This window comes from Pteropus medius, unplaced genomic scaffold, assembly GCF_902729225.1.
Source record: "Pteropus medius unplaced genomic scaffold, Ma_sr-lr_union100, whole genome shotgun sequence".
Classification (NCBI taxonomy): Eukaryota; Metazoa; Chordata; class Mammalia; order Chiroptera; family Pteropodidae; genus Pteropus; species Pteropus medius.
This window is the reverse complement of record NW_024351730.1, coordinates 19,200,474-19,344,652: the sequence shown is the minus strand read 5'-3', so window position 1 is coordinate 19,344,652 and position 144,179 is coordinate 19,200,474. Positions and strand designations below refer to the sequence as shown.

General features: G+C 34.0%; 2 protein-coding genes and 1 pseudogene across 2 annotated transcripts; all 3 read left to right on the top strand.

Moving 5' to 3' along the window:
* Positions 1 to 30,025: 30,025 nt before the first annotated feature.
* Positions 30,026 to 64,939, top strand: TMPRSS11D (transmembrane serine protease 11D; the record flags this gene model as incomplete). Its single annotated transcript, XM_039845334.1, has 9 exons — positions 30,026 to 30,152; positions 31,134 to 31,252; positions 43,698 to 43,765; positions 50,775 to 50,932; positions 53,896 to 53,934; positions 56,625 to 56,802; positions 61,106 to 61,365; positions 62,540 to 62,682; positions 64,734 to 64,939. Coding segments are annotated over 9 exons (1,254 nt in total), but the record flags the coding sequence as incomplete, so codon positions are not given.
* Positions 62,862 to 62,980, top strand: LOC120588654 (uncharacterized; annotated as a pseudogene).
* Positions 64,940 to 80,370: 15,431 nt separating the features above from the next.
* LOC120587954 (transmembrane protease serine 11C-like) lies at positions 80,371 to 143,546 on the top strand. The gene is made up of 10 exons (XM_039844956.1): positions 80,371 to 80,426; positions 88,190 to 88,305; positions 101,667 to 101,785; positions 110,804 to 110,871; positions 116,418 to 116,581; positions 128,431 to 128,469; positions 132,074 to 132,245; positions 133,403 to 133,662; positions 137,355 to 137,497; positions 143,385 to 143,546. The coding sequence occupies exons 1-10, from the start codon at positions 80,371 to 80,373 to the stop codon at positions 143,544 to 143,546; spliced, it is 1,299 nt and encodes a 432-aa protein (XP_039700890.1).
* The last annotated feature ends 633 nt before the right edge of the window (positions 143,547 to 144,179 follow it).

Genomic DNA, 144,179 nt, shown 5'->3' with positions numbered 1-144,179 from the left:
GAATGTTACTCAATGATAAAAAGAATTGAGCTATCAAGCCATGAAAAGACATAGAGCAACTTAAATGCATATTATTAAGTGAAAGAAGTCAATCTAAAAAAGGCTACATACCATATGATTCCAACTACATGACATTCTGGAAAAGGCAAAACTATGAAAACAGTAAAAATATCAGTGGGAATTTGGTGGGAGAAAAGGATGAATAGGTAGAGCACGGAAGATTTTTAGATAGTAAAACTACTCTGTATAATACTATAATGGTTGTCAAAACCATAGAATGTTAACACCAAGAGTGAATCCTAATGTAAACTTTGGTCTTCGGGTGACAATGATGTGTCAATGTCAATGTAAGTCCATCAATTGTAAAAATGTACTGCTCTGGTAGGGGATGTTGATAGTTGGGGAGGCTGTGTGTGATGGAAGGTAGTGGATATATGAGAGCTCTCTGAAGTTTCTACTCAATTTTGCTGTGAATCTAAAATTGTTCTAAACATAAAGTCCATTTGAAAAAAAAAAAACTACCAGAGCTTCAGTGATATGGTAAAATAATGAATAATATTGAGCTCCGGATGAAGGAGTGCAAGTAATATAAGGAGTGCAAGTGGATGAAGAGTCCTTCTGTGGCTGAATTATGTTGTTAGCAGAAAACATAAAATCAGAGTTTCCTAATTATCAACTGAAACTCTTTTAATCAATAAATATAGGCAAAGAACAAGAACTAAAAGTATTTTTTACAAGCAAGAGCTGAATATTATATAGTTTAACATTCTGTGGAAACTGATGGTTATGGTGTGGGTAAAGGGCCAGTGAGAGACTAACAGCTTCAAGAGGGTACCAGAGCCCTGCAGGGCAGTGTTATATCAGTGTTAGTGGGGAAAGTCAAAAGCAAAGCACAGACTTCAGGAGTCAGAAAAAGAAAAAAATGAACAAACAGCAGTTCCTCAGATTACTCTCATCCCTCCTTAGCCTTGAAATAGCTGTTCTAGGTTTAGGCATACCAGATCACTGGTGTGATGTAGTATGCAGAGTCACCAAAAATCCCTGTATACCTTCTGAATCCTTTGCATGGGCTGTAATGATCAACTAGGATAGTATCATAGTAAGAAAAAAAGCACTAGATTGAGCACCCCCCTGACTGAGTTATGCAGTCACTGCCCTCACTGAGTAGACTCTGGACCTTCTAGGGCCCCCTCGGGAGACTCTGGCATTCAGCTAAGAACTATTGTCCACAGGAATTCTCCTGCTACATTTGGAGGAACCATCTGCCTTAGCAGATGGAACCTGGGGGCTAGATGATTTCAAAATTGTCAAGTTCATTAGATTTCTCTAGGAAAAAGTCTCCTTTACCTACTCCTAGTAACCTGGCTTCCAGGATAAAAGAGTTGTCTGGTGGTGTTGACTCTCTACTCCAGTGAAAAGGACACATCAGAAGAAATGATGGCAGTAATTGTGATAGCACAGGCCATGGATATTTAAGTACTTCGTTCTTTGATACTGGTTTCCCTTAGAGGAATATTTCTAAATCTTAAAAGTATGTTTGATATTGAAAAAATAAGATATTTTACCTTTGCTTTCCTAGAGAATATGAGTAGAGGTCCCTGAGAAAAGATACAGTTTCAACAAAGGAAGATAGGGTTAGTTTAGGCAAGCAAATTGAAGTAATCCTTGTCATTAAATATAGGAAGTACAATTATCTCTGGGACTTCAGACAAAACTTCCTTCCCTCCTTCTTTGTCCTAGATGGAGAGAGCATTCAGGGTTCCTATCAGTGCTCTCCTGAAACTGTACTAAAAGTGTTAATGTAATCTGGCTCCATCATATACCACACCGTGGTGGTCCAGCACAAGGCTTTACCTGTGCCTCCAACACTCAAAACTCCTCCAGTTTTTCCAAAAATCTGGATAGATAACTAGGAAGTAGAATGGAGCATCAAGTAGCCCTTTCTAGGTCAGGACTCATGCTCACAGCTGACCACAGCTTTGTTTTTTCTCTCCCACCGTATAAGGCAAGGAACTCTATTCCTCATATATAGCATAAACATTACTCCCGGCTTTTCATGAAAACCACTCTAAAAATAGCCTAGCCCTCACATCACCTTTCACTGGGCCATTTTAAGAACCTAACAACATACACCATCTCCTATGTGATCCAAATTCCCTATTTTCTTCTCATTTAGATGCCTCTGGGAAAAAAAAAATCAGATTAACAGATTATAGTGTGGAACAAATAACACACAAAAAAAAACACAGACTGGATTCCAAGGTGAGCTGGATAGCTTCTCCCTGTTCCGTGACTACAGATAATTCCTAATCCCTGACAATTATCATAGTATTAAATGTTCCTGTTCAAACACCTTAGAAAACAAATAAGGATGAATCAGTGGAAATGTACTGATTACTAAAAAAAAAAGAAAGAAAGAAAGAAAAAAGCAAGCACTAAAAAACCATGCAAGTACACACACTCTTCCTTGTTATCTGTGTCAGAAGGATGTTATCATAACTAACCTTATGATACATTTTCATGGTTCCAAATGACCTCAAACCCTGTTCAAATACCTTACTACAGTTACATATTTCACAATTTGGTAAAAGAATAAAACATTAATACAAAACCATTGATACTCACTTAAACAAATTGGACTATTGATTATAGGTTCAAATAATCTTTTAAAATATTTATGAGACTATGCTACCAAGTCACACATTTGTTAGATGATGAGTAGCATAACATAGAGGTAAACAATATGAAGTTAAACAGAATTTATTTGAATCTCAGATCCACAACCTACCAGCTGAGTGACTATGGGTCTGTTATTTAAATTCCACAATGGTTAGTTATAGCTGTCATCTTGACTGGACAACAGTGCTCAGATAAGTGGTCAAACATTATTCTGGATGTTTCTGTAAAGGTGTTTTGGATGTTATTAACATTTCTCCAGCTTTATTAACATATAATTGACAAATAAAATTGTATATATTTAAAGTATTCAGTATGATGATTTGATAATACATTGTGAAATGGTTATCACATTGTTAATTAACACATCCATCACCTCACATAGTCATCTTCACAACACTTTATTATTAACTATAGCCGCTCTCCCATACATTAGGTTGCCAGGAGTGGAAAGTGGGGGAAATGAGGCGATGTTGATTAAAGGGTACAAACTTTCATTTATAAGATAAATTCTAGGATCTAATGAACAGCATGGTGACTATAGTTAATAATTTTTGTATGTGTGCTTGAAGGTTGCTGCCAGAGTAGAGATTTAGTGTTCTCATAACATCAACAACAATAAAATTGTAAGTATGTGAGGTGAAAGATGTGTTAACTAACCTTATTGTGATAAACATTTTGCAATATATATGTGTACCAAATAATCACATTATACATGTTAAACTTACACAATGTTACATGTCACTTATGTCTCAATAAAGTGACATGATCTATCTGGGGAAAAATAGATAGATTGTTTTGAATTTAGCAGTAAACACCTAGAAAAAGAAATGAGAAAATTAACCTGTTCAAAAGAACAACAACAAACCCAACAAAACAAAATCAAGAAATTTACTATGATGATCCTCACAGCTAACGCAGGAAAAACCCAAGTTCAATGAAAGGTCTATATGACTAAAGATCTAGTAGGACATGTTATGGATAGGCATGGTTTTATTATTGCTCAAGAATGCTTTTAAAATGAAAAGATACAAAAGATATGAGAGTAGAAAAAAACCCATGTCACACTTAAATTACACTTAGTTATAACCCGAAAAGAATATAGTTTATAGGAGGGGGAAAAAAAATGATTTCCCTGGATCTTTTCTCTACACATCAAAAAAGTAAAAATACACGGTAGGTAATATTGCAAGACATTCTCATTCCACTTCCAAATGAGCAGGACAATTTAAGTTACTTTTAATGACTTACAACAATCACAATGAAATCAGTTACTAAAATAGTATCTCCAGAAAAAAAAAAAAATTCCTACTCTTGACTATAAGGAATCTACTCAATTAGTGTTCACAATAACCCAAAAAAAGTGCTGTTGGCTAAGGTCCTCTGGGTAGGCAAGACAAACCCATATCTGGAATAGATGTCTATTCCTGAGGGAAAAAAAAATGACTGGTCCTTCCATGATGAGAGAGGTTCTTTGACGTTGACTTACCATCATTGGCAACTTGGTCTTCTTGAAGAATAGTGCCATCCTGTGGGTTCAGTGTTTGTCTCTGTTGATGTTAGGTTGGACATCTCTGTTAGATTGGTACTGGGAAGTGAAAGTTCATGCTGTAGGGCCCATACAGGGCCTTCATCTCTCCCACTATGACCATGTCATTCAAGTGCCTATTATGCCAACATTTAGTGATTCTGGTGTAGAATGACCAACTATGAGAGTCTGCCTAGCATTCAAGAGGTTTCCAGAACACTGGGCTTGCTATTTTAAAGCCTAGAAAGCCCGGGGCAAAGTAGAATAAGTTGATCCCCTGCTGGTTCCCTCTCACTAGCACATTCCTGATGGTTTTGGTGAAAGGTGCATTACCTGGACTCTCCCATGGTATAAAATTGTTGGGTCATCTGGCTCCACATAATATATTTATTCCAGTGGGCCTACTTCTCTGAGCTTTTCAATCCCTTGGTCTCTACTGTCTCCCACAAAAAGTCTGGTATTTCAGCCTTGCTTAGCATGGATCATCATATTTTCCAGATTTCTAGGAGCTACTCAAGTAGTGAGTTTAAACCATTTCTTGGGCATCTTGTCAGGTGTTATGTCTTGTATACAGAGACTACCCCCAAGTCAGTAAATCCTTCCTTATCCAGTCTTATGTCCCAGCCCCCTTGATGAAGCACTCTCAGAATCTACTCCCACATAAAGTACTCCTATAGTCCCTCCTGGTTAATCTGTGCCCCTCTTTTTATATATAGATTCTTTCCTCTCTCTTCAGATCTGACATGTTCCCAGATGACTGTGTTGTGAAATAACCCTGATAATAGGCCTGACAGCCAGGAGAGGAGATGCATGCAGCTCCTGAAGAGGACAGCTATTGCCTTGTGGGGAAGAGGACTCTGCAGTGATCCTGCAGAATGCTAGCTCTCAGAAGAGAGAGAGGACCCACTTCTGCAGATTCAGAGGCTCAAAAGAAGTCTTCAGAGTCAAAATCTTCAGAGATATCAGGGATATCTACATCTCATGTGTCAGGTCTCAGGTTTCCCAATGAGGACTCTGATTTTGGAATAACAGATCTGTCTCTGTTGAGCATTCAGCCATTATGGGAGTTCAGCAACTCTTCAATCCTGTGCTCAGTATTCAGCTTTCCTGCTCACCCACTGCATGAGATAAAGGCTTCTTAACAATCTACCAAAGAGAATCTCTAGATCTTATACTCAGCTATCAATTATGTTAACAGCCCTCAACTTTTTATCTACCTCCTGGGTATACATGCAACCCAGCAGCAATCATGAAATTCTACTGCCCTTGTTTGTCATCCCTCTCCCCTATACCTATCAAATACATGAATTATTGCATTGGCCTGTGCATTCACCTCTACTAGCATGCCTCCCCAACTCACTACTGATAAAAGTTTTAACAATCAGACCTGTGCTAGAGGTGTGCCACCTACCACCAAGTCCTCAGTACCAGCTGGTGGGTGAGTGATCCAGCCCCCATAATCTCCTATGCACTTTTGTTTTCCTAGAGCTCTCTCAGTACTACCTATTACAAGTTGGGTTTTCTTGGTACCAGACACTTAGACAAAGTAAAAGTACGAATGTTTATTGAGAAATAACACCTATTAAAGGGGAAAAAAAGGAAGCAGGATTGAGTAGGAGGAGCTATTAGACAAGAATACTTATCTGATAAATCTCTGCCAGACCAACTGGGAACTGTGGAGTAAACTCTACATGTTAGAAAAATCTACATTGGGTGGAAATAGTTAGACCCTTGTACTTTACCTTGCTCAGTCATTGGCCAGGGTGAGATCATATCCTTGTCTTTGAAAACTGAGGCAGACATTGACAAAGCTAACAGCTGGAGGCCTTCCAGTTGTATCATGCAAGTCTTTTTATTCTGATGCTTTGATAGGTGGGGTTTTACTGACCAGAGGGACTGTCCCTCCTAGGGATAGCTAATCCCTGGAAACTCCCTTGTGAACACACCTTTCATATGCAAATCCAGATCTCCTACCACAATCACCTCCTTTATTGAGCTTTTACTCTCCAGGCCACTTTTACTCTGCCCAATCAGCCCAGGACCAGGTATCAGACAAGGAGGGGCAGCCCCTACACCCTGGAGCCTGCTGAAATTATTCAGACTAACTAATTCTGAACCTGCCTACCTTTCCTCGGCTGTTCTTTCTGAGGGAAATCACAATAAAGAATATTGCCCATAGTTCTTGCTTTCTGCCTCTGACTCCTGACTGACCCTGATGGGGGACATAGACCTGTATGATGTGGCATGTTCTTTCCTCTTGGGGACACTGAATAACAAACTATCTTTTCAATGGTAATCATCTCCTGATCTGTTGGTCTCAATATATCTAAATAAAAGTAAAATCTATATTTTAAAACAGAAGCACTCACTCTGCAGCTGAGCAATTTGTCTTGTAGGACAATCTGAAGGGTATCTCCATGTCTCCTACAAGTGGTTTTTTAAAGCAGCTCAAACATAGCTGCAGTACTGCAAAAAGCATTGTTTCATTCAATAATTTAGAAATTAAATGAGTGCTTGACCACATGCGAGTTTGGGATGACAGACTCTGAGAACATAGTAGTCCTTTCCCTTATGGGCTCTATGGTCTACTGTGGAATATTTTCAAAAAGTGTGCTGAATGCTGTAATTAGTATGAGATAAGGAAACTGATGGGTGATCACATTTCAGTAGAATCAATCTACCCTGACAGTTAAGCCCTCATGAAGGAAGAAGTGTATAAGTAGACCTAAAAGATTATTTAAATTTGGGAACTAAAAAGAAATTTATTAAAAGAAGTAGGAAAAGATGATGCAAGCTAAGGCAACAGACCTGAAAGAGAAAGAAAGGGCAGTATATTCAGATTGTTAGGTAGCTAGTCAGACATGAGCGACAGAGGAACAAAGGAATAGAGGCCCAGCCTAGAGACAGCCTAAAGAACACCCCATTGGTCGTTAAAGAATCCCTCTTGCATCCCGGGAGACAGAAAACAGGAGGGCCATAACTTATAGCTGGTTTAATCTAGCCACAATCTAGCTTGCGCAGAAAGTAATACCCCTAAGCTGTCCACAACCTCAGCCTCATTGGTGCATCATTATAATGCCATGTTTATGCACGGAAGTTCATTAATCTAATTATAACAAACTGAATTCTAGGTAAACGCATGAGCGCTAGGCAGAGTTATAGAACAGCCAAGTGTCAATCGAAATGACCTCATGTACCAATCATCTAGAAACACCTTTGTAACCAGCCATCTCAGCCCAAATATAATAGACTTTCACTCCTGCATTGTTACAGCTCTCTTCACTGAGAATTCGCTCCTGCCTTGAGGGATACACCGTTCTTTTATCTTTTCACCTCCCAAATTCCACAGGGCTACAGCCTTCCTTAGCATGGCCAGTCTCCTTCTATAATAATAATTTATAATTCGTTTTCTAAATCTGGCTGACCTGCGAGTCTTTGCTGCATCAGCAGGTGAAAAACAAGAAAAAATGCTAATTGCACTTTTGTAATGTGACACCTCCCTTAAGCCACTGGGGCGACACTGGAGTTCGAATGGGCTCCAAATGGTAACAGATTTTGATGTCCATGACTCCATATCTTGATGAGGGCCCAGCCTTCAGTTTATCTCTCTCTGCTGGAAGCTCTGTGATCTCTCTTATCTTTTCCTGAGGTTGACGGCCATGGGCGTTTTCCTTCCCAGCGCTCCCCAGCTAAAACAGCATGGTACCCTCTACAGTTTGCCGCTGGTCACTAGGTGCTAGGACCCAGCATAAAGACATGCCATACTATCTCCATTTCCTTACTGGAAAGGGAGCTTCTCATGCCAGAAGTTCATGCCCCTATTAGGACCCAAAGGTGTCCTCTCCAGCCAGAGAAGCTGCCAAGCCCTCTCCTGTGAGGGGGCCACAAAATTACCTTTCCCATGCTGGAAAGGGCCCCCTTCCCATGCTGGAAAGGGCCTCTTTTCCCTGGGGAAGAGCTGCTAAATTACCCTTCCTGAGGCCAAAGAGATTACTACCTCATACCAGGAAGCTATACCTTGTCATCTTCCCCACCTGAGATGATTTTTTTTTCTCTTCCTCTCCATCTCTTTTATCATCAGACATGCAGCTGCTGCCATTTGATCTTTAGGCACCCACCCGCTACCCGCCCAGCATCATTTTCCCCTAAGAAAAACTACCACTTTAGATTCAGGCTTTCTCAGAAGCCACTCCTTTTACCTTCTGAGTTTTCTAACTGTATTGCGTACACACTTATTTTTGTATTTGTCACCTAAGTTTACCAATTTAAAAATGCTAATTGCATACTTTTAGTTATTACTTGCCATTAAAGGCCACATAAGGTTTTTCTAACTTTCAGTAACTTTAAAGTTCTTGCAGATAGAAATGTAATGCAGCCATTGCTGTTTCAGGCTGAGGCACCTAGAGAAAAAAGGCATTTTTAAAACACAAGCTGCACCCTATCCCTGCCTTTCCACAGCCTCTATAAAACTATTAAGGGCAAATGAATTACTTTTTACATTCTAACTGGCATTAGACATTAAGAAACTTAAATATCCAAAGTAAACTAATACAAAATTAGAGTTGTTTTTTTTCTCTCTGCTGAATAAGACAATGTTTCCGAAAACTTCAGACTGCTACTGATGCTATGCAAAAAGTTTCTGAGTAGCGAACAGGAATTCTGAGTTTTATCGAAATAATCTTCTGTTTTAAACCAACAGGTGAGTACTTTTGTCTTGAATTAAAACTTTCTATGAGTCTCCACAGGTTCTTCCAAACAATTAACCAGAAGCTATGACCCATTCCTGTAACCTGAAAATAGATAAGTCTATAAATTCCATGAATATTCAAGGTCCCTCTCAGTGTCTTTCTCTTGTTCCTTCTCAGAGCCTTTATTCTGTCTCTCTCGATGTCCCCTTGTCTCTATTGTCTTTGTCCCTCTGAGCCTCTCATTTATTCTCTCGTACCTTCGAATTCTTTCTTATACTTCACCAAGAACCCTCTTCTCTTGAGTTCCCCCTACTCGGGGAATTTACTCTGCCCTACACCACTATTACCTTACAGCAACTCTGCTTCCTCCCTAATTAGTCTCACCATCTACCAATTCAGTCGCCTCTTCTATGCCAGAGGTCCATGCTATAGACCTTATCAGACCAGGCATTAGAGGCCTGGCTCATGAGAAGGGAAGAACAGAAACTAGGATTGCCCAAATACTAGTGGCCCTTCAAGGCCATTTTCAGTCCACGTTCATGGTGGCCCCGCTCCCAATGGAGAAGAACTCATCAAAGTGCATCATTTGCTATCAACCTGGCCACTGGACCAAAGAGTGGCCCAATAAAGATAAGCCTCCAAAATCTGCTTGGTACAAGTGTCAGCAGCTGGGTCAGTGGGCTGCCCTCTAGCCAAAGAGTCAAAGGACCCGTGGATCAGAGCCAGCCACAGGCTTCCAAATGGACTGAAGAGGCCCCCTCCAGTCAGCCTCATTACAAGAATTCTCCACTGGACTGAAGTCAAGGGTATACCTGGATGTAGTAGTAAAGGTCCTCGATATTTCCAGTTGGATCCATCACTCATGAGTCAACTCTTATCTTGAGACACTAGAGGTCCCTGCAGAGGACTCTGCTTCCACCTGTGAACCAATAGAAGACCCAAGGTTCCTCTTAAAGAAGGAAAAACCAGAATGAGTTTTATAATTTTTAGCTTTTCCTTCATCTTTTTTTTTTTTATTCTTACTACGGCTTTTCCTATTCTACCTAATCCTTATTAATTAGCCAAACAGACTGTCTCACTCCTTAGATTTTCTCAGGCCTACTGGCTCTGCCTATCTGCTAGGAGCTAGGGTTGGGTTATCCCACCCCTGACTATTTATGGGCCACTCTTCCAATATATTTGCCTCCTCCTCTTCAACTCTGGCTGGAGGAGTTAAAGCTAACCTAAATCTTCAAAGATATTTTAACTTATACGACAATGACCTAAAACTTCTTATTGTTATTCCAGACTTCTCTCCCTCTACAGCCATATTTTCTTTCCACAGTAACAGAGATTGTCTCTTTCCCTCTTTGTATTCTCAGTAATTCTTCGAGCCCTTTTCTTGGTGAGCTTTCCCTCTCACAATATACACGGACAGTCCTAATCCATGCCCAAAGACTCAGCGATCTGTCACCAGGGAGTTCCTCCCGAAACTGCCAGGCCCAGGGAGTAACCTATAATATGCTTTTCTCAAAGGCAACTCCACCACTTCTAAACCATCTTGTTCAATTTGTTTATTCCGGGGTCTAGGTAATTCTTCTGCAGATGGTCCTTCAAGGAAACTATCACCCACTCCAGTCAAGAGATCCTATAACATACTGCAGTCCCCTAGATGGGCAGCAACAGCCTTTGCCCCCAGTCGACAGAGAGCAAGTATAAGGGACCCAATCCTCCATCTTGGTCCCTTCTCAGCCCGAAATAGCTAGAGTGGTCATTGCCCCAAAACCGCAATGATGTGGGTCCTTAATACCTGGGGGATATGTTAGGTAGTCAGATATGAACAACAGGAGAACAAAGGAATGGAGGCCCAGCCCAGAGACTGCCTAAAGAACACCCCACTGGTAGTTAAAGAATCCCTCCTATATCCCAGGAGACAAAGAATAGGAGGGTCATAAACCTATAGCTGGTTTAATCCGGTCACAGAAACTTGCACAGAAGGTACTATCCTAACCTGCCTAAACCTTAGCCTCATTATACCATCATTACAATACCATGTTTATGCCTGGAAGTTTACGAATCTAATTATAACAGACTGAATTCTGGATAAGCACATGTGCATGAGGCAAAGAGTTAATAACAGCCAAGTGTCAATCAAAATTACCTCGTGTGCCAATCATCTAGGAACACCTTTGTAACCACCCATTATGGCTCAAATGTAATACAGACTTTCCCACTTTGTGCTCTCTTCACTGAGAATCCACTTCTCCATTGGATTGTACTCTATCTCTTTCTCCTCCCAAATTCCACAGGGCTGCAGCCTTCCTTAGTGTGGCCTATCTCTTTCTAAAATAGACTTTTAATAAATCTTACTTTTTCTAAATCTCACTGACCTGTGATTCTTTGCTGCATCAGTGAGGAAGAACCAAGGAAAAATGCTAATTGTACTTCTGTGTCGCTACCTCTGCCCCCGTGTCGCTGGGGCAACACTGAAGTTCGAATAATCCCCAAATGGTAACAAGATAACTAAAGGAAATTCTATGAATGGAATGTGAGAAGCAGGGCGGGGAAGGAGAGTGAAGAAGGAGGGAAGGTCCAGATGCTTCAAGGCTTTGCCACCCACATTAAGTTTTCCTTAAATTCAAGAAAAACTAATGAAGATTTTTTGAAAGGATACTGACAAAACTCAATTTTTAATAATCATTATTGTAATTTTGAAGAACGTACCAAAGTGGAAAAAGATTAGAGGCAGGGAAACTAATCAGAAGAAACTTGCGGTAATCCAACTAAGAGATTATAGTGGCCTGAAGTCATATGGTGGTAGTGAGGATAAAGACAAGGAAACAAATGGTTTAATAAATATTTTTGCATATAACATATTTCAAAAAGAAACGGAGTCAAGGATGACACCCAGATTTCTAAGAAACTGGGTTGAATGAGAAGTGACTTGTGGAGATACAGAACACTGGATAAGCAAGTTTAGGAAGAGGAAGAAAGATGTGAATATAAAGCACAAATGAAAAGATTAGTCTCCTAAAAAGGGAAGAAAAACTTTTCCACTATAACGGAAAGATATGGGCAGATATGTAAGATTTATAGATATGACAAGAGAGAATAAAGTCAGCATCCATCTAAGGATCTTCTGTTGTTTTCTCCAACAGTAGAACTGCAAGTTATCTGTTGAAAACAAGGGCAAGGAATAAGGGAGAATAGAAAGGTAAAGAAGATTTGAAATGATTTTTGTAAACACTTAACTAGACACTGACCAGGGAAACCTATCTGCATTGATGAGAATTATTGAAGAGTCAGCTAAGACCAAGAGTCATAAATTTATAATGGAATTGAAGTTAAAATATAAGACTTACAGCAGTTAAATATATTCATATCATTCTTATCAACCAGGCAAAACATCACTTAAAAGTCTTTTGTGAATATATTGGATAATTTTGAGTTTATCAACCAAAACTTTCAGTTGGTGAGATGACTTATAGGGTTGTATATTAATATGTGTTATATTTATTTGCCTAATTGCTTCTCTGAATGTTAAGGAAAAGTGCAGGAATCGAATGCGTGCGTGCATGCATGCAGGGAGGTAGGAATTACCTTCCAAAGAAGAAAATGGCTCAATATAGTCCAGGGAGACTCATGTGAAGAAATTAGGAGAGAGGCAAAGAATACATACTTATTCCTTTAACAAGATAAAAAGGTATCTATGACCAAGATGCTTCTTACTATGAGAAACTGGTTTTTAAAAAATTACATGTAGAAAGCACAAGAAAATAACTGGATTCAACATAAAAGCCATCTCAGGTTGCAATGAACTTTGTATTTCTTAAACCGTGTTTGAACGAATACTTTAAAAATACAATTGGTTTGGAGAAGCCAAATCACATGTGTGAATCTAAGGAGGGGGTTATTTTAGAAACATTTAGGGCCATTTTCAAACTGTACATGCTCTCCACTTCTCTGCTATTGTGTCCCCTGCATGTAAAGGCATACAAACTGCCTTGAAAATTAGTGCATTTGATTTGATTAAATTTAATTTTCACAACTCTATGAAAATGGTATTTTAACTCCACTCTACATGTAAGAAAACTGAGGCTCTGAGAGATAAATAACTTTTCTAAAACTTGATGGGTAGTTAATAGAAGAGGCATGATTTGATTTTAGGTGTATTCTAGCTCCAAAGAACATACTATTTCCACTACAACATTCCTTCTGAATGGACAAAAGCCTTTGAAACATAATGGGATATACTTATTCTCATACCTCTAACTACCTACACATAATAATCCACAAAGTTAAACTTGGCCACACTTACATAATTCAATTATTACTCAATTTTAAAATGAACAAATATAAAAATGAAAAACATATATTAAATAACATTTTATATCAATTCATCTTTATTTTTCAATCTTTATAATAACTCTGTGAGAGAGGTCATGACATAGCCCTGAACTTGATGACTATAACTACTGCCCTGAACTTGATGACTAAACACACTCTAAAGTCAAAGAAAACACTACTGCCCACGCCCTCTTAGATCATCTGCTTTTTGGTTGTTTTTTCCGGCTCACAATGTTATGACGGATTCACATTTCTTTCAAAGCTAGGTCTATCAACAGACATTTGCATATTTAGAGATATTCTTTTACTGCTCTCTCTCCCGCTCAGCCTAGACAGGCAAAAGAACCAGTCTCAGTAGCTCATACACTGGGTGGTTTAACCTCCATCAAAATGAATTTTCTTTTTTATTTCTCTGAAGCTTATTCCTGTCAGTCCTCCCAGGTCAGTCACCTTCATTTTGTGAATGTACAACTGGAGAAATAAAATCAAGCCAATGACAGAGAGGAAAAGGGTTCTGATAATTTTTGTGTGTCCTTCAATGTTCCTTATTCTTGTAATTGCTGCCCCTTAAGAATGGAAGAAGTCAAGGCCTATCTTGCCACTCTCTGAGGATCTAAAGATTGAGTCAACATCTTTTGGTGTTGATGAGGATGTGGAGAAAAGGGAACTCTTGTTTACTATTGATGGGATTGCAAATTGGTGGAGCCACTATGAAAAATAATATGGAAATAAGAAAGAAATTAAAAATAGAACTATCATATGACCCATCAATTCCACTTCTGGGTATTTATCCAAAGAAAACACTAATTCAAAAAGATATATGCACCTCTAGGTTCACTGCAGCATTATTTACAATAGCCGAGATATGGAAGCAACCTAAGTGTCTATTGATAGATGAATGAATAAAGAAGAGGTAACACACACACACACACACACACACACACACACACGCCAGCACACACTGGAGTATTACTCAGCCATAAAAAAGCATGACATCTTGCCATTTGTGACAACATGGATGGACTTAGAGGGTATTATGCTAAGTGAAATAAGTCAGACAGAAAGACAAATACCACATGTTTTTACTTATATGTGGAATCTAAAGAACAAAATAAACAAACAAAACAAAAACAGACTCATAGATACAGAGGACAAACTGATGATTGCCAGATGAGAGATGGGTTGGGGTGCTGGGTGAAAAAGGTAAAGAGATTAAGAAATACAAATTGTTAGCCATAAAATAGCCATGGGGATGTAAAGTACAGCATAGAGAATATAGTCTATAATATTGTAACAACTGTGTATAGTGCCAGATGGGTACTAGACTAATTGGGGGGATCACTTCATAAATTACATAAATGTCTAACCGCTATGCTGTACACTTGAAACTAATATAATATTAAATGTCAACTGTAATTGGAAAAAAAAGAAAAAATAGTTACGAAGATGTAAAGTAGAGCATAGGGAATATAGTCAATAATATTGTAATAACTATGTGGGATGTCAGATGGGTACTAGACTTATCAGGGTGATCACTTTTTAAGATATATAAATGTCTAATCACTATGTTGTATACCTGAAACTAATATAGTATTAAATATCAACTGTAATTTTAAAATAATTTTTTAAAAAAGTCAACATCTTTTGAACTAGTTTTTGTTAAGAGCAAGTCCTTTGTCTCATAAACCATAATTTCATGCCCCACCTCTCTTTCAATGTTGAACTCATCACAGGCAAGCAGGAAGTTACTTTCAGACTGAATTTTGTTTTCTCCATGCCATTCTCCTGACTTATTCCCAAGTTCTGCTGTGAATAGTAATGGGACACTAGGATCTGCATTAATACTTTCAGTTACTGAACATTCAAATAATACATGTTGACTAAGTGCCTACTCATTAAAAAGGCCTTTGCTGAGTACTCCAGGAAATAAAAAGATGGAGGAGAAAAAGCATGCATAGTTGGAGGAAAGTGCTGTCAATAAAAACCAGAAAACAATACTTCATATCTTTGAAAAAGTTATTAAAAGTAAATTTTTAAAGCCATTAAAATATTTTAATATTTGGCCTAACAAATTATTTTTCCTTTTTATTTATTCCAAGAAAAAATTGAGCATTGGGCTAAAAAAGAAAAACTATGTTTGTGAAGGTGATCATTGAAAAAACCATCAACAATTTTTTAAAAATCTAAATACTTTATATTAGGAGATGGTTTTCATATATTATGATGAACCTATTCAGAGTAATATGATTCACTCTTTAAAATGCATCCATTAAAAGTTAACAATAAATCTAGATGTCATATTTGCAAGTTTTCTGTAAGTTTGACATATCAAAATAAAAAGTTATAATATACTTTTTTTACAGCTACTAGATACATATATAGGTACTAGAAATAATATATGCAGTTATTAGAAATAAAAAATTAATAACAAGGATATGGTTATAAAATAACATTAAATATAAAAAGCATAATACAAAGTTATACATTACAACTATATGAAAAAGACCTGTACATGTGAAAAGTACTTAAAGATAAACATGTGAAATAAAAATAGTTTGTTTAGTTAACTTTGTTCAAAAGTTTTAAAAATAATGTTCTATTCTCTTTACTAAAAATATGAATGTCAGAATATCAGGCATGCAATATAGAATCTGATGAAACTATCTATATAAGGGAAAGGTAGAGAGGAGCCCATTCATTGCTGTCCATATTGTCTGGTTCGTATATTATATAGAAAAAATGTATAAGTGAACACTTCTCAAATCACAGTCTGGAGTGAATTTATTAATTATTAGCTACCAGTGATTTATAAGATAAAGTTATAGACATTTAGAGTTGAAAACATTTTCTAAGGCCACCTAATTCAGCTTCTCGTTTTCTCAGTAGATAAATAAGACTCAGAAAAATAAGTGTTTTTTCCCCTAGGTTATCCAATTAGTTGGTGAAAAAGCTGAGACTAAAATTCAAGTTTTAATACCAATCAAATTCTGTTACACATTCCAATTCCTTAGCATTCATTATTTTTTACAAAGTAAATACAGCATAACCTTCCAAATTTATTTTCTACTTCTTTCCAACACATTAGACAGAAATCTTTTTTCTTCTCACTTCCACGTTATTTTAGCCTCTTTGATTTTTGGTCTCTCCTGCTGCAAACACCGCCAACACTCCGTCCTTACCCTAACCCCAAGCATACCCCTACTACACTCTAGTGTGCACTCATCTACTAGTAGTTTTATATTCATTGAATACTTTTTTCAAAACACATACTTGAAAAAAGACAAAATGAATTTTAGTTCCAACTATTCTGCTTTCTTACACTACAACTTTTTATACTTACTCAATTACTTCTGAGTCTCTCATATGCTATTGAGAAAAACAATATTTTATCACACACACAAAAAAAGGGAGAATTCAAAGGTAATACTACCCTTTAATGTATGGAAAGTATTTTCTGGTATTCCTTGGCTTGCTGTGGCAAAGAATGAGGTGTGTGACAATATAACATAGGCAAGTGTGTCATATCTTCTTTAAATTAAAAATAATGACCCTATAGCCCGTGGAATATTTTGCAAGCTTTCACAAAATACCTGTCACCTGTTACCGTGTTTACTCATAATTAACCAGAATGAAGTGAAATTCCCTGTCTGGTTCTAATTCTGTTCCACAAGTCATACTATTGGTTCAAGTTGATTCCTTCAGACTTGTTTAACAAGTTAGATATTAATTACATGGGATTTCCTCCTTTGTCTTGAGACTCCTTCATAGATCACACATAATATCCGAGAGTCATTCGTTTGAGTGGAAATCTCAGAGCAGCAGGGACAAAAAGGACCTCTTCGTTATTCAGGATTAAAATGTATAGGTAAGTCCTGTTTTTGTCTCTATAAGTTTTAAAAGTTTTATTACATCTTAGAGCATGTGAAAAATATACAGAAGTTTAAGAAATATTCTAGTTACTGTTCTAGCAACTTGATTGAAACTCTTGGATATTTTTAAATAATATGCTAAAGTGCTTGGCTGCTTGACTGAATTTTTTTGCATGATGAAAAAACCTAAAGAGATGACATAGCTTTGACAATGTATCTTTAAATGAGGAAGTGTTTTTGTATTCTCATATTTAATTTTTCAAAAAGTAATATGTGGACTTTAAAAACGAAATTATTAAAAAACTGTATTCTGTTTTAAAATTTTTGTAAGAATTCTATATTTTTACTCCTGTCACAGTATCATTATTAGCTATTAAATATTCAATGATCTTAAAGTTCTCTTTAAGAAAGTAGAGGCATGATTTGTCTACTTTTTGTATACTTATTGTACCATTCTTCTCTTTTTTGGTATCATTATTTTCAAGTAGATTCTTGTTAATACTTAAGAAAAAAGAGTATTTGTCAAGTTTTGTTCTAAGTTAACAAATAATTATTTTCATACACTTTCACATAAAAAACAAGTTGTATCATAGAGTCAGATAGTACAATCTCATGAGAATACATATTGTTCATTTTGTTTTTCCAAATAAAAGGCAGAATTTTCAGTGGGAAGAGGACAGCATATTCAAATGGTCTGGGGAGTTAAAGAAAAATAGACAAATTTTTGTTCTGACAATCTTACTTCTAAGCAAGGACATCTGCCTAAGTTTAATATTGCAAGAAATGAATAAAAACATACAGTTTCCTTCTCTGCTGGAATATTCCCATCAGCATAAAGACATGCCATACTATCTCCATTTTTTTAAAATCTCAAACTCCACTCTTTTCCAATTCTTCCATATGATCTGAGGGAACAGAGTATCCAAATAGGGTAGAGGAAGGAAAATGAAAATGTATAATTATTTTTTAGGTAATTTGAGGTCATTTTTAAAGTAATTTTAGGTAAATCTCCAGGTAATTCTGAGATACCTTTGTTTGAGAATGGACTTTCTTTGACAGTTTGGTTACTTTTATATGTAAATTAAACTCCCACACTGCTTCCAGGTTATCCTCTCCTAAAGTTTGCAAAGATGTTGTGTTCCTTTTTTTACCACTTGTTCTTCCTTTTTCCAAAAAAAGGAAATTCTGCTTCAGGGCCCAAGTACCTGGGCAGCTGTGTTATCCTGATATACTCACCATTCATTTCAAATCCTTGGATATTCCAGATGTTCTCAGGTCCACTAAGGGAGTATCTATGTCCACCAAAAAAAAAAAAAAAAAAAAAAAAGTATAAGATGATGTTTGGAAAATAGGGTGAAGATTTATAAGCTGGAATTCGGAATGTGGTTTAAGGAAAGACTAAAGGTAAATGGGCATATCTTAGCTCAGGAACAGACAATTCTTAGCAGGACTCCTCCCACCATAACAAATCTTATTTCTATTTTCTTCCCTTTTGTCTGTGCTCATGATATGATTGACCACAGGACATACCTAAGCCAATCAATCAGGTACCCAGCTTCCTAACAGCCCAAAACAACATGAGACAAGAGTTGCGGGGAAGGGGAGAGAGAAAAAGCCATACTTATCAAAAATATATTTCAAACTCTGCTTGTTGTTTTAATTCTGGTTTATGAATTGCTATTTTAACTTTTAAAAATCATGCTTATATTGTAAATCATTGGGCAAAGGATATATGTCAGAAATTAGGCAAGTGCATTTAAATAGGATATTTAAAGTACAAGTTTTTGCCCATCAAAACCTTAGGCTACATAGTAAAACAGTTGCCACATTTGGCCAGAATGTTTTACTAATGGTGGTACAAGCTGGGGGAGTAGCTACAGCAATAATATATAGGAGGGTCAGCTGCCATCAGTCACGTAGGATAATATATTTTCTAGCAAATTCTCTCATGTCCACTGCCAATTTATCCTCCAGAAGGCACTCCCAAACTATTTCCTTAGAATTTGTTATTTACCTGATTTTCATGCCACTCCAGGATGGCTATGGTTGACACCCCTAAAATAAATCATAAAGACAAGAATCAATAACTACTATTGCAAGAGAACCTAAAAATATCTAATCCAATTCCTTATAAGGTGTTACTCCAACTTGAAGGATCTCATTCTCTTGAGCAAATAAATTTGCCATGATTTCACAGTTTTTTAGAGTATTCTTCAAGTCTAAATTTAGCGTGTGCTCATGATATGTAAAATAAAAGCATCATCCCAAGTCTAAAACCATTCACTGGGTAACTATCACTGGAAATAAAATTGACTTCAGAAGAGTTTACACTAATGAGTAACTCAATAGGAAGAAAATGGCAGATTTTATCGAATATTTACAATATCTATTTGCCAGAACTATGAACAAGTATATCAACGATTAATAGAAGAATATGTGAGCTCAGGCTTCAAGGCATTGGATTAAAAGAAGCCATTGAATATGTTTTTTCCTAACCTAGACAAATTTTTATTCTGACAACCTTACTTCTTAACTAAGATATCTGCCTGAGTTCAATATTGCAAAGAATGAATTAAAACATACAGTTTGCCCATCTGCTGGAATAGTCTCATTAGCATTAAGATATATCATATTATCTCATGTTAAAAAAAAATTCCTCCCTTGACCCACATTCTCTCTCTAGCTAATGCCTCATTTCCCATTTCCTCCCCTTAACAGCAAAACCCTTATAAAAGCTTATGTAGACCCACTTCCTCCATTTCTATTTTCTTCTCCCAGTCGTTCTTTTACTTTTAAATTTTTTATTGTCAAATACATCACACATAATGAACAATATTGAACAATGTTAAAAATAAACCTCTGGGTACTCAGCATTTATTAAGAAGAATAACATCACCAGTATTTTAGAAGACACTGAAGGTCCCTCCTCAATTCTGTCCTGTCCACTGTCATCTCACCTTGCCCAATGTAACTGTTATCTGGCATAGTATCTAAATTTCTTTGATTTTCTTTATGGTTTTACCACTCATGGATAGATCTCCAAATAACATATCATTTAGTTCTACCTATATTTGAAATTCATATAAATGAGATCAGTATTATGTTTTATACCATGTGTACAGGCATGCCTCAGAGAAATTTCATTTTCGGTTTGATTCCAGACCACTGCAAAAAAGTGAATATCTCAGTAAAGTGTCACATGAATTTTTGGTTTCCCAGTGCATATAAAAGTTATGTTTACACTATACTGTAGTCTGTTAAGTCTACTTTCTGTAGAAAGCAAACATATATCTAATTCTGTATTAGGATCAGTATATTTTAACAAAGGGATAAATTAAAGTTTTGAACATTTCATAATGTCCTTATAGCAGAAGAGGATTGTTTATGTACTTGGACTTTAGGAAACAGAGAAGGAACTAGTATGCCTTCAATAAAATCACTCTTTTGTCTTGGAGCTAGTTGGATTGAATTGCATCCAAAATTCTTATTACACAAAGGGTGGTCCTTAGAACAAAAGATTTGGCATTACCTGGGAGCTTGGTGGAAATGCAGAAAGTGCCCAATCCCAGAGTCATTCAATTCAAATTTGCGTTTTAAGTGGCGATTCATATATACATTTAACTTTAAGAAAAACTAAACAACTACAACTAAACTAAACAGCTACCAAGGTATTCTCCAAAATGTAGAGAGAGGTTCAGCAAGAAACATCTCTGCATATTTAAATATGAATAAACCTGCCTTGTAAACTGGGTGTACAATAGATTTCTCATTCTTCTCCTGCAGAAACACTTAATGCTTTGGGCAAGCATTTTCTTAACCGATTTCTGGGAACGCTGTGCTCCTCAAAATGTTTGGTATTTCAGAAATAAATATTTCTGGGCTCAAATAATTTTAGGAAACACTGCTATTTAGTCAATTCAGGCTGCCTAAGGAAGGAAGAAACAGGAGAATTCAAGAATGTGCAAACAATAAACAACTTTAATATAAATTTTTCTCTAGGACTTCTCAGCCTTTTCTCCCGACCCCAACATTTGACAGGTGACAGTAACATGTGTGACACACCCCCATGGATCTAAACAGGCTTATTTATAAGCAATTCCCAGTGCTCTACTTGTAACTCCACCTAAAAAAATAGGAAAATGCAAATGAGAAGAATGTTATATTAGAACTACCTGCTCTAAATTGTGTAAGAAGTAAATTATTTCAAAATTCTAATGTTTAAATTATTATTTGTAACAAATCATTTGCCATCAACCATAACATCACTGTATTTCAATACCTGACTGAGAATTGCTCTCTAGGAAATGGCATTGAAACTTAAACTGAATGGATTATTGAGTTCTTTTCTAGTTCTGTAAATTCAAACCCACCCTCATTGTCAGTCACCCACTGAAAGCTTGGAATTTTGTTATTGTAGTAAGTTAATAACCATTAAAAGATAAATGTAATTTTAGCAGCTTTATTGATATATAATTACATACCATAAAGTTAACCTGTTTAAGTGTACAATTCAGTGGTTTCTAGTATATTTATAGTTGTGCGACCATTACCAAAATCCAATTTCAGACCATTTTTATCATCCCAATAGATACATGTAATTTTAAAACTTAATTTCAAGTACTCATTTTCCAAAGAGCATTTGACAGTAAAATGTCATATATTTACACTGTCATCAATATTTCTTTATAACTTGCAGAAATCTGAGAAAATAACTTTGGTGCTAATAAAAGTTAAAGACCATCTTTAGTTAAAAATAAAGAAAAAAAGGGAGAGGAAAGGGAAAGTATAAAGAGAAGGCAAAGGAGAAAAAAACCTAGTTTTTGAAAACTAAATCCAGATAGAAAAAAAAAAATGCTATTTGGAGGAAAATAGACAAGGAAGCAAATCAACTAAATAGTTTCTTGCTTTGAGATTACTCTGGGCCCAATGGCTCTGTCAATAACTACACTTATTAAAACTCAGAAGGAAACTAACATTAAACAACAGTGCCCTCTAGAGTACATGCTAGCCTCTCCCTAACCTTAATCAGAAAGAAGATCATTAACTGGTATCAGGTCTTGCTGTTACAGGTGTTAGTATTGAAACACTATGCACAGGTTCTTCAACAATGGTAGTCAACAAAGTGTTGCTCCCACAGCTTTGCAGAACTGGTGATGCCTAGAAAAATATACTTAAAACATCAGCATCATAAAGTTCCAAAAGAAATATTTCCATCTATTTTACTGTTTTCAAACAACTTACGTAAGCACAGCTTTGTAGACAACATCACCATCTACCATAATGTCACTGTGTCCATTTGCACATTGAAGAGGCTCCATAATCTCAATGATAGAAGCAAAAACCCATCCTTTGGGCAGCTGTATAGTTCCAGCAAAAATGGCCTTCTTTTTAAAAGCAATTGTACCCTAAGTGTAGGAGAGCAGTAACCAGAATATGCCTCTAAGTTTTTAACTCTTAGTAGTCATCAGATATCTTCTGTTAATAATTACTCAAGGCTGACTCTATAATATATATCTCTTAACTCCACATCCCCTTAAATGTCTTTTACAATGCAAAAATTAAAGACTGCTCAGAAGTTTAAAATCGATTAACAGAATCTTTTTTTTTTTTAATCTCAGATCATTTATTTTAAAAACATGACTGGTATCAGAACAAAGGAAATCTCAAAAGTAATAATAATTTTTAATTGAAAAAATGCAACACTTTTATTCTTACTGTACAAAAATAAAATGAATAGTATTAATAAAGAATATATTGCAAAACTGGAACCATTTTTCAATTTAGCTGGGTCCAAAAAAATGAAGACTTGATATACTATGAAGCATAATCTATAATATTTTCCTTCTCTAATTCTTGTTTAATACAGCCTTAATTACTAGAACCCAGTGAAAAATTTTAAAATGAGATAATAATTGCTATAAATCAACTTATAATACATTTCAGTGCTATAATAATAAACTGGAGAAAGAATACCCATAGACTTTCCAGTATAAAAATGATTCCTTAAAATTTAGAACCAATTAGACAAAGTATGACTAGAGTGTCATTAGGGAAGGCATTTACTTTTCTCCTAGCAGTAAAGGTAAATTTGTCCTATTGTGGCTACATCCTCTCATGAGGTTGACTCTATGACCTAGACCTGTTAAAAAAAAGACCGAGTTCCAGAGTATAGCTTGAGTCGTAAGAAAGGAAAAACTTAACTAGCCTGTGAAACAATTGAGCCCACACTCAGCTCCACTGGCAGCAGGTTCTCATGACCATCATCAATTCCCAACTTAACTATTATGTACATACATATGTACATATATACATATACACATACATACCTATTAGTCACTTGTCTGTATCCACTTGCGAACTTTGTGAGAAGAATTTGAATGATCGTTTGGCTTCCCCTACAAGAACCAGATTCTTGAATGTCAACACAGCATTTCAGTTCTGCAATATATAGTTGTGCAGTTTATGCAATATGAGAAAATGCATGGTTCAGGGGAAGACTGGAAGCAGATTTAGAACTTATGCTCCCTGCCAAGCTAGCTGTCCCAGAGCGGAGCTGCATGAGACCCAAGGAGCACCCTTTTATGCTTGTCTCTCTCTCAGAGAAGTTGCCTTTTCCTAATTCTTACAAAAACATTATATAGGCTAGCTCAGGTCCCTCACTATTTGCCCAGCCTCTGTGTCCTCAGGTAATATGAAGTGATTTATATTCTCAAGGAATATAAACTTTTAAATGATACCCAAAATAAAAAATAAACTGGAAAGTAAATCATTGAATTGAAAGAAAGTCATGTACTGCATTCTAAAGATATGCACACATAAAATGTTGAATATCTATGATTCAAGCATAGAAATATTTTTGTTTAATTATAGTTGACATACAACATTATTTTAGTTTCAGGTGTACAACATAGTGATTAGTCATCTATATAACTTACGAAGTGATCCCCCTGATAAGTCTAGTATCCATCTGACACCATACATAATTATTACAATATTATAAACTATTATCTATGCTGTACTTTACAAAGGATAGCATTCTTACCTCCCATATAAATCCAGGGTTTTCAGAATGCATGATTTGATAAAACAAATATATTCAAGAAGTCTTAAAACTGTGTCACTGACTCTTCCATCACCCAGTTTTGCAATCCTCAGTAACTCTGTGTCTCTGTTTCCTTTTACGGTGACTCTAGGCTTATCAAGTTGATAAACTAAGTTGATATCAACTAAATTGACATCAAGTGTATCAACAACAAAATAAAAAACCGTGAGAAATAAATAAAAATGTTGTACTAGATCAGTGATTTTCAGGAAACAGAAGATCATTTTCTTTCTTCCCAAATTCAAAAAGAGAAGCTACTTATTTTTATTTGTTTTCCATTATTGAGCTTCCAAATAAGATCTTGTTTGAATAAAGTGTTCTTCTCTTTTAAAAATTTAAATCATTGAATTGGATAATCTCTACTGCCTGGGTAGTGATAACCATCTAGAATTAACGATATTAATTAAAATAGATTTAGTCTCTTTACTTTAGAATAATTTTTCATATTCTGCTTAACTCTAGTATATAGCATAAACACACACATATTCAAACGTTCGTATTTGTATATCCTGTAATATAAGGTCTACAGAAATATTTTTGAACTTTCCATCTCTTAGCATCAATCATAAAGTAGTGTGACAAAAATTAATAGCAACAATTTGGTAATTAACAAAAAATCTCCTCCCATCTGATGTGCACATTTGCAATTTGAGCTGACAGACCTGGATTCACATTCCAGCTCTGTCACTTATTATCTGAATAACTAAGCCTCTATTTCATCATCTGTAAACTAGGGTTGTTTACAAGGATTACATTAAATGATGTAGAAAAAAAACACAGTGCCAAATACATGATAAGCACTCAATAGATTATTCTCTGATCTATACTTTGTCAGTATTAAAAATAAGAATGCACGGCATATAATCCTATATAAAGTCTCTCTAAACTATAGTACAATTATTTTAAAATTCCTCTCTGCAGTCTCATTCATCATTTTTTCCACAATTAAGGCCTGATGTGATCTTGCTAATGGGTATTGTTCTAGGGATGGGGAATATCCTGACAGACAAGACGTATCTCTGTCTTTCATGAGTTACAGCCTAACAGTGGGTGCAGGCAAGAAAATAAATCATTGTTCACAACATGAAGAGATAAGGACTAGAATAGAGAAGTTCATTGGGCTATTGGAAATCAGATGAGGGGTAGCTAGGGCTCAAGAATGTAACTACCTTGTGGGAAAAGAAAAATGCTTGAATTGTCTCAGAAATAAATGAGAATTCACCAGACATCTGGCTGGGGATAAGTGAGTAGGTGAGGATGTGGCAGAAGATGAAGCTGTAGAGGTAACTGTGATGGTCCTTGAATGCCATGTGGAAGATTTAGCTACCATTCTGAGAATCTTGACGAGCCATAGGTAAATTTCAAATGAGGTATGGGAAGGGGAGGGGTTTAGAACCTAAAATTCTAATTCAAAAAAAAATCTCTAGATAGATTTTAAAACATTAATTGGAAAGAAAAATCTTGGATTCAATCTAGATGCCTCTTTTCTCCTTCATCTTATAAGTGAATCGACTAATCCTCTAGGGTCTAAATTTAAAATATATCCAAACTCTAGCCACTTCTCACCAACTCCACTGCTACCACCCCACCTAAACTCCCATTATATCTCACCCTAATGATTGAATGATCTCTAAGTCATTTCCTACTCCAATCCTGGTCCTCTACTCCCTCCACCTATTAAAGTAGATCTGATGTCACTCTTTTGCTCAAAACCCTCAAAGACTTTCTATTTCACTTAGAATAAAGATGACAGCCCTTACACATAAAAACCCTAAGTGATCTGCCCCTACCCCAGCTCCCTATTCCTATCTTTCTAATCTTATCTCCCCCTAATGTACTTCTACCCCTAACTTGCTTATTCTACTTCAGTCCAATTACCTGTTGCTCAAATTTACCAGTAAGCTCCTGACTCAGGGCCTACTACTCCCTCTGCTTGTATCGTTCTTCATGTGGTATCTTCATGACTTGCTCACTCACCTGCTTCTGGTCTTTACTCACATGGTACTTTCTTAGCAGGGTCTTTCCTGGCCATTGTATCTAAATTTTCAGCACCCCATACACACTTCCCTTCCCACCTCCTTGCTTTTTTTCCCCTTAATTTACTTATCTTATTCATTTCTATCTCCTCTCATCATTAGTTCTGCTATGTTTATCTGTTTATTTTCATTGTATTTCCAGCACCTAGAACATTGCAGGTACCCACAACATATCTCTTGAATTACCTGATTAGTTAATGGAAGAGGGGAGATCTATTAAGAAGCATTTAAAGTAATATAAGTAAGGTAATAACTGCAAGAATTAAGAAAAAAATAGAAGATATATTAAAAAAAAAAAAAAGATAAGCACTGTTTAAAAGTGACCTCTTAAACGTGGGAAGTGACCAAGAGGGAATTTGGCTCTCTAACTTAGGGTACTAGGTAGATGGTAGTGACATTCACCAATATTAGAACTAATGGATAGTGAGTGCAGTCTGGGGGAAAAAAGTTTAAAACTGTTATATTTAAGGAAGTTGTAAAGCATCCATAAGACGTCCAGCGAATCATTAGAAATTATGTTACGGAGCTAAAAGACAGAGGTCTAGGCTGAAGATTTAGCTTAGGAAGTATTATCCTATTGGGCACTTGCTGAAACCGCACCATAGGATGAGATCATCAAGGAAGAATGCATAGCAGAAGATGACTGTGGACCAAAACTTTGTTACTATGATACCTGAAACCTTATTTAAATAGACACAAAATTGTCTAAAAGTCTTGTATATACACACTCAGTATCTAAATTTGAAATTACCCTGTCACTGTTTTCCTTGAATTGCCAATGGTTCTATTAACCCACAGGTGTATATTGGTTGTAACTATGTGTCAATGTCAAAGATTAATTCGTATTCCTACATAAATCTGATACAGTATTATAAGGTATACTGGCAAATTAAAATTAAATAAATGATTATTTTATTGCACACTTACTATGCTGTAAGACAAAATTCTAATACTTAATGGATGTTGATTGCTTTGCTTCCAAGTGAGGTCAAGAGAGAAGAGTCTCAAAGCTTTCCCATCTTCTGTAGTGTGAGGAAGGAAGTGCACATTCTTTGATTGAAACCAGCCTTGTTTCTGTTTCCAGCTGTCACTCCTGAGTAGTAAATTAGCAGTTATTTACTCTCCAAGGCTATTTTTTTATCTTTAAAACAAATATCCTAATAATTACTTTACAAGACCGTTGTGAAGACTGGCAATATACATATACAATTCTTGACACTTAGGCTCTAATAATAAAAGTTTAAAATAAATTTTCCAACATTCGTGTAACTTTTTGAAGTCAATGAAAGAGAGAAAGAGAGGAAAGCTGGTTAAACACGTTACAATTAAGTATTTGTTTTGCTTTTAAATGTAAGCACTAAAAAGCTCACTGATCCGGACTCTACTTGAACAGCAAAGTATTATCTTGCACAAATTTCCGTTGCATTATGAGTCAAATTCAGTGTTTGAAAACATTTTTCTAATAGTTTACAAAGTAAATATCGTGCACAATTGAGTTTGTGTTAACATAAACTTTATAACAGCCATATACAGAGGTTCAACACAAGTCGCACTAACAAAAGAGCAGATATTTCTTCAGTTTTTATAGGGTGGAACAATTCATTCTTATGTAATTAACTATGGCTTGTGAGATTAAGGTAATTTGGGGTCCACACCCTTTGTTTACTGAGTCATGTGTCTCATGATGCTTTTCATTCATTGAGTTTAAGATGTTTTCCATCAACTGAAGCAAAGTTGGCTTTAAAGTCATTCCTATGTGAAGTTCGCCCAAGCCCAAGCATATGCTGACTCTAAGCTTTATTTTTTGTTTTCTGGGGCGTGAGCCTCCAACTTAATCTTGTTCTTTGGTTCTTCTCTCTCTCCGCACTCATAAATCTTGACACATCAGTTCACCTCTAGAAATACAGTCAGTCCCTGGTTGAGAAGGAGGATCTACAGTTTGGAATTTATTTAGGTTTCTGAGTTTAGCCTTGCCTCCAACTCTGTCCCCTTGTTGCTCTCTCACTGTTCAGTGGCCACTAGCATTCACTGAACTCACAAATGCCAAACACCATGCATTTGTGATTACATATCACTGGCACAATCTCATAACAGATGGGTAAACTAAAGATCAAAAGTCAGCAAATATCAAAATGCTAATTTTCCCCAATTTGAAAACTACCACTAGTGGTTCCCAAATGTTTTGACTCTGGACCAGTGTCAGTGAACACCAGTTTCACTAGAATAGCAAAATGAATAAATAAGAGCAAAGGAATAAAATGACATCATAAAACTAAAGCTAAATTATTCATCATTTTTTTATTATTCTGAGATTAGTCCTTCCTACTTTTACATATTTAAATGACCTTTTATCAAAGGATAATGTTTGAGCATGCTCAATTTTTAATATGTTTATTCAACAAAATCGAAAGCTGGTAATTCTATGTCTACCTTCAGTAATCTTCTGACATGTTAGTGGTCCCAGAGCCACAGTACATAATGTGCGGGGAGTATATTGCAATATATCAGGAAGTAACCTTCCATAAGTCTGTGAGTTGGGTAGAGCCCAAACACCACCAGGCAAACCTGCTCTGAAACCTAAATGTCTGGGGATCTCTGATCCTCAAAGCACTCCCTTTACACTTACATGATAATGTTGGCAAAACAAATAGAAAAAAATGAAAGTCAGATTATATTCTGGGTAAATGTAACTGCTTCTCAGTTCTGTTAAGGCTTTTAAATCTGAAACATGGCTAGGAGTTAACACATGCAACAAATATTTATAAATATCATAAATATTTATAAACCACCTATCTATGCCAGGCACTCTACAAAGTGTCAGAAACATAAGCATTGAATACCACCTTTCATCTCAAGAGCTCACAGCCTAGTGTGTAACCTATTTAACTAGAAATAAGTAATATATAACACCTGAGATAACCTCATTTATCTTCAAAACAGCCTGGTGAGGCAGGTATTATTATTCCCATTTTTCAGATGAATTAAGTCTCAGATAAATGACAATATGATCTCCAAGCAAACAAGAGATAAAACAAGAATTCACACTCAGCTCTTCTGGCTACCTCTCCAGTGTGAGGGAGGCAGTGAAGAAGATAGTACCTGGGCAATATGCCTGATGTAATACCAGATGCTGTATTAGTACAAATCTATTGGCTCACACTTCAGATAAATTCATGGGGGAAAAAATAATAAATCATACAAATCCACTGCTGATGGTGCCATTCTAATGCATTTCAGAGGCTTGCTATACTCTCCTGGATCTCAGCAATCAGTCTCTGGCCATGCCCCCATTTTTATAATATGGAGAATATTACAGTGAGAAATGCTACTGTTCTGACTCCCTCCACCCCCTTCCTCATACAAAATGATTGCTCTTCTCTACAACCCTGGTGACAATTCTCAGGTGAGGGAGCTTACCACGTACATACGTGTCCAATGCAGGGTCTTGGAAAGAGAGCAAAACAAAGAACAATTAGTTGTTATTCTTGAGAATTTCATCAATTGTCAAAAAAAGGAAAAGCAATTGCAAACCATAGGTCAGATTTCCTTATTCTTCTGTCAAACTACCTAAATGTCAACATATTTGTGCTGAAAAATAATTGAGAGAAAAGCCATTAAGGAGAATGTTGTTCAGGTCAGGTTTATTTCCAGGACTGTATTTAGATCAAGAATCACTCTGTTTCCTGTAAATAGAACCACATGCAAGCTAAAGAGACTTAGGAAGACATAAAATGATTATGAGCACTGAAATGATGGCTTCTCTGAGTAAAATGAGTAGCCTTTGATATTTTTCTCTTGTTCTAAGGCCAGCACGGGTGCCATCGACCTCAAGATTCCTGAATCCATATGTAGTGTGTTTTGTTGTTGTCGCAGTGGTGTTAATCCTGGCAGTGATGACAGCTCTATTGATCCACTTCTTAGTTTTTGGTAAGTGCCAGAAGATTAAAAGTATCACTTTTTAGTCTAAATAAATACATTTTCAGATTAAAAGTCTGTCATTCTTTAATGGCCACTTTTATTTCTTAATATAAAATAATTATATACCTTACTTATTATATGTTTGTTTCTATATTTTCCCTCAATTATTACTTTTTTCTCTTCTCTCTTTTGACTTTTTTTAATATAATAAACACTATTGCCCAGGCATGAATTATTCTAGCCAAAGAAAAAAATGTCTTGATACTTTTCTGATACTATAATTTACCAATTTTGTGGTTTTTTTATTAATACAATAATTTCCCTTTTCATTAATAACCTGACAAAGTTGTAAAAATGCAATATTGCAAAGAAACTTAAGTTTCAACACCTAAAATCTGGATGTACCTAGGTACTTGTTAATTCATGATCTGTCTCCTGAAAAACACAGTTTTAGTAGCTGAACAGTTACTAGTTGTTCAATGTGAATTATTTTCATCAAAAGGGGTCTTCCAGAGGATATATTCTTAGATATCTTATTAGAAAACTTATTTTCTAGCTCAGTCCAAAAAACTAATGACAAGTCACTAAAAATCCTCTAAAAAGAATACTGTTTGAAATAAATTTTAGAACTATTCAGAATTACTTTGGGTTATTCCTTAATGATGTTATAGACATTCATTAATATTTTTTGAATGAATAAATCTGCAATCACAAATCTTCCTAAAATATAGTTAGAATAAAAGTTATAATGTTTCTGACCAATTAAATTTCTCAAATAATGCTACTCTGATTTTGATACATCTTTCATAGTTCCAGCTTTGCCAATCTTTTTTAAAACTGAAAGAATAATTTTATTACAGTTACATTTATATTCTTTAAGAGAAGCAAAAGAAATTAATCATGTAATATATCTTCCCATAATCTTGAATATACTAAATATTAAAGTACTTACTAATGTGAGACTAATTCTACCTTTTCTTTGTTTTACAGATCAAAAATCTTACTTTTACCATAGCAGCTTTCAAATTCTAAATGTTAACTATAGTGATGAATTAAATTCATCAGCTACACAGAAATATAGGACTTTGAGTGGAAAAATTGAATCTATGGTAAGTTAATATTTGTCTTTGCTCTTTATTATCTAACAAATATGATAATAAACCTATTATTTTGTGATACATTTGTGATTGCTAGATGCTCTGCATATTTTCCTCCCCTGAATAGTGAAAGATGTATTTCTTTATGCTTTTTCCAAGTTAACTTGCTGTTATACTGGTTCTTATTCATATTTTTTTAAGTCATGAGTAAAAAATGTTGAAAGGGTCACAACTAAATACACATTTTATATGATTGTAACTTCAAAGATTAGAAGTCTATGTTTTGTGCAAGTTGACCATTACTGCTTTTCTTGAGATTGCCCTCTAAAATACTGTTTATTTTGTCTTAGTTTTTTTTCCCCCCTTATCCAGCTGAACATACAGGTAAGTTGGTGTTAAAGGACATCTTTGTATAACAACAATAGCATGTTTGAACAATATCATACTTTGGTTCAATAATAGACATAGAAACTATACAAAGCAAATTTGGGCTCTTATTTGAACAGGCCCACAGTCTGCTCTCCAGAAAATTTCACAAGTGGACCCTTAGTACTTATTTATCATCACAGACCAGGGCCTGGCTTTCGGCCCTGTAGAGTCAGAGTTGACCAATTTCAAGGTTGCTCACTTACCCTTACTTTTTTAAGAGTTCAAAGAATGTAACTTATTCCAATGGCTCTAAAATTTTAGCATGTAACATAATCACCTGGTGGTCTTGTTAAAACACAGACTTCTGGGCCCTGATGTCAGTTTCTGATTCAGTAGAACTAGGGTGGGACCAAGAATTTGCATTTATAACAAGTTTCCAGGAGATGCTGATGCTAATGGTCCAAGGACCACACTTTGGAAACCACTGAGTAAATCTATAATGAGAACTATCATGGCTGGGGGAATGAATTATCTGCTTGTCTAACACATTTTTCCCCAGAAGCAAACTTTACTGGGAACCAAGTTGAGAAAACTGCTTGGTGAGCATGGAATTAGATAGAGCAAGGGAAGTTAGGTATATTATTTAAATATTTAATGAGATAAGAATAAACAGCTAAATCAAAATGGTTTGGAAAAAGAATCTAGGCCAGGAGGCAGACATAGGATTAACACTGGGAAACGTGAGATTATTATGTCAGAAATGGGAGCCTCCTGTTCTTGCAATAAACATTTATTAAGCATCAAACCTGCCAAATGCTGTGAACATACTAAAATGGATAGTGGATCTTGCCTTCGTGGAGCTTAGTCTAACACCGGAGATTAAACAAGCCTGTAAATACTTAAAATCAAAATATATAGTTAGCACATGACATGAGAGCAAAGCAGACATGAGTTTGTGGTGAGAGGATAAATTATATCCAATCATGGAGATCAGAGATGGCTTCTTATAAAGATGACTCTTCAGGTTGGCTGTAAGGATGAACAGGTGAAACCACAACCAAAACCTAAGCCAAGGGATAGAAGAGAGAAGGTGCATAGCTAACAAGTTTAGACTTTATTTTGTAGGCAAAAAGTCTTAAGCTGGAGGCAACATGATGGAAACAGGATTCAAAAGATTTGTGTTCAGAAATGTAAAAATTAGATTATAAAGAGAAGAGCCTGCACAAGGTAAGACTAGTTGGAAGCTCATTACAGTGGTCCAGAAAAGAGCCAAAGAGTTAAGAGCTTGAATTAGGGAATGTTACAGAAAAAGTGGAAATGCCAATAAAACTTCCATTTTAGGGTCACCAAAGCGATCTCCTCCCAACTTACTGCTCTCTCCTCCTAACCCATTCTGAGAAATTGACAGACATATTTAGTTCTCTCATTTGTATCATGAGATCCCATTGTTTGGACTTCTAACTAACGGACATTCTTAAGTTTCTTAAAGAAACTACACTTCAGGAGGCCAGTCTGAGGACAGTTATTCATAATAAAGTCCTCACATGCACACAAAGACATCTTGTAATGTTTCAGCTGTGCACCCAGCTTAATAAAGGGAACAAACTGAAAGGGTGTGTATTGAGAAGAATCCCAGCTTCATTGTAGGAAATTAGAACCCAACTATTTGACATTACAGCAAGATACCATAGATGTCCTCAGCCCTAAGGAGGTCACTCACTCAGTCCCTGCCAGACAGATCAGGTATGTTAGGTCAGCTCATTCCTAATAGAGCTAGCTATGTAAAATCACAAAAGGCTAATTTGAAGAGAAATGGCATAAGAAAGCATATATTCAGCAATTTGAAAAGTATGAACTAAAAAATGTCTTTTTAAAAGTACTACCAGCACCTTTGGAAGATATGCAATAACTCTTTAAAACACAACCCCCAATGACAAAAAATTATTAAACTTAAAATTATTAAATATAAAAAATGATTAAATGTTTCACAACTCAAGCTTGTTATTCTCAGAAATATTCTTTAAGTAAATCATAATGCATGTATAAACCTTATTATCAAAATGAAAGGAGTTTTAATATATCTCTTATTATAAAAATAATATACAAATGTAGAAAATTTAGAGTATTCAAGATATATAAAGAAAAAATATGCACACAATCTCAACACTCAGATATATCTACTATTAAAATTTTGATGTTCCTGTGTTTCTATGGAAGATGTTCCAGTTTCTGTGCAAACCATATGTATCATACATGCACAAACACATATAATTTTCTCTCCATGGAATCAGACTGTACATACTAGTTTATCTACTTTTTTCTCAAAAATATGTTATACAGAAAATATCAATAAATTTAGAAATACATTTTAAGTAACTACACATTATTATAGTGTGTACAGGTACGATATTTTATTTAACCAGTCCTTTATTGGCAGATCTTAAATTGTTCTGTTTTTCACTATTATAGTCAACATTCTGATGACCACCCTGGTTCATACATCCTTGCACACTTGCATGAACATATTTTGGGGATATATTCTCAGAAGTAGAATTATCAGAGTGTAGAATCTATGCAATTTTAAATTTTTTCTCTAGAGATTTTAAATATTTTCTTTATTTTCAATAAAGATTTTATTTTAGAAGCAGTTTAGACTAACACAAAAGTTGTAAAAATACAGAGTTCTCATATATTGCACCTAGTTTTCTCTATTATTAATTAACATCTTACATACAATAGTGCCTTTGTTACAATTAATGAACCAATGTTGATAACATTGTTATTAACCAAATTCCATATTTTATTCAGATTTCCTTAGTTTTTACTTAATCTTCTTTTCTGTTCCTTGATGCCATCCAGGATACCACATTACATTCAGTTGTCATGTCTCCTTAGGCTTTTGTAGCATGACGATTCCTCAGATTTTTCTTGTTTTTGATAACCTTGACAGTTTTGAGGAATACTGATGAAGTATTTTGCAGAATGTCCCACAACTGTTTTTTTTTTCTGATATTTTCCTCATGTTTAGACTGGGGTTATATGTTTTGGAGAGGAAGAATGCAGAAGAAAAGCATCATTTTCATTACATCATATAAAAGGGGTACATATTATCAACATGACATCAGTGTTGACATTTATTACCTGGTTGTGGAAGTGTTTTTCAGATTTTTCTATGTTATTTCCTCCCTTTTCCATACTATATTCTTTGGAAGAAAAACCCTATATGCCAGCCACACAAATGAGTGGAGGAGTACAGAGTTATTATTTTAATATTTGAAGAATAGTTAAAATTCTTCTATTTTTCCATGTATTTATTTATTCAAACACTTGCGTGTGTTAATATAGTGGTCTATGCATTTTAAACATCTTAATTTCTACATTACACTCCAAAAGTGGCTCAGTTTACATTCTCATTAGCAGTTTGTAAGTATTCATAAATATGCTTATTTCCCCACACATTAATACTAGGCATTGTAAATCTTTTTAATTGCTAATCCAATAAATGAGAAGTGATATTTCATTATCTCAAGTTGCATTTCTTTAATTACTAGTAAGATTTAATCTGCCTACATATATTAATAGGTCTTTTTTATGATTTTTTTAAATTTCTGGGTTATGACCTTGCCCATTTTCTTATTGGAGCATTTGTCTTTTTCATATAAATTTGAAAAAAAAAAAACTTTCTCACTTAAATATTAAAATTTACCTGTTCATGTCACATGTATTTCTCTAATATGTAATTTGACATTCAACTTTGTTTATAATATAGAGTTTTTATGCCAAATATTTTTAATACCTTTGTGTAGTCAAAATTATCAAATGTTTTCTTTCTCACTTTTGTGCCAGGTTAAAAATATCTCTCTCTACTCCAAATACGCTTTAACATATTCACTCACATTTTCATTTTTTACTTTTATTATTTCATTTTTATAATTTTACCTTTGATCCATCTGGAAACTTTTTTATAGTAAAGTGGAAACCCAGCTTTTTCTCCCAAAAAAAATTAGCCAAGTGGTGATACCAGAATCATATGCAAATTAGTGCCATTACTTTGTCAGGCTACCTTTTACATACACTAAAGTTCAATTTCTTTTCTTCTTTTTTCTGTACTGTACTCTCACTGATTAATCTTGCCTTACCAAACTATTTAGAGTACTATGGCTTTATAATATACTTAAAAATTGGCAGAGCAAGATTTCCCTCAAAATTCTTCTGATGTATGATTTTTGTAGTTAGTATACATTTATCCTTCTATAAAAAGACTTTGAACATTTAAAACATTATACAAATAGTCTAATACAGTGCTTAATAGTTTACATAGCACTTTCACATAGATATAGATATAACTTTCAGTTCACCACAGCCATATGAATTAATAAATCATTTTTATAGACAGACAAGCAAATATCGTGAGATTAAGAAACATCAAAGGCCATTCTGCTGGAAAGTGGTAGAACCAGAATCCAAATCAAGGTCTCCTGACCTCAAATCCAAGGATCAAACTTTTTCTCAATGGTAACATGAGTGCCATCATTATCCTTGTTCCACAGACAACACTGTTATATTTAATGAGCAGTGAAATAGTCCCAGAACCTCCTATTATATTAAGCAATTCACTTCTCTTTTCTCGTTCTCGGTTTACTCATCAGTAAAATAAAATCATTGGGCTAGATTTTTATAGTACTTTCTAACTCAAAACACCTATGATTTTGTTATTGCCATGTGAGATATTCATACCACGCATTTAACTGTTTTTCTTATCCTCTCTGGCCCCTCTTTCTGTGTCTTTTACAGGCTCACCTCCCTCTATACTGCCATTAAATGTTGAAATTCCCCGAGGCTTTGACCTATACCCTCCTCACTGCTCACAGTTTTCTATCTCTAGATGATCTCATCTATGGCCATTACTTCAACTAAAACTTATATACTAATAACTTACTCTATCTCGAGCCTGGACTTTTCTTTTGTACTTCAGATCTTTTCATCCAACTGCCAACTTGGTACCTGTACTTGACTGTTTTAAAAAATCTCAAATACATTATGTCTCAAAACCAAACCCATGATCTCCCCACACCATCCTAGCCTTCTTCCAACAATTCTATCTCCATTAATGACAATACCATTTATTCAGTTTTTCGAAACAAAAACCTAGAATTCATCTTTGACATACTGCTCTCTGTCATTCCAAATATTAAATGTATTACCAATCCCTGTAGATTTTAGCCCCAATATTTCCCTCAAATCTATTTATTTCTCTTCACATCTGCTACCACCGTGTTCATCCAAGCCATTACCTCTAGTCCAGAGTACTAAAATAGCACCATAATTTGAATTATTTCTTCCCTAAAATTGATTATCAATACACAGCAAGAAATATTGTCCTCAAATTAAAAATCTGATTATATTATACTCTTGTTTAAAACACTTCAGTGACTTCCTATTATTTATGATAAAGACTAAATGTTTCACACACAAGTAAGACCTGCATGGTCTGGCCTTTCCTATCACCATAGCCTCTTTGCTCTCTAAGCTACATACTTGCACTGGCCTTCTTTCATTCCTTAAATTCTACCTGTTTGTTCCCACTGCAGAACTGTGCGTGTGCCATTTACTGCACCTGTGAGGCTTTTTTCTTCTTCAACAAGCTAATTCTGATTCTTCCTGAAGATATCAGCTCTATAATCATTTCGTCTAAGCTTCTCTAATCTCATTTACTGGATCAAATTTCTCTACTATAATGCTACACTTATCACAGTTACAAGTTTACTTAAATGTGGATGATAATTTGATTTGTGCCTGTCTCTCTCTGTTAGATGTAAGCTCCATGATGGCAAGGACTATTTTCTGCATTTTTTAAATAAATGTATTTATTTAAATTAGTTTCAAGTATACACTACATTGGTTAGACATTTATATTGTTCATAAAACGATCCCCCCCAATTCATCCCTCTCTCCCCTGGCCCTCCACTTAGCCATCATATTAATGCTAACTGCATTCCCTCTGTCTTGCTCCCCATACCCATGCCCTACTATCAACTACTAATTTGTACTTCTTTAATCCTTCACTCCATTCTCCCAGCCGCCAAACCGCCTCCCCTCTGTCCGTCACCAAATCATCCACTATATTTGAGTTCGTTTTTGATTAGTTTGTTCTTTTTGTTCCTTAGATTCCATATATAAGTGAAATCATATGGTATTTATCTTTCTCTATCTGACTTATTTCACTCAGCATAATAACCTCTAGGTCCATCCATGTCATTGCAAATGGTAGAATTTCATTTTTTTTTAAATGGCTGAGTAATATTCCATTGTATATATGAACCATAATTTATTTATCCAATCATTTGTTGATGGGCATTTAGGTTGCTTCCATAACTTGGCTACTGTAAATTTTGCTGCCATGAATATTGGAGTGCATAGATGTTTACAAATTATTGTTTTGGTTTTCTTTGGATAAATACCCAGAAGTGCAATTGCTGGGTCAAAAGGTATATCCATTTTTAATTTTTTGAGAAACCTCCATATTGTTTTCCACAGTGGCTGTACCAATTTGCAATCCCACCAACAATGTATGAGGGTTCCCTTTTCTCCGAATCCTCACCAACATTTGCTGTCTTTTGATTTATTGATGATAGCCATTGTGACGGGTGTGAGGTGATATCTCATTGTGGTTTTGATTTGCATTTCTCTGATGGTTAGCGATCTTGAGCATCTTTTCATATGTCTATTAGCCATCTGTTTTTCCTCTTTGGAGAAGTACTGTTCAGGTCTTCTGCCCACATTTTAATTGGATTTTTCGTTTTTTTGTTGTTGAGCTGTATAAGTTCTTTATAAATTTTGGATATTAACCCCTTATCAGATGTATCATTAGTGAATATCTTCTCCCAGTCTGTTGTCTTTTTGTTTTGTTGATGGTTTCCTTTGCTGTACAAAAACTTTTTAGTTTGATGTACTCCCATTTGTTTATTTGTTTGTTTGTTTGCCTTGTCAGAGAGTTTACTGCCTGTTTTCTTCTAAGTTTTATGGTGTCAGGTCTTACATTTAAGTCTTTAATCTATTTTGAGTCTATTCTTGTATACGGTGTAAAAAGATGAGCCAATTTCTTTTCTTTTTTTTTTTTTTTTGCATGTATCTGCCCAATTTTCCCATCACCATTTATTGAAGAGACTGTCTTTACCCCATTGTATATTCTTACCTCCTTTGTCATATATTAAATGAGCGTATAGGCGTGGATTTATTTCTGGCTCTCTATTCTGTTCCATTGATTAATGTATCTGTTTTTATGCAAGTACCATACTGTAGCCTTGTAGTATAGTTTGATACCAGATGGTGTGATACCTCCAACTTTGTTCTTCTTTCTCAAGATTGCCATGCTATTTGGGTTTTTTTTTTTTATGGCTCTATATAAATTTTAGGATTATTTGTTCTAGCTCTCTGAAAAATACTATTGGTATTTTGATAGGGATTGCGTTGAATCTATAGATTGCTTTGAGTAGTATGGCCATTTTAACAATGTTGATTCTTCCTATCCGTGAACACGGTATATGCTTCCATTTATTTGTATCTTCTTCAATTTCTTTTTTCAATCACTTATAATTTTCTGAAAACAGGTCTTCCACCTTCTTGGTTAATTTGATTCCCAGGTATTTTATAGTTTTTGATGCAATTGCAAATGGAATTGTTTTCTTAATTTCTCTTTCTGAAAGTTCATCATTGGTGTATAAAAATGCCAGTGACTTCTGAATATTTATTTTGTAACCTACTACTTTACTGAATTCATCGATCAGTTCTAACAGTTTTTTGGTGGAATCTTTAGGGTTCTCTATATATAGTATCATGTCATTGGCAAATAATGAGAGTTTTACTTCTTCCTTTCCAATTTGGATGTCTTTTATTTCTCTTTCTTGTTTTATTGCTGTAGCTAAGACTTCCAATACAATGTTGAAGAGGAATGTTGAAAGTGGGCATCCTTATCTTGTTCCTGATCTTAAGGAAAATACTTTTAGCCTTTCCCTATTGAGTATGATGTTAGCTGTAGGTTTGTTATATATGGCCTTTCTTATGTTGAGGTATGTTCCCTCTATTCCTACTTTGCAGAGAGTTTTTATCATAAATGGATTCTGGGGTTTGTCGAATGCTTTGTCTGCATCTATTGATATGATCATATGCTTTTTATCTTTCGATTTGTTAATGTGGTGTATCACATTGATTTGCGGATATTGAACCAATCTTGCATCCTAGGGATACATCTATCTTGATCATGGTGTATGATATTTTTAATGTATTGCTGAATTTGGTTTGCTAATATTTTGTTGAAGATTTTTTCATCAATGTTAATAAGAGATATTGGCCTATAGTTTTCTTTTCTTATATTGTCTTTTCCTGGTTTGGGAATCAAGGTAATGGTGGCCTCATAAAAGAATGCTTCTCTCTGCTTGAATTTTTTTGGAATAGTTTGAGAAGAATAGTTATTAATTCTTTGAATGTTTGGTAAAATTTGCCCATGAAGCCATCTGGTCCAGGACTTTCATTTATGGGGAGGTTTTTGATTACTGATTCTATTTCATTGGTGGTAATCAGTCAGTTCAGATTTTCTGTTTCTTCTTGACTTAGTCTTGAGAGATTGTATATTTCTAGGAATGTGTCTATTTCTTCCAGATTGTCCAATTTGTTAGTGTATAATTGCTCATAGTATTTTCTTATGATCCATTGTATTTCTGTGGAGTCCATGGTTATTTCTCCTCTTTCATTTCTGCTTTTATTTATTTGAGTCCTCTTTTTTTTTTCTTGATGAATCTGGCTAAGGATCTGTCAATTTTGTTTATCCTTTCAAAGACCCAGCTCTTGGTTTCATTAATCTTTTGTGTTGTTTTTCTAAACTCTATTTCATTTATTTCTGCTCTGATCTTTATTATTTCTTTCCTTCTACTCACTTTGGACTTTGTTTGCTGTTCTTTTTTAGTTCTTTTAATTATAAGGTTAGGTTGTTTATTTGAGCTTTCTTCTTGTTTCTTGAGGTAGGCCTGTATTGCTATGAATTTCTCTCTTAGGACTGCTTTCACTGTGTCCCGTAAATTTTGAGTCATTGCGTTTTCATTTTAATTTGAAGGACTCTCTATTTTCTTTCACCATGGTATCCTAGTGCTTTATACAAAGAAAACGGAGCACAAGAAGTGCTCAATAGCTGTTACTGAATGAGTAAAAAATGAATGAGGACATTTAGAAATAATGAAAACACCTGTTTGCAAAATATATATATCAAAACTGTGAGTGCATGCTGATTGAATGGGTCTCTCCAAATAAAAGAAACTTCAATCAGGATTCATACGGGGGATCAACAGAACCATTGAAACTCCTATTTGGTATCAGGAGCGATATTGCAACAATATTGATTCAACATTGAGTCAACAATGTTAATTCTTCAAATGACAATTGCTATGTTTTTCCAAAATATACTTAATGACATTCTCATAAACAAAGTAGGACACAGGAAGAGAAAGAAGGCAGCATCAATTTGAAATTTATCTTATCACAACACTTATACTACCAGGGCTTTTGGGTAAAATTCCTTACAGGCATCTCCATTTAACAAGCATTGATTGTTGCCTAATGCCTAAGAGGTATTTGGCACATATTTGGCATTCAAGTATTTGTTGAATGAATAAATAAATGATTCAGTCTATCTATTGATTCCTATGCCAAGTCATAGGGCACAAAATAAAGATATTGCAGTCAGGTGGAGCTCACAGTGGTCTCCAAAATACGGTTGTTCATTCCAGGGAGGAATTCACAATAATTTATTAGAGTAATGAAAGAAAATACTCAAATGTTACTCTACAGGTATTTTTTCCTTGGGAGGCGGGGTCAGGAAAAGAAGAAACTTAAGTTTTCATTATTTAACAAATTGATTGACACCCTTGTTCAGTTTTATATCGGCTGGTCCCACACATATGTGTAAAGACATCTTGAGTGAGATGATAGTAATAGTAGAACTCACTGGGCTTCAGCATATATTTACCTGCTCTCAGTAGATTTCAATTCTTATGAATGACTATTACTGAAATATGAAGATTCTAGACTATTCTAGAATACAAAGATAGCATTGTCACTCTCAATCAGTCAGGAGGGAAATATAAAATAGGTCTTTTTTCATTGTTTACTTGATATTTGTCCAATGTAATAATAGAATCAATAATACAATTTTAGAAAAAAGTCAGTGTCAAAGTAAACTCATCTGACCCTTTGAACACAGTAATAATTTTGAAGGGAAGGGAATGGCCAAAGGTTGACTATAAAGCTCACTAAAAGTAAATGAATAGTTTCTATAAGTTGCAGTCATCAACTGTACATACATAAATTTTTTAAATATATTTCTGACTGTTCTCCTTTTAAAGATGAGGAAACCAAAAGGAAGAAAGGTTACAAGGTTTATTCAATTTCTCATAGCAAGCTAACTTATCTCTGTGTTATCCGTCTGCTGCTCTTTCCACTATCCTACTGGCATCCTCTTCAAGCATCTGCTTACTGATTTTCTACCAAGCATTTGATAAATTATAATGAAAGAGTCAATATTTCTACCCACTTTGTGAAATATAGATTCTTATTCATAGGCCTCCTCTTTTGTTCTTTTATATGGATATATCAACCAATTAATCAACTTGCTTTCTTTATGTTACTTATTATCTTAGTCTTCACTAAATTGCCTCTTAATATTTCCGCATAACAAAAATGTCATAATTAAAGTGAATTTTTAACATTTTGATCCAGTCTAGCCTGTGCAGGTATAATATCAAATCATGAATTAAAATATAATTATAAGAAACATTTATCCAAATTTTAGCAGTTACTTCAGCCTTGAGTCTATTCCTTTTACTTCTATTAAAGTCAAATAAAATTAAAGTCATTTTATTAAATACCTCATATCATATTAATAAACATGTTAAAATTCATCCTTCTATGTAGTTAACTGGAATACAGTTCACCAAATGACAGTAACAGTTAATTCTAGATCATAAAATTTTGGATGACCTTTTGCTTTCTTAATACATACTAGTATTCCTTGAATTTTTTAAAAAAGAACATGAATTATTTTGATAAAACATGGTCTCATTATTCTTAAAAATGTTCAAGGCCTCTCTAGAAAGAAAAAAATTATCATTTTGTCATACAGCTGGTTAATCTGATATCTGCCAATGACATACAAAAAAAGTAAGATACAATATGTTGTAATAGAAATTGCATAAACTTTACAATTTCAAGAAGATTGGATTTAAAATCTGGCTTAATGTGATATTCAACATATTCCTTAATTTCCCAGCCTCCATCTTTTCATGTCCACCTTTACCTTGGTGCAACCTACACAGTACAAGCAAATTAAATCCACTCTCCATTATAAAATCTCGGCACATCTGACCTTGCATCTTGGAAGAATTGTTCCAGTCACAGAATCACTCCTAGTTCATTGTGAAGCTAAACCTTATACCTCAAGGGGCCCATCCTTGCTGGGACTGAGCAGTGATTCAGAGAGATAACTAAGGTTAGGTCAAGAAATAACCAACTGATGCTAAAAATAACCTCTGATGCATAGATATTAATCAGAAATAGCAAGAAAAAGACTACCCTTTGTTTCTTTACACCCTTCTCTTCAAGATCTCCATTGTTACTCATTTTAATTTGGTTTTGCCCATTTGAAAACAGTTACGGGAACACACAGTGTAAGCTGTGTCAGTGGACTTAGCTCCTAACCCAAACACTTAGGAACAGATGCCAGATCACGTAACATGAGCACTCAATGATTAAAATATCTGGTGTGTTTGGAATGGCTCCTAGTAAACATGCATCCTGTCCACTATCATCTTTGTGTAATAGAGCAAGAAATAGACACTGCATCAAAAGTTTACATAACCTGCCTAAATCAATCCATGTGTTCTGAAATGGAATTGAACTAAACTGAACTGAACTGATAACTCAAGTCCCTATTTTTCACTAAGATAATTCCCATGTTGCAAGATTGGGAGCAAGAACTAAGAAGAGGAAGGACTGTAATGACAGAGGTTTTTTTTTTTTCTTTCTTTCTTTCTTTCTACAGATTACTAAAACATTCAAAGAATCAAATTTAAGAAATCAGTTCATCGGAGTTCATGTTGTCAAACTGAGGTAAGTGGAACGATATAAAAAATACATAAGCTTAGATACAATTTGGCCCATTTGACTTTGGTTTATGGCATGGATAATCAATGAGATATACACACAATTTGTTGCAATATTATGAAAATAGTATTATGGACAGCTTTAAAAACAATGCCAAAACAAAACCAAAGCATGCCACATATCATCTATTTACTTACTAATGTAAATGACAATATTACTTTAAGTCATGGTAGGAAAAGGAGGAAAGGGTGGAGAGAGATTAGGGTGAAGGTACAATGACAGGGCTATCCTATCGTGTAAAGCCAGTGGCTACCATTCACAATGCAGTCTACGTAAACAATGTCCCCTGGAGCTGTGCAATGCTGCGGTCCTGGGAATTTTTATCCAAGATCAGAACACAATAACCAATATCGAAAGTGGCTTTTGGCTTTTGTCTGCCCGAAATGCTATAATCTAAAGGATTCTGTGACAAATCCAACCATGTCTGTCATGAATTCATAATAGAGGAAGTAGCAGCATGCATGCTGGCTATTTGTCATTCCTGCATTAGTTGAATATGTACCTATTCATATATGATAAGACAAGCATTTCCAACTAAAATAGTCACCCTTTACTGACCCTACTACAAATACCTCAAATGCTCACATTGTTCAGTCTGCCAAATATTATGCAAAAGTTCTTTGGAAGAAAGAAGATTTAATTCTTTCTCAAATACTAATACCACAGGAAATTATTATTTTTTTTATTCTCTGTAGAGTTTCCTAGTAAGTACTAAGGAGAATGGAGCTCTGGTCAGATAAGTTTTGCTGAGGAGTTAGAGGAGTAGGAAGAGTCCATGAAAAAAAGTAATTTTCAGAATGTACTTCGATCATTTCCATTCACATTTGCCTTAGTACTTTCTTGTGAAAGGTCTCTGTACTAGCCACTAGCTCTCAAACTATGTATGACTGAATGATCTATATTTTCTTTCAATTTATTCACTTCCAAGTCTCCTGTAATCCCACTTCTGACCCCACCACAAAATGCCAATTGTTCTTGCCAAGTTCAACAATGACAACATAGGGAATATAGTCAATAGTATTGAAATAACTGTATATGGTGCCAGGTGGGTACTAGACTTATCGGGGGGATTACTTTGTAATTATTTAAGTGTCTAACTACTATACTATACACTTGAAACTAATATAATACTGAATGTCAACTGTGATTGAAAAAAAAAAATGGCATCCAAATCAAAACTCCAAAGGAATCACATCAGTTCTCGGTTTTGGACTTCTCAACAGTATTTGGCATTGTTGGACATTCGATCTTCCGTAAAATATTACCATCCTATGGTTTCTATGACCCCTCTTATCTCCTTACTTACTTTTTCCATTTTCTTTGCTAGTTCTTATTCCTTCTCTATACATTTCTCAAATGCTGTTGAATGTCAAGCTGTACTATAAGCCTCTCATCTTCTCAGTTCTTATTCTCTCCTTTCAGTGGCTTCATTGACACGTACATGCTCATTATTCTCAAAGTCATATCTCTGAGACAGAACTCTCTCACATCTAGACATGAATATACACAGCCATCTACTTGATACCATCATATGTATATCTTGCAAACAACTCAACTTTAACATGTATAGACCTGAATCCCCCCGTCACCAAATGTTACTCTATTGTTACCTACCTGTATAAATGGCAGCACCTTCAATCTAGTTTCTCAAGAAAGAAATATGGGAGTCATCTTTAATCTCTGTCTTTCCCTCAATACATTTTATATATGTATCAGAGATATATCTATTTTTGATATATAATGGATATATATGTACATGTATACATATTTATATATGTGTATGTATGTGTGTATATACATATTTTCTTGTAAGTCATATGTACATAACGAAGTTTACCAAACTTTCCTTTTTCTGATTTCTTCCTACCATCTTCATTTCTGGGCTTATCTTTCACTACTCTCTACTTTTTTCTTTACTCACCATTAGACTTTTTTCAGTTCTTCACTCTCCCTAACCTCAAGACCTTCATATAAACTATTCCCTTTGCCTGAAATACACACACACACACACACACACACACACACACACATACCACTTTTTCCCCATATCTTTTCATTTTAAAATGAAGTGTGTTCATGGAAAATCTGAGATACAGTAAGGTCAACAAATCATTGCCCTTGAAAAGCCAGTTTTTATTCACAGTTTCCAAGAGAAAGAGACAGGACTCTGGTAGGGTTGTTATGAAGATCAAATAAATTAGTAGCGTAAAACAGTCCTGTTTGAGCATCTATTTACAGGTTCATCATCATTCGTTAAGGATTCCTCTTCTTTAAAATGCATATTCATATCTTTTTCATTTTTTATTGCTTGTTACTCGTTTTCTTACTGAGTTGTATGAGTTCTGTATTTATAGTACATACTAATTATTTGTCACTTTCTGAGTTGCAAATATATTCTCCCTGTCTATAGCATATCTTTATATGCTTATGGCATCTTTTGCTGTAGAAAATCAATTGTAAAATATCTTAAATCTTTCTCTTCATGTATATAAAGACATTCCCCCATATTTTCTTGTAAGTTTTAAATTTTGCTCTTCATATTTAGGCATTTTATTTGTGTATGGCAAGAAGCAGAAACTTAATATATTTTTTCCATATAAGTCATTTTCTTAGATTTATGATACCACTTCTATGATATATTGTTTAGGTATGTCTGTGAGTCAGTTTCTGGATAATCAATTCTATTAAGTTCAATAATTATGTTATTCAAACTATAAATGTTTCTCCTTGTGTAATATATTTTGAGGATATATTATCAAGTGCCTATATGTTTAGAATTGTTATATCTTTTTCACGAATTCTTTTATTAAGATATTAATCCTTTTTGTCCCTAATTAATTATTTTTATTTTAAAGTCCTTATGTCTGATACAATTATGGCTACACTGACTTTCCTGTGATTATTTTTCAGTAAATCTTTATCCACCCTTTTATTTTCAACATTTATGTATCCTTATAGGTTAGATGTTTCTCCTAAAACAAGAAGACACCTAGATTACATTTTCTAATGCATTCTGACCATCTTTGCCTTTAAATGGAGAGTGTAGTCAATTTACATTTATTGTGATGAATGTTACATTTGGATTTATTGCTTCCATATTATTGTGTTCTTCATCTTTTTTTATGCTTTTTTTTCCTACTGTCTTATCTTCTTTCATATGATTGTTTTCTTCATTTTCTCCTTTCAGTATTTTAGAAGTTCTACATTCTATTTGTCATATTTTAGTGATTATTCTTAAAATTTAATCAAGGAGAGTTGGCTTAATCCATTGCCCTTCTTCCGAATAATAAGGGAACTTGGAATCCTTATTCATGTTGTTATGTTTCAGTTCACCTTATTTGTAATGCCAATTAGTCATTGAAATTATATTGTCAATGTCTTTTTAGATCACCAGTTAATCATTTGTTCCATATTTTTTTCTGTACCTCATACCCTCCTTCTGGGTTGATTTCCTTCTTACAGAATATTTCCTGTATAAGTTCTTGCATGGAGTACATGAGTAATTAACTGCATTTTTGTCATTGTTGTTTTACTTTGATCTGAAAATGTCCTTTTTTAGTTTCATTCTTGAACAATACTTTAGTGTGGATATAAAATTCTAAGTTGATAGTGATTTTCTCTCAGCACTGTGAAAATAAAATTGTATCCTGTCTTCCATTGTTGCCACTGAGAAATTGCCCTTCAGTCAAAATGTTCTTTGGTAGCTAGTTTTTCTCCATTGTCTGAAATCATTCCATTTGTCTTTGGAGTTCAGAGTTTCGTGTAATGTATTTGTAGGGGGGTGGTATTTAGTATGCTACAGACTCATTGCGATCTGAGGCTTTATGTCTTCATAAATTTTGGATAATTCTAATTATCTCTTGTAATATTGCTGTTCCTTTATTTTTCTGTGTTCTTCTTTAGCACTGCATTAGGAAAACATTAAGCTTTCTCCTGCTTCTGAGTCTCTATCTTTTTCATCTCTTTCTCTGTTTTACATTCCATGTGATTTCTTCATCTCTTTTAGTTAACTAATTTGTCTTCAGCTTTGCCTAATATTCTATGTAACCCACCTATAGAGTTTTAATTTCAATTATAAACTATATTAAGATCTTGTTTGCCTGTCTGCAAGTTCTATTTGTTTCTTTAGAGAATTCTGGTCTGATTTGATAATGCCCTTTACTTTTCTCATATTTATGATTTCTCCTTTTATGTCATTAGCCATTCAAATATATTTACCTGTAATTTTATTATATAAAGTTTTTGAGGATGTTCTTCTTGTTCTGCCAATTCTATTACCTAAGCAAAAGGGGTCTGTCTGCCTGCACATGTCTGAGTCAAGGAAAAAATACATGCAGGTTTTGCAGCAAAGAAAGTAAGGTTCATTGGAGTTGCAAGTCCTGGAAACACAGGCAAGCTAATGCTCTTAACAACCTGCCCCGCTTCCCCAGGTATCTTGGAAGTACAAATTATATAGGGAAAAATCAATCCTCATGTTAACTAAGGGATTTGGGGGCGTGGGTGCTACTGATTGGATAATTGAACCGGGCCGGGGTAATTGATCATTATGTTTGTTTCTGGAATCAGCCATGGCTCAATCTCCTCTGGTCCCGTGCCAGGGGATTGTTCTCCCTTGATAAGCCTGGAGCTGAAACACCTCTACGGCTAAGATGTTACCCTTAATATAATTGAAACTTATTGTCCCCATGATTAAAAACCTGAGGCTCAATAAATCTTATGCCCTAAGACTTAACGATTAAAGGAGCAGTCATAACAATGGTAGAAGGTAGAAAAAGCAAGTAAGTCATAATGCAATTACCTGGGCAAAACCAGTTTGAATTAGAAAAAATCATATTAAAGAAATTAAATAAAGTTTATGTGAGGTTGCAATTCTAGCTCATGATGTATTCTTTACCATTGGGATTGTATCCTTATCTTTAATCCACTTTAGAACTAGGATCCTATGCAGCCTGGATTTAACACACATATTGCCAGAGCATTTGTTTCTACCAGACGCTCAAGGAGAATCAGCAGAACATGGACCATTTTTTTTTTTTTTTGGTCAGTTATATTAAAGAGAAAACCACAGGCCCAAAATGGTATCACTCATGCTAAAAGCCCATGATACAAAACCTAGATTTAATACCTGATCCAATTGCAGTTCCAACCTATCCCAGAAATGTAATCTTAATCAACCAATCTGGAATTTTCTGGTCAAGCACCAATAACTTATCTGTCAAGTAGACCCTCTCTATCTTCTTCCAAAAACCTTTTCCATTTCCTTCCCCCCAATGTCCTGGCATAAAAATAATTCTTTCTTTTCTTTTATTAATGGCTCCCTTGCCCCACCCTATAAAAACATTCCAGTTTGTACAACCCCTTCTAGATGATAGATGGGATGCTATTTGAATCATGAAAAGCTTTAAAAAGCCAGTTAGATCTTCAAGTTTATGCAGTTGATTTTTTTTAAAACAATTTCTTAAAGTTCTGGTACCATGATAGTAGTATAAATGCAAATCAAAAACTTTCATGCAGCCAGGCTCATGATTATGAATTCTTTTTTCCTTCCTGACCTAGACCTCTGAGACAAAAAAAAAAAACTTCTTTATTTTTCTTTTATGAGATGATAAGCAGATTTTTTTCTTTCCAACCCATGCTTTCACTGAGGATTTAGTTTGTTGAGAATCTTGGCCTTAGTCTGAAACCTCATGTCCATCTCTCTATTTTGCACTAGCCCAAGCCCTCATCTCCAGAAACTAAATGCTAAAACTCAAGCCTGTTGTATATTTGAGTGTTTACTCCATAATATTCATGTTTTTTATTTTTGGTCTTCCAAGATGTCTCTTACTTTCATGTGACCTCAGCTTTGCATTTCAAATAGAATTTATTATATTTTTCTAGCATTTCTGATTGTTTTATTTAAAAAGTTTTTTTTAATTAAAAATTTTTTTTTAATTGTTTAAGCTTTCATGTTGCTAGAAATGGAAGTTATAATTATTTCTTTATTGTCCGCTTCTCCTTTTAAACTGCAAGATCCATAAGAATGGCAAGTGTGAATCTTGGCCATAGCAAATTTCTGAATCTAAAAATAGTGCCTAGCACAATATTTATTAAGTAAATATTAAGTATCTGAAATGAATATTATAGCAGAACTGGCAACTGAGATGAGAGAAGGAAGCCTAGAGTGAATATGAGAGCATCAAAACCAAATTTGGCTAATGCAACTTTTCAGAAAAGAAGGCATCCAATGTTCAGTAGAGGAAGTAATTTACATGGTAATTTGCATAGAAGGAAGTAGAAATTGATGTTAGATAATTAAGCCATTAGTCAAATTATCAAGGTTTGTGATGAATATCTGTGGTTAACTGAAATGGAGATAAAAGCTTAACATATGACTATAAAAGTTAAAATGTGATTTTGTAGCCAGATGAATGGATGCAGGTACCAGAAATTTAGCTTGAGCCTCTAAGCCACATAACTTTGGAAATTCAGCCCTTCATAACTTTAATGAGATTAGAGGGGGGAGAAGATTTGTGAAGTCTAATAATAGCTAATACTTATAGTACACTTACTGTACGCTATGTATTCTTTCCAAAAGTTTTGCACATATTAATTTATGTAATCTTCATAAAAACCCATTTTAATGTGAGGAGACTTAGATACAGAAAGATTAAGAAATAAATAGTTTACCCAATGTCAAACAGTAAATGGCAGAGCTGTTGTTATTCAGGCTCCGGCATTCTGACTTCAAAGCCAGCTATACTGAATAGTGGGTACAATGTACTATGCATTGAAATAAAATATTTGTGAGATTGCATTGTGATATATCATTAAGAGGCAAACACTGTTATGAGAATCTGTTCTAAATTTAAATACCTCACATGAATTTTTTAATGTTTATTGAGGAAGAATATATAAAGAAAAGAGCAGAAAATTATCATACTTATTCATTTAAAAATATCTTTATGGTTTTCAGGAAAGATGGTAATGGTGTGATAGCAGATATTGTTATGAAATTTAAATTCTCTAGAAATAATAATGGAGCATCGATGAAAAGCAGAATTGAGTCTGTTATACAACAAATGCAGAATAACTCTGGAAACTTGGAAATAAACCTTTCAACTGAGATAACATGCAAGTACCATTTTTACATACCATTTTATTTCACTATATCCCTCAATTTAACCAGTTATAATTCATGTTTTAATTTAATGAGAGACTGACCTTGTTTTTTCCCTTTGTAATTAAACTTCATGAAAACAATATATTATAAATGTATAGCCCTCTAATATAAAAATTCTAAAATTTAAATAACCATTTAGCATTCATATAGTAAATTTTATTTGCTAGATATAATGTATAGCCCTCTAATATAAAAATTCTAAAATTTAAATAACCATTTAGCATTCATATAGTAAATTTTATTTGCTAAAATTGTTTTATTCATTTTCCTTTTCAATACTCCTTATGAGGGATGTTGTTGTCAGATGTTCAATTTGTAGGTATGTTACAGAAATGATAAATAGCTGTACAAGGTCAGAGAACAATTTAATTAATAATCCACCTCACCTAAAACAGGGCATGCATTTGGAAGTTATCTGGTAAATACTTGTAGAATAAGGAAGGAAATTAGAAAATTTAGCAATATCTTTATCTTCTCTCTGAAAATCATGTATACCTCAGCCTCTTTTATTTTTTTATTTTTTGCCTTTTTTCCCAATCTTATATAAAAAGTTAACACATCTATTAGAAAAAGTTTAGCAAAATTTATGCCAAGATAGTAACAATTATGGGGATTATGAACTTCAGATTCAAATACTATCCAACTACATATTTCTACCCAGATGGCCCAAATATATTCAAAAGTGAGCTCACCTTTACACCCTACTCCTAGTCTACTTACCACTGCAACCTGCTCTTCTTCCTTCCTCCCAATATAGGATAAAGGCGCCAATACCCACTCAGTCTGCCAGGTTAGAAATCAAAGTTGAAAATCCTTCATTTGGCCTACAATGCATAGCTTAAAGGTTATTTCCTCACGGAAGCCTTTTGGGATCCTTCAGACTAAGTACGCTCTGTGTGCTCTGCTTTCACACTATTTAGCATGTTTCCTTTATGGTAATGTTATCACATTTAAGTACCTAAGCCTGTCTTGAATCCATGTCCATTTTCTTACATCCCTACTGCTATCACTCTGGTCCAAACTAACATCATTCTTAAACATCTGCACGAGTTTCCATATTACTCCCCTTATATACTTTCTTTACCCTTTCCAATCTATTGTCCATATATTGATCAAAAAAATATTTTACAATACAATCTCACTTAAAAGCCTCTCACAGATTCCCACAAACATACTCCACCCTTGCCCACACACACCCCTGTAAGTAGGATACCATATTTCCTGGTTTGCCCAGGACAGTTTTAGTTCATGCCAATTGTCCAAGAATCATTATTAATATTGCTCCCTAAGTATCTTGGTTTGAACAATAAATGATATGGCCATCTCATCTAAAGCACTGCATGATCTGGTTCATACTTATCTCTCCAGCCACTTACACCACTCTCTTCCTCATTCACTGTAATCTAGCCACACTTACATTTTCTGCAGCTGCCAAGCTCCTCTCTCTTCTACCTCAGGGACTTTGCATACATTGTTCCAATTTGTTATAACACTTTCTAGATCACCCTTGTGCATCCTTCAGTTCTCAAAATTATTGCTTTCTAATGTAAGCCTTTTCTAACTTCCATTACTCGGTTATTTACCTTTGTCACAGATTCCTTCATTAACCTTCTTAACATTTATCACAATGGAAACTACGAAATTATTTGCGTGACTTTTGTACTGATTGTCTTCATCCTACTCTGTAAGCTTCCTAAAGGCAAAACACAGTCTGCCTTGTTGATCTAGCATCTAATAGATACTCCATTAATATTCGTTACATGACTAATAGAAAAGAATTACTTAATATGTCCCTAGAATTTAAGGACATTCTTTCAACTTTGTCATGTACTACTAGCTTAGTAAACCGTGATTTTCTTATGATAAGCTCAAGATTAAAGGATTTTGATGGCTCCCACTCTGGACTGGTATTCAATCAGATTGTTTACCAACACTTAGGAAAAAAATTTGAAATCTTTTGGTAAACAATCGCTGCACCAGGTCCACAAAGTTGTTTCCTCAGCCCCTCCAAATCCTCTCATTCCTATCCTAGACTCCCAGCTCCTCCCCCCTGCAACTAAAGAGTTAATGCTTAGCACAGAAAGGATCTCCAAGACACTGCTGCAGCACCATGGCTGGTTGTATCCTTTCTGACTGGCTGGCATTCATATATTATAGTTTGTTTAGTCCTCAAATCGTATACTTTTATTCTTTCCACTCAGAAAAGCTAGATAATTGCCAAGGTTGTTAGGGGAATCAGGATTTGAAGTTGTCTCTTATTCAGAGAGGGAAAAAGCAGTGGTCAGTTCTTTTCATTTTCTGCCTCCAAAAGGTGTTTTGGCTCCTGTGACACTTACAAAGCAGATATAATACCCAAGCCCTGTTAAACTTCTGGCAGCAAATAAGCTTGCATAAATTGATTTTAGAGAGCATAAAAACCTGTCTGAGAAGTTTAGGTTTATCTAATAGGAAATAAAAAGCTAATTTCTCATTGAAAATTTTCAAACAGGGAAGGATATGATGTGACATACATTTTTAGAAAAATCAGTCTGAGAAAGAAGAGGTAGATACATTGAAAACAAAGTAGAAGCAGGAAATGCAGTTTGAAGGTTTTGTAAGAGTGTAGATAACAAATGATGAAAGCACAAACTAAAGTAGTAGTCATGGGAATGAGGAGGATGGGGCTAATTTGAAGGAGAGATAAAGGTTAGAAGGTACAAAATCTGGAAACCAATGAGATGTGGAAATGATAAGAAAGGAAAAGTTAAAAGATCATTTCAGATTTCTAGCTACTGGTGGAAGTTGTGTCATTACTGAATGAGGAGCATAGGAATCTGTATTTTAATAGCCCTATGATTCTGACTGTGATTGTCTGAGGACTATAAGAAATTACAGTATTGATCTTACTCTCACTCTTTTTTTTTTTTAATACCAGCAATTACTGACCAGGATACAGTAATTATGTTCACTCAAGGTAAGTTTTAAAATTATTTTATAAATACGGTTTACCAAAATATAAAGAGTACATGTTCAAATCATTTGTGTTCTTTGTCAAGGCAGTGTCTATTGAGGTGGTATCTTTATTTACAGTTCATTTATGTGGGTTGTTGTTGAAACGTTGCTGATTCCATTGGTCTGTGGAGTGATGTTCAGATTTTTCCCTCCTTTTTGAAGAAAGAAGAAGTAGTGGTATTTCACCCATTGAGTTTGATCTCATGAAAAATTTAGGCAGCTTTAGGAAGCTTTTCTTGCCTTGGTTCTATGGTAGCATTTCTGTAGATGTGGAAATTATGTTTGGTGACACCATTTATATGGCTTCTCCTAACCACTAGAATAGCTTGCTTTGTTGTGGATTTAGGTTAATCATAAAGTACAATTAAAAATTATAAAAATTATTGTCAGTTTTTTGTCTATAACCTAAAGGAAAAGTCATTACTTTCCAATGTCGTTCTGTATACTCTTAGGCTAGGACAGCATAAATGGTAGAAACATCAGTCTGCTGATAAAATATAGTTAGAAATTAGTTCAATGTACCTAGACAGCTGGTCTATCTCAGTTACTTAAGTGACATTTACAAGATAATGCTACCTCTATGGGTGTTTTTAAACTTCATTATATATTTAGTCCATGCTTCCTTTTAATAAAAATTTACTTAAGCAAATTACTAGAGAATTTGGTTGGAGGATGCAGCAAAGGAACCTATGTTCCCTGTGTATTCGTGACAGAAGTCTGGTCCTCCTCCATCTGAGAAGACTGTTTAAAAAAAATGCCTTTTGATGGTTGTCCTATTGAAGAAGTGTCACTACTTTATAGCTAGTCCAGCAATAGAAATTATTGGTGATGATGTACCTCTAATTTCTTAGTAATAGACTAAACAAGAGGAAATAAATCATGGGAATAGGAGTTTAGAGGAATTAAGTGATCAGCCCACCCCAGCCCATTTCAGCTTCGCCTATTGGAGTGCTCACGGGCTCTCTTAAGATATTTAAATAAACCTCATGTAGATACTTAGAAAATGCCTCCTGTCACCCTTGAGAATATTGTATGGTAATTCCTTTTCAAGTTTCTTTTAAAGTAATTCCTTGCAAGTTGCTAAGAGTAGATCTTAAGTATTCCCACCACACACATGCACATATACATTCTCTCGCACATGCACACACACACACACACACACACACACACAATAAACTATGTGAGGTGATGAATGTGTTAATTATCTTGATCTTGGTTATCATTTAACAATGTGTATGTATATCAAATCATCACATTGTAAACTTTACATATATACAATTATATTTATCAATTATTCCTAAATAAAGTTGGGGAGGGGGGATGCAGCTTCTGACTTATTCTCTGGTGTGGGTCTAAGAGTCAATATTTTTTTAGCTTTGAGGTATAATCAACAAATAAAATTGTAGGATATTTAAAGTGTACAATGGCATGCTCTGATACACACACACGTATACACACACACATATATACACATATATAGTAAAAATATTCACCCATCTTGTTAATTAACACATCCACCACCTCACTTTTTTTTTTTTAGGCGAGGCAACCCTTGGTTGACCTCACTTAGTACCAGGACCTTGTTGGCTTACAATCTCTTATTGACTTATTATTATTTTTTTTTTTTTTGCATACCACAACACCTGGTCTCCCATCCAAGTACTACCCAGGCCCGAGTCTGCTTAGCTTCCGAGATCAGATAGGATTGAACTTGTTCAGGGCAGCATGGCCATAGACTACCACCTCACATTTTTACTTCCTCTTTTTTTAGAAAGAACATTTAAGGTCTACTCTCTTAGCAAATTTAAATTATATAATACAGTGTTGTCAACTATAGCCACCATGTTAGACATTAGATCTTCAGACATTATTCACCTTATAGCTCAAAGTTTGTACCCTTTTACCAAATTATCCATATTTCACCCACCCCCCAAGCCTTGGCAACTACTATCTACTCTGTTTCTATGAGTTTGACTTTTTTTTAATAAAGATTTGATATATAAGTAATAACATGCAGTAGTTGTCTTTGTCTGGCTCATTTCACTTAGCACAATATCCTCCAGGTTCATCTATGTTATTGCAAATGACAGAACTGTCTTCTTTTTTAAGGCTAATATTCCATTATTCCATTATGTGTGTATGTGGGTATGTGTGTGTGTATATACACACTACATTTTTTTGATCCATTCATTCACTGAGATACATAGTTTCCACACAGCATCAACATTTCTAATAAGCTCCCTGGGGATACTCATACTGTAGGTCCAAACACTACACTTTGAAATATAAGGCTACAGAGAAGACGGAAATTTCCTAGTGAACTGGTGGCCTGAGCTGGGATAACCAGCACTGACCTATCTTAACCTCCACTCATGAGGAATTCCAGAGAACTATGAAGCTGTTCCAGAATTTAAAGTCACATGTCAATTAAGCTCAGAAAAGTTCTCTAAAATGCAGTTTATAGGCAATAATAGTCACATAAGTACTCTAAAAAATATAGCATATTGCTTATGCTTTTAGAAAGGCTACCTATCCTGGGGAAGAATATATAAAAGATAGAAAAGTCATAAAAGATGGAAAGACTTTTACAACATCTCCTGAAAGTAAATGAATCATGATCTTCCCAACATATTAATGTTCTTTTCTCATTAGAATGTGGAGTCCGTCCAGACCTAATGACATTGTCTGAAGAGAGAGTCATGGGAGGCATCAAAGCTGAGAAAGGAGACTGGCCATGGCAAGTCAGTCTACAGTTGAATAACATTCATCATTGTGGAGGCATCCTGATCAGTAACAGGTGGATCCTGTCAGCAGCTCACTGCTTCAGAAGGTGAGGCCACAGCTACTTACCCATCTGGAACAATTAGAGGAGACAAATACATGAGAACTCTGCCCATATCCTCAAGACTAAACATGACTAGATTAAGTCAGAAATAATTCAATGCAAAAAAAAAAAAAATGAGTATTTTATTCTATTTATGATAGCAAAATTTTTTTTCTCCTTCAGCTTGATAATTCATTCGTATGTCTCTGTTTTAGGTAATAGTATATGATTATGGCAAAGAACAAAGATTTAGATGTTAGTATGTTTAATTTAAATCCTAGCTATGAAAGTCAGGAAATTTATTGAACCTCTGTAAGCCTCTTTTTATTATTTTTTTTTCAAATTAAGAACAAATAGGGACATGCTGTTATCTATGTCTTACTGTTTCTGGTAGGATTAACATAGATAAACATATGTTAAATGTTAGCAAAATGAACTGTTGCAGGAAATTTGCACATTATATCATGTAAGCAAACAACAGACTACAGCTGATCTCAGACTGCCCTATGCCATTAATTTATTCTTTTGAAAAATTATTAAGTACCTATTATGAGCACAATGTTATATGTTATAGAAGCTAATTAAACAAACATGGAACAATAATGATCAATTAATTATAGGGAGTAGCATAAATAAAATGAATTTCAGCAACTTACAGAGAATTCTTCACTCTGTGAATAAAGGCTATTGCTAACACTAGAGTAATAAACTGCCATTGGATAGTAGGATACATAAACTTTTCCTATTGACATAATGAAACAGTCCTACTGCTTATAACAGAAGGACTTTAGACTTCCTGGACCCAAACATTGCTGGGAACTAAACTCAAAAAGTTCACTCAGAAAAGTGATGGTGAGCTGAACTCAGGTGTGTCTCTGATCATACCTATTCTCTTTTCAGACTCTTTCAATAACCACTGTCTAAAATCCAACCTTCTTTCCACACACCGAATTAGATCAATTCAGACTTAATTCTCAAAGCATGAACCTTGAGCTCCACCCAGATTATATTAGTCTCTTCCCCTGGACTCTGTCTACATTTTCCCACTTATGAACATTTGCTCAATATGCTTCTTTTCTTTAAAATGTTAATATCCCTTCTAAATCTCCATTTTTCCTATTGAAATTCTGTAACATCTTCACTATTTCTAAGAAGCCTTTTACAGATTTGAGGATACTGCCTCATAATACAGTGCCTGTCACAAAAGTGTTAAATTAAGAGGGAGTAAAGTTTAATAAGACTAGTGTACAGTTTCTGAACAAAAGTTTTAGGAAGCCCCAAATTATTCTGAATTTTTCTTATGGCTATCTTATAATAATATTTTTTTACACAGTGAATAAATTTGAAATTGCTGATATCAAGAGTTATCAAATTTTTTATTTAGACTGGCACATTTATTAGTGTGTCTCAGAAAACATAAGAAACAAAATTTGAAAGAACATTTCAGTCTTCATTGCCACCTGAAAAGCCAGGGAACAAGAATGGCACTAATTGATTCAATCACCCCTGACTGTGGGAACAGAAATATAAATACTTGGACGTAATATAATAATATAAGTACTTGGATGTAATAGAAACAGTACTGGACCCTAAGCCTTATTCAGATTCAGTCACCAAAAGCTAAGTAAAGAGTATCACTACAATGATAGCCAGTTTATAAATTGGCTATCCAATGGTAACCAAAGAAATCCATGATTTTAAAGGTTTAGAACATCTTTGAACTTTGCCACCCCAAATCCTTCTATTCATTACCGTAACTTATACATGAGAACCAACAAACTACATGAACCTTGTATCGGCACCCTCCCTGTAGACCTGATTGTCACTGAGAACCCACCAGTGAGGATTTGTTTGGGACATGACCAGCCTTACATCAAGATACAAAGAAGTGATGAGGCCCTCATAGAAAGGAAACTTGAATTACCACTTCCTCTATGACACCTTCTCTGATACTCTCTTCCCTCCCTTACCTTGTTCCCACAGAAATTCACTTATCTATCTTTAACAGTAGTCCCTGTGATTTGGTAGTTTGTCTCTGTTAGTCTCCTCCATTAGTGTGTAGAGCTGCTCAAGGACAAGACCATAATTTTTTATATTTTTATTCACATAGACTCATATTATTTCTTATACAAAGTAGATACTTTGTAATGACTTGTTGAACTATAATTAATAAAAATAATAGTTGCCTTTATTGAGTGCTTACCTTGTGCCAAACACTATTTGTCTCAATTAAGAACACTGTGTGAGACGGTATCATCAATTACATCTTGTGCATTAAATAAACTGAGAATTAGAGATTTTAAGTTACTTGCCCTAAATAATGCTGCTAATACGCAGCACAGCCAAGATTCAAATCTAAATCTAACTGGTTTCAAAACTATGCTCTATTCATTTGGAGGAATGAAAGAAAGGGAGGAAAGCAGGGAGAGAAGGTAGTAAAGAAGAATATCTTTTAGAATTTTCACTATAAAGACCTTGCACAAAAGTTCAATGTAAAAAATTCGTGTACTTGCTTGTTGTCAAAATTTTTTTCTTTAGTGAACTAGCATTCACTGAGAAGCTACTGTACCTTGTACAAGCATTTCCTGGATATATAATTTTTATTTTCTGTATCAACTACATTATCTATATCTAAACTCAACAAAACTCCTAAGTGGTTATTTGGTTTTTATTCAACATTTTGTATTTATTCAACCTTAGGAGCATGATGAGTTAATGAACTCTACAATTTACAGATCCTTATTTTCACCAGTCTGTACAAGACCTTTCTCTCATTTTTTTTTAATTCCTACCTGGATCCTACTTCCACTGTCCTCCCTGCTCCCAAATGCCTCATACTAATATTTGACATGTATCTTTAAATATGCAATTATCAATAGGTTTAATTTTTTTTTTTGGCATGTATGTGTACATTCCTTTAATTTATATAAGTAGCACTGTGTATAATGTCTCAGATTGTTCCTACTGTTTTGGTTCAACCCTTGGAGTTTTAATCTGGTCCACCACTGAATCCAACATATTCCTTTAACTAGTAGTTTGCTCAAACTTCCCGCTGCCACAAAAAGCATGCACATACACATACACACACACCTTTATATGTGCCTTTCTATAAACCTTTGAGAATCTTTGAAATATGTACGCAGAAGTACATATGCAGTTTGCCAAATATACTAGAATGCTTCCCAGAAGATAACAACCAGTAACGCAAAGAATTTGAATTTCTCCTCACCAACACAATATTATTCTACTTTTTCAATTTTTGTCACTCTTATGATTATATATTAGATGCTCATTATTGTTATAATTTCCATTTCTCAGCTTACTAATGAGTTTGAGTATTTTGTCACATCTATTAGCTGATTAGGCTTACCCTTCAATGAATTGCCTGTTAATATATTTACCCATTTTATAATTATTTTTCTGTTCATTTATTAGTGGTTTTAAAGACTTTTTTCTGTATTTTCTACATAAGTTTTAGAGAGTAAACATTGCAAGTATTTTCCTATGCTTTCTCACCTGTCTGATAAACCTGTATATGGTATACTGAATTTTGAGTCCATGAAATTCATCAATTTTTAACCTATGTTTTGTGTTTTGGGAGTATGATTAAAAAGCTCCAATTTCTGGGTCACAAAGATAATTCCTTACATTTTTTAATATTAGTGTGGGTTCGCTCTCACACGCGCACGCGCACTCTCGTTCGCATGCGCGTGCTTTCTCTCTCTCTCTCTCTCTCTCTCTCTCTATATATATATACATGTATATATACAAACAAACATATATGCACCAAAGTCTTCAAAAAGCATCACACTTAGTGTAGAAAAATTATTCCTTAATAAGACAGAAGTCTTTATCATCACTACTATTTAAATGGAGCTTCTGGCTTAAGACAAGGAAAGGAAAAAAAAATAAGGATTGGGAGAAATGAGTTAACATTAAAGTGGACATTATTTCAGACTTCTTAGTTGTTAGAATGGGACGATGTAGGAAAGGGAGAAATCAAAGAGATTTGTGTTATACTAGTTATCATCAAAGTATCAGAATATTCTCATTAGAACATAAAAAAATCAAGATGTTCACCAACCTAAGACATATTTTCTAAAATCTTTGTTTCTTTAGAGAAAGGATCACTCATGGTACCAGTAAAGAGTTAAACTTTACTAGCTATGTAATACAGAAATATATAGCAAAGAGAAGTTTATTAAATAGTTCTTAGACAGTGGTGGGGCATGACAAACACAAAATCCAAATATTTGAAATTCTAACAAATTTCTTATCCAAATCCATGTTTTCATATATATTTTTTTAGCCACCCTGATCCCCATACATGGACTGCTACCTTTGGTATTTCTACAAAGTTTCCTACGCAGAGAATAAGAATAAAGACTATTTTAGTCCATAAGAATTATAACTCTGCAACTCACGAAAATGATATTGCAGCTGTGCAACTTGACAGAGGTGCCGCCTTTACCAAAACTATCAATAGGGTATGTCTCCCAGAGGCTACCCAAAATATTTCAGCTGGTTCCACTGCTTACGTAACTGGATGGGGATCGCAAATAAATGGCGGTAAGTGTCTCTGGAAAAATAAAACAACGACGACAACAAAATCTCCTGATACTTCTATATATATATATATATATATATATATATATATATATATATATATATTGGGAACACCTGAAGGACAGATTCTATGGACAGAATCATCTTACATTCTGGTCATCCTAAACTAGTTATTCCTGAGTTTCTCCAGCAAAGCAAAGCAATGACCTTAGAATATATGGGGAATTCTCAAACACGGTAACAGGGAAATGTAAAATAAAGTGATTAAAAATATGAGTTCTTCAATGTTGTAGAGACTTTATAGGACTCAAATGACTTCCCTATAAAGAAAATAATAATTTTTTAAAAGAGGATTGGCGAGGTATTCTCTAAGGGTTTTAATATCCTTTAAGGTATTAATAGACATTTAAAGTATTCTAGGATAAAATGAATCCTGCCTGGAGCAAGAAACTCTAAGTGTACATAAGCATTTCTCAGACCTGTTTAGTGAATGAATAAAATGGAAATAAATATGAGGGCAATGAGAGAACAAAGTGGGCCAAGGGGAAAATAAGAGTATCAATCAGGGAGTGGAAGAATAGCATTAACAGTGTCATGGGTTTATAGCCATGTTGTAGATGTCTTGCCAAGGAATAATACAAAGATTTAATTGTCCAAGAAAATATTTTGTTGTGTTCTCATGGCCCAGAGTAATTTTGTGGAGTAGATAAAATTTGTGTCTATCACAAAAATGACAGTGCCATTTTTAGGGAATATCGATACAAAATAGATTAGTTCTTTAGCCTTGAAACCAGAATGATTTCTCTTTTGTTATATTAAAAGTTATTCAATATGTAACTTTCCAATTCAAAGTCAGTCAGCAGATAATTTAAATGCCACTAGTCAATTTTAAGATATCAGATTTATTTTTCTCTCAACGTCTAAAAGACATCACAAAGCTAAAGCAAAAAAAAAAAAAAAATGTAGAAGCAGAATGAAAACCGATCTGTTTAAAGGGGTTATCCTTCTCTATTATACGTATCTTTGCTGAGAAGAGACTCCTAAGTACATCTTCAATAGCCTTCTTTGCTCAATTAGAAACAATGTTTGGAGAACATTTATTTCTTTTCATATTCATCATAAAGTCACTAATTTATATATCTTGAAGTCTATTTTCTTTCTGCTTTATACTAAACAGGCAACTCAGTTGAAGATCTACAGCAAGGACAGGTCTACATAATAAGTAATAGCGTATGTAATGCACCAACTAGTTATAATGGAGCAGTCTTGTCTGGAATGCTATGTGCTGGAGTACCTCAAGGTGGAGTAGATGCATGCCAGGTAAGTTCAAGATAATGTTATTAATGTCATCATTCAAGTTTATAAGTACTGGCATGTGATACTGTGATAAACAGAGGTAAATTATAATACACAGTTCTAATCTTCTAAAAATTTATGATCTAGATTTTAGAGATAAAAATTTTTTATGAAGTTGATTTATTATGAAGAACCAATTCTAAGTCTACGGCCATGCTACCCTGAACAAGCCCGATCCTGTCTGATCTTGGAAGCTAAGCAGAGTAGGGTCTGGTTAGTAGTTGGATGAGAGACCACCTAGGAAGACTACGTGCTGTAGGCATAAAAATTAAAAAAAAAAAAAGGGATTGTAAGCTGACAAGGTCCTTGCAATCTCTGAGGTCAACCAAGGCTCGCCTTGCCTAAAACAAATTAAAAAAGAAAAAGAAAAACTAATTCTGAGAAGCCAAATTAAAGAAAGATTAATCATCTGAGCTCAAGAATCAGACAGACCTGGGTTTCAATTCCTTAACCTCTATAACCAATTCTTTTATCAATAAAATGGGATTGATAATAATAATATCTAACTCTTTAGGTAATACTAAACACTAGATGGAGATTAAATATGTCAGGCACGTACTAAGCAACAAAGAAATCTCAGCTATCAGCTATTTTTCCTATTGTCGTTAACTAGATCATGATCACTGACACTAATAACTTTAATCTCAACCTTTTAACCACCATGAAGGTTTAAACAAATTAATTATTTATCTGTGTAAAACATTACACAGAGAAATTCCTTACTATGGAAGAAATAGTAGCAAAAACACAGTGATGAAAAGGTGCTGAGAACTGGTTAACTGAAACATTTATGCGCAATCTAAAGGAAGCAGGTGCCAATCAGCTGGATGCAGTGCTTGCCATGCAAGCCAGTGATTCACGCACTGACCTTTCTTCCCATCTGAACCAATAACTAAGTAGATATGGAAGAATTGGCCACTAAGAGCAGTCAAATAAATAGCAAACTATTCTAGAAGCACACTTGGTAATAATAGCTGACATTTATTAATACCGATTATATGCCAGGCAATACTCAAAGTGCTATGTGTGCTAAACTCATTTAAACACATAAAAACATTTACAGATGAGGAAACTAAAGCACAGGGATCTATTAAATACCTTACTTAAGATCATATATCTGTTTAGTCAAGGATTCAAACCCAGGCTATCTAACTCCAGAACTCACGAGCTTAACCCATCATGCAGCATGTAAGACCTATACTAAATTTGTCTCCTCAACTAGAAATTGTATGCACAGATATTTGTTGACTAATTTATTATTATAGTTGGTTGGTATTTCATAAGGAGTGTTTTACTCATTTCCATATAAATTTCTTTCTCCTTTTTCACCATGCAGGGAGTATACTGTGAATAGGAATATAAAAGAGACTTCTAAAAATTCATTCATTCAACAAATATTTTCTTAGTATCTCTTATGGGCTAGAAGCTTAGGATACAGCAGTGTCTGGAATAGATATGCTCCTTGCCTGATAGACCTTACAGAATAGTCAGAAAAACAGACACTGAACAGGTATCACAAATGCAATGAGTGTTGCAGAGATGTGTAGCTGCTACAATGAGGGGAACTGATCCATGGGAATAAGTTCAAACAGGCATACAAATGTGCTTTGTAAAATAATGAAGAAGCAGTGAAAGATATACACACAAAATGTGGGAACCAAGACAATGACAAACTAACCCAATCCAAAATTAGAAGGGGTGGCAGGGATGAGAAAAGACACAGGTGATGAGGGAAGGTTTCCTGAAGAAGGTAAACCTTGGAATGAGTGGCAGTCAACCAGGCAACTGAGGGAGCCTGGGAAATGTGCTTCTCATCTTCTCACACTTGCTGAAGGAATGTGTGTTCTTGGGATACTCTGGTAATTTTCATATGACTTGGTATATTTTAACAAGAAATGTCAGACTAACTTTATTTATTGTCATAATGGATATGACTTCTTCTGTCATAGAAATAAACTCTTAATATTTTGATGTTGTCTTCACACTTAAGTAACCAATCATTCTGTTTCCTTCAGGGTGATTCTGGTGGCCCACTAGTACAACAGGATTCACGGCGGCTCTGGTTCCTCGTGGGGATAGTAAGCTGGGGGGATCGATGTGGTCTGGCAGATAAGCCAGGAGTGTACACTCGAGTGACAGCCTACCGTAACTGGATAACCGAACAAACTGGAATCTAGTGCCCCTCTGCTGCAAAGTCTATATGCAGGTGTACCTGTCTAAAGCTCCAAAACTACTTTTCAGCTGCAAAAGAAACTGGAAGTGCCCTATTCTCACATCCTGTTATATAAATATGATTCACAAACACTATTTGACCTTTATTACTACAGATTTTATATTTTCTCAAGAAAACCATATGAACGTTGCATAGTACTGTGGCTATGTGCCAGGGGAAAGAGAAAATTAGTTACAGAGTTAAGAATTTTATTATAGTTGTATTAAGTGATAAAGTGAGGGAAACAGGTACTCAAGAGTGGATAGTAGGGGATCCTGGACACATCTGCAAAGTCAGAGGCATCTTCTCTAAAGAAGTCTCACTGAAGCTGATAAGTGGGCAAAGTATCGAAACTTGCAAAGAAAGAAATAGTAGAATAACATTCAAGACAGAATAACATGAATCAAGAAAAATACTATCTATTTGAAATTTCTGCTTACTCAATATTTTATAGGTAGTAAGTCCTAAAATTAAATCCATGAAGTCATTGTACAGTCCTACAGCAATTTTTATCCTGTAAGAACATGCTCCCATAGGAACTAACTGATGAATTTAAGGCATTTAAGATCAAAGCTAAAATAGTCACTCCTCGACTAAGATCCAAAGAATCATAATTTTCATGAGAACTTCTATTTAAAATATTTTTTCATTTATATGAAAGAGAGAATTTATTTTGTCCATAGAGAAGTTTATGAAATACACATACGTGACTTTCTCAGGTAACTTACAACTACACAGTGCTTCTTTACAACTAAATAAGAGTAATTTTAAGAACTTAAGCTCACCAGTGGCAATTATTTTTGAGTTTAAAAATCTTTAATACCTAAATCCAAGTAATAAATTGAAAGTCATGAGTGAAAAAAAAATATGAAGAGTTGGTTTGCAAAGAGAAAGGTTAAATAAATTTCAATAAAAATTTTCGATAAAATTATCTTGGAGAAAGAAATTTTTTCTCTCTCTCCCTTTCTTTCCTTCTCTTACACACATATACGTACATACACACACATTAAATTAAATACATTAGAATTTAATGGCATTGTAGTTTATATAGTCTGAATCATGAATGTTACTGAATTTTTATGGGATACTAGCATAACTAAAGCGTGGTTATGCATGATCATCTATGTGTCAGGGCTTCTTTCTTCTAACTTAACAAAAGGTGGGTATCAGAACAATTACATGCATTGTGATGAAAATTTCTTGTATTTCATCATATAAAATTGTGAAGAGACCTACTCTGAAGCCATTTACTTTTAAGGAAAAGAAGTTGGAAGTTAAAATTTCTTGATAAAATGTACAAATTGTTGGTTTACCTTATTTCAAATAAACTCTTAAAATCATGTCCCTGCCTAAGTATTTATGGAAGTTATGATTTATGAAGGACAATCCAAAACAATTTATTTAATTGCTTCTGCAACAAGAAAACTGCCAACTGGGCTCTAAAGGCTTGGTGCTTTCTGCTGCCTTATAATCAAGCCCTATAACTGAGGTGAGCGTCCAGCTTGACACTCCCTGGCTACACCCTGTGAGGACAACATTAAACTGGTCATTTTAGAGAGTGCCTCAAGGGGAGTGTGTGTGTGCCTGGGTTGGTGTGTTTGTAAGTGTGTGTGTGCACGTACCATAACACAATCATAAACATTTATTTTTGTTTATTTGTATATATTGAAAGCAATATAAAGGAAAGTACCTATTTAGAAAATAGAGCAAACTCAATTTATTGAAGATAAAGTATTATTTAGCAAATATTCATATTTTTGAAGAGATATTTGAAAACCAGAAGAACATTTTTAAAAGAGCTTTTTTTTTTTTTATGTACTGATTAGTTTCACTTTCTTGATAGCTAATTAACTCCATGATGGCAATTTTGAAAATTTATGGGCGGGACAGTGATTCATAAATCCTTTCAGTCCTTAAAAAGTCACTCTGGAAACTGGCAGAAACTTTCTAGCACCCTAATTCAGTGCCAGGAAGAGTTAGGAATACCAGAATCCTATTCAGCATATAGAAAATACACAGATGAACCAATAAAAAAAATGGCAAAGTGAATATATGGTGTTCAGATTGAATCCTTCTGAATTTAAAATAGTGAACAGAAGTAATGAATCATAATTACTCAAGAAAGTTTAGAGCAAACAATTGACTATTTCTTGCACTTGGGGTTTTAATTACAGAGTGTAGATCATTCACTTAAAAAATGTATTAAGCCTATGTTCCAGGCTTTCTACTACACACTGATGAAACTAAGATAAACAAGACACAGTCTCTACCCTTAAGACACTCAGAGAATGCTGGTGTTGACAAACATATTACATACCATAATAGAATGCAACAATAAAGAATAGAATATTTATTATAGAGTAACAAAAGAAGGGGGTAAGTCTTAGAAGACTCAGGGAAAATATTTTATAATATCAAAAGCGAGTCTTCCAGAGCATTAATTTGCCATGAACCATACTAATTACTCTGTGGTTAGAGAGAAAGGAGCTAAAAAGTTATATTATTCATCTAAGTCTGTCATAGGCTCTAATTTACACAATTCAATTCCCGTTTTCCAATTTGATAAACATTAAATGATTCAAAAAGATCAAAACAGATTTTCTCTTTATATTTTTCTTATGTCTACATAATCCAAATCTCAAAACCCAGTCCATTTCTAATCAATAAATTTGATTAATCTCCAATGAGGAAAACAGGTCATTTTTCCCCACATATTTCTAGTGATTTATTTCTATAAAAATCAGTTGTCTTTTGAAGAATCAGGTCCCTTATCATAGAAGATATTTAATCAGACACTGGATGATCTCTAAAAATGTTCTGGAAGATTTTGCAGCAGGAAAAGCACTTTATTCCTGCTCGCACTCTACATTAGTATTTTAATAATTGTTTTATTTTTTTATAACTCTATTAGGATTGCCTATCAATGTCAACATTCTTAATATACTTAAACATTTCTAGTGTGCATTATTCTATTTAAATTTAGGTTCCATTTCTTCCACAATTAGTAATTTTCCTAAACTATAAGTTTTTGAAGGTAAAAAGATACATATAATCCTATTTTGTAACAAGACAAGCTCAAAGGATTTAGAGAGATTGTTAGACAATTGCACTTAAAATAATAAAATAAAAGTGACAATATTTTAAGTAATAAAAGGGTACATGTGCATGTGTGCATGTGTGCATGAGTGCTTGTGTGTGTGTGTGTGTGTGTGTGTGTATAAACAGAATACTTGGAATAGACTTTAGAAAGATACTTAGAGAATCAATGTCTCCAAGTTTTCTTGGTGGTAATTTTCTACCTTTCTATTTTTAGTCTCCCTCTGTGAAAGATATAAAATTAAGATGAGCATTCTATAGCCTTTATAATTTGCAATGCATTTATAAAGGAAGTCCTGAAGTAAACATCACATAATATTCCAAATATTTTCATTATGACAACAGCAATTTAGTTTACTATTTTTGTTCTAATAGTCAGGAAAAATGGTAAGGGTTTCCAACTAGCTGTTTCTTTACTAAGGAAAAATATTCAAATTTAGTGGCTATGTCTATGGCTTAGAGACACTAATGTTTGTTCAGAAGAGATAAATTCATTAAATCCCTTGGATATTACTAGGTATTTAGATGTTTCAACTCATAGCAGGAAAATGACAGAATTTTGCCAAAACGACTTATTTCACCTAATTTTCTGGTGGATCATCGACACATAATTTTAAAAAATTGGTTTTTTTGCAGGCATCCACACTAAAGAAAAACTTTAACATTATGTCAGAGCCTTACAGATACATTTTTAGGTGGAAACAATATAAAGATAAACTTCATAAATGGCAATGGTAACTATTAGCATAACTGTGTTCTACTGTTGAGTAATATTTTCACCTTATCATCAGGCATTTTTGTATATTGTTATTTTAAGAAAAGAAAAGAATAAGGAAATAAAAACTCATAAAGTAATCTAATGGCCACATTTAGTTGAAGTAGTAGGTATTTTCCTTCAAAATTATTTAAATTCTAGGCAAAAGATCAGGGAAGTTAATTAATGTGACCAAGTTCACACAGTAGGAAAAGTCAAAAGACAAGCAAATTACTGGTTCTTTGATTCAGACCAAGACTCTTCATCACTGCCCACCACCTCTCACCAGCAATTTACACTATTCTTCCACTCACTGAAGGACCATGATGGGCCATGGGCAGTGTTTCCATTTTCTTTCTATAAAGCTGTGAAATAATATTCTCTACTCCATAGAGTTTTACTTCATGGAGTAAATAAGGAAATGTGAGCATTTTGTATAAAACAGGCAATATAAAATTTTCTTATGAAGAAAAAGAGATTTAAAAATAGAATAACTGAGACAATAAAAAAAATTTTAAGTGCAAATTTTTGGTCTGAAGATATATAACCACATAATTTATTTCACAACCAGCTATGCATTCTAAAAATCTATTTTATATTTCTCCTTAATTTCAATGATAATAAGCAAGACTTTTTTTCTAAAGCTCTAAATCACACATTAAAAAGAAGTGCCTCTCTTTAACAGAAAGTGCAAAATTGTCTCGAATTCAGATTTTCCCATCTTATTAGGTAAAGGATTTCAGTAACCCTCAGTCTGGTTGGGTGGTTACATAAAGGCTGTCTTTTTTTAAATGAATTACATTTGAGTTCCCTTTCAGAATCCATGCCAAGCAAAACCTGATCAGAAAAAATTAAAGTATGAAAGCTTCAAAGTTCACACTCTGAACTTTTTTTCATCAAGTGAAGTTAACATTTAATCTTTATTTTTACACACACATCAGGCAAAGTGCTTTCCCTAGTGAAAAGCGAGAAGTTCTCGTAAAAAAAAATGTTGTCTGGATCTCTTTGTTTTGTAAAAATAAAGCATACCTGCAATGTTATAAAGTGAGATTTTGTTACATGATTACAAAATTCATTTAGGTAGAACACATGAAGTAGTCAACTTCAATGAATTCTAACATAATGAAAATGTGGTAGTTAACATTTTCAAGCCTATCCTACTATTAAATCTATAGACTATCTAAAATTTCCTCTATCCTATCTGTTAAAACTTGCTCCAGATAAAATAGTTTTATAAGGATATCCATTTTTACTAGCAGGAGTTTGGCTAGGATACTCCCATATAAGCAAATTTTCTGGGTTACTCCAGTTGTACTGCTCTCACTCTCTTCAACTGACCAATTTTGAAGTTATACTGCAGCTAATATATTTTAATTTAAAACTTGCACACATTTCCTCACAAACTGTTCTACATTGGGGGTATTTTCTTTGATAAATAGAAACAATGAAAGCAAAAATTGTCTTTTTTCCCAGGATTTTTTAAGAAAATAATGTATGACAGTAAACCAAGCAAAGGTGACAGACTCTCTAATATCATTATTATTGTAACCTAACAATACTCAAATATACGATTAAGTTAGTCAGGTTGCTTCCCACCGCCAGGCGGCCTAGATTTGGTTTTCACTGAGTAAAGAACAAGCAGTTGACTCGCTCATTCCCAGCCAATTGCTTTGCCAATGTATTCATGCACAAATACACATGTGTATCTGCTTAATATTGCTGACTATTTAACTCTTGAAATTATATTACAGAGCTATGAATAGCTCTCCTTCGAGAGACCGTTTGCTCAGGTGTCCAGCATACCATACATGTCTTACGTGTTAAAGAAAAAGTACAAACTATGTAAGAAAAATTCTCATTAGCAATAAGTGAAAGAAAAAAACTAAAATTTCGTGCAAAAATAATCATGTTTTCTTATAGATCAAAAACCTAATCATTGAAATAATGGCCTGAAATAATAAGAGTAATAAGAATGAAAGTTAAAATAGTTGATATTTATGGAGCATTTGCTAACCAACAGGCCCCTATGTGACAAAGCCAGGGGAGGTGTTGTTATTATAACTCTTTCTAAGAGAAAAAAACTAAGGTTTATTGAAGTAAATGTCTAAGATCACAGAGCTGATAACTTACGGAGTTGGGATTTAAAGGTAAATTTTCAGATTCTAAAGCCTTTGTACTTATCCTTTAGAAACTAATTGTTTAAATGATTTTAATTTTTCATGTTATTTTTATTTTCCCAGCTCTCTGGATTTTCAACCTAAGAATCAGACTCTCTAAATACAATTACCTCTACAGTATAATGATAGTCATGTTTTCACTAGTGCCCTCCACATTATGGGAATCATGTTCTGATGATCAAAATTTTTGAGAATTATTATGTACTTATTATCAACAAATACACACTGGCTTTAATTCAAATTAGAACCTGCAGAATCATGACATTCAAGTGGTTTAGAAAATTTCTTTATGTTCTTCCCTATGTCTTTCTAGACATATTCTCACTCTTATTGTGATGATATACAACATATGCCTCCCTTTGAACCATGCTGCTTCCATCTGTAAGAATCACATAGAATCTGATCTATTTTCCTTTCTTTCCCAGGCTCACATATGCCCACAGCCTGTGTCCATGAAGCCACTTACATATATAAATCTCATCACTGTAACCACATCCAGGCCACAGTTGCTACTTCTGGAGATTTTCTAAACTTCCAGCCCTTGGGAATGATGGAGATGTCTGCACAGGGGCAGAAAGACTGGCTTTTCCCAAAATCTGTGCCGCACTTTTCCAACAATTATTTAACCATAAACAGTCCTGGGGAAGTCCAAATCCTCTTGAAAGATCTCTTGAACATTTTATTCAGCTTGTACTAATTATTTCTTCCTTAAAAATCTCCAAACTCCTCATTTTAATAAAATGTTCTGTTGAGAGAGAGAGAGAGAGAGACAGAGAGAGAAAGAAAAGGAAGGAAGGAAGGAAGGAAGGAAGGGATGAAGGAAGGAAGGAAGGAAGGAAGGAAGAAGGAAGGAAGGAAGGAAGGAAGGAAGGAAGGAAGGAATGGTTAGGCTGAAGGAAGGAAGGAAGAAGGAAGGAAGGAAGGATGAAGGAAGGAAGGAAGGAAGGAAGGAAGGAAGGAAGGAAGGAAGGAAGGATGGAAGGAGATTCCCATTTGGTTTGTAACTCTTATCAGAACAAGGAAACTTTTCTAAAACTCTGAAGCTTTTTACAATTCCTTCTCTAAAAGTTTTCTATTTAGAAGACTTGTAAAACTTGTTTTATATAAATTGCCTGTAACTTCATTTTTTTTCCAAACCTGTCTCAGGAAACATCAATCGCAACATAAAATTCCCTTAACTTTATGGTAACACTTACTTATGGCATGAGATTAAAATGAAAATTCTTTTTCTTCCCTACCAACTCTGGATACTCAGAGATAGGTGTGACTTTTGATGCTTTGCAATTTCACATAATCTGAGGGATAAAAATGTCAGTGTAAAGACATATAAAGTCCTAATTGTAGGATTCTCCTCAGTGGCAGGCATTAAGAAAATTAGAAAATAAGAATAATTCTCTCATAAGAAAGGTCTCTCTAATTAGAGAGATTCTTTTAACCTGCCTCCTCCCAAAAAAGATTTATTATGCTCATTTAAAATGTTCTTAAATTTTAAAAGTAAAATTGAAAAAAATTAAATAATTTAAAAGTGGATCAAATAAAAAGGCTCTATAAATGGGGCAAAGAAACAGGAAAAATAAGAACTAAAGGGCCTATAATCTAAAAGAATATTCTTCATGATAATATTTGCCTCGAGTAGATTTGAAATTATCCATTAATTAAAAGATTTACTGAAATGTGTATATATTTCAAATTACATAAATATATAGGAAAGTTCAATAGGTTCCTATATGTTGACACACTATATTTTAATTGTTCAGGTAAGTTTTTAACATTTAAGAAAGCAAGATTTATGTACATGTGTTAACCGGTTAGGTTTCTTATGGAACTCAACCATACTGAATGATATAATTATTGGGATTCAGAAGACAAAAATACATAGCATTTAATCTTATTACCAGTTTACATCATGGCTTTCCCATGAAATTTACATAATCATACAACACATATATACAAACTTTTTACAAAATTCTCATCGGATTTAAGTTTTCAGTTAATTAAAATTTAATTGACTTTCATCTCAGAATTCCCATTATGATATATAACAAATAAAAGACATTCAGTAAATGTTTGTTGAATAAGTAAATGAAAGTTAAAAAAATTAAAAGGAAAATTAAATTTCTTCTCACAGTGGATGAAGAGTGTAGTCACAGGAAATTTTATCTTATACGCAGCCATTTTTTATTATGACTTCCAAAATCAAAATACATTTGAAAAAAATCTATAGTGCACTTGTTCTAAACTTTACTAAATTTTCATTCAAATATTTTTTCTAGTATACAACCTTTGTTATTAAAGGTTATAATGCTGATGGATCATACAGGTACCATAGACAGACACAAATATTTTCAAACACATACAGCTATGGAACTTAAGGTAATTATATATATTCACAAAAATAATCACATATACATTAACAAAAATCAAAGAAATTATTCTCATGTAAGAGTAATTAGAAAAATTAAATAATTTTAGTTTTTGTGAGTTAGACAATTTTTACAAAAACAGTTAAAGTATGAATTATCAACAATGAGTATATGCATATATATTCATTAACAAAATTTATAATGTTTCTCAAATTATGAATTGCATGTATTCCAGAATTATCTTTTAAACTAATTTGTTTGTATTCTAAATAAAAATTTTGACATAGAACAATGTCTTCTAAAAAAGCTTACTTATTATTTAAAAGCCAATAAAATTTCTTCTTTCTAAGCCTTTTTAAACATTAAAATATCTTTGTTTTATCTTTTGTGATTTTATAAAATTTCTCCTCACTAAATGTTTTTACTTGAAAACTGAAAAGTACATAACATGTATTTTATACTTACTTTTAAAAGATCTGTTTTTAAATTTCACAGGAAATATTAAAAATGGCTATAAATGAATAAGCCCTCAAAATTTTCCTTCATTTTAAAAGAATGGATTGTGTAAGCAACATTATAATAATGGGAAGTAATTAAAAGCTTTAAATATTAGCGACACTGCCAATAATCGACATCAATTTTCACTTTCTCACATTCTCTTCCAGATCTCATTTAAATATATGTATATATAATTTTACTTGGTTTATAATCGTAACTGTTGGTTCTCAACCTGGCACCTGTACACAGAGGGCAAGGAGGAACAAAATAAGGTGCAAACCACTCCAGATTGGTAGGTGGCAGGTTTAATAAACAAGAGAAGTTACTTACGAGGCTTGGTTTGAGAGGCAACAAAAGGAGATCTTTGGACCTGCCCACCAGAATTTAAAAGTTTGTATCTTAACTGAGTTCACTCACATTTTTAGTCCAAATCATCTCGACAGCACATTGTTCTCTCAAGGCTGTGTCTTTGAAGATGGCTACTACCACGGGAACAATGGGCAGAACGTACATAGCAAATGCAGGGGAGTGGGTAAGGAGCCTCTGATTGCCAGAGTCCAGCTCCTGAGTCAAGGCGTGGTCATGTCCTCTCAATGACCTCCTCCAACAATATATAAATGATATTGTATTCTGCCTTATTCACTTTATATTTTAATGTCATTTTATGCTGCTTCATGATAATTATTTAGTTTACGGGTCAATGCATCAGTTAATACTCATATCAAGCCAATGGTTTGTTGCTTGATTTTTAATGATAGCTTTTAAAGTGGACACTTAGAGTTCTAATAAGAAAAAGAAAGGGAAAAAAGTAAAATGTAGTTGACCCTTGAACATCAAGGATTTGAACTGAACTGGCCAATTTATGTGCAGATTTTTTCAGTCTAGGTGGCCCTTTCTATCCTCAGGTTTCACATCATTTGCAGATTCAACCAATCGTGAATCAAAAACAGTATTTTTGCATGCCCAATCACAGTTTCTCAAGTAAAGTTTCCCAACCTCGGATTGAAAATATAGTTGACCTTTGGACAACTTGGGGTTTAGTGACCAACCGCAGGGCAGTGGAAAACTCACATATAACTTTTGACCTCCAAAAACAACTACTGTCAACCCTTTGCATCCACAGATTCAACCAACTACAGTTGGAAAACTACAGTAGCAAATGTGAAAATACTGTTTTCAGTGCTGGATTGATTGAATCCACTGACACCAAGCCTGCAGATTCTAGGTGCCAATGTTATTTATTGGAAAAGATCAGTGTATATTTGGACGTGCACAGTTCAAGTTCATGTTGTTTAAAGTCAACTGTATTGTTTTCGATCCAAGGTTGGTTGAATCTGTGCTGTGAAAGACCATCTGTAGCTCAGTTTGGAGAGAGTCAAAGGTTTTATGTGGATTTTTGGACGGGGGGTGGGAGGTGGAGGGGTGGGATCAGTGTCCCTACCTTCCCCACCCCCGTGTTGTTCAAGGGTCAACTATACTTTTAGTTTTTGAAAGTGTTCTAGTGTATACCATCATAAATGTTAGATAAATAGAGAAGAAATTTTCAAACACATAAAATTATGGAATTTAAAAGGAAACAGAGTTGTGACCTCTGTATAACCTCTTTCAATAGCATCTTCCGTATAATTTTTAAAGCTATCATCCTCCTGTCTTTCCATGATACTTCTAAACACCTCATTGCTTAAAAACTAAAACTTTTATGAAACCCCCTTTTTTTCATAACTTAAAACTGCCTCTTTTTTAAGCAATACTCAAACTTGCTACTCTAACTGGTATACTATTTTCTTGCCATAAACTCAGGTATGCCCTCCAAAAAAGTAATTTTCTTAATTATATCTCTCTTTCAGACCCCTGTTCTGCCAAATGGTTATATCTATACACTCTATTCTCAGTAGATGTAATCATTTCAGGGTTTTCTTAAACAGCTGGGGATTTTCACAGGCAAGTTACTATCTCTCACCCGCTTCTCTCAGTTTCAGGTGACCTAGCTAACATGTGCCAAAGTGCTGGGGCTGAGGGGCTGATCTACGGTCATCATTTATCTAGACTATCATTTCCTGAGGTGCGCATTGTCCAATCTGCTCTGCAGGCACTACAAACCCTCCATACTTGTCCTCTCAGAAGTCTGGATTCTCTTCTCTGACTCAGATTCAACAGATGATGCTAACTGCTGGTACAGTCCTCAACAGGTCAGCCAGTGTTCTCACATGTTCATTTCTGCACACTTCTTGGAGGTATAGAATAAATGGACCATTAGCCTCCACTACTCTCCATCACCATCAAACTCAACAAGGCCACCTCAGATTTTCTCTGCCTCAATACACTATGAAGTCTCTACTCAAGAGCTTAAGCACCATGATATCACAAGGAACTCAGCAAAGTTGTCACTTTCCCACTTAAAATATGATGGGGGACATGAGACCTCTCTATTCCCATCTCTCTCCATGCTTATTTGAATTTTATTATTTCTACACTCCAGAACTAACCCTGAATTGAGAGAGAAGTATGAGAAAGGTCGAGGGGGTTCATGGGACCTTTTCTCAGACTCTCAGCTTAGTGCTTTTCTCCGACTCTTTACTCCCTCTTCCAGTCCATGAAACTTTATGTAGTCTGATCAGATGGGGAAAAACTTTGCTCTGAACATGACAGTGTTTTTCCAATTCTACAGCATAAACTTGGGCATCACCTTAAAATAAGGGTGTATTTTATATATATAGTGAAATAACATATATACAAAAAGTATATAATATATTGCTATGGATTTGAGAACATTTTTTAAATAAACACAAATGGATTTACTATCAGGAATAGAACATTTTCAATATTTTGAATCCCTCTGTGTAAGAGATGTTTTTGATAATTAAAAGAGCCAGGCTCTTCTGATTAAAAATAAACAGTACTATTTAAAAATTCTGGTTTCACCACATCCTTTAAAGTCTATTTGAAATTGATTTTCTATTTCTGCTATAACAAGCTTCATTTGATGACAGTAAGCTCAGAACGCTGTGTGACAACATGAAGGGAAAGAGTCATAGGATGAAATGGAATTACCAGAAATAAAAACAATTTCAAAATGTTATTGTAAACATTTGTTTTACTTTCAGAAAAAGAAAAACCTCATAAAATAGATCAACATGATAGTGCCTCAAATATTTTATCTCAGCTATCATGTTTTGCCTTAGTTTAGTCCTTGTGAGAAAAATATTTCCAGTTCCTTCAACCACTCTTTCTATGGTTTCCAGCAATATCATGATTTCAGCTTTTCTCCACTGGTCTTGCACACTCTTATCCTTATTTCTCTGAAACGACAGCACCCAGAATTGCATATAGTACTCCAGATAAGGTCTAATCACTGTGAAAAACAGTGGAATACTACTTCCTGTGATTTGGAATGTATGCTTCTTATTAAGATCAGTAGTTGGGGAACTTTTTTAAAGCAGCAGCATCATACAATTGGATCATTAGGTATTTGCACTTCTGAAAAACAATGTTTTCCTCATTCTGTTTTAATTTACTTCAAAACCATATCATTAATATACAAATATGCATTCTCTCATCATGTTTCTTTTCCAGAATTTTACAATTTAACTTGTTAGTATTACTTTGATTTGGACCCTATCTTGATTTGGACCCTGTCATTTCAGCTACTCCTACAAAAACATTTTTTCCTAAATTGTTGATTAAAATATTAAATAGAACAAGGCCAAAGAGGAGTATATACTAAATAACTTTAATTGGTTCTTATCCAATTAGTAACACTAAAGTTGTTTAACAAGCTAGGAAGTAACCTATTATCACACAGTTCATTGTTTGCTATATGATACACCAGGGTATCATAAGGTGCCTTTGTTAAAACTGTACTTTCAAAAAAGCATTCACCGATGTTGTTCTCGACTCCTCAACTCTCCACATTCAATCAGTCATTAAATCATATCAAGTCTCTTGACTGAGTCTAGAAATCTCCATCTCACTGCCTTATTTCAAAGCCCTTGTACAAGGCTGAGTTAAAAAAAAAAAAAACTTGCTGTTTTCTTCCAACTCCCTAGTTCAATCTCTTTTCCACATAACAAGCCATAGTTACTTTAACTGAATGTCAATCTAATAATATTTAGACTCTTCGTTAGCACTGCATTGCTCTACAGTAAAGTCCAAACTCCTAGATAGTCTAGCAATCCTTATAGAATCTCACTTCATCTGTGTCAGCTTCCCCTCCCCTCTCTCTCTCTCATACGCACACACACATACACACACACACACCTGCACCTCTAGAGCTTGGTCAAATTACATGGAAGTAATTTTCAGTCCCCCCAAATTGCAATGCTCTCTCTTGCTTTTTATTAGGCTGATTCATTACCTCCACCTGTCAGAATATTATATTCCTGTGTATCTTTCAGGTCTTGGATCAGATATCACACCCTCTGAATATTCTTCTCTGACCTCCTCCCACAATAGTAGGATTTGGTTTCATTTCCATGTTCACATAGTGCTCCATGAATGCTCCATCTTTATTTTGATATGTTTTAATCTTCAGTTTATTTGACTGCCTTCATTGTGAGATATATTCATTTTAGGGTATTATTTATAATTCTATAATTAGTATAGTGCTAAAGCCATAGTAGGTGTGCAACACATTTATTTAAAGTCTTTATTTTTTTTAAGAGCAGTTTTAGGTTCATAGCAAAATTGAGAAGAAGGCATAGAAATTTCCCATACACTTCCTGCCCCACATGTGCATAGCCTCCCCTATTATCAGCTTTGCTCATCAGAGTGGTACACTTGTTACAACTGATGAACCTATACTGACACATCGTAATCACTCCAAGTCTATAGTTCACCTTACGATTCTCTCTTGGTTTTGTACATTCTATGAAGTTGCACAAATGTATAATGACATGTATCAATCATTAATTATAGTATCATGCAGAGTATTTTCACTGCACTCTGTGATTTACCTATTCATCCTTCTCTCTCCCCCAACCCCTGGCAACCACTGATATTTTGACTTTTTCCATAGTTTTGTCTTTTCCAGATTGTCATATAGTTGTAATCGTACAATATGTAGACTTTTCAGCTACTTTCACTTAGTAATATGAATTTAAGTTCCCTCTATGTCTTTTTATGGCTCGATAGTTTATTTCTTCTTAGTACTGAATCATATTCCATTGTCTAGATGTACCACAGCTTAATTATCTAATATTTGTTGATCAATGAAGGCAAATGTATCCTATATCAGAATACTTTGTTTCTTGATTTTCAAAGACCGGTCTAAGATGATAATTCAGGAAGTTTCTCATTTGATTCCTAGTCTTATGTACCTCAAACCCCGTGTAGATTTTGGTGGATCATCCACGAGTTTATGAGTTTCAGATGATAAAGCAGTATATTTGAGAAGCCCACATGGAAGAAGTAAGGATTGAGCTAAACTTGAAGGATAAATAGGATTTACACAGGCAAATGAGAGAAAGAAAAACATACTAGATATTTGAAGATAAGGAGAAAAGCATAAAGACTGGAAAGCTCAAGTAAATTAAAGTGGAAATTTTTTAAGAATAAAAAATCTAGTCAAAGTCCTATTAATAACTGATACAAGAATTGCCATTATGATTCTCTTTCATTCTAATACAAATATGATTTTTCTGATTATCTTTCTCTTTACATGGTTTGGGAAGAAAGGAGGTAGCATAGGTAGAAGACTAATTCCACTTGATCTTATAATAAGATTGAGCCTCTTTAATAAAGACTGTTACCCAAGGAAGTATTCTGCCCCAGTATAACTGGATTCTCCCTTATTACTGTTCTGTCTCTGGCCTCTGGCAAATTCTCTCTCTTCCATGTGGTTAAACATTAGGATGTGTCCTATCTAGTCTCCACGCCAATATCTAAATTGGCTACTAAAAACCAGAATGCTATCCAAAACTTTGGAAAATTACTAGTTAAACCTAAATTTTTTAAATAAAAAATCAACACCCTTTGAATATCAGAGAAAGAAAAAATATTTAATGAGCACTAGTATTAAGGTAGCTGTAAAAATTTCAGGAAGGAATTCATGAAAGGATGATATATGAATTGAAAGAGACAAGAGCATTATGAGTTGGAGAGCATTCAGATTATAATGGAGGATTAGGGCTTGGACAGCCATTGGCCTTCCACCAAAAAGAGTAACAAACCTGCCAAAATTTTTGGAAGTGGATTCTAGGGAGTGAGAAGAGCAGCCACTCATCTCCAAATTGACAAAATGCAAAAACGGAGTAGAGGCCCATTGTCCTTCTCAAACCAGGTGATCATATTGCTTCCTTAGTCACAACAACTGAGTTTTAAATTTTGCCTCCACTTCTGTCATGTGATTATTATTTATGGAGTAGCATATATATAGTTCATGTTTTACTGATGTAAAATTAATTAGCAAATGTTCAGAAAGCACTTTGAAGATGAAAAGTGGTTTGAGTGCCAAGTATTATCATTATACTATTATCATAAAACACATAAAAGTTACAGGATCTCATAAGCTAAATAGGTGAGGAATGACTGTGCTGCACAGCACTCGAGGAGAAGATGGCAAAGCAACAACCTCTGCAGAGGGAACAGGCATGGACACCACTGCAGAACAGGTGGGCTTAAGGGGATGTGGGCCGCAGGGTGTACTGTCATTGCTCCTTGGGCAAACTTCCTTAAAGGACCAAATTACAGTAGCTTCATATGTATTTTAAAATTCTTAAAAATGATTTGCTCCCTCAACCTTTTATGAAAATAGGAGCAATATAAATCGTAAGTAAAGGAAAACCAGAATAAATAAGATTGATAAATTTTATCATTAGAATCTGTTCTGCTTGTTAATTTTAGTCTAAAAAAAATCTTTCCATCACAATTAGACCATTCATGAGAAGTATATGTATAACTGCTGAAATTACTAAAGTAAAATTGGGGGATTTTACTTTTAAAAAGATAATGTCACTTTAAAAATGAAAAAAATACAAGATTGTTACATCCATCTATTTTTAATAATGTATGTTGATATAGAGACAATATTTATGTTCCTAATATGCTATTTTACCTATAGGAAGTGGTAGACCAGAGTTTAGGTTTTAATTTTTAATTACTGAAACATCACGATGCTTCACAGCAGTATATTTTTAGTGGTGCGATTTAACATTGTAGTTGGAAACAAAAACAGCAACAAGAAGAAAGTTTGTTTCTTCCCATTAACAGTGCTGTGAACTCAGATAACAACTGGCCTGGAAGTCACAGAAGTGTGCTGACTGGTTTCACGGCACACAGAGATGGACAAGTAATTCTTAGGTTATGATTCTTAAGCTAATCAAATTAACTCACAAATGTAAATGTTTGCTTACACATTGCAGTCTTTCCTGGCAATCCAGTAAAATTCACAGCTTGATAAACTCATTGAGCCTGACCCATATTTTTAATAAAACTTTTAGGCAACTGTCTGGTTTTGATTTCTTGCCAATGTCTAGCTAGATTCTAGGTGAAGAGTATAATATTGGGCTGAATTTAACTTCCAGATAAACAGCTCAAATAATCAGTCTTTTTACACATTCATGTTAATATTTAGCTTAATCGGCCATAAAAGAACCCTTGAAATCTTTTCCATCAAGTTAAGTTACTGTTAATCCTTTTGACTTAATTAACAGAAACTCCAGTAAAAATATATGATCTTGGCTTCTAAGTAGTGTGTTCTATGTCCTTCATGTTAACCTACTATGCTCCTTATTCTCCAGAAACAATAAATGAGAAATTATGTGTAGACAGATCCTGGATTCATTCTTTCAAGGAATTAATAATTTTTTAAGTACAACTTACCAGCAAAGCCACCATTTCTAAAATCCCTAAATAATTCTTGATATCCTTATTGTCTTATCATCATTACAATTGAATGGCTTCAGGATATATCTGGTGAAAAAAATAAAACATTTTGGAAAATTAAGGCATGTTGCTGAAATCAAAACAATTTTTTCTATTTCTTGCTTCAACTCCCTCCCAAGAACCAATTTCTGTTGAGTAATAAGTAGTCTATTTTTCAACCAACATTCTACATAATAATGCTTCAGAAAAAGTGGAATTTATATGTCTGACATTGTTTTTAAAGAATGCTTTAAAGAAAAGAAACTGAATGATGACAAAAATCAATTTTCCTTTTGAATTAGAAATAAGCACGCGTGCACACACACACACACACACACACACAAACACACAAGAACAAATCAATTAAGCCCTTAGCAAGTAGAAAGAACATCTATAGCTTAGAAAACTCTGGTGTGAATGACAGAAATTCTTAGTTTACCTGCCTTTAAAATTAACTTTTATTTATTACCATAATTTGACTTTTGTGAATTCAGATAGATAAATCACTACAGTGATCTTAAATTTTGGCTGTAAAATAAGTGACAGTTCCAAGTCAGAGTGCTTTCGTTTCCCTTTTGGAGATCAGAAATGAACTCTAATCCTAACTCTAACCCTAAGTATACTAATAACCAAAGGAAAAAGCTCTTTTCCCTAGATTTGAAATGTCCTATAGTTTTTCCTTCTTTAAAATTAGGAAACCAGAATGGGTGATTTGCAAAGTCTCTTCCAGTTCCAAAAGGCTATACATCTCTTATTCTAGAAATTTTACATTGGGGGAAGTATGAAGTCAAACAATACTCCCTAATAAACAAATTCGGGTATACAATAATCAGTATTACATCAACTTACAGACAAATAAGAAGGCAAAACAGTAAATAAAGTTTACCTGTGTATCTATGGGTTGAAACATTGTAAAATTGCCAATATTCATTTTTTGATCTGCAAAAGCAGCATCTTTATATGATTTAACCTATTAGAAGGACATGGTTGAGAAGAATAGGAAAATATACTCTAAATTTTTGTCCCATCAAGTTTCAATCTGATGAACTCACAGTTCAAGACTTATTCCATGGCAAGCTGTGTTGAGTAAAATATATAGACATATATCTGTGAGTATGGAAAAGGTTGCTTAGGATAACATACTCATCTATAGGAAATTAAGTTAACAAGATATTATCATATCATTTAGTTAGTTATCTTCCCAAATTTTTAAACTTTATTTTAAACTCATGAAGTGAATTCATCAGACTGGGATAAAGTGTTTTCCTCTAAATTTTTACATAGTGAGATGTCCTTTAGGTTTTTTTAAATTTTATTTTATTATGGACCCAAAAAAGTTCATGAGCGTTAGACTTCGATAGAAATATTAAGATATTCGTTTTTATACGCAAGGTAGAAACATAATTTGGACAAAATATATTTAAATGGTCAAAGTTTTTTTAAGTAAAATGAAATTTCTGAAAAGATTTGACTTGGAAATCTTACCTGCATTGAGATCTAGTTAATATTATCTGTTCAGGAAATATCATCTGTTCAGGGAATAACTATTAAATAAATAAAAAGTAAATTTCCTAAAAAATATATTTGATTCTGCTTGCAAATAAAAATCAAATTAATATAGGTGTTTTGAACTAATCAAATACTTAGTATAGTCATTTCAATGTATTTTTATTTGTATTTCAATGTATTAAATCTGAGATACATATATCTCAAAGACACCTTATATAGACACATACATATATACAAACCTACCTGAGATATTGTACATATGGGTGTATAGTATATAAAATCTAAAAATAAAATGTAAATATGAATAAATTTATATTATATTAATATAAAATATATAAACCAAATATAAAATATAAAAATATATGTTATAGCCTGAATTTTATGCCCTCAAAATTCATTCGATAAAGCTCTAACCCCTCATACTTGAGAATGACTACTATTTGAAGATAGGGTCTTTAAAGAGGTAATTAAATTATAATGAGGTTTTTTGTTTTGTTTTGTTTTTGTTTTTTAAATAGGCCCTAATCTAATATGACTGGTGTCTTTATAAAAAAGAAGAAATTAGGACATAGATATGTACAGAGGGAAGACCATATAAAGATGCAAGGAGCAGACAGTCATCTATAAGCCTAGGAGAGAGGCCTCAGAAGAAACCAAACCTGCCAGCACATTGATCTCAGACTTCTAACTGTGGGAAAATAAATTCCTGTTCTTGCAGCCACCCAGTCTGCAGTACTTTGTTATGGCAGCAACCAGCAAACTATACAATATTTATATTATATAAAACAAAATTAACTTTATGGTTCTTACATTTTACATTAGTAATCTTGCTCATCATTGTATACCCCTTGCCTAGCCCAATACCTTGCACATAGAAAATGCTCAATAAGCATGATTACAATAAATTATTTAATTTCTAAAGAGAAATTTCCTCTGTTTATGCCAAATAGATACATTGAAATAAAGTTGCCTCCCAATTTATAAATAATATGGTAATTCATTCTAAAAGCTTTTATTATATTATTCCCTTACTCTAACTATTGTTTCCAAGCTGTATGTATCATTTAATGCCTATAAAAAAAAAAATCCCTAAGAGTCTGTTAAAAATGATGAATAAACCCCCAGAGCTTCTGACGGCTGTTTTGATTAAGGTTTTAAAAAGTCTGACTTGAGCCCTAAAATATTAAGTTACTCTAAATGTAAATACTCTAAATATACTATTAAAAGACAGATATTAATAGAAGGGTTTTAAGGAATATAACCTAATCATATGTCAACAAGAAACTCACTTTTAATATAATGATGTAGGCAGGTTAATAGTATAGGATAGAAAAAGACTTACAGTGCAACATTATTCAAATAAAAGCAGGAGTGACTATGTTAATATCAGATAAAGAAGTACACTTCAGAGTAAAGAAAATTACCAGAGAGGGTCATTTTATGATAAAGGAGCCACTGTATAATAATAAAAGAGTCAATCAGCCAAGAAGACATAGCAATCATAAAAGTGTATTACCAAACAACAGATCAGCAAAATATATGAAGCAAAAATCAAAAGAACTAAAAGGAGAAATTTAAAAATTCAAAGCCACAGTTGTAGATTTCAACACCTCTCTCAATAAGTGTTAAATGACTGCACAGAAAAACAATAAATCTAGGATAACTCAACAACATCCTCAACCACAGGATCTAATCAACATTTGTAGAAAACTCTACCCAACAACAGAACATATTCTTTTTAGGAGTCCATGGAACATATATCAAGATAAATCATATGCAGTACCATAAAGCAAACTTCAAAACATTTAAAAGACTTTAAATTGCATTTAGTACATTTTCCAACCATAATGGAATCAAAATAGAAATCAATTTTAAAAAAGATAGCAGAGATATCTCAAAACACTTAGAAACTAAATAACATATTTTTAAAAAATCCATAGAACAAAAAGGAATTCTCACAGTAAATCTTAAAAATACATTAAATTAAGTAAAAATGAAAATAAAACATAAAATTTATGAGTCACAGCTAAAAAAAAAAAAACCAGTGCTGAGAGGAAAATATAGCATTAAAAATACTCATTAGAAAAATAACCTAAGCTCCCACCACAAGAACCTAGAAAAAGAACAAAATAAACCTAAAGCAAGTAGGAGAAAATAATGGAGAGTAGAAATTAATGAAATGAAAATAGAAAAACAATAGAAAAAGCAGTAAAACAAAACTGTTTCTCAGAAAAAAAATCAATAAAATCTGCAAACCTCTAAGAAGACTGACAAGGAAAAGACAAATTACTAATACGAAAATTAAACAGAGGATTTCTTTACATAGTTGTAGAAATCAAAAGGATAAGGGAATACTACTAACTCTACATGCATAAATTTGACAACTTAGACAAAATAGACTAATTCCTTGAAAAAACGCAAAGTATCACAACTCATTCAATATGAAATAGATTTTTAATAGACTCATAACTATTAAGGAAATTTTAATTATAATTTAAAAACTCCTTGAAAAAAAATATCCAGTGTAGTTTATGCCAGGAGTACAAGAGTGGTTCAATATTCAAATAAAATTAATATAATCCATCATATTAACAGTAGAGAAGAAAATTCACATTTTACTCAACCCGTATAAATATCCTCTAACTGATTTTTGACAAAGGTACATGCAAATCTCTCTCAATTGTTTTTTACAACTGCATGTGAGTCTATAATTGTCACAAAATGAAACATTTAAGTTTTCTTGAAAAATAAAGGTCTTCTATTAAGTAGAACATTCTTAAGTCAACTGACCCCATATTTCAAGTAAGTGTCATTAAAAAAAAAAGGAAGGGTGAAGTATAAAAGCTGTTCTAGACTGAAAGAGATATAGGAGATATACTAACCAAGGACAATGTACAGATTTTGATTTTTGTTCAATAATAAGAAAATTATAGGAGACATTTTAAGAACAAGTAGAAATATTTGAATATGAATTTGGTATTAGAAGATATTAAGTAATTATTCATAATTTATTAGGTATAACAATGGTCATGCTTTTTAAAAATACTTTTAACTCTTTAGAAAGAAAATAAAATATTTATGGTTGAATGTCATGAGGCAATTATTTTTATGTAACTAATCTAAATTAGTCAGGAAAATATATAAATATCGTAAAATGTTTATAGTTCTTAAATCTATGCAATGGATATATGGAGGTTCACTAAATTATTTCCTCTACTTTCTTCTATATTTTAATTTTTCCATGATAAAACTTCTCTCTATCCCATTTTCTTCACCATATAGAGTCCCACTTCTTTGCTCCCCTTTTCAGCAAGCTCTTTGAAAGAAGAATGAAGGACCACTCTCTAGTTCTTCTATTTCTACTCTCTTTCAAACCATCTCTAACTAGTCTCATGCCCCTTTCACTCCTAAAACGCCTTTCATCAAGATCACCAATTACCTTTATGATGCTAATCCAATGGTCAATTTTCTGTGTTAATTTGTTCATCTTATTTGAGTTGTTGGCACTGTCTGACACAGTTGATCCCCTTCCTCCTCCTTGATACACTTCTATTGGCTTCCAGGACACCACTTTCCATGGGTTTTCTTCCTACTCTCACTAGTTGTTTCCTCTCTAACTTCTTTGCTATGTCTTTCTCTATTCCATATTCTCTTAATATGGGGGTGCTCCAATGATCATATCTTGGTCTTTTTTATCTATACTTATTCCCTTGCCAATCTCATCTACTACCAGAGCCTATGTTGATGAGTGCCAAATTTACATCACCAGCCCAGACCTCTTTGTCAAACTCTAGACTTGTATATCCAACCTGCATCTCTATTTGGATGCCTAGTGAACAGCTAAGACATAAAATGAACATAACTAAATGCATATCATCCCCCTCAAAACCTACTTTACCCACAGCCCTCCCATTACAGTTGACGACAACTCTATCCTTTAAAACTTCAAGCTACAGAACTGGAAACCATCCTTGACTATTCTCTTCCATTCACATTTGACACCAATCCATCAAGAACTCCTATCAACACTATCCTTGAAATGTATGTAAAATTTAACCCCTTTTCATTTCCTCCACTTCTACCATCCTGGTTTACACCAACATCATTTTGTGTTTAGATTATTGTAATCATATCCTTTATTGTTGCTTTGCTTCCACTCTATTCACTACAATTTACTCTCCACAAAGTAGTCAGAGGGATCCCACTATGAAATTAGGCCAGATCATCATAGTCTTCTGCCCAAAGCCCTCCAATGCTCCCATTTCACTAAAAGGAAAAGCCAACATAATTACAAGGACGTACAAGGCCCTACCTGATCTGGGCCTTGGTACCTCTCAGACTCAGTGTCTTACTCCTCTTTACCTTATTCACTGCTCCAGCTGCACTGTAGTTCTAACACATCAGGCATGCCCCTCCCTCAGAGATTTTGTCAATTTGTTGCTCTCTGTCTAGAACATTCCAGATATCTGTGTGTTTAACCCCCTCACCTGTCTCAAGTCTGCTTAGATTTTACCTTTTCAATAATCTTAACCTGACTACTCTATTTAATATTTCATCCTGCCACAACCATTTCACACATAGTCCATATATCTAATCTTTACCTTGCTCTATCTTTTTTCCTACAGAACTTGAAATCATTTTATCAGTTATGAATTTTATTAATTATGCTTTTTTGTCTATCTTTCCTCATTAAAATGTAAGCTCCATAATGAGATTTTTGTTTCTACAGCTGTGCCTACCACATAGGACATCTAAAACTATTTGCTGTATGAATTAATTTTGATTTTAGTATTACCATTGTCCTTCATATGTACTGAAAAATAAGCTAGCCAAATATTATATTCTAATTCTACATGTTGTTTTCAAGCTCAGCAGTCCATTGAATCCATAATTAATATAAAATAATGTCCTTTTACTTAACATCAAATCCATATTTATCTTTGAGAATGTTCTATATCTTTCTCATATTAACACTTGCTTTCCTTTCCTATTTCCTCAGAAGAACAGAATCAGACACAAAAATTAAACTCACAAGGTGTGGAAAGATTACCCTGGGTATCTTAATAATGGTGATTGCTACAGTAATCATTGGACTCATTGTTCATTTCACCACTAATGGTAAGTACTCATGACGTCTGGCTTTCTAGTTACATGGAATTACTTTCCCATTATTAAGAAAGTTGCAAACTTGAGAATGAAGGAAAGAAAAGAGTCAGACAAGATTATTTGGCAGAGGGAATTTTTGTTATGGTTAATAACAATTACTGCAGTCTTAGCTATTTAGTGACCTTTGGCTTAGGGCATTCTGAACCCAGAAATTTGACAAGCTCTTTTTAATTCCTAGTAAATATTTAGGTGCTGGGAGTACATTAATGAATAAAGTAGTTATAGTCTCTATTGTTGTTGAACTTACAACTTTGTGAAGAGATAATCAATGCATTAACAAACAAATAAATATAAAAGCCTAGAATGTGGGATTCTAAACTAAGATTTCTTATTTCAAAACGTATATTTTTTCTTTATATGATGTTTTCTTCTCATAAACTTCCCTCCAAAAAGTATTTTCTATTATTGAAAGATGAAATAAATAAAAAAGTCAGTACAAATTTTTCTATATATTTCACATAAAGTATTCTCTTTGTCCTGCTCTGTTACTCTCTTCAGCCTACTCTTTTTTAAACTTTTGAAGGATGAGAACCTTTATATAGAAATTTTTTTTCACATTCTCACAAGAGAATTACTTTGTTGAATAACAGAACAGACAAACAAGTACTGTAAACTTAGTAATGCTTTTAAATTAACTTGTATTTAATTAATTATATCTACCTATGTTTGAAAATCAATAATACATATATGTATAAGAAAAATGCCTAGTGTTTATATAAATACTTTTCCCTAGAATCAACTGTTACCATCATGCCATTACCCTATATAATTCACAGCTCACAGGTTGGGAACTATTGCTTTAAAACATAGTGTTTTTTGAAAAAAAAAATACATTTAGAAAAGAAGCTGTTTAGCTAAATAAACATCCATTTCATTTTATAAGGAGAAAAGAGTTTACATAGAGAGAACTAGAGCTCTATAGAGTAGTAAAGAGGCCAGCTCCCAGACAACTGTTTTCTAATGTCTGCTTCATTTTCCATATACACCCTTATATAGACACAGACCAATTGCTTGTGCAAGCACAATCATTAGGTAGAATGTAATGCCAGCTGCTACCATTGACAGGAATCATGGTCATAGCATATGTCCATAAACCTTTGAATAAAGTTGCTCACTCAAGACAGAGACATAGAATGTACTGTCTTTCATCAAGGGTGTAAAAGTGCCAGAAACTGGAGATAAGGATATCTAAAGAGGTTATCTTTAGAGATTGGTGAGCTATAATTTCTCATACTACAACCACCTTAATATGTGAGTGATTTCCCCTTCATATCAAGCTGAGAGACTGGCTTTGAAGGAGAGATCAATTTGACCCTAAGAAGACTCTCAAAGATTCAGTAACACAGTGGACTGGAGTTTAATTCACACCTGAAATACCTAAAGGGCAAGAGACTTGGAGCTTGTTCAGCATAGTAAAGAGGAGATGGAACCTGTGGGCAGTTTGAAAGACCAGTCTTTGAGACAAATGCTGCATAAATGTTTCCTATGAAACAGACATAGACCACCCAGAAAAAAAGCCCCATCATATTAGGTCCTGTCCAAGAGACCACTTGGAGTGGTAATCAGATTTCAAGTTAAGGAATAGGAATATCTCTAGCTGTCTAAATGCTGAGAAAGGAGTGTACGCAAGCTGGAATAGTTACATTTATCTATGTGAGGGAACTATAGTTGAGACATCTCCACCAATAGGCAGAAAGTGAATTTCAAAGTACAGGAAAACCTAGAAGGGCGTGAGTTTTAAATAAGTACTAAGTTCCTAGAATCCAAAACTAGATGCCAAATTCTCTATCATTCAAGTAAGGACCTAGAGAGGTCCAAATCCAGGTGATAGAGTGGAAAAGGAGGAATAACAAGACTGATGATTAAAAAGCTTGGGGAAGGAAAACTCTCAACTTTATGCCAAGTTCAAATTTTTATACAAAAAAACCTAGGTATTTTAATTTCTAAATTGAAACCACATTTTATAATTTATAGGGCATAGAACCTATTACTAAAGAATTTTAAAAGTTGTTTTATAATTACATCCTATAAAACATACTTGTTTGAAATACTAGTTTATATATATTTGTGCATATGAGTATAATCACCACCTTCAGTTTATTTTAAAGCAATTCTATACAGATAGTTTTAGCGGGCTAAGAAGAAACTACTCATGTGAGAATGAATATGGATTCTAATATATTTAAGAACTCAATCTTGGATTTAATCATAGTAATACCTATTTCCCAGAAGTTATAAATTTCAGTGGCTTATAAAAACATCTAAAAAGAAAAACATTCCAAAATTAAGTATTTCTGCATCAGAACAATAAGTTTTATTAATAATGTAAGGAATTAGAATAATGTCCTATAGGAATCAGAATAGAACCTCCTGAGACAGTAAAGTACTTTGATAGGGCTTCCTAATTCTTAGATTTTATTTCCTTTTCCTTTTTCTTTTTTTTAAATATTTTATTTATTTATTTAACATTTTATTTATTTATTTTTCCCCTATCCCCTCCCCTCGGTAACCACTAGTCCATTGTCCATGTCCATGAGTTTCTTTGTTTGTCCTGTTTGTTGCTTTTAGGTTTATGTCCCATATATAAGTGATATCATGTGATTTTCAACATTTTCTGTCTGGCTTATTTTGCTTAGCGTGATTATCTCAAGGTCCATCCATGTTGTTGTAAATGACAGTATTTCATCTCTTCTTATAGCTGAGTAATATTCCATTGTATATATGTATCACAGCTTCTTTAGCCGATCATCTGTTGTAGGACACTTTGGTTGCTTCCATGTCCTGGCCACTGTAAATACCATTGCTATGAACATTGGTGTGCAAATATCTTTATGGATATGATTTTTTTAAGTCTTTGGGGTAAATATCCAGTAGAGGGATTGTTGGATCATATGGTAGATCAATTCTTACTTTTTTAAGGAAACTTTATACTCTTTTCTATAGTGGCTATATCAATTTGCAGTTCCACAAGCAGTATATGAGAGTTCCTATATCTCCACATCCTCTCCAACATTTGTTATTACTTATCCTGTTGATTATAGCTATTTAACAAGTGTGAGATGATATCTCATTGTGGTTTTGGTTTGCGTTTCTCTACTAGCTAGCAATGTTGAGCATCTTTTCATATATTTGTTGGCCATTTGTATGTCCTCCAGGGAGAAGTGTCTGTTCAGATCTTCTGCCCATTTTTTGATGAGACCATTTACTTTTTTTATTTTTATTGACTTGTATGAGTTCTTTGTATATTTTGAATATTAGGCCCTTATTGGAGGCATTGCTTGCAAATATATTTTCCCATGTGAATGGTTGTCTCTTTATCTTGTTGACGGTTTCTTTTGCTGAGCAGAAGCTTTTTAGTTTGATGTACTCCCATTCATTTGTTTTTGCTTTTACTTCCCTTGCTGTTGAGGTCAAATTCATAAAATCCTCTTTAAGTCCAAGGTCCTTGAGTTTAGTTCCTATGTTTTCTTCTATACATTTTATTGTTTCATGTCTTATATTCAGGTCCTTAATTCGGCATGTAGTAATAGACAACAGTCTAGTTTCATTCTTTTACAGGTGGTTTTCCAGTTTTCCCAGCACTATCAATTCTTAGCTGAAGAGGCTTTCCTTTCTCTACTGTATGTTTTTGGCTTTTTGGTCAAAAATTATTTGCTCATATAAATATGGGTTTACTTCTGGACTCTTGATTCTGTTCCACTGGTCCGTGTGTTTGTTGTTTTTTTTTCTGCCAATCCCATGCCATTTTGATTACTGTTACTTTGTAGTATAATTTGAAGTTGGGCAGAGTGATGCCTCCAGCCTCATTCTTTTTTCTCAGGATGGCTTTGGCAATTCTGGGTCTACTGTGCTTCCATACAAATCTGATGATTTTTTCTTCTATTTCTTTAAAAAAGGTCGATGGGATTTTGATGGGGATTGCGTTAAATCTATCTAATGCTTTAGGTAATAAGGTCATTTTAACTATGTTGATTCTTCCAATCTAAGAACACGGAATATCTTTCCATTTTTTTGTATCTTATTCAATTTCTTTTAATAGGGTCTTATAGTTTTCATTATATAGGTCCTTCACATATTTTGTTAAATTTATTCCTAGATATTTTATTCTTTTTGTTGCAGTTGCAAAAGGAATTATTTTCTCCACTTCTTTTTCTGACGCTTTGTTATTAGAGTATAGGAACACAATGGATTTTTGAACATTGATTTTGTAACCAGAAACTTTACTGTATTTGCTTATTGTTTCTAGTAGTGTTCTTGTGTAGTCTTTAGGGTTTTCTATATAGAGAACCATGTCATCAGCAAATAGTGACAGTTTCACTTCTTCATTTCCTATCTGGATTCCTTTTTTATTTTTTCTTGCCTGGTTGCACTCGCTAGGACCTCCAATGTTATATTGAATAACAGCGGCGATAGTGGACAGCCTTGTTCCTGATCTTAGAGGGAAGGTTTTTAGTTTTTCACCATTAAGTATTATGTTTGCTAAGGGCTTGTCATAGATGGCCTTTATTATGTTAAGGTACTTTCCTTCTATACCTATTTTGTGAAGTGTTTTGATCATAAATAGGTGCTGTATCTTGTCAAAGGCTATTTCTGCATCTATTGATATGATCATATGATTCTTATTTTTTAATTTGTTTATGTGGTGTATCTCACTCATCGATTTGCATATCTGGAATCATCCCTGTATCCCTGGGACGAAGCCCACTTGATCGTGCTGTACAATCTTTTTAGTATGTTGCTGTATTTGGTTTGCTAGTATATTATTTAGGACTTTTGCATCTGTGTTCATGAGCGATCTTGGTCTGTAGTTTTCTTTTTTTGTGTTATCTTTACCGGGTTTTGGTATCAGAGTGATATTGGCCTCATAAAATGAGTTAGGAAGTATTGCCTCCTCTTCAATACTTTGGAAGAGTTTGAGGAGAATAGGTATTAAATCTTCTTTGAATGTTTGGTAGAATTCATTGGTAAAGCCATCTGGTCTTGGATTTTTACTTTTTGGTAGGTTTTTGATGATTGTTTCAATTTCCATACTGCTGATAGGTCTATTTAGATTTTTCAGTTCTTCTTGATTCAGTCTAGGAAGGTTGTATTTTTCTAAGTACTGGTCCATTCTTCTAGGTTATTAAATTTGGTGTTATATACTTTTTTATAGTATTCTTATATGATCCTTTGTATTTCTTCAGTATCTGTCATAATTTCCCCTCTTCTCTCCCTGATTTTGTTTATTTGTGTTCTTTCTTTTTTTCCTTAGTGAGTCTAGCCAGGAGTTTGTCAATTTTATTAACCTCTAAGAACCAGCTCTTTGTTGCATTTATTTGTTCTATTGTGTTTTTTTGTTTGTTTGTTTTCAATTTCATTTATTTCTGCTCTAATTTTGATGATTTCTTTCCTTCTGCTGACTTTAGGCTTCATTTGTTCTTCCTTTTCTAGTTTTTAAGATGAAGTGTTAGGTTGCTTCTTTGGGCTAGTTCTTGTTTTGGAGGTATGCCTGTAATGATATGAACTTTCCTCTTATGACCACTTTTACTATGTTCCAAAAGTTTTGATATGTTGTACTATCATTATCATTTGTTTCTATTTATTCTTGATCTCTCTTTTTATTTCTTCACTGACCCAGTTATTCTTCAGTAATATGTTGTTTAATCTCCATGTATTTGTGGTTCTTCCTGATTTCTTTTTGCAGTTGATCTCTAGTTTCAAAGCATTATGATGAGAGCATATGGTTGGTATGATTTCAACCTTCTTATATCTGTTGAGGCTATCTCTGTATCTAGTATGAGGTCAATTCTTGAGAATGTTCCTTGTGCACTAGAGAAGAATGTATATGCAGCTGTTTTGGGATGGAAGGCTCTGCAAATGTCAATTATGTCCAGTTGGTCTAAAGTGTCATTTAAAGTTGTTATTTCCTTATTGATTTTCAATTTGGACAATCTGTCCATATCCGACAGTGGGGTATGTAGATCCCCTACTGTGATAGTGTTTTAGTCTGTTTCTCCCTTTAATTCTGTTAGTAATTGCTTTATATAATTCAGGGTTCCCTGATTGGGAGCATAGATATTAATAAGTATTATATCTTCTTGGTGCGTGATTCCCTTTATCATTATGAAGTATCCCTCAGTATCTTTCTTTATATTTTTTATTTTGAAGTCTACTTTGTCCAATATTAGTACTCCCGCTTTTCTCTGAATGCCATTTGTTTGAAATATCATTTTCCACCCTTTCACTCTGAGTCTATGTTTGTCTTTGGAACTGAGATGTGTCTCCTGGAGGTAGCATATGGCTGGGTTTTGTTTTTTGATCCATTCTGCAACTCTGTACCTTCTTATTAATGAGTTCAATCCATTCACTTTTAGAGGGATTATTGAAATGTGAGGTCTTCTTATACCCATTTTATCTTTTGCTTTCTGGTAATTCAGTGCTTCTATTGCTTCCTTGTCCTTGTGTTTCTGTTTTCTTTATTTTCCTTGGCTTGTGTGGGTTTTCCCTCTGGTCCTTCCTGTTTTATGTTCTATACTTCAATTCTGAATCTTTGGCCTGTGGTTACTATTATGAATATGTAAAGTATAGCTTTATATATGTATATATATATGAATATGTAAAGTATATAAAGTATACATATATATACTTTACATATTTACATATATATGTATATATGTATATATGTGTATATATATATATATATATACACATACATACAGTCATCCATTTTCTTCTGCGTGTGCTTATCTCCATTTCCCTTTGTGAATTTGGATATTTGAATCCTCTGTTTTTCAGTCACTATTGTCTCAATTTGTCCCTATGTATGCTGAATGTTCATAGCAAATCTTTTAAGCTTATAATTCATAGAGTTGCACTCCTCTGCTTTTATGAGCCTGCTAGTCACCTTACTCCTAATTATGTATTTTTTGTATGTGTTTCATTTTGTTTTAAGTGAGCTGACCCCTTTCAGTATTTCCTATAGTGCAGACCTCATAGTGAGAATTCTCTCAACTTTTGTATGTCTGGAAAGGCCTTTATTTCTTTTTCATATCTAAAGGAGAACTTAGCTGGATAAATTATTCTTGTCTGGTAGCTCCTTTCAATTAATAGTTGGAATATTTGATTCCACTCCTTTCTGGCTTTTAAGGTTTGTGCTGAGAAGTCCGATGATAATCTAATGGGTTTTCCTTTATAGGTTACTGTCTTCTTTTCCCTGGCTGCCCTGAGAATTCTGTCTTTGTCGTTGATTTTTTATAATTTTAATACAATATGTCTTGGTGAAGGCGTTTTTGGGTTGAGATAATTGGATATTCTATTGAGTTCTTGAATTCTAAGCTCTGTCTCATTTTTTAGATTTGGAAAATTCTCTTCAACTATTTGTCTGAAAATACTTTCTAATCCCTGCTCCTTTTCCTCACCTTCGATAATGCCCATTATTCTTATGTTTCCTTTCCTGATAGTATCAGCTAGTTCTTGTATTTATCTTTCATAATTTTTCATTCTTCAGTTTCTCTCTTCTTCCTTGTGATTTATTTCTAGATTTCTGTCTTTGATATCACTGATCTTTTCTTCCATTTGGTCGACTCTATTTCCTATGCTTGCTATTTCATTTTTCAACTCTTGTAGTGTTTTCTTCATCTCCAGAAGGTCTATTCGGTTCTTTTTGAGGGTTTCAATCTCCTTGCTGAAGAACTCATTCTGCTCATCCAATTGTTTTTTTCAATTTCGGAAATTGTTGATATGATTCATTTCAGATCTCCTTGAGTTTTTTCAGAAGTATCATCTTGAATTCTCTGTCATTTATGTTGCATAATGTCTGTAAGCTTATTTTCTGAAGATTTTTCTCTTTCTTTCTAAGATACCTTGTCAACTTGGCTGTTCATCGTGTTTAATGGACTATATCTCCATCTGGGCATTAATGGAAGTGTGTTTTGCTTTTTTTTTTCCAGAAAGATTTATTATATAATGGTCCCTAGGCTGTTGCAAAGGAGGTGTTTTTCTTTTGGTTTCCAGTAGGTGGCATCTAAACCTATTGGACCTCTGCTTTACGTAAAGTCTTAATAATGTCTTTTTTTTTCCTTATATATGTTTAATCACACTCACTACCCTCAGCTCAGTTCCTGTCAGTATTAGCAACAGTTTCAGTAGCGTTTGCTCAGATTCCCCTGGGGCTCCGTGGTGATCAGTCTCAGAGAGAATGGGGGGAGGGGGGTCTCTGGGTTGGGGGATGGGGACTGTGGCTCTGCCTCAGTTTTGCAACCATGGCTGGTAAAAATAAACTGTTGTTTCTCTTCCATCCCCGCTTTTCTCTCATCCCCATTTCACTGCCTTCTGTCCTGATGACTGGGCACTGCTGCAGGCCGCGGGGAGCTCACAGCTCTCCCAGGCAGGGCTGTTCAGTAAAGTCGCTGTACCTTCTCCCCTCTCCCTCCTCCTACAGGGAGCTTCAGCTGTGAAAGGCAGTTTCTTTGTTTCTCCCAGTCCACCTCCCAACACCTGGGGTTCTGACCTGCGATAGCTCTTATGCACAGATCCCACACTCAGATGTGCTGGTCTGCAGTTTGGTGTTTTTTGTCGAGTTTTAGATGTTCAGCTTATTGTTGTTTCAAGGGGAGAAATCTGGGGATGTCTCTCACTCTGCCATATTTAATGCAATCTGTCTCTTTTTCCTTTTTAAAAATTTTTAAATGGTTTTTCACTTTAATACTACATACCTGATGCCACAATATCTTGTGTGAACTAAAAAAAACAATGAAAAAGATTTTTTTAAGAACTTATATATTTGTCACTAAACAAACATAATTTCAATCTGACTAGCCAAATTGAATACTTTTCATCCAGATGCTTTGGCATCATATAGAGACAGCCTTATGATGCTTCTCATTTGAATGAAACTTTCAGTATCATTTTAAGATTTTCTAGTTCACTACTCCAGACTCTAAACCTAGAAGCAACCAACCATCTCCTCATAATAACTACTCTTTCTCTTGGGCCAGTAATTAGCTAAACAAAGAAAGCTGGACAAACCAAAGCAAATATTCACTCCAGGATACCTACCATTTTCTGCTTCACATGATTCTATACAATGATAATGTCATATTTTCTATTGGGTTAAGTTTTTAAGAAATAGATGATAGATAGATAAAACGGGAGAATAAGTGTATCTGAAACTGTACACAAGCATTCACTGGGTGACTCAATGGCCGATACTAGGCTAAGCACTCTAAAGCAGGGTCAGCACTCTTCCTCTGTAAAGGACTAGATACTGTATATTTTCCTCTTGTTGGGCCATTACATTCTCTATTAGATCTATTTGAGTCTACTATTGCAGTGCTACTTTAGATGCTGTCTAGGATAGAAATTATTATTGTCAAAGCTCCCCAGATGGTTCCAATGTGTAACCAAGATTGAGAACCATTGATCTAGAGCAGAGGTTCCCAACCCCCAGGGCCGCAGACTGGTACTGGTCCGTGGCCTGTTAGGAACCAGGCCACACAGCAGAAGGTGAGAGGCAGGCCAGTGAGCAAAGCTTCATCTGTATTTGCAGCCCTCCCCAGTGCTACATCACTGCCTCAGCTCCACCTCAGATCATCAGGCATTAGATTCTCATAGAAGCATGGGTCCCTGGTGCCAAAAAGGTTGGGGATCACTGATCTTGAGGGAGACAGATACACATAAGAGTCAGATGCAAATAAGTTCAGAAGTCAGTGACCCAGATTCAGTATGTCATTTCAGGATGGCAGGGACCCAGGCTCCTTCTCTCTGTTGCACCATAACCTACTTTGCCCAGATCATCTCAATGTCCAAAGTGACTGCCATCAGTTCTGGCCATCAGCCAGACAAAAGGTGAAAAGGGAAGGAGGAAAGCATACCCGCCCTCAATAAGAAAACATCTCAGAAGTTTGCACATACCATTTTTCCTTCCATCCCATTTGTCAAACCTAAATGCACTAGAAAGATCACTCCTAGATGTAACAAGTGGGGAATGGTAGTTTTTATTTTGGGGTAGCATATGCTCAGTTAAAAGTCACAAATTGTATCACTATAGAAAGAAGGAAGAAATTATATTAATAAATAACAGGTTTTTTTCCCTCAGGAGTAAAAATTCTGTTGTAGTAGTTTAAGCTGTAATGGGTGAAGAAATCAGCAGATGAGATTGTCAATAAAATTTCTGGATATGCATGGAGAAAGTTAATCTTTCTTGTTGATTTTCTCACTACTATTTAAGGATGATATTTCCAAATCTTCCTGTGTAATTGTAAATGGAAACTGTTACCCACCAAAATAGCAACTTTACTTTCAAAGAATAGAAAATGAATGGGAAAGCATCAGAGTCTAGACAGAAATAATTCTTTCTCAAATTCAAACATATTTGCGTTTTCTCGCTTTCAAGGGCCAAATGATAACTATGTGAGGTTCTCTTTCTAGAGCATCTCTTCAGCGCCAAGTTTAATGTTAACTCTAATAGATTCTGTGAAAGGCATCTCTTTGACTCTCTGGAGGCATGTTTGGGAAATCCTGGCCTGAAAAACTACTTTGAGCGAGTCTTAAATGTGGATCACAGAAGCCAAAAATCAAACTGAGAGCATTTAAGATTATTCATCTTCTAAGATAAAGGCAGCTAAGAATTGGAGCAATCAGCTGCCACCAGAATCCAGGTTTGAACAAATAAGTCACAATATGTGAAAAAGAGCTAGGTGTTGAACCATATAGGGAGAAGTGCCCTGATACCACTATCAGTTAATTATATACCCACAACATTTGTATGATTTTAATCACATCACAAAAAAAATTACATTTCTCATAGGATAAGTGGCATCTTAAAAGAAAATTCAACATAAGTCTATTTCCTTGAATGACATTTTAAGGTGACTTTTCAGTAATTTTTTAAAACTGCAAAGAGGAACAGTGGAGGAATCGCAGAGAGCACCTGACCAAGTGAATGACATTTACCTGAGATCCTTCCATTTCTTCCTCTCTCTCTTCTTTCTCTGAGTTTCTTTCTCGGGTGAGATTATGTGAAGAAATTACAACCGCATCTTGAGAATATGCCTTTAAAGCCTTTGGCACAGACTCTTTTCCTGCTACCACCACAGCCACAGGCAGAAGGGCCTTTAAATGCAAGAAAGTTTAAATGTAAGAAAGTTTACCCTTCCCTATCCTTTGTCACAGGAGAGATTCAGGAACAATGAACACCTTCATGGAAATCAAACTTTGAGTTTTTCCATTCCTGTCTTCAGGGACCCCCCCCCCACTTCTCTAAGTTGCCTCAAAATTCTGCTACAACATGAATAATGTGGACTGCAATGCTTTGCTTCTACCAAACTCACGTAGAGCAGACTCTGTTACCTCCCTTTAGACCAAAGGCTGGACTCAACTCTCACAAATACACTCAAGGAGCCCTCATACTTAACCCTCACCTGGAGCACTTAATTAAAATAACATTAATGTTCCCACCCAGACCAATAGACTCTGGGAGAGAGCACAAGTGATGATTGTTCTTAAAACTCCACCTGCGATCCTAATTGAAACCCTGGACTGAGAGACACTTATCTAAGCCTCACTTCTCAATCTTTAATGTGAATAAAAATCACTTGGATGGATGTTAATTAGATTTATAGAGGTAATCTCTTTACAGTATGTACATATATCAAACCATTATGTTGTACACCTGAAACTATGATGTTATATGTCATTATATCTCAATTTTAAAAAATCACTTGGAAATCAAAAATAAATATGTTAAAATACAAAGAGGAGAATTAGGATCTAATCCTCCCTGGAGCTCTTAACCCTAGTCCAGAATGTGACCTGGATTAATCGAAAATATTCCTTCTGGGAAGGAAAAACCAATGAAAATAACAGAGGAGACCCTAAGTCATTTTCTTCACTCAAAGTTTAAGTTAAATTTGAAGGTGAGGAGCTAATCCTTTATTATGATAGTCTGTTAGTTCCTCTGAATGCAACAGTGCCTTTTATTCAATTTACCACTCTCCCTTCTAATTAAGGGTTCAGTGCTCTAATAGGATGACAGAGCTAAATATTGCCTTTCCTCTTTAGTGTTTGAAATTTATTTAGTAGTCCAACAAGTTAATATAACCTAATACTACTTCAATGGCCTAGAGTCTCAACCCTGACATTCTTCTATTTTCAGACAATTTTGAGAAGAATTGGCATTAATCTTCTTTAAATGTTTGGTAGAATTCACCAGTGAGACCGTATGGTCCTGGGCTTTTCTGTATTGAGAGATTTTCGATTACTGAGTCAATCTCCTTAATCATTATTGGTCTGTTCAGATTTTCTATTTCTTCATGATTCATTCTGGGAAGGTTGTATGTTTCTCAGAATTTATCCATTTTTTCTTTCATTACTGTGTTCAGCTTAAAGTCTATTTTGTCTTATATAATTATAGCTACCCCAGCCTGGGTATTGTTATTTTTGTCATCTGACAATTTAACCAAAGAAAAATACTATCTCATTTTACTTTGCTTTTTTTATTATTTGTGAGTGTACAGGAAAGATTCTTCCAAATAATTAACTTCTCTTACATGAAAGATTTTTCGAGTATTATAGAATGCTTTTACTCCTGATTCTCTTTCTCTTTCTTTTCCTTTCTCTTTCTAGCCTCTCCTTTCCCCTCTCCTTCTCTCTCTCTCTCTCTCTCTCTCTCTTTCTCTCTCTCTCTCTCTCTCTCTCTCTCTCCCCCCTCCCTCCCTCTTCCTAGTATAAAGTGAAGGGGTACGATGGAACCTGAGAAAAGTTATAAAAAAGTTTATTTCTAATAAATTCGTTGTATTAACATAGTACAGTCCAGCCTAACCCTCAACTTTATCCTTTGCTTTACTTTTCTAAAGTTGTAGCTGTGATTTCTTTGTTCTATTTACTCAATTTATGATGTTTACAAGTCATGCCTCATTTTACTTCCTTCCTGATTCATTTTCATTTCCTAGATACTTTATAAAAAATAAAACCTGAAACTCCACTGATTTCCCTAAACGTAATCTGTAATAATCACAAAAACTAAGATAATTATGTGTGCGTTAATATAATTTCACCTCATAGTAACATATCTATCTCCAAATTGCTCAGAATTAAAAGTTGGCACTTTGAAATTTTGCATTGAGAATTCTGAATACATTCTTGGGTAAAGTTATAATTTAGTAAACATTCCTCTGTCAAAATTGTTTCAACAATCACTAGGAATCAAGATTATTTAAATGTCAAGTTACCTGAAATTTTATCGGTGTATTATATGTCATATGGTTTTCTCAGGAATAAAAGTAATTATACAATGAACAAAGTGAGGACTATTTTTTCTTTTCTCTCCTTCTCAGGGAAGACACCTTTCTACTATCACATCAGCTTTAAGGTCAATAACATTGACTATGACAGCAAGTTTGAAAAATCATATTCACAAGAATATATGGACCTAAATAAAAAGATAGTGTCTTTGGTAAGTTGACATTTTTTTTCTGTCCATTATCTTTTTAAATACTATGCTTCTGGGAGTTCCAGAATCCTAGCACTCACCTTCCAAGTTGGAAATGATTGATAATTTCACACTATTTCTTACCACTACCTTAGGGTAGTCAGCCCTTTCAGAAAGTCAGTTGGAAAACATGTACGGGAAAAAAAATTAAAAGGGATACATTTTGAGACACCTAAGAAATGCCTCACTCCTGATAGTTAATGGATATTTCTAAAGTACTAATAAAATAAATTAATAAAATATATCCCATCTCCAAGATACCTGATGAAGACTAAGGAGTCTTTCAAGGAACAGGAATGGCCAGTGTAGAAGAGAATACATAGCCCAAAGTAAAAATCATCTTGTAGCTCTTTAAGAATATGCTTTGTTTTAAATTAACCTTTATCTGACTAAAGAGCTAATGAAGAGTATTGACTGCCCCTTGGATATAAGACTTTATCAATGACGTCTCTTTAATTAGCTCAATAATTTTATCAACCAAACCAAATCCTGCCAAAAGCAGTGGTGGTATCATCCATCTTGCATTTCCTTAAGCAGATTCCTGACAGGACATCTTCAGACTTAGGTCTATCTGATTAAAGCTTGTGGTCTTTCTATAACATTATTATCTCCAGGTTTTCAACAAGTTCAAAGTCTTTAAAAGCCTCAGTGTGCTTTTACCATAATACTAAGAGTTGGTATAGAAAATTCTGATAGAAAGTCTCCACTTTTAGTTTAGCTTCATGATAAAAAGGAAATGACAGGGAAGTAATGTGATACAATGGTTGAGAAATTTTGGCCTCAGAGTCCTTGTTCAATTCTAAGTTTATCCATTCTCTAGCTGTATGGCCTTAAACAAATAAGTTAATATCTTCACATCTCGGTTTCAACTAAAAATGAGATGACAAATACCTATATCATATAATTGTTGTAGGTATTACACAAGATGAAATATGTCATATTCTTGGCAAAGGTCCTATTATTCTGTAAGCTTTTAAAAAAGATAGCCTAAAAAATTAACTAAAACAAAATCTATTATTTAATACTCAAAAATTATAAATATACAACATAGTAAATAAAACTTTAAAAGAACTCCAAATATACCCAAACTAAGAAAATCTTTTCTGCTATAAATTCAGATCAACTCATTCAAATTGATTAAACTATGTTAACTTCAAAAATGAATATTCTAAAATGATCAGTATTATTAATTATCATATCATCTTGATCTACCAACCACCAATCGTGATATTTTGTTTCAGGCCCTATTATTGATTTCTAACTCATCTGTAATAATAAAAAAAAGTCACCAACTTTTTCATTTACATCCATCAAAGTGCCTGCTTTTACATGCTGTTTTCACTAAATACAATGATGCTCCATGTATAATAATTATTACCATGTAGACAACGTTCATTACGTTCAACACTAGTAATAATAGCGTGTACCAAATGGAGTTATGAATCATTCATCAAACTTACCTATTAGTCATTATAATAGCCACAGCCTTTTTCTTCTTCTAATTTCCATTAAATAATTATAATGATGATTACTCTAAAAAGAGGAAAGGAATTGGATAGAAAGAGATGCTGCTTTACTATAAGTGGTAGTTTTTTTAACTACAGAAGAGAAGCCTTCATAAGGAACATTTTCATATTTTAGACACATATTTTCCTAGTTAGCAACTCAAAAAGAAATCACTGTCATGTCTTATTTTTTTGTCACTCTCCAGCAGGTATGATGCCCAAATACAGTGAATAGAAATTCTAAAAATTAGGAGTAAGGCAGTATCTTAACAATAATAATTAGCTTTACTAATTGCACTACCGGCCTAAACACTTTATATATTAATTTGTTTAATCCTCACAACAATCTCATTTCCTTATGAAGAAACTGAGGCACTAAGATGTTAACTTACCCAAAGTCATACTTAAAACATGCTTCCATCTTCAGAATCACCAAAAATAACAAATTATAACAGTTATTATTATTAAGTGTCACTTAGTAGCAACAAAAACTATAAAATACAACTAAAATAAATTTAAAAACCAAAAAAGCAAAAAAAAAACTATAAAATATATATAAATAAAACATGCAAACTATATAAAACCTATATGAATAAAACTATAAAATCTTACTAAACAGCATAAAAGTATAAACGAGAATAAAAAGCATGTTCCTGTAAGAGAAGACTCATTTTAATTATACTAATCCCATCCAAATTAATCTATAAATTCAGTAAAATCCTTTAATTTATCATAAAGATTTTATTTCAAATTTGGTAAATAGTGTTGACACAACCAGCCGGCTATCTGGAAAATATGTGAAGTAATGCGTTCCTGGCATAATTACTTGATAAATAGTTAGCTTATGCAAGTTTCTGTTTACCAATTTGAAGAATAGAATGAGATAAGATTGTTTTTAAGGTTGTTTATAAATTTAAAATTTCATAAACCTGTGGATTTATTACTATCAGTTCTAGAATGTTATTATCTAACCACTCCAGGCCCAAAATGTTGTCTCTTGTCTCTGAACACCTACAGAAACCACAATCTTCAGCACTAATTTGTCACTTACTGTGTCTTTTCTTTGTAGCTACAGGTATGATCCCTGTACCTATTGTCCAATTATCTCCTCAAAGACAGAGACCACTCAGTGCTGAGCATATTCAAATATATTGGGGGAAAAGGAATACAAAAGCTAGAAGGAAGGGAGTTTAAAAGGATAGAGAAGAAAAATGATGAACAGCTTATAGAGAAAAAGGTAGATTTATGAATCATCAGAAATATTTTTTCAACCAAAGAGAGCTAACATTTAAATTATTCTGAGCATATAAGTAGCTATGTTATTCTTTCTTTCCGTGGTATTTCTTTTCCACAGGAAACAAAATACTGTTTTTGCTCTCCTAGAATGTACTACAGTATTCTCTGGTCTTTTCTTCACAGATATAATTAGCTATTTCACACACTGTCATCTTGTAATAAAGACATTGCTCGACTCTATGTCCTCCTCCAGCATCTTTTCTCTGCTCCTTTTCTCAGTAAAACTGTTGAAAAAGTTAGATATATTCTCTGTTTCCACTCATCACCTTTTTTCTCCTGAACTCAGTGCAGCTGGGATTCCTTTCTCTCCGCCCCATTGAACTACTCTGGTAGAAGGCACCAAACACTTCAATTTTGCCAAGATAATGGTCACTTCTTACTTGAACCTCTCACCATTACTTTTCTTCCTTTCTAAAACCATTTCTCTTTTTGATTTCTAAGACACCTTCCCCTCCATATTTTTTTCTACTTCACTAGCTGCTTTTCCCAGATGCCTTTGCTGGTTCCTTGTCAACTGTAGGTCCCTAGTGTACTGTCCAGAGCTTTCCCATTCCCCTTCTCCCTTCTCCATCTTTCCTATTTCTTTTCTCCTGTTCTCTCTTCTCTATTTATACTCCCTCTAACTTACCTCATAAAAACTTTGTTTAAAAGACATCCACATTGATGACTCCAAAAAAAGACCTCTTGATCGTTACCCCAAGCAAGACCTATTTCTCCTCCAAATTAACCCAGTTGTTCAACCTAAAAACTTATAGGAATACTCTTCTCAGCCAACAAATCAGCACATTCTATCAATTTCACTACTGAAATATATCTGTAATCAATCCACTTCTCTCCCTAGATGCAGCCCCAATTGTCTTTCTTGTCTAAACTCTTACAATTGCCTCCTAACTGGTTGCTTTCACATAATCTTATAATCTGTTCTCTACACAGTAACTCAAGTAATCTTTTGAAAGTGAAAATCAAATTATATCACTCACCAGCTTAAAACTCTCCAAAGACTTTCAAGTTTGCTCATATTTATATAGACATGCACACAAAAATAAGAAGGAAGAAAAAATATAAAACAGAGAGAAAAGATCAAAACATGTATTTTCAAGTAGACTTTTTTTCTTTTATGCTTGCTTTTTTCTACTCTTCTCCCCTCCCTCTACACATATCCTCAAACTCTGCCTTCAAATATTCCATATCAATAAAATGATATGTATCAATAAAACAATGCGTATACAAATACATAGGGTATTTTGTCAATATTTCACTAAAATGGCTTCATATTATACATAATTTTATAAAACTTGTTTGCTTTTCTTAGCAGTATTTCACAGAAACATCTCTAACTTCTGTAAAGGCCTAATGTAACCTTTTCAATGACTGCATAACATTTTTTAGTGTGGATGTAGCACTGTGTATTTAACTCTTCTCTATTTATAGTCTTTTACTTTGTTGCTAGGTTTTGATTAATATAACCAACATTGCAAAAAAAATATTCTCTACAGACATCCTTATATTTATTGGCATTTGATAGTTTTCTAGACTAAGATTTCTTAATCAAGTGAGAATTTTAATTTTAATAAATGTTGTCAGATAGCTTTCCAAAGGATTGAAATAATTCATATTTCCCCCGGTCACGTATTTGAGTACTCTTCACAATCCCCACCAGCACCAGGTATGATTTTACTTTTTATTTGGTGCCAGTTTGATATGTTTATTATTGTCACTTTAAATTGCATTTCCCTGTCATTTTAATTTAGATTTCCCAGAATATGAGGTGAGGTTGAAATCTTTTCTCTCTACATGATGACCATTCAGGCTGACTCACATGTGAATTTTCCATTCACATCCTTTGCCCAATTTTTCTATTTGTCCAATATTTTCCTTCCTTGTCAATTTGTAAAATTACCTATAAATTACAGAAGTTAGACTTTCTCTACTATTTGCATAAAAACATCTTCCCAAGTGTACATTTTACCACCTGACTATTTATGTGGCCTTATGTCTACTTTATTTTTAATTTTCTGAATTTTCTGTCTTGATTCAAATGGTTTCCACATCTCATAAAAGAAGTGTATTCGGGTTCCTAAGTGAGTTTTTCTTCCTACTTTCGAGTCTTTATCCACATGGAAATAGTTTTAGTATAAGATAGAGATCCGTATTTATTTTCTTTTAGGTATAGATAGGCAGTTGAACTGGCACTACTTATTAAATAGTAAAACCTATCCTAATGGTTTAAAACGCCATCTTTGTTGTAGCCTAAATCTCTATATATTCCAGGATCTGTTTTTGAATTCTATATTGGGTTCTACATTAATTGTATGATATTTTCTTTCCATAGCATAATTTTCAAGTCTTTCATCTCTTTATTTATGATTCTTTTAAATAATAGATTACTAGGTTTTGTTTTTTAATGCAACTTGATAGATTCTCTAATGACAAATTTTGTCTATTCTCGTTAATTAAAACAGGTAATATACTTGATTTTATTTATCCAGTTTGCTTTAAGTAATTTTTTTGCTTCCTTTTCCTTATTATTACTAATTTAAATTGTTTTTTATTTTTTTCTTCCTAAAAATTTCAATATACATAGTTACAAATTAACTTATCCTTCCTGGAACTCAAAATTACATAAATATTTTTCCATGATTATTTAAAAAATTATTAGCCTCATCAAAATGTGTTTTTCTTATCTAATCCTCAACCCAAGAAAAGGAGGCCTTTAACATACTTTTACTTCTATCCTCTCCTCCCTTTTTTATTCCGCATTCCTGATAAGGCTTTTTAACATTTTTATTTCCCTTCCCTCCTCTGCCCTCTTTCCTATTTCTAACAACTAAGTTTCACTGAGATAGTACTTCAAGTTCTAAACTATTGTTAGGATGTTAGTTAAAGTATGTTGCTTCTTATACAGTGTCAGATGGTTGCTGGGCTTATCATGGTGATCACTTTTTAGGTATATAGATGTTGAATAACTATGGTGGACCCCTGAAACTAATATAATACTGTGTTAACTATATTTAATAAAAATATTTATTTAAAAAAAGGAACCTTGTTTCCTCATTTGTATTGTGGGTACTTTGTTGTCCACTGGACACTGCCTATAATGCGTATTCAAGAAATAGAATTTGGGGGCTCTATATCTCAAGGTCTTACATTTGCAAGTAGAGAGCCAATGTCTGTTCCTTTATGCCATGTTGCATTTTTTTTGCTAAGAATTTCTCTAATAATTAAACATTGTTTACAACTAGTTGGGCTAATGTATCATACAAAAGTCATTGAATAAACTTTTTTTTAAATTAATTTGATTTAAAAATAGACTAAACCTTAAAAATAAATAAATAAATAAAGTATATTGCTTCTACTTCAAGCACTGAAATTATTCATTCATTGTATTAAATATGCGTATACACTCATGTGCACGCACGCGTATACTAGGTTATAATTGCTCGCCATTTGTTTCCTTTCTTCTTAATCTTCCCCTCTATTGAGATCTCAATTCTGATTTTTATCTTGCTTTACTAGAGTCCTTAGTCACATATTTTTCTCAGTCATGATATGTAAACGATATATTACTAAATCCTTGCATATATATAAATATCTTTCTTTATCTCTGATTTGAGATTATATCTTGACTGGGAATAGGATTGTTGAATTGTAAATTTCTTCTCTCAGAGTATGAGGATATTACTTCAATAGCTTCCACCTTCAAATTTTACAATGAAATATTCTATTTTTTCTATCAATATATCTTTTTTTATAGAAGTTTGTATAAATTTTTCTTTGTATCTAAAATTCAAGAATACTCCCTGAATAGATCAAACATGGCTGAAACTCAGTCTAGCTCTTAGAATCTGCGGGCTTTGATCTTTATTTAATTCAGAACCATTTTTCCTACTATTTATTATAATTATTATATTTCATCTACTTCTTTTTTTTCCTCTCTTTTTAAACCCCTATTACACATAGCCACTTCTCCCGGAATCATGTTCTAAGTGTTTTATTTCTTTCACACATTATTTTCTTCTTTTTAAATTTTATTATTTTGTGGTATTTTTTCTATTTGGTCTTCCAGGCTACAAATTTGGATCTCAAGAGTGATAAACATCTTCTTAAATTGACTACTGAATTTTTAACTTGAAAATTATGTTTTTTAGTACCACATAGTCTTTTTTTACTATACCTATTTGTTTTTATGTGTGTTTTTTATCATTATTGTTTAGGTTGCTGTTTCCTTCAGAAGTTTTTGTTGAGCACCTAATCTGTTTTATTTCCTTTCTCAGGCTGCTGGGCTCCTTTATTTGAATTGTCATTTTTCCTTGTAGACTCATTGGGGCCACTATTCTGTTATTGGAGGCAGTCCGACAAGTTGGAAGGTGGGATAGTCTTAAATTCTGTAGACTAAAGGTTGAGCAGCAGGCATTCTGCCTCTCCATACAAAAGCCCCAGGAGGAAGTCTTCGGTTCCCTATTTTCTGTCCACCATACTAGCTTAGCCTCAGAAGCAAGGAGTCTTCAGTGCCCACTCTCTCTTTGCAGTCCTTCTTGGCTGCTGTGGGGCCATAAAAACATACTCATATTGTCCAGTGTCAATTTTATCCCTGGGCATCCACAAACCTTTGTTGGCCAAGCTCTTCCCAGGTCCTGTTGTATCTTTGTACAGGGCTCTCAAGTTTACTCCAGGTTCTTTCATGACCCATGAAAGGGAAAATTTCTCATCACCTCCTTTCCAGAACTCCAACCCACTTGGCCCCAGAAGAGGTATATATATTGGAATTCATAATGGAAGAAAAATATAATATAGTATAGTTACCATTTTGTCAGGATTCCTCCATTCGCTGTATTTAGGAATAATATCTGAACTCCTTACCATAGCCAACAAGGCTCTCTGTATCTCATTCCTACTTGGAAAACTTCAACTTATAACACTCTCCTCCATGCTCACTTTACTTGAGTCACAATAACTTTGCTTCTATCCTTCAAATATATTAATCTCATTCTTTCCTAGGACCTGCTGTTCTTTCCATCTAGAATACTCTTCTCCCCTTGACTGTCAACTTTTCATCTTTCGGGTCTCACTCAGATGTTGCCTCTTCTTAGAGGCCATATTTGATCATTCAAACACTGTCCCCTAATTGATTCCATCACATATTTTATTTTACTTTTCTATATCACCTAACACTGTCTCAGATTATCATATTTATACATTTATTTCTTGATGTGCTTATTATCGATTTCCTCTTTTGAGTCTCCAAGAAAATATGGATCCATCTAGTTAGTTCATAGTTTTATTTCAATAGATATTTATTGAATACATAAACCCATTCCGATTGCTTTGGAGCAAGAAGAAAAATATAAATTAAATCTTTGCAATTCTAATAATGAGTCACTGTTTTTGAAAGCCTGTCTTTACCAAAGTAAAAGCCATGCTCAGGGCAATTTGTTATCTGGTGCTCTGTGGAGGTCCTACTGTGAGAAATCAATGAGGTTGAAATTAAGAGCAGTTGCAAAAATGATTCTTAGATAAAATTTCTCTGCGAGGTTTCTCTATATCCCACTTTGAACCTATAAGTAGCATATAACTGAAAGAGCAGGTAAAACAGTTTGCAGTCTAGATATGAAAGGGAACTAACATAGTAAAAAAAATGTGTGTGTGTGTGTGTGTGTGCGCAGCTCCTCATTCTGGGGACATTTCTGTTCAGTTTTATGGCATCAATGTTCAATAAAAGGCTGAACATGGAAGATAAAATCTACTAGTTGGTCCTTTTAATTCACCTCTTCAAAATGACTTTTCTGACATATTACACTATTAGGAAGCAATATTTTTGCCTCACCTTGTGACATAATTTGTTGAAATAAGGATATTTGTAAATTTGTAAATTGATCTAGTATAAAGACAATTTTCAAAAAAGATGCATTTAACACTCACTGTATCTTTTTCCTAAAAAAATCATAATATGGGGAAATTTTAATGCTATGTATTTTATGATATTAAAGAATTAATTCCTGGGATGTAGGTAGCAGTAAAATAAAACCAGTTCGGCCATTTATTGATAACTGGTAAAGCTGAATGATGGGTATGTGGGTTTTGTTACATTACTCTATTTGATTTCGTGTATGTTTGAAGTTCTCCACAATAAAAACTTAAAAATTAAAATATATATATCATTCTTCATTTTACTTTTTAACAGATAAACGAAACATTTCATGGATCCCAATTAAGAAGACAGTATGTCAAATCTCGTGTTGTCCAAGTGAGGTATGTAAAATAGCCTGAGAGGCACAGAGAAAACCTTTTGTCTTTTGCTTTCATATCTCATACTCGACAGAATATCTTTGCTTGGTATACAATTGAAAGGTTGAAACAAATTTAAATTTGGATCTTCAAAAACCACTAGCATTTCAAATGTGAAAAAAGATATTCGAGGTCTAGTGAAAAATTATTAAACCAGAACCAAGAGTTCTGGCTGACTGTGAGTTTTAGATAGTTAAATGAAATTGTTTTTATTTGAAGGCGCAAAGTCAAAAAGCAAATACAAATCAGGAGATGATTTCAATATAAGGAAACAATGGGTAAGAAAAGAGAGCCATGTACAGAATGTCTGATCCAAGAGTGGCAAACCAATAACTAATGGGCTAAATCTAGCTTAGAGTTGTGAATTAAATGTAAAAGTTGGGACATTTCACATAAAACACAGAATTTTCAGAATGTGTTGAAAAATCAAAAGATCTGACAACACAGAGCTTACATTCCCACATAATAACATGCTGAAACTGAAGCTGTGCGGTTTGCAGCAATCCCTAACATTCACACAATGTATGCATAAGTGTTTACACCCAACCAGCCTCCCTCTCTTACCTGACCTTCCTGGCGCCTCTGATGCAGGACAGGGCAAATTTCCCCACATGGGGAGAGGGGTGAGCGGAGGAAGAGACCAAGCCCTGTACCGAGAGAAAAAGAGGGTCTTTTGGCAGAGAGTGTAGAAAGAATTCAAAACACACACCACAGTTAGAGTCAAAAAGAAAGTTTATTAGAAAAGGGATAACACTCCACGGAGTTTAGTCTCCTCTCAGAGGCAGAGTGAGAGGGACTGTGAAAGAGATAAAGACAGAGTAAAGCCACTGAGAGGGACCCTGAGTATTCAGGGAATTCAATTTAAATATCATTCTTTAGTTCCTGTAAGTTATAGTTTAAAAGACTTTGTTAACCCACTTCCTTTGATACCGACATACAGTGAGGAAGGGGAAGAGGAAGAAGAAGTAGAGTGAAAAGGTAAGAATATGTAGCGTGAAAGGCCTGCTGGTAGTTCCCAGCCATAGGGAATGACTGCTGGTTCCTGTTTCCCCATCACAGGTGTGGAGAATGGGTTGTTAGCAATCCCAGTAGAAATCTTCCTTTGTTCTGAAGGTGTCCTCCTGGCCTGGCTGCAGGGCTGACCAGCACATTACAGTCTCTGATTGTGGCTTGATTAACATTTTAATTCTCTTGCCTTCTTCCTACATTACCTCTAAAATTCCAAATCTACAGCTATTTTATAGATATTTATTCAAACATTGGTGAGGAACAGATAACCTGCAGTAACTATGGAAAAATAATAACTACAATCACTAATAGAAATGTTAATATGCTTTGGACTCCACCTCTCCCTAAAACTAGAACTTGTGCTATTTAACTTCCTTGGTTTATTTTTAAATAATCCATGCTTCTTAACCAGTACTTCTGGAGAACTTTACATATATTAACCCATTTAACCTGATAACAACCCTGTATGGTATGTATATATCAGTTTCCCATGATGCAGATGAGGAAACTGAAGCAAATGTAGGTTAAGTGACTTGCCAAGGCCACATATTTAATAAATAATAAAGGTATAGTTTGAACCCAAGCAGTCATATCTAGAATATTGCATCAGCTTGTCTAATCCTCACCTTTCACTCCTGCTCCACTACAATCCCTTCTCCACACAGTTTCCCACAAATTCCAAACTCATTATATGACCCCACCTGATCTGGCCCTGGGCCTGCCTGTCTCTGACCTCATCTCATACCCTTATCCTCACTCACAACTTTATATCCACACTGACCTGCTATTATTTTTCCAATAAACATACAAAATTATTTCCACCACAAGGCTGTCAAAGCACAGATTACATCAGACAAAGTTAAACAGACAAGGAAAAATTTATTCAAGGCTATTGCAATAGGGTAGAGAGGCTAGAACTAAGTCTTAACTCCTCTGAAACAAAGGGCCATAGCGTTTTTAAAGTCTGGAGTAAGAGAGAGAGATTTAGGCCATCTGTGTTTACTAACCCCCCAAAAAACTAAACTCATATCTTCATGACAGGAGGCAGTTTTACAACTTGGACTAAGGTGCCCACAAAAGTTAGGCTTCTGCCCCAGCACGAATACTGAGAGGTACAAGGACTACCTCCTTTGATGGCTACATTTCAAAGAAATTGGTCTTCAGGTCCTTGAGAAAGATACTTCACTTCTGGGGTTGTTAAACAGCAAGAGGCTTTTAGAAAATGTAATTCAAAGGAGGAGAGGAAGAATTTACAATTACGAGTTTTCTAAAGTAAGGGATCTAAGAAAAGGGATATCAATGGTTTAGTGTCAGGAAGAAGCCCGTCAATTATTTAACAAAACTGAGGGGAATGTTAAGGCTAACTTTACATTTGATGTTCCTTCTTTCTGGAACATTCCTCCTTCAGATCTTAGCATGACTCGCTCTTTTTTGTCATTAGGATCTCACTCCAAGGAGGCCTTCCCTGAAGATTTCTATGATGTTCCCACCTCCACCTTTCAAGCCATTGCTCTATTTTCTTCATAGAACTCACCTTGAAGATTATTTTATTTATTTTCTTGTTTATTTGTTTCTCCTATTAGCACAATAGTAGAAAGCTTATGGTTTCATATGCTGATAGCCAGATACAGCTCTGGTACCTAGGACTTTGTCTGACATATTGCCTGGACTAATTAATACACATTTGTTAAATGAATAAATGCATGAATTGAAAGTTTAGGTTTTTAAAAGAAAACTGCCAGTAGCAAAGAATTATAGCATTTGTCATATAAAACTAAAGAGCATTTTATGAATCAAGAGAAGGTAAAATTAAAATAACCTTTAGTTCATGTTTTCAGTAGAAAAGAGGATCATATTACTCTAATGATGTCAGATTAAGAATCCATATGTCTATATTTAGTTTATTTTTAGACTGTTATTTGACCCAGGAGAAAAGATGAGTCTGATATCTGTGGTTTGACAAAAATCTTTAAAATAAACAGTAATATGATATATCCTTGTCCATTGCATAAGAAATAAAGGGTTTGTCTCTAAAGACTAGATAAGAAAAGATTAGTGTTGCACCTGCATAAAAGCAAAAGAAGCAAGAATTCTCAATAAATTGGCATGTAATTACTAAATGCTTAATACTGTACAAAGGAAGTAAAAATAATACACTTATAGCACTCAAAGGAAGAGCATCTGGTGTACATATAACCTAAAACATAAAATAATAAGGGTGATGTAGAAATTGGCTAATCTATTAATTTATAATTATCCTGGAAAAATTATTGAAATAATGAGGCTTTAAAATCACTCAGAAAATCTTGGATCATGACCATGGATCCTGTTTTTTGTTTACGAGTGTTATGAAGATTTGGAAGTGGATGTTTTTAGGATCTTTCTTGAGTCACATAAAGCTCTGCAGCTGTTCTGGATTTTCAAATGCATAAATGCAGAGGATGAGGTTAGGAGGCATAGAAACAGAATAGAACAGAATAGACATTCCATCAAATCAGTGGTAGTTACCACCTTTTAAAATTTCTGGTTTATACATTTGCATCTTCAAGTCAGAATTACAAATTTAATAAATCTAGACTAATGTTTTTGCTCAGTCATGATTTCCAACAGCTGAGAGTCGACTCACTCTTGCAAATTCTGCCTTCACTAAAAAAATAAATAAAAATAAAAAATAATTTTCTCATCTTACCTGTTACATTTTATTTTGTTATTTGCTATTGGCCTTTTATTGAGAGTCCATACTGAATTCATAATACATAGATGTTAGGTAGCTAGTCAGACATGAGCGACAAGGGGCAACAAAGGAATAGGGGTCCAGCCTAGAGACTGCCCAAAGAACACCCCAATGGTCAAAGATGTAGCAGCCAGGTGTCAATCAAAATGACCTCACTTGCCAATCATTTAGGAATGTCTTTGTCACCGTTGGGGCTTATTGGAGTTTCATGTCGCCCCAAGAGTAGGGGGAAAGGAGAGGGATAATGACAGTGTAGACGTGTAGTTAGCATTTTCCCTTGGATCTTCAAAAAAACGGCAGTGAAGAATCACATATCATTGAGATTTAATAATTTTATTAAACGTATATTTTAGAATAACAAAGAATGCCACAAGAAGGCCCATGGAGAAAGACAAAGTATGCCCCAAGGAGGTACATGGTCCCAGCACAGTAACCAACACAAAGGGGCCAAAGAGGCCACAAAAGGGTAAAAAGGCCACAAAAAGGGAGGAGAGCTCAGAGGGCAAAAAAAGATTCAGAAGTGGGCATGTCTTCCTTATATTTGGGCCATGATGGGTAGTTCCAAAGGCATTCCTAGGTGATTGGCAAGTGAGGTCATTTTGACTGATGCTTGATTGACACTAGGCAATAACTTTGCCTAGTGAGCATGTGTGTACCCAGAATTCAGTCTGTCATAATTAAATTCATGAACTTCCAGGCATAGTCATGAGATTATAATGAGACTGAAGTTAGGGGCGGTACTTTCTGCACATGTGTTCATAGCAGATTTAGGCCAGCACTTTTTATGGTCTTTGTGCTCTAGGATTTGGAGTAATTTATAACCCTAAAAGGGAGATATTTCTGGGAGGTCCTTAAGGAAGGTCTTCAAGGGAAGTTTCTATGGTTACAGAGTTGGGCCCCTGTTCCTTTGTTCCCCTGTCGCTCATGTCTGACTAGCTACCTAACACCTTCGGAACCACCTGTCATAGCCCAAATATAAGGCAGACATACCCACTTCTGGGTCCTTTTTGTCCTTCTGGGCTCTCCTCCCTTTTTGCCTTTCTGGCTCCTCTTCTTGCCCCTTTTTGCCCATCTGGATTTTCTCTCTTTTCCTTGGCCTTTTGTGGCTTTTTTGCCCTTTTGTAAGCCATTTTGGACCCTTTGTGTTGGTTACAACGCTAGGACTATGTGTCTCCTTGGGGAGTACTTTGTCTTTCTAAAACATATTTTTAATAAAACTATTAAATCTCAATAACCTGCAATTTTTCACTGCATCGTTTGAGGAAGAACCAAGGAAAAATGTTAACTACATGTCTGTGCCATCGTTATCCCTTTCCCTCCCCACTACCGTTAGGGCAACACCAAGCTCCAATTGGCCCCAATGGTGACATAGATACATTTATATTAATAAATAATTTTTACATAGTACTCTAAGATTTTCAAAATATCTCCATATATTATTATCTTACATGGTGTTTATAATAACTCAATAAATAATATTAACATCCCCATTATAGAGATGAGGAAATTTCAGTACAGTGAATGCCAATAGCTTTCTGTAGTCGAGGAGCTGACAAATGATGAATTTACGATACAAACTCAGTTTCTTTGAGTCTAAATCACACTCTCTTTACTATTCACCATGTCCATGAAGTGCCACTTCAATGCCCTTGTGAGGAACTGGAATAGCTGTCAGGGGCTCTGTTTTACAAAGTATAGAATGACTCTCTAAGGATGATAAAGGCTCAGTAATAAAAGCATAATTTATTTGTCTGTTTCTGTTTCACAGCCAAGCCAAAAGGAATGTGGTAATACATACTGTGTTGAAGTTTACATACCACTTTAAAAATAAAGCAGCAAAATTTCAAGAAAGGATTGAAAGGATTTTACATCAGAAATTAAATGGTGAAACTGGGTCTTTACATATAGATTCTTCTTCACTTAAAATTTCAGGTAAGCATTTGTATGTTATGGTATAGAGAAATTTTCATCTTTTAATTTGAATATGGTATTTAATTATTCAAATGAAACACCTTTTTTCTTTAAAATATTATTTCATATACAATGATAATTTCTTTTTAACCACTGCTAAAATATTCACAATTCATCTTAATCTAGACTTCTAAATTCCAGAATTGAGTTTTAATCTCTTTAACATTAAACTTTTTTCTCGATAGACCTTAAATGGACTTTGTTGCTCTCACTCTTATATACAATCTAATTCTAATTCTTGGTCACCTAACACTATTGTGAAAGGTAGAGACAAATGTCCCTCCATTCCCAAGATAATCAATGTCTCTCTGGTCTTGATAAAAGTACAGCCAATGCTTAGCACAGCTAAGCTAGGTTATCAGTTCTCCGGTACAACAAATTTGACCAAGGGCAGAAAAGCATCCCTGCTCATACAGGAAGGACTGAAATGACTAAATATTTATGGGAAAAAAAAAAATCTAGGCCAAGGGTTCATTTGCATGTAGGATCTCAGGAAAATAGCCTTTCTGGGGGTCCTTTTCAGATTTATAATTTTTCTCAGTAGTTTTATCTATTACAAAGCGATCCTACAATTTTATGAAAAGCAGTGACTGTTAAGTGTAATATACTTAGGTACAGACATTGTTTTGGTGTTGTCTTAGCTTTTACCTGTTGCTTAGAAATTTCCTCTCCCTACTTCCTCACCTATCATCAGAAGCTAGATGTCTCATGAAACTGACTGGGGATTTATAGGCATAGGATCAAACCCAGCAGCCAGCTGGGCCAGTCCTCCAAAACCACAATGAAATGTATAAACTCAAAGCTCACATTCAAGACAGCTCTTACTAAAAGAGAATGTGAATCTTCATTAGTCACCACATAAATAGGTCTCTGGCTTAGAGATCTATGCAAAGCTTATTTAGGTAGTCAAGGTTGTTGTAACAGCGTCTTATTGAATAGCTTGACCTTCTTAAGCTGCTTGGTTAGTTTGGTTGCTTAGAGCCTGTTCTAAATATGTCAAGGTTGTGAGTTTCATTTCCATATAAGCTGCTTAACATAGAGGAAAATGTTGCAATTTCCTACATCTGTGGCTTAGACATCCCTAGCCAATGCTATAAGTTATACTGAATGGCTGAGTACAATACCAGTGTTTCTAATTATCATGCCTAGAAAGAAAAGATACAGAATAATGGTTAAGGTCATGGGTCCTACTTAATGAGATTTGAATCTCATGTCCTCTACATAAGCTATGTGGCTTTGGAAAAATCACTTAATATTTCTGTGCTTCAGCCTAACCATCTAATCATGAGAATGATGATAATAAAAAAGAGAAAGAAAGAAAGAAAGAAAGAAAGAAAGAAAGAAAGAAAGAAAGAAAGAAAGAAAGAAAGAGAGAAAGAATTAAAAGATAGATGGGATATGGAGTGGGATCATGAGCTTGTTGTTGTTGTTGAAAGAAAAAGAAAGAGCTGAAAGAAAGAGAGAGAGAGAAAGAGGAGTGGGAGGGAGCGGGAAGGAGGGGGAGAGTATCAGAAAGCATGTTGTTGCCACATTGTTGTTGTTTGAGCCAGCTTGTTATAAAAGAAAAGCAAGAAAGAAAGAAAATGTTGTTGAAAAGAAAAGAAAAAGAAAGAAAGAAAGAAAAACAGTTGAAAGAGAGAGGAGAGGAGAGAGAGATATGTTGTTTGCTGCACTGAAAGAGCCACACACACACACATTATAGAAAGAAAGAAGGAAAAGAGAAGAAAACAGGACTGGTACAGAGTAAATATTAATTGTTGGGTTTTAATCAGAAGAAAAAGAAATTCAAAATATATGTCATATGGATTATAGATTTGCAAGTCTCTCTCTCTCTACACACACACACACACACACACACACACACACACACACACACACACACACGCATATATACACAGATATGCTGTTATTTTATTAATAGCCCTGTCCCTACCCTCTTCCCAAACTCAGGCTCACTGTGAGTGAAGGAGAAGGAACTGAAGGCATTCCTAAGGGAGAATTCCAAAATACTAGACAGTAGGGCAACTCCATGTCCCCACTCCTAAACCTCCATCAAAAACAAATCATTTACCTCATAGAGCCTTAGCTTCTCCATCTTTAAAATGGAGATTATGGTTCATAGACTTCATGGTGCTTTTTTCTGGGAAAATAAAATAAAATAAAAAAAGACCACATACATCTAATGCCTTTAGTGCAGTAACCAAGATAATTTTCTTCTAAACATACACTTTACAAAACAATATTTTCCCAGCCATCATGGTTATTCTTCTGCTAATTATATACTTAGATATTCGCTGCACAGCCAACTGAATCTTAGGGAATATACCTATATGCTTTTTACATACCGAGTCAAAACAGAGCAATAGTTCATTTAAAGATATTTCACAAGCCTCAGGGATGAAGAAAATAAGTGGCAGTTGAACCAAGGGATAAAAATTATTCCTTTCGTAGAAATAAAAATTTAATCAATTAAATTATTCATTAATATTTCAGTACTTAATAATTATACCTACCCCAGGAAAACTGCTTTCTATAATTCTTAGTTATATTAAATTATTACCAGGAAAATTTTTAAATTATTTATTATTGGCTTAATTTATTTATTAATTTATGAAATAAATACTGACTGAATACTGACTGTGACTGAGGATATTAGAATAAAATTTTACTTTATTAGTTATTTTTTGTTTATAGTAATATTAAATTCATTTTCTTTTTCTATGTACATAGCAAATGATACTGGAATAAGTATCTAAAAAGGATATTGTTTGATGATTTTTTAAAAATTTGCCACGGATCAACAAGTAAAAAGCAAAATTTCACAGGATTGTCACTTAGAATTTGTATTTTCTATAACTGCCATGCATGTTAGGTTATTTATCCCAGATCAGTGGTAAAATCAGGAATAGTGAAAATAGGTTACTGGTTTCTGGTCCAAACAAAATGCATGAAAATGCACTAGTCATTACACAGTGGATATGTGGCAGGCTTTGGGGTTGAAAAAGACCTTAGAGATCTCTGGTCTGGTTGCCTCATTTGCAGGTAAAGAAAATTCAATGAAGTGATTCATCCTAAGTCATAAAATAAGTAAAGAAGACTTGAACCCATGTCTTCTGATTCTAAGTGCACTATGCATTCTATAAATTTTTTTATGAATCAGTTTAGAATGGAGAGCCACGCTAAAAATCTGATTTAGCTACAGATTTAAAGTTTCTAATGAAAAAAGAACCTGCCTTCTTTTTCCAAATCTGTAGTCAGTCATTCTAAATCCAAATTTTTTAAACTCTGTCCTCAATTTTAATATCAATGAAGAAAGGATGTAAATCCATATCTAACATTAAGAATTGCTGAATGGAGTTAAATCAAATATTATTTGATTTAAATAAAAAAATATTAATTCTAATAAACAGTTATGAGGTACTTGTACCAACACTTTGCTAGGCACTATGGAGAATTCAAAGAGAAAAAGAGTATTGTCCTCAGCAAAAAGCCTATGACTGAAGCAAACAACTTTGGGTGGTGAACACACAATGCAATATACATATGATGTATTATTGAATTGTACTTTTGAAACCTATATAATTCTATAAACCAATTTCTCAGCTGAGGTCCCATAAAAGAATTAAGCCTCAAAGATAATGGTATGTGTTACTACTTTCAGTTCTTCCAAAGATAATACATAGTTAGTACTATTCCAGATGCATAAAAATGAAAGTTCCCTAGGGCTTTAGAGCTTAATTCTCCTCCAGAATCCCAATGGAGGAGAGCTGATGAGAATTGGGTCACATGTATGCTACTCATAGACATTGCTAACCCAGGTTTAGAATGTAAAGAGTGCTTCATTTATTAAGACCTGTGAGCATTATGTGTAATTAAATTTCCCATTAACTCCTGAATTCCATGAAAAATGACAATGCTACTACCTTCTAAGGTACTAACAATCAGTACTTATGGAATATATTCTTCAGTGAGAGATCAATGTTTTCTCCATCAACTCTAAACTCACAGGATCAGATTTATCAAATTGACTAGTTAGCATAAAACCTAGAAAAACCATTGATGGTATAGGTTTCTATGCCCATGAAAGAATAGTTTCCTGAAAAATCTCTCATAAAGCAAATTCCTTAACCTAATACCATTGATAGATATCAATGGGGAAACTTTTTATATATTCCCAAACACCCAAATTTATATTCACTTAAGCTTAAACAATATCGCATTCCTTTAAAATGGAGAAGATAATGTCAATAGTTTAAATTAGTTAACAAAATCAATTTTCCTTTATTAATTACTTCATAATATGACTGCTTATATATCTCATAGTTATTTTATAGCTTAACAATCAAAGCAGAACATACATATGATATTTAATTTTTATGTAATTCTAATTTTAATGAAAAAGAAAGAAAGGAAAGGACAAGTAAAGCAATGCAGTATCTCACAAAACAAGTTGATCTCATAGCACGATGCACTTGACTATTACTGCCAGAAACTCTCAAGCCAAGAGCATGAAGAAAATGTAGACTAGATGTACCAACTACACAACTGCAAGGATGATCACATCATCCTTGGAATGGCTCTTTCCTGGAAGTTCTGGAGGGAAAAATCCAAGTCATTTCTTTAAAAGCAAAGACATGCCTCACAAGTCAAAGTGAGGGTTTTAAATGAAACGCCTTATAAAGTTGAATGTTCATAACTTTTATGGGCATATTTAAGGGTATGACTGTAATTTGTTTTAAAAAATAATAATCATTTCCTATACAGAAATGCCTGTATATACTGGTACACTTAACCATCTATTTAATAAGAATGAAAAATATTTTAAACACTTATGCTAAATTATAAAGTAAAACTCAAATTATATAGAAATAATAAAAAGAATAATAACATAGGACTTCATGTACAGGATGACTGCCTTGACCCACTATTAAGAGTTTTACATGAAGAAGAATAAAGCTCTGGCCTAGCACTCATTTGTGAGCAGCTGGCCAACAGTGACATATGGATGATGTTAGTAGAACACACCTTTTTTCATGTGGCTTGATCCTGAGACAATACGTGGCTTCATTTGTACCATGCATTCAGCAATCATTCTTTGATAAATCATAGAGGATATTTTTTTAAAAGCATGTTATTGCCCAGTGTCCTTTGTTAACCAAGACTAATCTTCAGCTCTATAAACCCGTTTTATTAGCAAATGTTCTTTAGAATATTCTTAGCATAAGACTTTGACCATTAACAGTTCATTGGTAATAAGTTTTTCCAAATAGGCAAATTTTCTGAATACTTTATATTTTATCTTTTTAATAAAATATTCATTACTATGAATATCTATTAATATATAGTAGGTATTGTCCTAGATTCGTTTGATTTCCCAGGAACCTAAACTTTTGAGGCACAGCATTCCTTATGTCTAGCTTGAGTGAATTATAACATAATCAAACTTAAGAGAGATGAGTTTTAGATAGAGTTTATACTTTGGTAGGAATAAAGGTCCATTAAGCTCTACTAAAACATAAAAGACACACATTCAAATCTTTGCTTTTTAAAATTTTATCTGATAATGTTATGTATAATGAACAAAGGGGAGAATCTTTAAATAGAGAGATCAGTTAGGAAGGAATTACAATGTTCCAAACGTGAAGAATTGAAAACTCGAATTACCATAGTGAAAATAATATTAGAAATAGTGGACATATGTCAGAGAGCATATGCTTATAAAATTGACAGAACTTAACACCTGGACATGAGGTACAATAGTGAGAGAAATTGAATACAATATCCAAGTTTTAAGTATGACTAATTAGTGGGGTGATAACACATAGAGAAATAAGAGACAATGGAGAAAAAATAGAATACAGGTAATTTAGCTTAAAGAATGATATTAGACAGAATATATATCTCTAACTAAAGTTATTTATCAAACATTTGGAAATAAAGGATTGGTCTTCTGGAGGTTCCATAAAGGAACCATATTAAGGAACCATAAATATAATGGTCATTCCCATAAGGTGATAAAAAAGTCCTGAAAAGGATACAATTGCAAAGAATGTAGGAAGATAAGAAAAGGGAGAGTCAAAATGATGACAAAACTAAATGCTGGCAAGGATGCGAAGAAACTATATCACTCATACAATGCCCATGAAAATATAAAATGGTATGTCCACTTCAGAAATCAGTTTGATACTTTCTTTAAAAATTTAAAATTCAACTATCATGTAACCAAGTAATTGTACTCCTGGGTATTATCCTAGACAAATGATGACTTATGTTCAAACAAAAACTTATGAATGTTTATAGCAGCTTTATTTCTAATAGTCAAAAACTGAAAACAACCCAGATGTCCTTCAGCAAGTAAATGGTTAAACAAAATCAGGTGCTTCATACCATAAAATACTACTTAGTAATAAAAAGAACATGAATGAAGCTCTAGAAAGCAACATTGAGTGAAAGAAGCCAATCCAAAAGTTATATACTGGATTATTCTATTTATATGAACATATGACATTCTTGAAATAAAAAAAAAAATTATAGAATGGGAGAACAGATTACCAGTTGTCAGAGATTAAGGAGGAAATAGGATGGGAGAAAGCAAATGTGGCTATTAAAGGGCAACATGACAGGTGATGGAAATATTCTGTACTTTAATGACATCAATGTCAATATCCTGATTTTGATTTCTACTATAGTTTTGAAGATATTATCTTTACAACATCTTTGCAAGATATTACATTTTGGGAAATTGAGTAAATGGTATCTAAAATTATTTATTACAACTACATCTAAATCTACTATTATCTCATAATAAACGTTGAATTTTTTTAATTACATTATAAAAGAATCATATATATATAATTTGGGGATTAGATCTTTGATGTCCTGATGAGTTTGGCTGTTATCTCTCATGTTTCTAGATCTGAGTTACTGTCATAGCAAATATTATTTAAATGAGATATAATGTGAGTTTTTTAAATGTTTTTGAAAAGTTTAGAAATCTTGTAACTCTGAAAAACTAGCATTATAAAGTTACTCCTACTAAAACATAATGGTGATGTTTTATCTTTCATTCCATCAGCCTAAACTCTTTTGATACTCACAAACACTTTAGATAAGATTGTGAGGTTACTAAAGCTATCAGAAAAACTACTTTGATTCTTCTTTCATATTACTGAAGAATTATATGTGACTTTTTTTTCCTGCTTCTCTTAATGCAATACATGTTAAATAGTTGAAAGTATTATACAATAATTGCCAATTTTAGTGCTTTTCCCCTTAAAGTGATTTCTTTTTCTGATAAGATATGCATCTAAAAGCTTTTATGAAAGCTCATAATGTTGGGTGGGTGGGGGGAGTCAGTAAGAGACAAGAAAAGGTGCTCAAAACATTACTAGCTCTATGTTAAAAAGAAAAAAGTATCTTTACCAAGTCTATCAACCCAGGCCAGGAAGAAATTTACACTTAAATACTTAAAAAATTTCTTCCAAACCAGCTTTTCCATTCTTTGTACGCTCTACACTCTTTGTTTCTTATGTAGAATTTCTGAAGAAACGCAAAAGAATCTTATGTGTTCTGAGCAAGAAAAAAATAGTTGTGGTTTGTGTTTAATGACAGCTTACTTGTATAACTTCAAAAACTGTGTAATTGTCATGGATATACTCATAAGTATTGCATCAAAAAAAAAGTCTATAAATTCTGCTATGGTTGTAATTGGGTCTATTAACCACTGCCTAAACATTTTATTTTTTAGTATTTTTTTCAAATATGTATAGTTCTGAGAAGAGACCTTTTTAAAAAATTTAAAACAAACAACTTGAGATAAGTTCCAGAGGAAAAAAAAATAATTTATTCAAAATGAATGAGTGACTATTACTGGGTGATGGTTATTACATCAAAAACTACTATATGCAAATTGGCAAGGGAACATGAAGCTAAGACATTTTCTGAGAAGAGGGAGATAAGGAGGAAACTTCTTGAAGAAGCTACCTCTTAAGATGGGTCTTAAAGCAGTAGGAATGAACCGAAAGAAATCCACAGAGTCTCTGCTGGATGAAACACCAGAGCTGTGCCATTAAAATGCAGGCCTTCACAAGCCATCTAGGTACCTGGGAGAGTCAAGATAGAAACTTTCCAAACTGAAAGTGCTAATCCTAAATTTTAACTTCCAGTCCATGTGTATCCTCAAAAGGGCCAGTTAAAAACACAAAGATAGCATTTCAAAAGCGTAAGAGAGATTATGATCTACATGGTCCACTACTCACTACATAACATAGCTGTCTAAATATACTCCTCATTTCATTACAGTGGTTCAAAACTTAAAGTCAACAATGACTAAGTCATCTGAGAAGCATATGAAACACCAAATAAAAATAGATCTGATTTTTTTCATATTTCTTAAATTCTGCATAAAGGTAAAAAAAATTGGAGCACAGTTCTACCTTAAAATCTACCTGTATAAACTACTGGTTATTAATTAAGTTTAATTAATATAAAGTTTTAATTAATTAGATCATAAAACTTTTTTTAAAATTTTATCTTCAGAGTTAAAATGACAAACATTGAAGATTTGTACTGTGAAAAATAAATCTATATCACTCTGAGAAATGACAAGTGATATTTAATATCTATCCACAGATATAATTTTTAGTCTAATTAGAAGCTTAAAGAAAAGCATTTATAGAGGTTAAATATGCAGCCAGGTGACTAATCAAAGTCTACAGTGAATGAAGACTTCAGATATTGTTCAACCACAATCCAGGTCTGTACTCTATTCCCTTGCTTTTTAATGCATACCAGTCACATAAATGTTCCAAAGTAGCTCCTTTTTTTTTTTTTTTTTTTTTTTTTGGTGAAAATATTATGAATGAATTTTCATGGTGAAAAAAATGAATTTATCTCAGTTACCTTGCTCAGTAAGTCCAATTACATTTACAGTTTAAAAGTTGTCAGAAATCTACTACGTGACCATTTAAAAATACCCCCATAAAAGACATCCCATAAGAGAATTCAGCTGATCTCTGAAATTTCAATGCTAGAACTCTAGAAAAACTATCTGAAAATTAGGAATAGTTAACTAATCTAGCATATGGACTCATGTAAAATAATAAATTCACCTAAGTAGAGTTTAAAGCCCATAGTATGTGAAAATTTATATTATAAATGTATCTACTGCTACTGTAAAACTCTTGTACTTTAGAATCACACAGCTTAGTTTTCATTATTATTATGTTTCAGACTTCTTTTTTCAAGGAATAAAATATTCACTGGATTTCAGACTTTTAGGAAGTTCTCATTCTTTCCAGTGCATCCAAGATTGTATTTCTTGATTTCTAACCCTAGAGAGACACCAAATATGAAACAATTACAGGTCTAAAAGCCCATTTTAGGGAGCATTTAAGCACGTTTTCTGATCTAATGTTCAACAGTGAGTGAATTATGTCTATCTTTACTCCGGTAAAATTAATTTTTTAATTTTGTCATCAGCTATTCTTATTCCCTTGTCACCCCTCAATGCTAAGTGACTTTTCCTTTTCTTGGTGCATCTAATTTTTTGCATGTAAATTTGCCATACCACTTATCACATAATATTAAATTGGCTACTTAGTTGTCTGTATCTTCCATTACAGTCCAATTTCATTGAGGGCAGTTGTCTATATCTTCCATTACAGTCCAAGTCCACGTCTATTCTTTGATTCCTGGCACATTTGCTGGGCTGTTTTTTGAAACTGCTTTGTCTTATTATGTGTTGATGGAATCTCCTTGACAGGGGCAGTGCCATTGTTGTTTGTACTTCCTTTATATGGTACTTTATAAACAGAGTATCTTAGGTCACAGTGATGACTCCTTGATTCAGATGTAAATCCATAGGAGTTCCAGATTTTCAGTGTGAACAAAAGGACTTAAAAGAAAGCACAGTGAACTCAGACCAAAGTGATGGCTTAAGTCATTTTTCCATTCATTGTACCTGTCTGTCTTCCACCTACTCAATCATATTCTATTAAGCTCTGGGATAATACAACTATTAAAAGTAAGTTATAAGTCAGAAACATTTCTTTCCTTTAGCAAGTCATGCATCAATAAAGAAAATCTAAAAGAAAGAGGGAAGTTTTGCAAATATAGAAGAGCTTCTAAATAATTAGTTCTTAAGGTCTAGGAATTAACATTTTTTTCAGTCAAAAGAGTTTATTTCCACAAATCTTAATATGGGTTCGATATGTTTTACCAACAACAAATAGCTTAAAATTAAACTCTAAAGGTATCATGTCAAGTAAAAATTACCCCTTGGAAAGCAGTTATGAAGGATTAGATGGAAATATGGCACCTTCCTGTTTTAGTAGGTATGGCTTATATCTACTCATAGTCCATCTGACTGCTGAATTGCTCCTGCCTTTTTCTTCAGACAGGTTGACTTTCAGATAAAGGATTCTCTTGTCTCCTTGGTTTGTTGTGCAACCTAAAGCAAGAGTATGCAACTGTAATTGGCATATGGAACTGGATACTCCCTCCTGGATTTATAGAAATCCAAGAGTATAATAGAAATAAATCTACACTGACATTTATTGTATTTAATTTATAGAACAACTAGTGATTCTTTTTTGAAAAGAAACTCAAGTAGAAATGGCTAGTGAATTTGCAGTTTTTTGCAGCTGAAAGTTGGGACATTAATGTGATTCATTTGTTCACCTCCTCACATAACTTACCCATGAATTGAACATGTTTGCAATTTTGCAGGGATGTGGGGCTCAGAGAAGGCTTGTCTGGAGTAAATCTCATCCTGTGAGATTTCCTAGATGCTAGGAATGAGTAGACAATGTTAAAGTCTGCAGTATTATTAAAGTAAAATTTTTTTGTTATCCAAAATTAATGGGGAATGGAATGGCATGCTTAATTAAATGTTTTGAATAATTGAAACTTATCACACAAAGGGTAATAATTTAAAAAAATCAAAATACAGCAAAATGCACTCAACACCAAAAAATGTACTAAATATAACAATGTTTGTACTCTTTCCTAGTTATCAGCATTATTTGTTGTGTAATATAGCTAAGTGAATGTTTTAGTTTCCTAGTACGCCAAAAAACAGCACCTGAGCTGGAGACTTACCTGCAGTATTTAATTTGAGAAAGTGTTAAGAGCAGCAAGAGTAAAATAGAAAGGAAGAGTTGGCCAGCTCTAGCTCTATTCCTTGGGACCTTAAGACTCATATTTCAGAACTGTATTCCTCTGTGAATGGAAAGGGAAGCTTTTTTCCATCAGTTCCTTTCCTACATTGACTCCAACAGCATTAATTCCCACATTGTCCATCTGGGAATGTCCAGTGAGATTCTTCTGGTAGAAAGTGACAAGTCTTTGGTGCTGACTTGGGAAGGGAATCTGTAAAGTGGCTCCTGAGTAAAGCAGATCCATGGAATTGGTCACCACACTGTGGCTGGAATAAGAGATGGGCCAAGAGTATTTAAAGTGCTGTATAAAAGGTGTCTAATACATTCAATTTTCTGGTGATTTGGATACGAGGTCACCATTTTTCATATATTTTAGTACTTTCCAGGACCCAGATCTCTTTTTCAAATTACTTATAATGAGGAATTTGAGAGTATTTTTAGAAACAGAAAAACGAATACTAAGATGTTATTACTCTCTCTGCTAACCTATGAACATACAAACTATATAGTTGAGATTGAATAAATGATTCTGCAGAAAAATGTGTTCCTAAAAACAAAATAATTAATATTAATTAATATTAAAATAAATTAATTTTAAAGTAATGTGTTCATACGTGTAAATATTTCCACTTTCTTTCCCTTTGGCTTTAGGCATGAAAATGCCAACAGCAGAAAATCTTCTCAATACCTGTAAGTTCATCAATAAAGTGTTTTTTTCTAGTGAAACATAATTCCTTGGATGGCAAAAAAGACCTCCACTTGAAAGTCAATGGGGTATTCATAAAGGTGTAATGAGAAGCCTGCTTTTAGAAACTTATGTGAAGATGACTGTAGTGGCCTTGAAATAACTGATATCATGGATTTAAAATAAGGAACATATTATCACATGCCATAATGACAGAGGGGTTCTAGGGCTAAGCAGTGATAAATAAGAACTTAGAATCTAAAACCAGTTACATATTAGTTTGAGCCCCTGATCTGCCATTTACCACTGGATAAATTTATACAGGCTATTTATCCTCTCAAACCTTCAGCTCCAAGTTGTGAAGAGAAAAGAAGATAGTACAATAAAGTATTTACAAGAATTAAAATACTCCTCCCTTTCCAACTGCATATCCATGTAAGGCCAGATTTTCTTAATATAGTTTGATCAAAACAACATATCACAATAGATTGAAAGGAGAATCATATATATAAGAATTCAGCCATCTTTTATTAAAACATGTTAGAGAGATTTACAAAAATGTAAAACAATGCTGCTCTTTTTCCCTAAATTATATTGCTTCAAAAATGATTTTTTAAAAAATAAAAATGTGTAATTTATGCTAAAAAAAGAAAGAGTATATGGCTCATAATAAACACTCAATAGATGTCAGATATTTCATTTTATATTCTGCCTATAAAAACTTCGGGTCTAGAAACTCGCTACAGAATTCTGACCCTACAAGCCAAGCTTAGTGTACTGAGAAGTAAACTGCCTCACAGGCAAGCATCTTCCTTGCTGGCCGAGGCATTCTGCCATCATTTTCCTAGTAGCTGCCCTGGGAAATGTGACCCTCAGTGTTGCTAGAACCTGTAGCAGGCTGTCAGAAGAAGCATTACTCTTATCTGGGGACTGAGGCTGATTGAGATAGCTGGATTAGAGGAATTTCCCTCCAGAGCCAGGTGACACTGACCCCCGACAGCTTTTACTATCCTTTAGTCACAACATAATTACTTCTGAGAAACCTGGGCAAAATTTAAACACAGATTATTTTTCTCTCTGATATATTTTGACTGAACAAACCTCAAGCGACTTAATAAGACATCTTAAAGTCAATTATTTCAATTAAAACTTTAGTACTGATACAATTAAAATCCACAATTAGGAATTTGTCTGGTTGGTAGAGGAGAAGTAGTTAAGACAGGAATAAAAGCAGTGGTAAGAAAGATATCAGTCGATTTGTCTGTCCTACAACTGGAACTAAATACCATCCAGATCAGTATTCTGAATTTGACTTGGCCTGTCTGAGATTTTGATTGTATTTTAAATAAAAGAGGAGAAGGAAGAGATAGACGAGAAAAAATCAAACGGTTAAAGAAAGAACAGTTTTGGTACATGATACCAAGTGCGTTTAAATGTAGTAATAGGTGATAAAGTAAAATTCAATAAGGTGGGGAGACTGTAAGAGCTTAGTAGATTCTCTGATGTTTCTGAAAGTATCAGCCAGAAAATCTTCATTATATTTTTTAAATACTTGAAATTTACCACGTGACAAAAGCTACAAGGTTGCCACATAAGATTTCAGCAAGGTAATAACAAGGTAATACTGCAGAGGTGGCAGCTGACAGCTTAACAGACACAACAATCATGAGTAAATGAGAACTCAGAATGGACATTGATGTATAATTATAAATTATGTTAAAGCTCTGAGTAAGAGCAGAAACAAGAAAGTTAGAATTGCTCAGGGGAAGCTCTCCTAGCCCAGAGAGAAGCATAATGTTTTTATATTACTCTAAAGGAAGTTGAGTAAAAGCCAACCTCCTTTAGGAGTTGGCCAAACAGAAGAGAGGGTAAGGAGGAACCATTAAACCTTTGAGTTCTGGATTGTTTATTTTATCCTCTGTAGCATGGATGATAAGGGAGTGGAAAGAAAGAAGAAAAGAAAAGGGAGTTACTTTTAATGAATCAATGTGAGAGCTCTCTCATCAAAAATAGCAACCACAAAGGCTTTGCTTCAGTTAAGTGATTTTTATGAATAGGATACATTAACAGCCAGGGTTTGGGTTCCGTCAAAGACAATATAGAATCAGAAGCAATATACAAATTTAAGGGCTTCAGAGGGCTAGGGAAGGCCTTTTAAAAAGTCTACTTGTCCCTCTTCTATGCTTCTAATATCTTTTCATACTCAGGAAAGGCTATCTCAAGATATATCTTGTCACATATAGTTAACAACATCTCTGTGAAGCAACTGACCATCTAAACTTTCCAATTTAAATGATCTCATTCTTGAGATAAATACCTTTCTCTGACTCAGAGTTTCTCAACTTTAATGCTCTTGACATTTTGGGCCACGTAATTCTGTTTCAAGGACAGTCCTGTGTGTTATAGAATTTTAAGCAGCACCCCTGGCCTCTACCCACTAGATACCAATACCCCTGCCCCAATTATGACAACAAAAAAATGTCTCCAGATATTGCCATATTTCTCCTGGAGTTGGAAGGTGATATGCAAAAGTGTCCCTGGTTAAGAGCCACTGCTTTAATCTGTGCCCACTGTGTTGATTATAAGTTCTCTTCACTCTCTAAATGCTTAGGAACATACCCATTACAGAAAAGGGTTTTGCAGTCAAATATTTATATTTCAAAATATCTTGTGGATTATACTATATAGATTTCATTTCTACAAACTTTTGTTGAGCTCCTTTTATGAGATAGATTCTCTGAGGTAGATTCTGGTGATACATTTTTTTAAAGATATGGTTCCTGCCCTCTAAAAATATTTATTAATGAGCTAATAATTTCTATTAACAGATACCATAAACTGTTAAGGTACAAGTTCAGTGCTTTAGTTGGAATAAAATGAGATAATTAAGAGAATTAGAGAAAGAGTAGGACAGAATAATAGTGAAGTTGTACTGTTACTGCAGAATTCCTTTAAAGACAGGAGTCTGGGAGCTTATCTGGATCTAAATTGACACTAAAGCACAGTCCTGATTCAGAGAAGCATATAACTTTGGGAAAGTGTTAACTATCTTCATGTGTTATTGCTTTTATCCAGGTATTATGTATTATAACTTGAGCATAAACACATTTCTGTCTCCCCTGTCTCTCATCAATATCTCATTCGTTCATATTCACATTCATTCACACTTTCTTATGAATGTTTCATAACAATCATTATTTTAAACTGCTCATAAAATTAATAGGCACATATTTCCCTATGCAACTTTGTAACTGGTTATACAAATATTATCTTCCAAATTCAAATATATAATTCCACTTACCTCAGGCCATACCAAGGTCATACGACAAGTCATATCAAGATCACACAGAAACACAAAGAGTATATGTGAGTGATGAAGATAGAGGAGGAAGATATCAATCTACTTTGAATGAATTATCAGGAAATCTCATGTCAACAGGAAGTTAGTCCTAACTTCTCCAAGGCTATTTGAGTTTTTCCTCAATTAATAGCTAATAGTGAAAACAATAGTTAATAGTGACATGTATTATGGGGAATTCATTTACCATAGCAATGCATACAGAAGCAATATCTATATCATACTATGCTGATGAGCTCTATTTTGAGCAGGTTGTGGACAACGCACAATAACTCCCTCTGGCAACAAAATAGCAGGGGGCATGAACGCTGAGGAAGGAGAATGGCCCTGGCAAGCTAGCCTTCAACAAAACAGTGTCCACCGATGTGGAGCCACTCTAATTAGTAACAACTGGCTTGTCACTGCTGCTCACTGTTTCATAAAGTAAGTTCTGGACCACATAAAGTCCTCAAAGCCACTCATATACCTAAAAGTGTGATAAATATCTTTCAAGAATATGTCCACATAACTACACTTCCAACTGTTTAACATTGTAAGGTATAGCCTCATAATTATTCAATGAAGTATAAGTTTAAAAAAGAAAAGACATACTCAGGCTAATGCTGGGTTTGTCAACAGTGGCACTACTGATATTTGGGACCAAATAATTCTTCATTGTGGTGGGCCATGCTGTGCATTAGAAGATAATTAGTAGCATCCCTGGCTTCTACTCACAAAACGCCCATAGCATTCCCCAGGACTGACAACCAAAAATGTCTCTAGACATTACCAGATATCTCCTGGAGGACAAAATAGCCCTCAGTTGAGAATCACTAAACTTGATTCGTTAATTTAATTTTATAAAGAAATTATAAATCCCAAATTTAACATGGGTGTTCTATGACTTTCTCATCATTATTACATTTGTTCTTATTTATTTATTCATAAGTATTTGATTTCATCCTGCATTCTCCTATATATATTACAGCCCTATTTGAAATTATTCCTTTAAAAGATATATTATTGCACTAAAAGTTTGCCTTTCTTTTTTTACCTAAAAAGTTTTTTCTTTACCTTTTAGTTTGATGGTTCATTTCACTAATTTCTACTGTTTTTATGTAGCACTTACTGGTTTCATTTTTAAACAAAAAACCCTCTCAAGCTTAAGAGTTTGAAAATGTTCTAGAGCACTATTTTTCATTGCTTAGCAAATAATAGTAAAAGTCTGAAATATCTTCTACTTATAGTTTTTAATAATTATAAAGAGGATTTAGATCATTTTCTTAATTTCCATAAATTTACTCTGTCATATTCTTGCCTATTTTATTTAGTCTTATTATTTGTGTTGTTATATCTATTTTTCTAAATCCCCTTGAGTCTTTTCTGAATAAAACAAAAATAAAATGTAGTTTCCATGGGTTATCTTTTAAAATATAGCTTACTGAGTTATTCAAAATCTATCCATGTCATAATTATTTTTATTTTTTCTTTCACATATAACTATACTTTCGTATGCATATATACACACTAGGAATTCAAAACTTGTCTAATTATTTAAAAAAACGTAAGATATTAACTCCTACGATTTCTATTTTCTTTAGCACCAATAATCCCAAAGAATGGAATGTTGGTTTTGGGCTTCTTTTAAGTGATCTGCGAACACAACGAAGTATCAGGAATATTATAATCCATGAAGACTACCATTACCCTGCACATGATAATGACATCGCTGTTGTGAATCTGTCTTCACCAGTATTATATACAAGCAAAATTCGAAGAGCATGTCTTCCAGAAGCTACATATACATTCCCACCCAATGCAGATGTGGTGGTCACTGGATGGGGAACATTAAAGTCTGATGGTGAGTTCCTAACTTCCTTCATTACACAGTTTAAATTTTAGGAATTAAAAAACAATACCCAAAATCATAACTAAACCTGAGAAATACATTCTCTGGACCATTTTAAAGAGGATAATGTGCAATAGATTAAAAATTATCTTCAACAACATTCATACAAAAAATACAATTTTATAGAGCTGTTTACCATAATTTCCCTTAACAATAGCAGTTTTTAAAGAAATGTATTATTTTTAATAATTTTTTATTTTTTAATTACAGTTGACATACAATATTATAATAGTTTTAAGTGTACAGCACAGTGATTAGACATTTATATAACTTGTGAAGTGATTACCCCAATAAATATAATACTATCTGACATCGTACATGTTATTACAATATTATTGACTATATTCCATATGCTATCCTTTATATCTGTGACTGTTTTGTAACTAACGATTTATACTTCTTAATCTCTTCCTTTTTTTATCCTTCCTCCTAACACCCCTCCCATCTGACAACCATCAAAACATTCTCTGTATCTATGAATTTGTTTTGTTTGTTTATTTATGTGTTCTTTAGATTACATATGTAAGTGAAATCATATGGCATTTATCTTTCTCTGTATGACTTACTCCATTCAGCATAATACCCTTTAGGTCCATCCATGTTGTTGCAGAAGGCAAGATTTGATTCTTTTTTTACGGTTGAGTAATATTCCATTGCAATATTCTACATATGTGTATATATGTACCACCTCTTCTTTATCCTTTCATTCACTGATGGACACCCAGATTGCCTTCACATCTTGCTTATTATAAATAATGCTGCAATGGACATACAATGCGTACGTACCTTTGAAGTAGTGTTTTGAGTTTCTTAGGATAAATACCCAAAGTGGAATTACTAGGTCTTGTCTCTTGTTATAGCCTTTGTTTTAAAATCTATGCTGTTTATTATAAGTATTGCTACTCCAGAATTCTTTTCTTTTTCCATTTTTATAAAATATCTTTTTCCATCCCTTTACTTTCAGTCTGTGTGTCTTTTGATCTGAAGTGAGTCTCTTGTAGGCAGCATATACAAGGATCTTGTTTTCTTATTCATTCAGCCACCCTATCTTTTTTTTTTTTACTGGTCTAATTTATTTTATTTTAACTTTTTTGTTTTTTATTTTTATTTTTATTTTTTTAATTTCACCTTCCATAGTTATATTTCTTTCTGTCACCACATATTTGACCCCTTTTACCCCATCTGCCTCCCTCCTCCCCCTTCCCCCCAACCCTCTGGTACCACCTTATCTTTTGAATGGAACATTTGATTCATTTACATTTGAAGTAATTGTTGTTGGATATATAGTTATTGCCATTTTATCATTCATATTTTTTATCTTTTTTTCTTATTCTTTTTCTTAAAGACGTCCCTCTAACATTTCTTGTAATACTGATGGTAATGAACTCCTTTAGCTTTTTATTGTCTGGGGAGCTCTTTATCTGTCCTTCAATTCTAAATGATAGCTTGGCTGAGTAGAGTAACTTGGTTGTAGGTCCTGGGTTTTCATCACTTTGAATATTTCCTGTCAATTCCTTCTGGCCTGCAAAGTTTCTGTTGAGAAATCAGCTGATAGTCTTATAGGAGCTCACTTGGAGGTAACTGACTGCTTTTCTCTTGATGTTTTTAAGATTCTTTCTTTGACTTTAACCGTTGGCATTTTCATTTTAATGAGTCTTGGTGTGGACCTCTTTGAGTTCATTTTTTGTTTGGCATTCTCTGCACTTCTTGGACCTGTATGTCTATTTTCTTTGCCAGGTTAGAGAAGTTTTCCATCATTATTTATTCAAATAGATTTTCCATTCCTCTCTCTCTTCTCCTTCTGATACCAACCCATGATGTAAATGTTGGTGAACTTGATGTTGTCCCAGAGGCTTCTGAAACTGTTCTCATTTTTTTTGGATTCTTTTTTCTTGTCACTGTTCTGATTGGGTTTTTATACTACCTTATCTTCTAAATCACTGATTCAATCCTCTGCTTCATCTAATCTACTGTTGATTCTCTCTAATGTATTCTTCATTTCAGTTATTATATTCTTCATTTCTGAATGATTCTTTTTTTTATGTTTTTCATCTCCATTTTTATGTTTCGTATCTCTTTGTTGACCTGCTCACTGCGATAATTGAGCATTCTTACAACCAGTGTTTTGAACTCTATATCAGGTAGATTGCTTTTCTCCATTTATTTAGCTCTTTTTTCTGGAGTTTTGTTGTCTTCTTTTATTTGGTACATGTTTCTTTGTCTCCTCATTTGGGCTGCCATCTCATATTTATTTTTATGTATTAGGTAAAGCTATCTTAGTAGAGTAGCCTTATGTAGTTGGTGTCTTGTGGGGCCCAGCAACTCAGGTGCTCCAGGTGTATTCCTTGTATGGGTTGTATATGCCCTTCTGTTGTAGTTAAGCCTTGGTTGCTGTTGGCACATCAATGCACTCTATCTGGGAGGAAGCTGCCCCTCCAGCCCTCACCCTAAAGCAGACAATTCAGTTCATCCCATATATCCGTGGCACTTTTTGAGCCATTGCTCCAGAGCTGGAGCTCAGAGCAAGTGAGTCCGTCACGGACCCTTTAAGAAGAATGCCTGGTACTGCAGCTTCTCTCTGTCTCACTCAGCCACAATCTCTGTTGGTTTTTACAGCCAGAAGTTGTGGGGACTTCTCTTCCTGGCACTGGATCCCTGGCCTGGAGAGCCCAGGATAGAGTTGGGACCTCTTACTTCACAGGGGGGATCCTCGCAGCAGGGATATCCTTCCCGATTTTAATCATCACATGTGGGTGTGAAACCAACTCTTCTCAACCTCTGCCCCTCCTACTAACATTTACCTACTCTGCCATCTTGACCAGAAGATCCAGAAGTGTATTATTTGAATAAGTAATTCATTTTCCTCTACTTCATTCATGCAATAAACATTTATATTTATTACTACCTTTGTTCTAAGTACTGTCCTAGATGGTTTGGATATATTAATGAATCAAATAAGCAAAAATTCCTATCCTTATAAAGCTTACATTCTTAGCAAAGAAAGACAGACACTAATCATGAAATATAATATATAAGTAGATTACATAGCATATTTTGTGCATGTAAGTACATAGAAAAAAATAAGGCCTACAAAGGATTGGGCATTTTGATGGGATGAAATGAGAAGCCCTCTGTGATAAGGTGATGCCTGAGAAAAGACTATTTTAACATGTGCATCTCTATGACCCTAATCATGTAAAGATTTAGTGGTTATTTATGTTCATAAATGCATCTGAAATAAAAAGAAAATAAACTTAATATTAATTCCAAGATTCAGAATTCTGTTAACAAACAGCAGAAAAATCTAAAACTAATCATAAAATGTATATCTCTGGAATATGATTGTTTCATTTTGTTTTCTAAGGCATACATGTTATAAATATAAAACTCCAAAACAATTGAAAAGAAAAAAAATCCATCACATATGAATGGACACACTACATATTTCTAAATGTGATCATTTTTAGTAATAGCTTGCTGTGTTTAGAGCATTACTTCTTTGTTACTAAGAAAGGAGACAAAAGCTTAATTAAGACATGTGTTTCACATTAATTTGCAAATTTCACATAGTGTTAGATACTAATAATCTAGCCAGAGAAACTAATATTGACTTTAACAAAAATTATATAATCTTCTTCCTTTAGGAACAAGTCCTGATATACTCCAAAAGGGAGCAGTGAAGATTATAGATAACAAGACTTGCAACAAGGAAGAGATATATGGTGGTGTGATCAAACCTGGAATGTTGTGTGCTGGGTTTCTGAAGGGAAGAGTGGATGCCTGCCAGGTAAATCTGCCTATTTCATTTTCAAAAAGGTTTTTTTTTTTTTCTTGTAGTTTTTAATTTCTAATTAACAAATTTAATTTTCTCCAAAGATTGACAATTTTTAAAGGCTTAAATATGTTGTATAGCCAAAGTAGCTAATTAAAATTATATTGCTTCCTGATGGATCTCATTAAAGTACTAAAGTGCTAAACCACCCTTATTGTTATAAAGAGCTGTAGGTGGAAGTGAGGATAAGACTCAATTTGAAATAACAATAAAGAGATGAATTGGAATATCCGTGATTTTAGTTCAGTTGATCTTTCACTGAGAAACATTCAACTGGGGCCAACACCAAACCTAATGATGATGGAGCTTTCTTAATTTAGGGTGGCTCCAACAGTCTAAATATTTTATTTATTTATCGATGCTTATATAGCATCTCCATGTGTCATGCATTGTTTTAACCTCTTTACAAATATTAATTTACTCAAATTATGAAAATTCTATGATGTATGTTTGTACTATTATAAATCTTGTTTCTCAGATAAAGAGACTGAGACAAAGAGAGAAAGCAATTTGTCTAAACTCGCGCAGGTATTAAATGGAAAAACTGAGATTTAAACCTAGGAGATCGGGCTTTATAGCCTATTCACTGAATGCTATACTATGATGCTTTTCCTTATGCTTTAGATGCTTCAAACATTTCTAATGCTACTTATAAGCAAGTATCTTAGAGATAACAAAAGTACTGCTATAGTTATCTAGGCAGACAGAATATAGTTATCTAGGCAGTGATAAATCCAGGAAGACTCTTATTTTATTTATTCATTTTTTTCAGGTAATGATTATTTATGGACCACATGTTAAGTGCAGGGAAGTTAAAAGTGAATAGAGCATTATTCCTGACCTATAGGAGTGAGAAGACATGCAAACAAGTACTTGCAATACATAATTATCTCTAATTACAGATTCCTATCTTTCCAACTATCTCACTAAACCTGTTATTCAAAGTCATAACAAGCTTAAACTCCTGTTTCTCTCCATTTTCTCTCAGTCCATTACTCTCAGCTCCATGACTCTCTTCTAACCTTATGCAGTCTAGAACCCATATTTTATTATTTTAACCACTCTATTGACAGCACTCTTATTGACTTCATCATATTCTACTTCCCCTACACCCATCCTAATAATCTCCAACCACGAAACAATCTATCTACTTTATTTGCTGTTATATGTGAGCTCCTTAGCAGAGATAGAAGAAATTTTGCAGACTTGTAAACTGGTGTCATATAATTACCGCTGAATCTTTAACACATTGTAGAATTCTTTAATGTATCCTTCATGGTGCTATGCCAAACTTTCATTACATTGTTTGACTGTATCTCACCATGCCCTTATATTCCTTAACATATGACATTTCCTCCTACTAACTAGAAAAATAAATGAAAACATTCATATGAGAACTCCTTTAATTTCTTTTCTACTTGATAGATTTATATTTGTAATTATCTTCACCTCTAAGCTTACGATAAACAAGTTTCTTCTATTATTCAAAGCTTATCTCTTGCCTGTGTCCTTCATCCACTCTCTTTCCATCTACACAGACATTTGAACTTTCTTCCATATTTTCCAAACTGTCCCTTCTAATGGACTCTTCCATATTTTCTGCAAAAATTATTAGGTCTCTCCCTTGATACATTCTATTCTTTCTTTTTCTCCTCTTTGTCATATCTCTAAAGAATATTTTACCATAGTTGTTCCACATTTTCAACTTACTCAATCTTTGATCCATTGCTTTCAGATTTTTGCCCTATCAGTCCACTGAAATTATTCTAACCAAAATTACTATTGATTATTTAATTACCAAATCTATGTAGAGTAATATGTAGAGTATAAGATAGACTGAAAGCAAGAGAGTTAGAGATAGTAGGATCCATTAGAATATTTTGCCTGAGAAAGGTAATCAAGGCTTCAGTTAAGACACAGTAGGAATGAGGAGACAATAACAGTTGAGTAGACAAAATTGTGGGGTGGATTAGATGTAAGGAAAAAGGAAAAGGATAAATATAATGTTAATTCCCATATTTCTCCCTGAGCAACTGGAGGGAGGGTATATAGGAAAAAGAACAGGTTTGGAGAAGGTGAAAGTTCAGTTTACGGTGTGCTAAACTTGAGGTGCCTGTGGAATATCCAGGCAGATATGTCCAATTGAAAGTAAAAACCATGAACTACATCAAACTAACAGTTTTGCACAGGGAAAGAAATCATTAACAAAATGAAAAGAAGACCTACTGAATGGGAGAAGACACATCTATTAAGGGGTTAATATCCAAAATATATAAAGAGCTCATACAACTTGACAACAACAACGAAAAAACAAACAATCCAATTAAAAATGGGCAGAAGACCTGAACGGATACTTCACCAAAGAGGAAATACAAATGGCCGATAGACATATGAAAAGATGTTCAAGGTCACTAATTATCAGAGAAATGCAAATTAAAACCACGAGATATCACCTCACACCTGTAAAAATGGCTATCTCCAATGAATCAAAAAAATGTTAGTGAGGATGGAATTGCAAATTGATACAACCACTATGGAAAGCAGTCTGGAGATTCCTCAAAAACTTAAAAATGAATCTACCTTTTGACCCTGGAATTGCACTTCTGGGTATTTTTCCAAAGAAAACCAAAACAACAATCCATAAATATCTACGCATCCCTATGTTCATGGCAGCACAATTTCCAATAGCAAAGATATGGGAGCAACCTGAATGCCCAACAACAGACTACTAGATAAAGAAGTTATGGTTCATATATACAATGGAATATTACTTGGCCATAAAAAAAAGAAATCTTACCATTTGCAATGACATGGATAGACCTAGAGGTTATCATGCTGAGCAAAATAAGTCAGACAGAGAAAGATAAATAACATATTATTTCACTTATATGCAAAATCTAAGGAACACAAAGAACAAACTAATCAAAAAAAGGGAGTCATAAATATAGAGAACAATCTGGTGACTGCCAGAGGGGAGGAGGGTTGGGGGCTGAGAGAAACGGTTGAAGGGTTAAAGAAGCACAAATTAGGAGTTGATAGATTGTCACAAGATTGAGGAGTGCAGCATAGAGAACATAGTCAGCAGTAACGTAATGGCTATGTGTAGAGTCAGAGGGGTAATATAATAATTGGGGGGATCATTTCATAAACTATATAAATGTCTAATCGATGTATGGTATATTTGAAACTAAAAATAAAATAAAATAAAATGCTTTAAAAAATAAATAAATAATAAATAAAAACCTCGAGCTCAGGAAAGAATTCTGGGTGAAGATACCTAAAAGTTATTGCTATCTTGGCAGTAGTTAAATTCATGAGCATAAATATAATTACTCAGCTAAAATGTGTAAAATAAGAAATACCTAAGCAACAGAACTTGAGTATACATGCTTTTAATAGGCTAACAATAAGAGACAAGAAAGATCAGAAAAATAGAAATTGATGTCACAAGAGTCCAGGAATCAGAAAAAAAAGGGGGGAGGGGTGGTGGGGAGGGAGGAATAGTTAATAGCGACACATGCCATAGAAAAACCAAGTAAGATAAATGCTGGAAAAGGCCATCAAATTCAACAATCGTTTATTGATAAAGTTTTGTAAGGTACATTGATGGCAAGAAAAGCTATTTAGAAGTAAGTTAAGAGTGGGATGAGAAAACGGAAACTTCAATATAGACTACAACTTTAAAGCGCTAGCTACGAAAGGAAAATAACCAGTGCAATAGAAGAAGTCTTAAGATCAAAAAGACTGTCATTTTTCAGAAGGAAAGATCAAAAAATAAAAGACTTGTATATGCCTGAAAGGAAAAGAAAGTGAAGAAAATGAAGACATATTAAAAAAATAAAACAAATAAGGAAAAAGAAGATGGAGGGATTAACCTTGGAAAGAACTAAATGCATCCTTACTCTAAAGAAGAGAGTAAATACAGCTGTGGGCTGATGTAGCTAACCTGAGAAGTAAAAGGGACAAAGACAAGAAATGAAAAGATGCTACCTGTTATTCTCCACTTACTCTATAAATTTGAAACTGAGTAAGACATTAGATTCAAAGTGAGAAAACCACATTTTTTTAAATTGTGAAATGGGCCTGTTGATAGGAATGTAAAATGGTATAACCTCTATAGAAAACAACATGGTAGTGCCTCAAAAAAAATGAAAAATAGATTACCATATGACCCAGCAATTCCATTTCTGGGTGTATACCCAGAATTATTGAAAGCAGGAACTGAAAGAGATATTTGTACATCCATTATCATAGCAATATTATTCACAATAGCCAAAAAATAGAAGCAACTAAGTGTCCATTGATAGATGCATGCATAAGCAAAAATGGCGTATATATAAAATGGAACATTAGCCTTAAAAAGAAAATTCTGACACATGTTACAACAGGAATGAAACTTAAAGACATTATGCTAAGTGATGTAAACCAGTCACAAAAGAACAAATACTGTGTGACTCCACTCACATGAGGTACATAGAGGCAGAAAGTAGAATGGTGGTTGCCAAGAGCTTGGGGAAGTGAACGGTGGAGAGTTATTGTTTAATAGGTATAGAATTTCAGTTTTACAAGATGAAAAAAGCTCTCAAGGTGGATGATGGTGATGATCACACAATAATATGAATGTACTTAACGCCATTCAACTGTATACTCAAAAATGGTTAAAATGGTAAATTTTATGTTATTTATTTTTACACAATTAAAAAAATAATATTTTTTAAATTGTGAAATGATAAAAGTTTGGATTGGCTGCTCTTAAAAATGAGAAAGGAATATGGCTAGAGACACATAACTATTGGGAAGAGCTGTGTGTTTGAAGCTATAAATTTGTAACACAGTCTTCTTTCACAGTGTATGGTTTGGTACAGGTTATGATGGGAAGGTAAAAAGCTGAGAATCCTGTTGAAAGAGTAGTGATGTGGATAAATTATGGAATATAGTCACGCAAGGGAAAATAGAAAACAGGAAACTAGTACACTAGAAACTAGTACACAGGAAACTAGAGAAGAGGGAAGAGTCAGGAATTGGCATTCTTAATGAAAGTAAACAGTAAATGTAGGGAAAAGTAGTGGAATAGGAACACTGAAGAGGCTTGCAAAATCACAATACTGAACAATGGAGTTTTAGAGGTAGAGCGACTCTAGGTGATGACAATTTTCCCCTTTACCCCTTTCCACCCCTGTCCAGAAGTGACATGGAAATAGTTAATAAATATGTAGATGATCAGAGTTAAGGAAACTAAGAGACTGTAGTTTTATCTAGTAGATGTTGAAATTATCCAAGATGATATGAAGGATTAAAGGAAAGGAAAGTCCAGATGCCAACATGTTCAATCATTCTGAAAAAATGACCTAAATATCAGTAGATGAAAACCATGAGGATGTAGAGAGTAGCTTGGCCAAATTACGCAGTTCTGAAAATTGGATGGATTTACATAAGAGTGGAAGAGCAATAGTCCAGTCTTGGTGGTGGGTAATTATAACCCTTTTTCCAAGCATCTGCCTGAAAATAAGAGAGTTTGGGGAGATAATCAAAAAATTCCTCAACATACTGATGATTGCATAAGCAACAATACTTTCAATACCTCTTTTAGCTAATAACTGAGTTGAATTTTTCATACTTGTTTTTCATTATTGTATTTTATATCCAAAGACATACACTGATATCTTTGATTTAAATAAATGATTATAGATCACAAAAATATTTAAGACTAGAATCATTTTAATATTAAAATATTTAGGTTTTTTCCTACTTCTGTCTCTCCCTATATTTATTACAGAAGAAAAAATATGAGCAATATTTACCTTTAAATTATAGTAATTGTATATATTCTTTTTCTTTCTAGGGTGACTCTGGTGGACCTCTGGTTAGTGCAAATCATAAAGGCATTTGGTTCCTTGCTGGTATTGTAAGCTGGGGCGATGAATGTGCTCTTCCAAACAAGCCTGGTGTCTACACTCGAGTGACATACTATAGAGACTGGATCATGTCTAAAACTGGTCTCTAATGCAGAAGTTCTTTGTAGATTAAAGCTTGAAGATTATACATACACTTGTTAAATATATTTGTAATTCTCAAATTACATTTAACTAAGAATCACTTTATGCACATTTAATGTTGAAAATTTAAACATATACAATTTTAGAACTATAAAAGCTTCTTGTGTATGAGATTTTGAAAAAGTTTAGTGAAAGTAATGGCCCAGATATATAATATTCCCTTTTACCACTTTCCAAACTGAAAGTAATTATATGAGTAAATATGGACTACAGTTTACTAAGGAGGCTGTCTCTGCTGATATGTAGATCCAGTTCCTTTGAGAAATCATAGAATAGGCATTCGCGATAAACTTCCTTATGAGTGTATTTATAATCACCTGTTGACAAACACATGGATTCCTCAAAATCAACATATTGGTAGGTTGTAGCTTAGTTGCAGTAAAACTGCCTATAAAAATTTCCCAGGAAAATCTGTCTACCTGTTTTCTTTCTAGTCTTTGTACTATTGCTAACCTCTTTTCTATTTATGGCTTTGTCCCCTTGAGTGACACAAAACAGCGTGATATCCGATGGGTACATTAAATAGATCTCTATGCATGCTGATTTGTCTCTATTTCTCTTTCATATGAAAATGAAGCCAA

Bases quoted from the DNA above. Each gene is read 5' to 3' on its own strand.
- LOC120587954 (XM_039844956.1), top strand. From the start codon at position 80,371: ATGGCAAAGCAACAACCTCTGCAGAGGGAACAGGCATGGACACCACTG. The intron at 80,427-88,189 runs GTGGGCTTAAGG...TTTCCTCAGAAG, and splicing joins TGGACACCACTGCAGAACAG to AACAGAATCAGACACAAAAA. The intron at 137,498-143,384 runs GTAAATCTGCCT...TTTTCTTTCTAG, and splicing joins GAAGAGTGGATGCCTGCCAG to GGTGACTCTGGTGGACCTCT.